This window comes from Vanessa cardui, chromosome 23 (assembly GCF_905220365.1).
Source record: "Vanessa cardui chromosome 23, ilVanCard2.1, whole genome shotgun sequence".
NCBI lineage: Eukaryota > Metazoa > Arthropoda > Insecta > Lepidoptera > Nymphalidae > Vanessa > Vanessa cardui.
In genome coordinates, this window is record NC_061145.1 from 1811741 (window position 1) to 1955919 (window position 144179).

Genomic DNA, 144179 nt, shown 5'->3' on the forward strand with positions numbered 1-144179 from the left:
AAAAGATCAATATTTATGTGACAATTTTTACAAACAAAAATTGCGTGTTCCAAGCAAATATGTCTTGTGCAAGACACATAGATGTATTTAGACTTGTGATCTTTTTGGTTAGGACATACATAACAACGCTTTTTCGTACCAGCATTATATCTTTTGGGTGGTGGCTCTGAGGGTTCCCCTAAATGAGAGCTGATTCTCTTACGTAAAGTAAGATAAGATTTTGCATCTTACAACTATTACGTCGTTCAGTCTGATGTAGAGCAGTCAATACTATGCCCATTTTTTTTATGAAATTCCTTCTAGTATCCGAATTGTTTAACATATGAATAACGTTTGCATTAACATTGCGTTTATGCCCGTAGTGTTGAGAATCCAGAAACAATAATCAAGGCCTTTATATATTGATTTGTGACCAAAATTACTTAATGGCTGGGACATATAAATCACTTTTGTTTGGTTGTATATATGATATCCCTGTTATTTGGTTCGCTATAGACTTTTACTTCTTCCTTGTCAACATCAGAATTATGTATCTGACTCATCTTCACTTTCATCAAAACTAACATTCTGATCTTCATTTTCTTCAAAATTTCTCTCTAAAGCTTGGCGAATTTCATCATTTATTAACCGCCCAGTCATTATAACTGCATCAATATTTTTTCCATAAATAATTTACCACCCAATATAAATTAAAGAGACAAAACAAAAATAATAGCTTAAAGATTAAAAGTTACGCCGCGTGCCTGGTCGGGTCCCTGAGACCCGAGCGCACACAAAATGCGTGTTGTTCGGATGGGTGTACGTTGTGGACAGCGGGAGAGTAGTCAAAATAGCCGTTAGTTTGTATCGCGAAGCTACTCAGGAGTGCAGCGGGTTTGCTCCAAAAATTTAAAAGTTATCGTTGATTTTTTGAAGTGTCGGGTCTGTCAGACCCACCAGGCACCCGAAGGGTTAAATAAATTAAACATTACTCTGATCACAATGTAAGTAGCTAAAGCACTTCTGTTATGGTAAATCAGAAATAACAACTGTACCACAAACACCCAGACCCGAAACGACATAGAAAACTAATGAACTTCTACATAGACTCTGCCGGTAATCGAACTCGCGACCTCGGAGTAGTGTACCTATGAAACCTGTGTACAGACTACTCGACTCGAGGTCGTAAATTTATGAAGAAATATTCAATAAAAAAACATACAGAATCTCATTTAATACTAATACAACATAAGCCCACACACACACAAAGTCGTTACTTATAAATATGAGCTTCTCATACAAAAAAAATATCGATTTTTATAAATTATCAAAGAATGATTTTATGAAGTTCATAAATAGACTCACTTAAAACATTGTTATTAAAATGCAAACTTAGATCGGACGCAAAGGGATCAGGAAGACACAGTGCGTTTAAAAATGAACAACACATTTTATATTCATAAATATTAATATCTTATGCGGATACTAGCTGCCCGTCCCGGCTTCACCCTGGTGGGCATATGTTTTCTTTTTTCGTCCTATTTCATCTTATTTACGCAAAAAATATAATAAATTATATACTTAAACCTTTCTTATGAATCCCTCTGTCTATTAGTGAAAAACTCATGAAAATCGGAGTTTATCGCGACATACAGACAGACAGACGCAGCCGAGATACTTTATTTTAACAATATGTATTGGTATATTAGTAAGATAAGCGATACGAGCCCCTTGATGGACCCAATATATTGTCGTATAAAAGGTAATTTGTAAAGGACATATTTGTTAAAGTATAATTCTCGTATTGTTTTTTGATAGATATACTGTAGGGTTTTCTTGACTGACACCGACATCCATTTTTTTTTTGTATTGCGTGTTTATATTTATTTAGCGTTTTATTTGTAATAGTTATCATATAGTTTCTTTAAGATGCCATCGTCTCGAATATAAATGTCATAAATGATTTTATAACATAACGGCACATTGCCGTTATCATTATTTTTGGTTCCCATATGTGGCTGCCGAGCGATCGTGGGTTGTCGGGCGAAGAGAATTAAAATCACGTGTATGAGGTTGTTTTACAATATCCAATAATTATTACAACGAAATATTATCAGTAATACAATCAAATCAGGTAATGACGCTCCATCAGGCACGTTTTGTTTCTGCGAGATTCCATAGGATTGTTTTCCGTTTGACTTCGCTTACAAAAGAGACTGAAGTCGCGTCAGAACGAAGAGACGTCAAAACTACCATAATTTAAAAAAAGGTTGCTATCCGATGTTATTATCGCTTTTTACGTTTCTTGACGCTCTCAAAACGCAGTGGCGCCGTCAAACATTTATGACAATTAAGTGATTCAAACTTGATTCGTAATGTAAACCTGCTTCTACAGAAATGTAGTCTAGTACCAATAGATTGTTTTGAAAATTGCAAATTTTGATAAAATGAATTTCGAAAATTAGGTTAAGGCATTTCATAATTCATAGTTTGTGTGTTTTTAATTCGTAGAAATAACACAGTAGATAAATACTCACAACTTTAATAAAATAAATAATTTAGTTTCAAATATAGTCGATAAGTAAGCTCGATGACAGGTATGTCATATGTCCACAACAGCGGTGTGTCGCATAAATGGAGTGTGCAACTTGAATATTAACTCTCTCGGGGAAATATCGTTATTGTCTTTTAAAACCTCAAGGAAAAACTGTGAAATTCTGAAACATTTTTCATTTTACATAACGTAATTATTTGGTAAGGACAGAACTATTCTGTTCGAACTCACTTTGGATCTCACTTGGGACATTTTGAAAACGCATTTATTTGAAGCAAAAACAACAGCCTGTAAATTTCTCACTGCTGGCCTAAGGCCTCCTCTCCTCTTAAGGAAAAGGTTTGGAACATATTCTATCACGCTGTTCCAATGTGGGTTGGTAGAATACACATGTGGCAGAATTTCTATGAAATTAGACACATGCTCACCGCCGAGATAATTTATAAACACAAATTAAGCATATGAATATTCAGTAGTGCTTGCCTGGGTTTGAACCCATTGGTTCAGATGCACGCGTTCTAACCACTGGGCCATCTCGACTCAAACATTATTCGAGGCATGGCTGTATTTATACTAGAGGTTCTCGAGGCCTGACATGGTAAATTATCATAGGAACACAAAGAATCGGGAATCGGGAATCGGGACGGGAATCAAGCCCGGGACCTCGGAGTAGCGTACCCATGAACAAAGTACTCGACTGCGGAGGTCGTCTAGTATGATCTTCGATTGATCTTGATTTTCTCTACGCGAGACAGCATATCCAATCACACACAGAAAAATAAATTTATTTATTCTAAAAATAAAAAAGAAAGAATACTTGATTACATAATAAGATAGTATCAAATATACATATATACACTTCATTAGTAATTTTGCTTACTGTTGACGAATAGCCTTTGTAATTTAAGAATCGCTGGCAGAAAAAAGTTTAATTTATTCCTTTTGATCTATACACGAATTTTATTACACAGATTCGTACTTAATCAAGTATTTTGTAGAAATGATTGGAGTAGAAGTAATTTGTGACGATTATAGAAATCTAATTAAGTTTTGGAGGAGAATTTTCTTTGAGTAAAACACGATAATTGTCCACTGGTTAATAAGACCTCCTTTTAAATAGAATAGTTCGAGGTTGCTTTATAACGCTGCTCCAGTGTGGTTTGGTGACAACGGATGTGACAGGGTCGTATCCGATTAGAAAGAGTTTTCATCACGATAAGTGTGCCACGGACTCTACTGTTACTGGTAATCACGTTGGCTATCAAAGCCTATTTATATCCTATTTCAATTTAACATAAATCAAATGTCGGCAGGATACTTATGATCGCATGCCACTGTACCCATTGTGTCATAAAAAGTCATCATCATAAAAATTTGTAATCAAATAAATTTCACTAATCGAATTTCGACGTCATTTAATAATAAAACGGGGAATGTTAATCCAGTATACAGTAGCCGTACTGTATTTCACCTTCGGACATCTCGTCAAAATTCGAAGTTTCACCCGCACCATCCATCAGATCCAGATGTCCGAAAATCCATTACAGCGCGATTTCTTAGACATTTCCTGCCTTGCACATCCACTTTGTAAAACCAGCTTTCGTCGGCGGTTTTTCAGAACCCATAAGACAAGGGAACATTCAAGGAATGAGCTCCTTCCTCAAAGGCAGGCAACGCACCTGCAATCACCTGGGTGCTGCAGATGTCCTTGGGCTACCACCGCCCACTTCACGTCACTTTCCATTAGGTTAGCCTCCTACTCGTTTGCCACCTATGTCATAAAAAAAGATGAGCCTGCTATCTGTTTGCGACCTATCCCATAAAAAAATCTTATAATAATCTTAGTAACAAACGATTAAATTAATGGACAAACAAAAAAATAACATCTTTAAGTGGCTTACAGTGGAGTTAACTGGCAGATATTGTTCGGTAAACATCGATATCCCTCAGACGATTTTCACCTCTCCTTCTTTCGTTATTGATTTAATTCATACAGACTTAAAAAAATATATTCAATCACATTATAAACAATCTATACATGTAATAAAATTGGCGTGCCTGTTTATAATATTAAAATAAACGCTTTTGAGCAAATGCATTTATGTATTATCTGTCTGTTTGTTCCGACTAATCTCCGGAACGGCTGGACCGATTTTGACGGAACTTTCACTAGCAGATAGCTGATGTAAGTAAGGACTTGCTACTTTTATTTTAGAATTATGTATAAAATAATAATTAAATCACGCTGCAATGTCCAAATACTATTGAGTGCTGCGCACAGATGCGAACACTCGTCGGGTACCTACCAAGGACGTCACAAAAGCTAGGTACTTACTATAGAATTAAAAAGTTATAGTAAAATCTGCGAGGTGAAAAGTAACCTTTTTGTTAAATTCAAACAGGCACGAAGTCGCGGGCACAGCTAGTTCATAATTATATATAAAAATAATAATAAAGCAATTTGATTACAACTGGGTGCCACGTGACAGCTCTTATAATTTTCATTAGTACGACACAACTTCGATGTAGCATCGCCAAAAAAAAACGACTACTTTCGATTTATACAACCAATAGAAATAGCTTCCTATCGCGTAATTCGACGCTATTCGTCGCTATAGATTCTCGCCAATTCAACCCGAGAAAGCAAGTGCTTATAAATCGACATGTCAAATTTACGAATATATTAGGTCATATGATATTACAAGTTATTACGTTTGGGTAAAGATCATATTCACATAAGAAATAAATATTGATAATTTGGGAAAGCGTACTTAATTCGGATGTGATCGATTTTACGAATTTTATCGATGTTACATCAAAGTTGTGTCGTACTATACTTCTTTTTTATGTATGTGTTGTTAATTTACACATGTTTTTAAATGTATGCGTAAAGTGTAAGAGTTTAAATATTTTAGAATATTGTCGACGTAAATATAAATATAAGAATGATTACGTTTTAACAACAATACAATATTGTAAAGAAATTTAACCCTTATTACCTTATAATAAGGATCACGTCTGTCTACAATTATTACTTTACGTGTCTGTACTTTACGCTTCCTGTTGCTATTTGCTAAAAGGCTTACATCACTCTCAAATGTTTGACGATAGTGTTGTGACGACACTTTGACATTATATCGATAACGAAATATTTTTACTCTATTCTCATAAAAATAATAGGTATCGTTTATGTATCATTATTGCTATGAATGTAAGTATTTGTGCTACAGAGTAACTTAATCGTGTACACAATTAAAACACAAGAAATGCATTCGAGTATCATTATATTCGGACATCACTGACTATATATTTTAATTGAGAAAATTCCTATAACATTGAAAACATGACATTTAAAAAAACCTACCAGATTCTATACGCACTTGGTGGTAAGACAAGCCGATCTGGGTGCCACCCAATCATCACGTAATATACCGCTAAAAACAATTGTATTATTACGTTCCAGTTTGAATGATGAGTTAACCAGTGTAAGAATTTTCTGATACCACGTTTACGTTTAATAAAAAAAATTTTTCGGTATACTTTCATTTGACATTACATTCAAAATGGCTGACATTTAAATATACTTCTATTAATTACACCTCACTAATGACTTTCTGTTAACGCTATTATAGTATTCAGAGTAAAGAATGCTATTCAGCCTTCTTATATTTATTTATATAATAAAGAACACAAGTGAATGAATGAATGGAAAAAAAATTGAAAGACTAAGTTATGAATAAACGTTTATAAAAGATAAAATCATTTAACGATAAATGAGTTTATCATTACTAAAATAAAATATTTAATAAAAAGTTTTGAATTGTATCATACGAGTATAGTTTGGTATGTTAAGTGAGCCTCATTTATCTATTTGCTATTTTATAAGGGCATCGGAGCAGCGTGGAATATACTCCTAACCTTTTCCTCAATGGAAAAGGAGGCTTTAGCCCAGCAGTGGTAAATTTACAGGATGTTACTATTAAGGGCAGGATTTGAGACACTAGGTTCAAACCCGATTTAAGCCAAAAATAAGTTATGCAGTCACTAAAAAATTACAAAAATTGCATGTAAATAATATTTGATTTTGTCAACTTTGAAAACCTTTTTAAAACCTTTTTTTATTTTAATTTATTAATAAGTTAATGGCCTGCGCCTAATGGTAAAAAGTCACCACCTCTTATAGACTGATGCTGGAAGAAATATTAACCATTCCTTACATCAACCTTGGGAGGTAAGGTGATATATGTATATATATACTTATGCTTGGAATTAGATTATCTCACTCACCCTTCAAATCGGAACACAGTACCAAGTATTCCTGATTGGCGGTAGGATATCTTATGAGTGGGTTGTACTTACCCAGATGGGCTTAGAAAAAGCTATACCATCAAATCAATATTTCTCTTTATTATCCAAAGTATTTCCGCTCATTTTCAATTTATTTGGGTAAGTTTTATACCACGAGATTAAACCCATTTTAAATAATCTTGATCTAGACGAATGCTAATGTTTGTCCTGTTAGAAAATTCTATTAAAGTAAATCTACCGTTATTCAGAAAATACATCCTTCACAAAAACATAACACAAGCAGCGTAATCATCTAAGCTAATTAAAAAGTTTAAAGAAAATTAGCGCTTATGTTATTAATACATTGGGTTATAATCGGAAAAATGTACCGACACCTGCAACCTTTTCTTCCTCACACGCAGAAAACATATAAAAACGGTCAAACTTAACAGTTTCCACAGAATTCCTTCCTAGTAGTTGATTTTGTATTCGTTTCAATTGGATCGCAAGCTACAGCATATTCTTTTTACATCGAACTGTATTCTGTATAAATGAAATGTTTCGTCAATGAGTCCATAGAAAATCAATACGCTTACAAATGTGGTAGTTACGACCTTTTAAGTAATAAGTTTATTTATAAAGATATCAATTGGGAACTATTAACGTATCAACCAATCAAAATCGATCGAATTTCATCACTCTGGTGGTCAACGATAAGGTTTTCATTCGAGTATAATTGACCTCAGTGGCACAAACCACACGTTAAAGAGGAAATTTTAATAAGGAACAATGTTGCTATATGTCAAATTCTTAAAAACATCTATAAAATAAAAAAGAGCGTACAATTAATAGGAGTGACACATTTGTAAATATATAGGTCTCTTTCTCTCACACGCTAAGTTGCGCCGGTGTGAGGTAACGGCAAACGACATCACGCTTTTTATGCCTTATTATTCTCGAATCTCTTGTGTGTGTGCATACGCACACATATACACAAGGACTCCACAGCACTTTCTTTTTATTTTCCAAAGAAACTCTATGTTTTATTAACACTATTCTACTATATTTATTTATTGCTTTTTTGGTTCATTGGTTTCAATGGTTCATTTAAATAAAGGCAAGCGACCATATTTTGTAACTAAGTTAATGTGCATGTCCTATAGTGTAAGTATAATGGCGCAAATCGTCGCGTAAGGAATAAGCCTTTCTCTTTCTTGTATCTTTTACCTACCTATACTTTTTCACATAATATTATATATACATTTACATAATACATTTATAGATTGTAAACACAAATGTGCTTATTTTTAATTGCGTCTGTCATTAAAAACAAAATGCACAGCGTAAGCAATTTCGTTCCAAATGTCCGAACCGGTATCCCATGAAGCCTTTTATTTTTGTTATGATTAATGCTTTAGACACCCTTAAACCGGTAAAAGGTATCCATTATAAAGCTTAGCTCTCCAAAATAGGGGATTTGCACGGTCTTTGGTGTTCAGTGATTTCATACATATATATGTATATCTTTCATATATATATGACTAGCGTGTTCATTGAATGACGATGATTTATCTCTTCAATAACTTTACGAGAATGCTCTTACAATGACATTTAAAACCTAACGCAAGTTAAAAAAACGCACTCCACGCACACATACAAAAACACAATAAAAAAACTGAGGATTACGACGTCACAGCATGGTTACTTTGATTTTGAATTTCGAACAAGTTTAAGTATTATTTCAGTAACGTCAAAACGGAGAATCAAAATGCGCTATAAAAGAAATTATTTTGATTGAAATTTCATCATTACGTATTTTTATAATATAATAAAATAAAATAATGTAAGTATCGAAGAAATAGGCATCTGAAAAATTTAAAGCAAATACAAGACATTTTTAATTAAATAAGTTACCTCGCGTGACGTGGTCGGACGTATAACATTTGTTAGAACCAAATGTTAATACAATTTGGGTAGTTTTATAAGTTTACTTGGTAGAACACTTGGCAATACATACTATAAAACAAGGTCAAAGTCCTGACCACGTCTGTCTGTATTTTCGCGATAAACTCCAAAAGTACTGAACGGATTTTTTTTTTATGTTATAGGTAGGCGGACGAGCATATGGGCCACCTGATGGTTAGTGGTCACCATCACCCATAGGCAATGACGCTGTAAGAAATATTAACTATTCCTTACATCGTCAATGTGCCACCAACCTTGGGAACTAAGACGTTATGTCCCTTGTGCCTGTAGTTACACTGACTCACTCACCCTTCAAACCGGAACACAACAATACTGAGTACTGTTATTTGGCGGTAGACTAAGTGTTGAGTGGGTGGTACTTACCCAGACGGGCTTGCACAAAGCCCTACCACCAATTTTCTATATGGATTTTCATGCGGTTTTGATTAATAGAATGATGGATTCATGGGGAAAGTTTAGGTATATTTAGTAAGGTTCTTGTAACAAATATTTGTTTATCGATGTGTATATTTAACGAGGTACATCACTAATTGCACGTTTAATGAGCTCGACTTAGACCTTTCCAACTGAAACTTTCAGGCTGAGGAGCTTTAGTAAGCATTTTAAGATGACATTTGTATTTGAAAATATTTGTGTTCACACATAATATATTATCTATACATATAATAAAATTGGAGTGTCTGTTAATGCATATGGATGTATTTTTATCTGTCTGTTTGTTCTGGCTAATCTCTGGAACGGCTGGACCAATTGTGACGGGACTTTAACTGGCAGATAACTGATATAATAAGGCTACAATAATATTTTTTTTGTTTAATTCAAACGCTTACAAGGTCGCGGGCACAGCTAGTTGACTAATATGTTCGTACAATGCATCTCATAAATAAGAAATATATATCAATATACATATATAGCTTCTATTTTAAACAATAAACACTTTTCATAAGTTAATGTACCTGTTCCACACATATTGCAAACAATATAAGTCCTACATATATTGTTTTCCATTTTGGTTATGACACCTATAAATCAAAAAAATACTGGTTTTCATCCGTTCTTTGGTTTTGTTTCCAAGTTTTTTATACTTTAAAGACATTTCCAAGTCTAACGAAAATGATACTTCATAAAATATAGTTTTATATTTTGATTAATATTGAAATATTTTAGCGGAGTTCTGCCTTAAGAAATAGATTTTCCTACAAAGCTAGTAGCGGTTTCATTAAAACTTGAAAAGATTTCTTATTTTCAATTCATAACAGTGAATCAGAGCGTGGCTCGTCACTCTTTTAAGTAAGATGTTAATTTGAAAACAAAAATTATGAATGTATATTTATTGTACCTTTTTTTTGTAGCAGGGTAAATATTCACAGATAAACGACTCCTGGGGGGGTGTCGGGTTATTTGAGGTTGTACTCACTAAAAACCCTGCGATAGCCGCTATCAGCAGAGAGGCTGTGGGATCGCTTTCGCAGCACGTCCGCTGCTGCTCCCGATATTTAGTGTACCTGTGATTTTTCCTTTACCTGTGAGCTTTTCGAATTTTTCTGTGTGCGTTTTTTCTGAGGTACGTAGCGTAGCCATCCAGGCAACCAAGTTGTTCTTACTGTATCTTGTATCTGTTACAGTGGCCTGCCGAAAGACGGATAGGGTACCGCTGGTTTTTTAGTGGGTAAACCCGGGGTACTTGGGCGCACTCGGCGTTCAGGGCTCCGGGGAGTCGGGGTCCACACTTTCCATCACGTGGGGGAAGCGTGTCATACGTTTTTCCAGCGAGAAAAAAAAAGACCTGTTATAAGGTAAAGTGTATATACAAATATGACGATTATGAATTTAAACGACGATTTACGATTTTTATTTTAATTGAAATATGATGATTATAACGACCTCTGTGGTCGAGTTGTGTGTACACCGGTTTTCATGGGTACGCCATTCTGAGATCCCGGGTTCGATTCCCGGACGAGTCGATGTAGAAGGTTTATTAGTTTTCTATGTCGTCTTGGGTCTGGGTGTTTGTGGTACCTTCGTTACTTCTGATTTTCCATAACACAAGTGCTTTAGCTACTTACATTGGGATCAGAGTAATATATGTGATGCTGTCTCATATTTAAAAAAAAATAGCCTGATAGTAAACCAAATTGTTTTTCACTTAATAGAGGTTTATGTTAACTTTGCATGTATCTAATAATAAAATGTAATGCAATACTTATAACATCAAAAGACAAGCGAACAAGTATTACAGAGCCACCTCATCTTAAGAAGGGCTTAAACGCACCCATCAATCAAACGAATGAGCGCCATAAACACCTGTACAAAGAGAACATATTCTAACAAGTCCCAAGACGCATCTTTCTAATCAATTTTGTTTGTGATGTCTACACACTCTACTAACTCCGAGTTCGATAAAGGCAAGCGAATAATTGTGATGATTTCCATTTATACAACTCATTAAAACATTTTAGATTCGAAACAGCAATAACAACAACGGCCTATAAATTTCTCACTGCTGGGCTAAGGCCTCCTCTCTCCAATGCGGGTTGGTGGAATACACACGTGGCAGAATATCGATGAAATTAGCCACATATAGGTTTCCTAATGACGTTTTCTTTCATCGCTGAGAACTAGTTGAATTATGAATACAAATTAAGCAAATGAATATTCTGTGCTTGTCTGGGTTTGAACCCGCATCCCTCATCGATTAAGATGTAAGCTAACCACTGAGCCATCGCGGCGCTCAGATCCGAAATGTTACACATAAAATAACACAATTATGTACTTGATATATTAATTACATCATTATTAATAACAACAACAACAACCTGTAAATTCTCACTGCTGGGCTAAAGGCCTCCTCTCCCTTTGAGGAGAAGGTTTGGAACATATTCCACCACGCTATTCCAATGCGGGTTGGTGGAATGCTAATGTGGCAGAATTTCTATGAAATTTGTCACATTCAGGTTTCCTCAAGATGTTTTTCTTCACCGCTGAAGACGAGATGAATTATAAAGAAACATAACATGAAACAGCGGTGCTTGCCTGGGTTTGAACCCGCAATCATCGGTTAAGATGCACGCGTTCTAACCACTGGGCCATCTCGACTCTAATGTTTGATTGAATATTAAAACTAACAAAAGAAGTCGCAGTTCGTTGCTTGTATCAAAATAAACGCTGTCGTTCCTTCGTATCATTTATCAATTCATTTTAAATCCGTTCTTATTCCCACGATCGAAACAAATATAAATTGCCCCCGGGTCGAACACGTTCTGCTCGAAGTTTATAATGTTTCTTTAGTCGACACATTTTATATAAACTGCCAACTCATATATTATTTATTATCTTGCTCTATCTGCATCTTATCTTAATTAAATTTATTTCAATGTTTAAATATTATCATCTAAAGTTTATTTAACGTTATGTTAGTACAAATATACGAAATCAATCATAGTAACAAAGGGTACACTTGAAGATTTGTGTTGTGTTTGGGAACCCAACTCTAATGGTACTTTACAAATACATTGTATTGTTATTTTCGAATATACTAGCAACCCGCCCCGGCTTCGCTCGGGTGCAATACTGATACGAAATATACTACAGATTTTTTTTATTTACGACATCACATTAGAAACTTCTAAAATTATTAGTGTTTCTTAACTATATTGTCCAAACTCAAACTCAAACTCAAATAACTTTATTCAATATAGAAGCATTACACTTTCTTATTGATGGTCAATTGAAACACTACCACCGGTTCGGAAAAGAAAATACCCTGACCTGAGAAGAACCGGCGAAAGAAACTCAGCGGGTTTTTTTTTTATTTGTCTCATATATTATTTAAACAATTTAAAATGAGATGAAATAGCCAGAAGGCGATCGTTTCATTCCCAAGGTGTGCTATCGATCATAAACTCATTAATTGTATAGTAACCTTTTGCACACAAGCGTTCCTTAATAATTTTCTTAAATTTGGCAACAGAGGCATTTTGAACGCTTTCTGGGATCCTGTTGTAAAACCGTATACATTGCCCCACAAAGGAGTTACTGACTCTATGTAGTCGAGTAACAGGAGTAACAAGTTTGTGTTTGTTCCTTGTACCAATGCCATGAGTATCACATTTTCTCATGAAATCATTAATATTTTTTCGTACATACATAACACACACTGGCAATATATAATTGCAGAATATATATTGAGAAGCAACAGTCAATATCTTGATTTCTCTAAATTTATTCCTTAACGATTCTTTAGCTCCTAGGTTATAGATTGCGCGAATAGCCCTCTTCTGTAGCACAAATATAGTATGGATAGCGGCTGCGTTGCCCCACAGCATAATAGCGTATGACATTATACTGTGAAAGTAACTGAAATATACTAAGCGAGCCGTATCAACATCGGTACATAATCTAATCTTTTTGACCGCGAATGCCGCAGAACTCAGTCTACTCGCCAATCCGTTAATATGGGGGCCCCATTGCAACTTGGCATCAACAGTAAGGCCAAGAAACTTAGCAGAATCAATTGGATCCATAGATTCCCCGTTAATGAGTACATCGGCTTTTACATTATGTACATTTGGTGTACTAAATTTCACAATTTTTGTTTTATTATTATTAAGCCTAAGATAGCCCCCATACAAACTCAGACCCCAGGAGACCTTTTTCCTTTAACATCAACCCTCTGAATTCTATTGTTAAGATAAGAAGTCAGAAGGTCAAGCGCACATTCTCTAATTCCATAGTAATAAAGTTTCCTGACCAGAGTCTCATGTTGAACACAATCAAAGGCTTTGGATAAGTCACAGAAAACCCCTAAGGCATCCCGTGACTCCTCCCAGGCTTCATAGATATTCTTAATAAGCTCGATACCAGCGTCTGTTGTCGAGCGACCCCTCGTGAATCCAAATTGTTTACTATGAAGCAGATTATGTTTGTTAAAATGTTCTAATAATAGATTCAGAATTATTTTCTCAAATATTTTGCTCAGGGTAGGTAGAATCGAAATTGGCCTATAGTTATTGGGGTCTGAAGAACTACCAGATTTAAATATTGGAATAACTTTACTATGTTTCATCAGGAAATATACCACGTTGGACACAACTATTAAATATTAAAGCAAGAAAAGGTGCAATCACATCAATAATCGAATTTATCACCTTTAGAGAAATACCCCATAAATCAGCCGTTTTCTTGATGTCTAGTGACTTAAAGGCGCGTATTATGTCGTTGGGGTTTAAAGTCCATGCGTTATATTCAAAAACCTTCCTCTCGAATCACTCTATCTATTAAAAACCGCATCAAACCGCATCAATGCTTCATTTTAAAGATCTAAGACAGACTGCGGTAAAGGACTTGTTTTTATACTATGTAACGATGATAATGATAATGATTTTTTTTTTGAAAAGTATATTTTTTGTTTATAGATGTTAGTTCTTGTAAAGAACTGTGCTATTCTTTGTGTGTGTGGATGCACTCGATAACACATCCTTTATTCTGAACCCAACGATAAAGAGTAGTGCTGATTAGTGGTAGGATAACTGATGCTATTGTCCCAATTGTTATGTTAACTTGGTAGAAATATATCTACGTCTATAGTCTATGTCGATAACGGCAGTCAAAGGGTCAACACATTACTAATTCTTTAATATTATTTTAGATAAATTTGGTGTTCGAATTTTAAAAATAACATTAACCTTTCAACCTTGAAATATTTTACTAACAAGCGTAGACGAGCAAAATTATATGCTTAATGTAAAAAAAACCATAAATCTTATATGAATATAAACTGTCCCATTTCATGTTACCAGAGGTCAAGGTTTTAATTTATTAAAGCCTATTAGACTCATTCAAGGTTTATGGCTTGATTAAAATAAACATTTTTTAAATTTGTATAATGATATTATCATATTATAGACATATTTTGTGTATAATCTCTCATTAAAAGTATAGTCACCTTTTTTTAAACTGATTTAATCATGAGTCAGTGATAGATCTTTAATTAAAAACCAGTAGTGAAGTAAATAGTAAAGAAACAGTCCGTTAATTTCGCACTACTGGGCTAAGGCCTCCTCTCCTATTGAGGAGAGGGTTTTGGAACATATTCCACCACGCTGTTCCTATGCGGCTTGGTGGAATGCATATGTGGCAGAATTTCGATGAAATTTGTCACATGCAGGTTTCCTCAAGATGTTTGCCTTCATCGCCGAGCACGAGATGAATTATAAACTTAATTAAGCACACATATATATATATATATATATATATAGAGGTGCTTGCCTGGGTTTGAACCCGAAATCGTCGGTTAAGATGCACGCGTTCTAACCACTGGGCCATCACAGCTCCAATAAAAATTAAAAAAAAAAATACGTTTTCCTATGTAGCTAGGTATACTGTTTATGATCTCATATATTGCCAGTGTGTATTAATCATTGTGATTTCGGACTAGAACCTCTTTTACCGTCTATTCATGTTTCATCATAAATCTCAAGCTGTGTTATTGTATTAAGGCATTTAACGCGGGTGAGATAGTAAAGTGATTCTAAAACGTAACCTTGCAGCGTTCCTATCATTATATGGATAAAGTTTTTTGTATCGCTAAACCGATTTTATATATTCTGAAAGTAATTTTCCACTAAACTAAAAGTTGCACTCTAGCGCCACCTGCGTTTAGACTTTGTAGTAGTATATCGTACCTAAGTGTCAAAAGCCTCGTTGAAGTCAATATAAACCACTAGAATTTGACATTATTTTTTTGTATAAAATAATTGTATAAAACATTTTTAAGTCAAATATCTGTTGTTTAGAGTTCTAAATTGATAAAAACCATAATGAGTTAATGAGTTACGCGGTGGTAGGGCTTTGTGCAAGCCTGCCTGGGCAGGTACCACCCTCTCATCAGATATTCTACCGCTAAACAACAGTACGCAGTATTGTTGTGTTCCGGTTTGAAGGATGAGTGAGCCAGTGTAACTACAGGCACAAGGGTCATAGCATCATAGTTCCCAAGATTGGTGGCGCATTGACGATATACAAACAACAGCAGCCTGTAAATTCCCACTGCTGGGCTAAAGGCCTCCTCTCCCTTTGAGGAGAAGGTTTGGAACATATTCCACCACGCTGTTCCAATGCGAGTTGGTGGAATACACATGTGGCAGAATTTCTATGAAATTTGTCGCATGCAGGTTTCCTCACGATATTTTCCTTCACCGCTGAGCACGAGATGAATTATAAAGACAAATTAAGCACATGAATCAGCGGTGCTTGCCTGGGTTTGAACCCGCAATCATCGGTTAAGATGCACGCGTTCTAACCACTGGGCCATCTCGACTCTTTCTAACCACTGGGCCATCTCGATGGGCGATATAAGGAATAGTTAATATTTCTTACAGTGTCATTGTCTATGGGTGATGGTGACCACTTACTTACTTATGGTGTAAAGATCTTTATTTCTCAAAAAGATTTACTACAAAATCACTTAAATAAACAAAAATACAAAAAAAAATGTTGGGACAAAACGGAAATAACTAAACACTTACTAGATTACATAAAACTTAGTATTTAAATATTTAAGTGTAGGGCGAAATAAAGTAGTTTTAAAAATATTGTGAGGGTAGTAAATATTACTACTTATTTAAAACTGACTATTACTCTCGCTTTTTTTTCAGTCACTTAATCCATTAAAGCTGTAAAAGATAATTGTATAAAATACATATGATCCTATCAATAAACACTGTCAATAATACTGATGCTTCATTGTACACAAATTTACAAACACTATATATATCAACTGAAAATATTCTTAGTATGAACACATATGAGCTATTTCCAATTTTATACAGAACCCTTGAAACACACTGCGCAAATGTGGCTTTTTATAACTGAATATTTTTCATTGTCTTGCGATATTGCCAAAAAGATTATTTTCAAGGTGAGTTTCCAGATTTTAATTTTGAACAAAATGATAGGAAAGATTTCGAGGTCGTCTTTTAATAAAGAGTTGTAATGTATATCAAAACTCATACATAAACATATATACTGTTGTCATTTATTTGCAAAAAAATCCAAGAGTAAAATGTAGAGACACGGTGTCTTTGAGTCGAACCTAAATAATGGTACGTATAAATTAAAAAAAATGATTGTCTATTAAATTTAAAAATATATATTTTTTTTGAATTTAGCACATCTATAAAGTTGTTATTACTAAATAAATTATATTCATCAAACCAGAAAAAGAACGTATACGTCAAAACTTTAGACGCTTTTTTATTCTCACAAATCATAAAAATATTATTCGTCAGTAAAATTACTTTATTACGGTCTAAAGTTTTTTTATGGCAAATAATATGTCAATATAGCCTAAAGAGGCAATAAATCTAGACATAAAATAGCCCATCTTAACCCGTCACAGAAATCACACGCTCAACAAAAGAAAATTCTTAACGCCAAAACGGCAACAATGATTCCAACTGAAGCCCTCAGCAAACATTCTACATCTACTGTATTGAGATACCGTATTTATAGAGAGAGAAAAAAATATGGAACGTTACAAGTGGAAAAGGGATAGTGATAACTAATATAGAGTCCGTAGACGGTTCGTAGCTTCATAGCTACGGCAGTATTATCTCGTAGATCGAGCGCGTAGCACGTCTACGCAAAGTACGTTCCGTAACGTCAAGTCGTAAATATTACGGTAATGAGTGAGTACTGTATATTGTTCTGCGTGTATATTGTTATGTAAAAAGTGGATAAGTTTTTGTCTGACAAGCAAACGTACAATATCATAGTGAGAGGTAATGCGAGTGTATTCTACGGTTTGGAAGGTAATTTAAATGCTTTTAAATATTACTTTCTTTTTCCGGCTCCATTTTTTATTTTTTATTAATATTAATTTAGAGAATTATGACTAGCATTTAATATCAGCATAGCGATTAATATGATAAAACAAGTATTGATACGTCAAATCAAAAACTTTCGAAAGATTTTACTGCTTACATTTTTTGTTATTTTATGAGCCAAATCTAATATTACTTTTAGTGTTAAAGAATTAAATAATCATCAATACTGTTATTATTAATATAAATAAGATACTTATGCATACATTACTTATGATTTTTTTCTATTTTTCATTTATACCTTACAAATAATTTTGCTTTCAAATGCATCGAAATTCAAATTAATTTCTAAATACAACAGAAACAAAACATGTAAACATCTAATAATTTAATGCTTTCGAACTTGTACAGTGATTATTTTTTCATATATTTTTTTCTATATTTATAGGCTTAATCGAGTAGAACAAAATACAAGCGTCGCTGAGTCCTAGGTTACCTACATATGCAAATCTGTGTCACTGAAGACGTAACCCACATTGTTAACGATTGATATATTTTAAATAACTCAACATTGTTAATATTTAAATTGATATCAACTATCATTCCAAATTAAAAATGTTTTTTTTTTATTTGTTTTCAATACTGGACAGATAGTATCAGATTTTGGGGAGGGGGATAATTAATAATTCTTATCAGTAAGTAATATATGTCTTTAGTCTATAGTCAGTTTAAAACTATATATGTAATTAATGATTTTATTTTGTACTAAAATTAATTTTTATTTATTTATTTCAGTTCACTTTTTAACATCGAAAGTCAAGACCATAATTATATAACAAGACTTATATTAGGCAATAAATATTAATCAATTTTATAACTTCTAAGCTTTCTGAATATTCTACTTAATTTAAACACTCTGTTGAGATATTAAGGACATAACGTATTAGTATTTTTGTGTGCTATATAGTTGACTATAATATGGAAAATTCTCAGGTCAAGTCCACATTTTCATTTAGTTGTGTTATTGATTCATTTGAGACATATTTGTCAATCGAATACGCAATCTAGTGAAGAATACTTAGTCTCTTATACAGCTGCATGAAGCAGGATTTGTCTTTAATTGAATTACTTCTAATGATTAATTTAGATACATTTTTTAACTTCAGTACTAATGGTATCTTTATTATCCAATAAATATTAAAAAATAACTTCTTTGTTATTGTAATATTTTTGACGTAATTTACAGGGTTTTTTTTACATTTTTTCGAACTGCATTGCATCTAAAATAATACATCTAAATGTACATATACTCAGAAAATAAACACTCCAGGTAAACTTTTTCTCCTGACCAGAAGAACTTTAGTTTTATGCTCCAAGTTGAATTCATTCGAACGAGATTCGAGGAATCGCTCATAGAAAGAAAACATAGAACTATTTTTACGATGGTTTTTTTTTAAAAGGCAAATAAAAAAGATTTAAATTTCGAATTCATAACGTTCGATGATTTCTGCTATACAAATTGTAAGCCTACTTGTGTTCATAGTCTCAACGTTATAATCACTCTGTAAAATACAGCTCTTATTCTATACTTCGAATCGAAATTTGATGGTTCTAAATTCAAAATAATTTAATTGAGACAATAAGACAAATAGTGTAATTTGTAAAGAGACTGCTATTGTCTGAGACAAACTAAGGGATAGCTGTTTCAATAGAATTGTTTTGTTTAGATCATTTACACAATATAAGCACGGGATTAATGTATTTTAATTCTGAATTGACCAATAGCGTTCAAGTAGAGAGTATTTCAACCAATCATTAATCATAAAAGTATTACGTCATATTCAATACAAACCTATATTTTTGCGTGAAATGATTGTGACAGTTTTTTTGTTCGATAGTATTATAATTTACACTTAATAATCCCAAAATATAAAAGAAAATAGTATTTATATCTGTATCGAGCATATGAGCTATCATTATTGATAAGAAAACTAACTGCATTGAGTAATCGCTTGTGAATATCTCACTAAAGCCTCTTGGAAAGGAGAAGCTTTGAGGAAAAGGTTTGGAACTAACGAGGCCGCAATGTAACCCACATGTGTGTGTCAGAATTTTATGTTTCTCTTTACCGATGATGAATGAATTATAAATACAAATTATGTACATGAAAAAATGTAGTTAGCTTGAGTAGATTTAATTTCAGTTACTTTCCATGTAAGGAATGGTTAATATTTCTTACAGCGTCATTGTCTATGTGCGATGGTGACCACTTGTCATCAAATGGCCCATATCACAAAAAGAACTCTTATTATTACGAGACCATTACCAAAATCAAAAACATTTTATAGTCTGTTACAAGAAGGTAAAATCCTCCTTTTAAGTAGAAAACTCAACAGATAATACAATGTGTCGGAATATTTCCGGCACACGTTCGCGAACGATGTTTTCTCTGTTCGAAGACGAAATGATGTGTAAACATAAACTTTGACAGCTCATAAGAATCGTCTTTTCTTTTCTTATCATAAATATTTATCTTTTATTTATTTTCTTTTTCCTTCATTTATTTTGTTACTTGATAGTAATTGATCACCTGTGTCTATATTGGCACTGCAGATTGGGTAAACCTCTTTTTAAAACTATACTGCTATTTACTCATATGAAGGTTATGATATCAGCCAAGATAAGCAAGATACATATTACTGATGAAAATATAGTGCACATAACGTAGCAACAGTCAGAAGCTCTAAGGAAAACCGAAATTATTTTTAAATTTATTTTTAATTATATTGAAACGCAACACAAAGTATACCTACGAACGGTGATTCCCCTTCAAGATGGAAATATGGGCTAATCGTTCTTAAAATTTTAACTTAAAAACAATTTTGCTATATGGTTGCAACATTGCTGCATTCACTATTTAGTTCATCTGACATAATTCAATGGAAATACAACGTCGGTGATCTCCATTTGATAGTTTTATGCAATTTACATGTCAATGAAGAAACTAGCTTTTACTAGTACCATTAACCTTTAAGTACCGACGTGCATTTTTTGTAACGTTAGTACCGACGTGAGGCCTGAGAGGCCGCGTATATAATATCAGTTTTTTATATCAAAAGTATGAGTTGAATATTTTTCCTTATATTATGTTGAAAACTAAAGGGTTTTACGCAAAAATAACCATAGAAATAAATTCTACTTTATGAAACATGTAATTATAACACAATAATATTATTTGGCTTCAATTTCGGGAAAAATTTAGACCATTCGATATAAAAAATCAAAACACAAAAAATACTCCTTTCAGAATAGCAAAAAATAGCATTTCTAACTTATGACTAATATACCTCTTAGATAAAAAATAATATATTTTCATAAACCTTCTGAATAAAAAAACATCCACAGTCCAACTTCTCCTTAAATTTTAAGCCCTGTCAGGTCACACTTGTTTAGCGCACTACAAACAAACGTATATATTACACGAATAGTATGCATAGATCGATTTTCTTTTGAATTTAGGTTGATGTGAAAGAAAATATGAAGCTGAGGAGACACAATTATTGACTTCCACAGCTTCAAGTAGTCTTGCCAAACTCATTCTACGTTCACGTGCAACCTTAGGCTACAAAATCTTTGCTTTATAATCTCTAATACTAATTGTTGACTTTTTTTACAAATTTATCTCTATCAAAATGTTTTCCCGTATTAATATTATTTAAAAGACAAAAATTGACGCAACAAATATCTATAATTCGGTGAAAATTGACATAGGCCACCGTCTTGCTCGGCGACTGCATGTGTATACTGTATCAATTTATTTATCTATACCGCTTTTCATAGAATTATAAAAAAATTTAAATTCAGTCTTTACTGTTTGTTTTGTCGTTATGAAGCATTAATTAAGTTAAAATGACTGCTTTTCCCTTCTTCGGAAGATGAGACCAGATCGTTGAATCCTTTGTAAAAACCAAATAAAGTTTATTCTTATGTTAGTAGGGAAAAACCCTGGGGGGTATTTTTTTTAATTCATTATTTTTTTAATTATTTCATTAATAGACAGAAGTCCCTGATGTATCTATAGCTCATAATATCTTTAAAAATAACATATTATTTAAAATATAAATTAATAGAAAAACTTACGTTAGTACCGACGTGAGGCCTGTGAGGCCGCGTCGGAATTTCAAAAGGTGATTACTCACCAAATATGCCCGCTACAACAATATTCCCTGTTCCAATATCAATGAAGGCGCTAACCATGCAGCTACTGAAAAGCTGGATTCGATAATGTGCAGGGAAAGGGGTAAACTAGCAATTCGTATACCTGTTGGGGCCTGTGAGACCGCACGTCGGTACTTAAAGGTTAAGTCTATTGAAACCAATATAATGCCAAATCCAATGCTTTTTGCAGTCAAAAAGTCAGCTAATAGCAGCATAAAAATTGTCAGTGTTTAAGACACTGTTCGTTGAAAAGTCCGTAAAACTGTTGTTTCTGCGCCTGAACTCATTTACACTCACATAGCTAAAGCACTTTTGTTATGGAAAATCAGAAGTAACGGTAATACAAACACCCAGACCCAAGACAACATAGAAAACTAATGATAATCCACGTCGACGCAGCCGGGAATCGAACCCAGGACCTCGGAGTGGCGTACCCATGAAAACCGGTGTATACACCACTCGATCACGGAGGTCGTCAAATGCAAGAATATAAAGTGCGCTTGATCTTGAACACGGACTTGAGCAATAATGTAATGTCCTACGCAGTTGGCTAGTCTACTATTCTAAGAATAACCATAGTGTAAATTTGTCAGCACATCGCAAAGAATTATGCGTTCAAATTCACTTATGACTGGAAACATGGACAAAGGTTTTTGACATATGATATAGGTTCGGTTAGTTTTATTTCTGTAAACCTGTCAGCGGTGAAATGGGTATTGTTTGATCATGATCCTTGTACCGAGATATGTGTAGGTATGTAAAACCTGACCTATGTAATGATTGAACGATATTTACCATAGCCAAATTTCGTCTTTACCAAAATATTTGTTCTATGTAAGTTTTGGTAACGTTTAATGCAAGTTAAACATTGATCATTATTGAAGCAATATTTTTTAGACGATAAATTTCTGATTAGTTCCTAACAAATGTTCAGTGTTTGGCCTAACTACTTTTTTTTTGTAAATGTTATCCGATAAGTAGGTTGGTTGGTGGTACTTTGCCAATAATCTTCAAGCTTATGCCACGTTTATAAAAAAAGTTCCAGCTGATTCTGATCAACAATGACATCATGAAAAAAATCACATTTAAAATTCACTCTTCATAATAATCGCATCGAACTGAAAAAAAATAGAAGGGAACTAATATTTATTTATTTTTGCATACATGCCACTGAGCCGAGATGACCAAGTGGTTAGAACGCGTGCATCTTAACCAATGATTGCGAATTCAAACCCAGGTAAGCACCGCTGATTCATGTGCTTAATTTGTCTTTAATCCGGCCACATATTGATTAAAAAGTGGAAGGTGAAAGGCTATACGATAAAATAGAAGAGGACCATGTAAATGACGTTCTTCTGAACTGAACGCCTCTTTTTTGAGTTGAAGATTTAGAGTTCATACCACATTATTGCTCCCTTTTGGGATAACACGTGGGAAATTTCCATGTAAAACACGCCGACATCGGGATTAAATATAATTTTAAATGTAATGGTGTTTGCTATCAACGATGTGAATGTCGAATCATTTTATTGGAAAATGTTGTCAAAATCTTATAGTAGGGTACATGGGCGTTTGGTTTGTAATTAATTCGAGATAGCTTAATTAGCCGCAGCAAAATTCACCGTAAAAGCCTTGATATAACATGTTCAACATTTCGTCGTTAGTAGGGGAATATTTATCACGGTTGAGGATAAAATATTCACAATAACATTGGAACAATACGAATAAAACTTGGGATTCAAAAATCGAATACGATATTGATCAAATGAGAATGTTATACAACGTAATAATGATTCTAAGAAACTTAAACTACACTCCATATATACGTAGATAATTGTTAAAATGATGTAACTACAAAGAAACTAATACTAGCAGACATTACAGTTCGAAATGTTTCCGACTATTTCAATAATTCCGTTGTAAGGTAAAATATTCGTTTTAATAATAAAATTCCGCTCATATTTTTCTTTTTATAGATTAATAAATAAGAAATTTTACTCAATGTGATATTATACGGACGATAAAAAACCTGGTCTTAGATGTTCTAAATTTATTAATAAATATATTTAGTTGAAAAGAGTATTTACTCAGTTACCAACTCTTTTGGGAATAATTAACGTTCCAGTGGCAGCTTTAAATTTAATTGATTCTTGTAAAATTACGATTAACCTCTAAGGAAAAAGAGTAATGTAGGAGGCGTACCAGGCGACCTATCAGTCTTTTTTTTCTCGTTGTCTTTTATATGTGGCTTTTATTTAAATACATTCTTTGTTGTTATTAAAATAAAAAAATGTTTTCATTGACATGATTCATCTCTCTATTTTTAAATTACACTTATAGTTAATTTTAAAAAGTAAGTGTTTGGTGTATGTCCCTACCCTCATCTGACGGAAAAGTAGGTTCGATAGAGCAAAAAATATTGCAATTTAAACGTTAAAACAACAAAAACTAGTTGGCTTTCTTTTTGGGATACACCTCCGACTAATGTTCAATTTTTAAATTTTGTACTGCTACAGAGCTATTTATTGAAAACTAGTAGTCACTCACGGTTTCGATCGTGTTTTAGGGTGTTGGTTGTCATGTGTTAGGCAAAAAAGTAGCCCATGTCCTTTTTTGGAGTTCAAGTGTGCTTCATACCAAATTTCATCAAATTCGTTTCAGCGGTTTGGTCATGAAAAAACAACAGACAAACAAGGATTACTTTCACATTTATAATATTAATAAAGATCATTTCTGTAGGTTTCATATTGACCTTCTAATATAAGGCAGTGTGTGTTTACGCTAATATTGTTTTATATAGTAGATACGTATATAAATAATAAATATAAAATGACATACTTACTCGCTGAACAATGCGATAATACTCGTATATGTTGAACAAAATAGCTTAGTATTTATAAAGCGTTCTGTCGATTGCCCGATGTTTGCTATTCGCTAACAATTTGTACGGTCCATTTAATACAGAGTCGTTCAAGCTGAGATTTTAAGTCACTTTGTTCTAGCTACTTGAAAATTGTGAAATCTGACACAAGCTGATGTGGCTTTAGCACGTATATACACCAATGACCAATTATTTTATGATCAAATTTCGGCAATGATCATTATTTTTAACCAGATTTTATGTGCCTAATTTATCTAGTATTATAAAAATGTGTAGAATTTGATCCGAATTCTCTCCTTGCGTGCCAACTTGGTTATGATTTAATTTAATTTTCTCAAATAGTAGGAGTATTTTATATATACACCTTTACTGAACACTAATACCATAATACGTAGTGCCAGTACGCCAAAACTTCTGGAGTTTTCTAGAGAACCTGTTACCATTTAACTTAAAAAGTTCTAACTTACACAAAAGGAAATGTAGTAAGTTCATCTAACTGAAATGGAACTCAGTAATTTTAAAACTACACACACTCCACATTTTTCCAACTCCATTAAGGACTATAGACCGAAATCCTTTGCCCACTGTTCTACTAATTTGGTATCAACTAATTACCGATTACGTACGCCACTGAATACCAATGTTTTATTCGATACAAATGCGTTCCAGGCTGGAGTGAGTCAATTAATTGTAGTCCCATGAGACCGAAGAGATTTGTGCCACTAATGGCACCGATGACGTAATGAAAGGTCATTGCCTCTTGTTTTGTCAACAACAACAACAACAAAGAACAACAACAGCCAATCAATTTCTCACTGCTGGGCCTCCGCTCCCTTTGAAGAAAAGATTTAGAACATATTACACCACACTGTTCTAATGCGTGTCGGTGAAATACACATGTGGCAGAATTTCTATGAAATTAAACACATGCGGATTTCACCATAAGCGACACAATGTATTCCTTCACCGTCACCGAGATGAATTATAAAAATAAATTAAGCACATGAATATTAAGTGGTGCTTGCCTGGCTTTGAACTAAGCACTGGTTCATATTGGCTCACTTGTTTTGTCAATATTCATAAATTCAAGTGAACAATGACCATTTAATGGCTAATATGCCTGACATCCTTCTAACGAACCACTGGGGTGAAGCGCTCAAGTCTTCTTTTTGTTCGAGTTCTCGTAGCAGAAGTGAAACCTTTTATTTATTTACACTGTACTGGTAATCTAGTAATCGAAATTCGACCGTATTACATTGGTAATAAAAGTTAAGTTTGTCATTTATAGACATACGAGTGTACTTTCTATTTTTTTTTGCCTCAATTTGAAATTTATTTGAAAAATACGAATGATAGGAGAATTAATGCTTTAATATCGCAAAACATTGTCGATTTGGCAATAAAAAGAACTGCGGAAATGACATAGATTGTTTGATATTGGCAGTATAACCGCAAACAATATACGTTTTAATATATTTAATGTATGAATTAATATATTCAACCTGTGAAAAACAGAATATGTGTCATTGGAGTAAAATAAGGTGCAAAAAGACATTCTTGTCGCGTATGGCGTTCTCGCACGGACAATCTGTGGTGTAAAAATTTGTAATAAAACTATAGTAGTATGTGTCATAAAATTGAATGATGCATATTTGAGATTATAAACATCTTAATCAAGCAATGATAGAAATAAATTAGACATTGAATCTTTACTCAAACCTGACTAAAAACAATCTTTCTCAAACCAAAAGACAAAAAATCCTCTATTTCATAAATTAGGTAGACAATACAAGTAAAAAGATTAATGATGATTTATGGTGATCACTGTCAATTCACATTGACGCTATGATAAGTACCATAACTATTAGGTACATCATCAATGCGCCTTGGCAGTTATTTATATTAAATTAATGTGCCATAATGTCTCACTCACCTTTCAATTTGGGATACAACGTAAGTAAGTTCAGCTGTTTGAGGTTATAACATATACTGATTGGATAATGCCATCCTAGGCGGGATTATATAAACCGTTAGCATTGGAAAAGTTCACCTTTAGATAAAATATAAAGTTGGTAATATAGAAGATATATTTAAACATTAGATTGAAACAAGAAAAGCCTAGATCAATTTCTAGTGTAGGAAGCTGAGAGAACTAGGCACGACTGGAGTGCTCATTCAGGCATAAAAATGAATACGTATTTTTATTCTCGTTTAAGTAAAGTTGTGTGACCTATTTTTTTATTATTAAGAAATTGGAAAGCAGGCTTACTAACCCGTAGACATTAGCACTCTTTTAAAATACTAGTTATTGCCAGCGGCTTCGCTCGCGATTAAGGGGATTGGTTGTCATGTGTTAGACAAAAAAATAGCTTACCTTCTTTCTTGGAGACCAAGTTTGGTAGTGAAGGAGCGTTAGACAGACAGTTTCATATCTATAGTATTAGTAGAGATTTCTTATATGATGATGAGAATGATGTTCTTCTTGTGTTTGACAATGGCGAATTCGGCTAGTGCGTTGCGAATGAAGGTAACTTGAAAAGCCACATTTGGTTTCAAACGTTCCGTTACATGGTTAACAGAACGAATGGCCTTTGCTGTTGTATGTATAGCAATACGTGGGTTTGAGACTTGCCCTTTTAATTAGTCGTTTGGTATCGAAGTCATCCAAACGGTTTCGCTCTAAAATAGTAGAAACCTTATTAACAATATTGGACTACACAGATTTCGACTAGCGAGCGATTCCCAAGAGTTCAGAGGGATATATCAGGAGTTGCTTTAAAACATCCGCGTATCTAAAAAATTGGCCTCCAAATCTACGCTTTCCTCCCTTCAACTGTGAATAAAACACGAACTTACGTAGTCTGCAGTCGTCCATTCGAACAAGATGACCACACCATTTAAGATGACCTCGGATGAGGATTTAAATGATTCGAATTTCTTACATAGTCAATGCACAACCACAGTAATGTACGAACTAAGAGTTGATTATTACTGGTACTAGATGGCGCTGTGTCAAATCTCTGATATTTCCTTATCGCGATAGAGAGCATTTAAAAGATAGTAGAATCAGCGGCCACATTAGAGTATAAGACGTTGGTACGACAAAAAGTATTAACCATTGACAATTTGGAAGTTGGCATTACGATTTTATGTTCCTTATGCTACAGTTACACTGGCTCGACACTTAAATAACTAGGACTAAGGACAATTTAAAGATTTTTTTACGCACTTCATTATTTAATTTTTTGGGTATTTTAAAAAAACACTGGTACCAAAGCTACAAACAGCGGCAAGTTTCGACGAAAATTCTTTGTTCACACACAAGAACTTACACGTACACAAACATAAATAAATAATAAATATTGGACAAGATCACATATATTACTCTGATCCCAATGTAAAAAGCTAAAGCACTTGTGTTAAGGAAAATCAGAAGTAACGAAGATACCACCAACACCCGACCCAATATAACATAAAAATCTAATGAACTTTCTACATCGACTCGACTGGACATCGAAACCGGGACCTCAGAGTGGCGTACCCAATAAAACTGGTGTACTAACTACTCGACCACGGAGGTCGTCATAACCAAACATTTCATCGTAATTTTTGATGTTTGAAATCTTACTAAATATAGTATTCCTTTTCCTCTACGGCTTCACCTGTGTGCGTGGAAAAGAGGAGAGTTGTGTAAAGCTATGTCTAGGTTTCATTCGGATCCGATCAGCCGTTCTCATGCAATTAAGTAATAAAAATTGATCAAGTCATCCTAACTTTCCCATTTGTAATATTAGTAAGATAGAATATAATCAACGCCATGTAAGGACCAATTTAAAGTTGTATTATTGTGTTAATATAGTTGTTAATATAGCTGATATGGCCCAGTGGTTAGAACGCGTCCATCTTAACCGATGATTTCGGGTTCAAACCCAGGCAAGCACCGCTATATATATGTGCTTAATTTGTGTTTATAATTCATCTCGTGCTCGGAGGTGAAGGAAAACATCTCAGAAGATCTCAGCAGTGGGAAATGTACAGGCTGTTACTTTTTTTTTACTTACTTTATAGTTGTTAAAGGACGATTCAAAAGTGCTTGTAAAAGCTTACTTGAATAAGGTATATTTTGAAATTGAATCAAATATTATAAAGAACAGACGGAAAGTGGAGATGATATTACATTTGTTTTTTTTTATTATAAATGAGTATTATTGTTTCAATGCAAAAATAAAATATCATTAAAATAATTGTTCACTCGAAAAGACAACAAGTATTCATTTATTAAAAAAATATGACGAGATACGCAAATATTTATCAATCATTTAAAGTTTAATTCAAACAAATTTAAACATTATTGTTATATAAATACGTATCATAATTATTTGTCGCTGCAATATTGACGCTATAATGTGTAATATTCAATAGTGTTTACGAGAGATATTTAAAATATAAATAAATACGATTGTAAATCAGACAAGCGTCCGTGACAAAAATAAAATAACAGTTAGTAATTCAAAAACTGGGCTCCTATCTCCAACACGCTGCTCAAATGTGAATTGGTGTCTACCACATAAGTGAACCAAAAAAAGCTGAGATGACCCAGTGGTTAGAACGCCTGCATCTTAACCGATGATTTCGAGTTCAAACTAATGCAAGCACCACCATATAAATGTGCTTAATTTGTGTTTATAATTCATCTCGTGCTAAGCGGTGAAGGAAAACATCGTGAGGAAAACTGCTTGTGTCTAATTTAATTATTCGAAATTCGAAATTCTGCCATATGTGCATTCTATTGGAACAGCGTGGTGGAATATGTTTCAAACCCTCTCCTTCATGGAAAAGGAGGCATTAGCACAGCAGTGGGTAATTTACAGGCTGTTGCTTTACTTTACTTTTTACATGAGTGGCATATTTTCATTGTAACTGGACACAAGTAGGTTTCCTCGCGATTAATGTCATTTTTTTTACTCAAACATGTCCATGTCATGTTCAACATTCTGGCGAAGTTAATTTTTATCGCTCTTTATCAATAATCGATTCAGAACGTTATCTTTCACGTTATTGTCTTGGTGTGAAATGTTTACTGTAAAACTTACAAAAAATGACTTCGATTCGCTAAAATCTGCCTTTACGAGATTTATAAACCTCCAACGTAATAGTAAACTTAAAACGTAACCGAAGATTGCTGGTTCGCCAACCAGAACTTAGTTTTCAACCGCTTAATTTGTTTTTAGAATCTTTGGTGGATAAAACATCTTACAACTTCACTTGGTAAGGTATGACCAACACTGAGACAACAAAAATATTTAGTACTGTTATGTTCCACAGTGAGACAGTGTAACCCAGCTCAAGGGATCTCAGCTCCTAAGTCTGGTGAATACGTGTGATTTTCGCATTCAACCATAAAATGATGTCGAGCAGTTGACGTTTACAGTATTTCACTTATAAAACGATATCGTTTATTGGAATACCCAATTCGGCCAACTTCATTCGTACTTCGTATCCTATTCTGTGTCCCTGATATTCTGATAGAAGAAGTATTTCAATAACTTCCTGATTGATAAACACTTGAGTATTGACGCAAGAAAAGCATAACACGAACTCTCTTGCTCATTTATAAGACTCATTTGGATCAACGACTTGAGACACTACATCCAATTACCCATCAAGCAATAAAAGTATCACAATATATTATCAATGACTTCGCGAAGAATCTAATTAAGACGTGACTTTCATAAGTATCAAAGTCCGATAATTCAATCGGAAAAATTAACTAACGAACTTCTTCAAGCACGAAGTACGAGATTACTTAAGGTTTTGTCAAAGGCTTGGAATCTTGTAGTCTAATCTACTTAATGTTAGAAGACGAACTAGGAAACTAGAATAAAACAATTCTAATTCAAGTAATTGCCCTTCGCGTCCCTCGTGACAAGACATTCATTCTCTTTTTATAATTGCTTTCTTTATCCAATTACAACTCAAACTCAATTCGCAGTCGTACCTACTGGGTCGTACTAGAAATAATCGTTAGAATAAATCAAAATTAAAAATAAACTTTATTCACGTTGGCTTTTACAAGCACTTTTGAATCGTCATTTAACAATTAAGTGAAACTACCACCGGTTCGGAAAGTAGATTCTACCGAGAGGAACCGGCAAGAAACTCAGTAGTTACTCTTTCAACATTTAAAGAAATACAGTCATGTTAGTTAATACAATTATTTAAATTAATATTAATATAGGCTGAATAGTTTGTGTACGACATATAGGAAGCTAGCTACCCACCCCGGCTTCGCACAGGTACAATACTGGTACAAAATAATATACTACAGAACGACTTACGATGTTAACAGTTTTTCAATCGTTACACAATATTGACCGCTATGTTCCTGCGTTTTAAATTCATAATATCAAAGCATACATAGGAACAGACTTAAGCAACTTCGTTTTATACTATGTAATGATAATTATACAATAACATTCCTTTTGAATCACTCTATCTATTAAAAAACCGCATCGAAATCCGTTGCGTAATTTAAAAGATCTAAGCTTAAATAGGGACAGACTGCGGGAAACGACTTTGTTTTATACAATTCAATGATGATGATGGTGAGGAGTAACTACTGAGTTTGATCTTACAAAAACCAATACTTCGGAATCTACATTCCGAATCGGAAATAGCTTCATACAGATTAACAAAATTACGGATTCAAAAGTTGTAAGAGCCTACTTGAATAAAGCATATTTAGTTTTTAAGATAATTTGGTTACGCGATTTTTTTTAATGTGCAATTTGAACGTAAATTGGTGTACGTACCATTTTCGCCCTAATCTAATTTATTTAATGTTCCTCATCCCCGCCAGAGTACATTAGCTCCACGTCTATAATATAATTATACCATTCTGATACTCATTCCATTTTCATGAAGGCGAGCAATTGAATTGCGCATTTGAAAACACCTTTGGAAATTATTTAAAAATGTTTCCTTATATATTCTTCAATCAATAAACTAACAAAGAGCATCTTTATTTATTTATTTGCGAAGCAAACGATTATAATTACACTTAATAGAAATAAAACAAATATAAGAATTATGTAAATCAATTAAATTTCCACTAAAAATAAATACAAACAAATGTAAACTCAGATTAAAAATAAAAACAAAAGCAGAGAGTTTAAAAAGCAAGTAAAACAGTAAAAGTTACGACGTTAACTTATTTTAAATTCATTAGAGTTTAAGTTAAATATATCTTAATTCTTTACAATGTAAGTTTTAATATTAACAAGGTAAGGTAACAAGTTTTTTAAAAGATTTATTTAATTTACTGTTCAACACACAATCGTTGAGTAGTTGAGTGGCTTTTCATATTCTACTTAAAGCAAAAGATTGCAAGTTCAATACTAAGCATTAATATTTCGTATGAAGATAATGAGCTGAGATGGCCCAGTGGTTAGAACGTGTGCATCTTAACCGATGATTGCGGGTTCAAACCCAGGCAAGTACTGCTATATATTTTTGCTTAATTTGTGTTTATAATTCATCTCGTGCTCGGCGAAAACTATCTAGGAAAACATCGTGAGGAAACCTGTATGTGACTAATTTCGAAATCGAAATTTTGCCACATGTGCATTCCACCTCCATGGAACAGCGTGGTGGAATAAGTTACAAACCCTCTCCTTGATGGAAGAGGAGGTCTTATCTCAGCAGTGGGAAAATTAAAAGCAGTCACTTTACTTTTACTTTACTACTTTATGAAACAACAAATTAATTCTAAGTAAGTAATTCCAAGAAACAAGTAGTGATGATGATATTTCTGATCTATTTCGATAACAACAGCAATTCTCAAGAGAAACTAGGTGCATAGGATATATCATAGTACGCTTGTAATTGTCCTCTATATCCTCTATACACAATTCGACGGGAAGGCTAGACTGCCAGGACAGGATACAGTTCATACCAGTGCTGACGATATCCAGATTGGTCCAGAAAAACAAACCTATATACCGAAAAAAAATATGTGCCCAAATTTGGAAACCAGGGCATCTAAATCCGCTAACCTCTATTATAGTCGTGTAATAATGCCTATTGATTGTAACCGATACGTATTCTAGTAAACCAAATCCAAATGCCCCGTAACATACTCGATTAAGCATTATACCGCCCGCTTGATTTCAATTTGCGTTCACTTGATCCGTCCGAAATTATATTCAAACATCATATTCTGTCAAACAAAATACTCACATTTAAAATCATGTGTATGTAACTGTCGAAAACTTGGAATGGAATTTCATTGTTCACACTTATGCAATCAAGAACACGCTGTATACGTATGTCAATATGAAATGAACACAAATTTTTATATCATGACAAATACCTTTACTGTTTTTAAATGTAATTTTGGAATCGAATAACAAAATAAGTAATGATAAATAAACACTCTGTAAAAGCTACAATGGCCTAAGGTTTATTCTCCGTTGAGAAATTTTGGGGATTATTCCATCATGCTGGTTCAATACGATTCGGAAAATAAGGAAAGAAAGTCACATAATTAACTTAAACTACTAAAGTAAATCTATATACTTAAACAAATAAACATAACAGAAGCTAAGAATAAATGCAATACTGTAATATCGTATATCGTTCTTGCTTCGCTGTTACGTAATTCAATAAACACACAAAAACCTCGACTTTCTCTAATTTAAAACATTGCTTTGAATCTTAAATCCCTCGAGTCCACTGACTGGTACATTTTAAAAGAATTAATTTTGACAAACCTTTTTATAAGTTTATCTGAGTTAGTGTTATACTGATCGATTATAATCAACACCCTGTAAATTTCCCACTGCTGGGCTAAGGCCTCCCTACCTTTGAAGAGAAGGTTCGAAACATATTCTACCACGCTGTTCCAATGCGGGTTGGTGGAATTCATATGTTGCAGAATTTCTATGAAGTAAGACACATGCAGATTACTTCATGATGTTTTTCTTCAAATTAATATGCAGTGGTCTAGCATGGGTTTGAACCCACAATCTTCGGTTAATATGCACGCGTTCTAACCACTGAGCCATCTCGACTCTCATGTTGAGCTGAACTCTGAACGATTATAAACTAAATAAATGTATTTATAACAAGAAGGTTATACCAATTAATAAGAATCTTTCTTCAATCAGAAACGCGAAACTGTCGTTAGCTATGTTTACTGGTACATCTATTATTTGTACTTAATTTTAACCGAAGATGACTGGTTTTTATCCGAGCAAGTACCACAAAATTTTCATGTAAATAATAAGGATTTTTAATCCATTAACAAATATGAAAACACTGTGAGAAAACCTGCCTGTGTCAGATTAAAATTCAACATGTGTTTTTTCGTGTTGGAACAGTGTGATGGATCTCCGAAAGCCTGGGATTAAGTCGAACAGTGGAACAATTATTTGCTGTTGTTTTACATTTATGATAGATTGCTTCTGTATTGAAACAACCAACAGATGATTTTTTACACGTTATGTAATATAATCACTACATAGTGTAAAACAAAGTAGCTTTCTCTGTCCCTATATTCCTATGTATGCTTAAATCTTTCTACACAACGGATTTTAGAGTGATTCGAGAAGAAGGTTTTTGTATATAATACATGGACAATTTTGTAAAGAAACACTGATAATTTTAGAAGTTTCCACTGTGATGTCATATCATTGCACCCGTGCGAAGCCGGGGCGGGTCGGTAGTTGATTTTCAAAATAATATAATAGAATCAAAATTTGGAATGTCAGCTATTTATTCATAAGTAGTGGTAATCTCAAGTATCATAAGCCTGATTATGAAATAACGCTTCCAAATTTAAAAGTCAATTTCACTAAAAAGTATTTACATTATTTTTTCCATGAAACCTCTTTCGTTATTATCAATGAAAATTGTTACCGAACCTTCGACTTCGATGTTAAGAACTTTTATCTCACACTCGTTACGAAATCCGATTAAAGGTCAAAGATAATGGTCGTTCGACTGGGTAAATAATTTATCAGTCAAGATTTAGGTGATTTGACCCAATAGCCTTTGATAAGCCTCTATTTAATCTAATGTGATTCGATTTTGGGACGTTTTAGGGAAAATTGACAAATTGGTATTTGATTTGGTGATGTTTTGCTATCTCGTGTAGGGTTGTTAATGGTTTACTAATCTCTCTCTTGGCTCTTGCGTGTCTTTATGTAATAAGAACATCAGAATAAGAACCTCTATCTGTTCTATTTATATAAAAGATTTTCTTGATTCTATAGAAACTAAAATTGATATTTGCCGGATAATTTTCCTTAATTTTGTTACGTGTCTTCCATCTTATATAATATGTCATTAGCAACTGGGTCACCTTAATTTGACATAATTTGCGTTGTCATTCCAAATTAAGATAGATACATCTTACATATTAATGTAGGGGAAGATTTTTGTCCCAGTTATTATGGGTCGAGCTGCGCGTAGATGGCTTATGGACTTATTTTGAAGAGTTCTAGCTGTGTATGTGCAGAAAATGAAATAGGACTATTGATTGCAATTTATTAAATTAAAATCCATTTAAAGAATAAAGAAAAGTTCCTAGCCGGTTTTACAGAACTAATATATTTGACATAAAAATAAGTACAAAAAAAGGTTTCATTCTGTTTATAAGCAAATGAAATCAAAACATAACCTGTCAAAATATTGAAATACGAAAAAAAATGTGAAGTTTCTAGACTCACAACTTAATTAATAAACATACCATACTTCTTAGTGACAGATCTTTGTGAAATTCATCAATTATTCTTCACTCAGCTGCCAAACCACAAGACTGTATAATTGTACGCCTATTATTGACAAGTGAATTAAGGGTTGACGGATGAGATATCCGGTTTAGGAAGTACTTTGATCTGTAAGATGTGTCAGTATCTGTATATAAAAGTAATATAGTATAATAGTATTTGTTTATTTGCCTGGTTATCTAAATAAAATTTCGAAACATGGGTAACTCAATACACTACTGGGTTAAAGCCTCTTCTTGAAATGGTTTGGTGTTTACCAAAACCATAAATCTGTATATGATGACCTCCGTGGTCGATTGGTGTGTACACCGGTTTTCATGGATACGCCACTCCGAGGTCCGATTATCATTAGTTTTCTATGTTGTCTTGGGTCTGGTTGCTTGTGGTACCATCGTTAATTCTGATTTTCCATAACACAAGTGCTTTAGCTACTTACATTGGGCTCAGAGTAATATATGTGATGTTGTCTCATATTTATTTATACTGATATAATAAATGGTAAAACAATCTGTTGTCTATGGCTCTGTCTCACGGCGATACCAGTGAATCAAATTTGATGAACTTTTATATGAAGAACGCTTGAACTCCAAGGAAGCACGTAGGCTTTTTATGCCGATAATAATCATAGAAATGATGAACGTACATAAAGTATTTATGTTATCACTTCTCGTCCAAAACGCACGCACGCAGATTTTTTACTATGCGTACTTAAGTAATCCATATTATTATGGATATACATAATATTTATTTGATAAATATAAGCAGTATGAGATAATACGTTCAGTATGGAACTAAAATCTTTCTCAACACATATATTCATAAAAATCCATTCAAAATACTCTTTCACGGTTCACTTCTTATACGTTCTTTCAAATATATTTTAATAAGTTCGAAACTTTTGATCTAAATTACAAAGTTTATCGGCAATTCTGTTCGAAAATTTTTACTTAAGATACAAAGAAAATATTTCTATAAGAACCTGAGACATTATTGTATGTACTATTATATATATATATATATATATATGTTTTTTTTTTTTAATAAAAACCAAGCAAACTTTTTTTTTTACTAATAAAGCTTGATGAATAAGTTATTATTCATCAAGCTTAATATAATATATAAGAATCCGTCAAAGGAAATATCGTAAGAGAACGTGCATGAGTCTTATATGAATGAACTAGTAATCGCCCGCGGCTTCGCTGACCTTTAGGGTGCTGATTGTCATGTGTCAGACAAGAAAAGTAGCTTATGTCCTTTCTCGGAGGTCAAGTTTACTTCACACGAAATTTCATCAAATTCGCTTCACAGGTTTGGTCGTGAAAGAGCGATATACAAACAGACAGGAGAGTTACTTTCACATTTATAATATTAATATAGATTCTAACACATGTATCGCACAATTTGCGTTGAAGCGTGGAGGAATTAGCTTCAAAGTTTCTCGTCAGAGGAAAAGGAAGATCTTAGTTCAGCAATGGGATATCTACAGACTGTTTTGTTGTACTGACTCAATACAGTAAAACATTACTTAAACTATTTGGCATTAGAATATTTAACGAATATCAATCGAAACAGATTAAAGTTATTTGTCGACAAAATGTCGTCGATTGTCGACAAAAAAACATGTGTAACGTAGAATATAGTTAGTTAATTCTGAATTGAAATTTAAAGTCTTATTGTCCAGTATATAAAAAATAACCTCAATTCGTCGCAAGATCAAAGGATGCGAGATGATCCAGTGGTGGAACGCGTGCATCTTAATCGATGATTACGGGTTCAAACCCAGGTAAGAACCATTGAATATTCATGTGCTTAAATTGTGTTTATAATTCATCTCGTTCTCAGCGGTGAAGGAAAACATCAAGAGATAACCTTAATTTGTCTAATTTCATAGAAATTTTGCTAATTGTGTATTCCATCAACCCGCATTGGAACAGATTGGTGGAATATGTTCCAAATCTTCTCCACAAGCTTAAGCTAAAACATAACTCAGCAGTGTCTTATTTTTGTCTTTATTGTAACTGATATCGTAAAGAGCACAGTACGAACCAACTCGTAAGTAATCTTAGTTTTCATTAAAAATGAGGTTTATAAAACTAAACGCCCCGGTTTATTTAATTTTGTTCCTCTAAACGATATCACGGAGATTACCGCATGAAATATTATAGTACACAATGTGTTCCAACACATTTTTAAATTAAAGTAAGCGCGCTGCAAACGTTGAATCCGCTGTAAACGAAACAAATTTTCTCGACATTTGAAGGTGTCCGATTGATTTTTTTCGGCGGTCGGTTAAATAGGCAACCCGATGGTTAGCGGTCACCACTGCTTTTTTTTAAATATGAGACAACATCACATACATTACTCTGATCCCAATGTAAGTAGCTAAAGCACTTGTGTTATGGAAAATCAGAAGTAACGACGGTACCACAACCCAGACCCAAGACAACATAGAAGATAATGATAATCTACATTGACTCGGTCGGGAATCGAACCCGGGACCTCGGAGTACCGTACCAATGAAAACCGGTGTACACAGTACTCAACCACGGAGGTCGTCAACTGCCTATAGACATTAGTACTGGAAGAAATATAAACCATACTTACATCAATCAATGCTAATGTAACACTGGGTCACTCACCCTTCAGACTAGAAGACAACAATACTGAGTGTTGCTGATTAGTGATAGAAAATATGATGAGTGAGTACCTAACCAGACGGGCTTGTATCAAGCCCTAACAGCAAGTATAGTACAGGTTTAGATCCAACATGATAAGGAGTGGATACCGTGTGCTGGATGCACACTTACGACCTCTTCCTCAAAATACTTGCCTTCGTAAATATTTCAATATTAAACAGACTCAACGATTTCTTAACTAGAACCGATGGTAAATTAAATCAAAATATACTTTGTTCAAGTCAGCTCTTTTGAATAGTCTTTTGACAAGATTAATTTAAATATAAAGTTCTGATTCGAAATGTAGATTCTTCTAACAAAAACCGACAAGAAACTCTGTATCAACGATTGAATTATATATAATTGAATCATTCCTTATCCTGTACGGAAATCTAAGTCTGCCATCTCGACGCCTCTTTCTTATCTATATAATTTTGTATAGTTGTATTAATTTGTAAAGTAATACCATCACTTACCATATACAATCAGGTAGAATCAGTAGGACCTATTTGAAACAACCTCTCAATTACATAAAAAAAAATAACAAATATTTTTATAAACACCAACTCACTTGGTGGTAGGGCTTCGTGCAAGCCTGTCTGGGTAGGTACCACCCACTCATCAGCTATTCTACCATCAAATAACAGTACTCAGTATTGTTATGTTCCGGTTTGAAGGTTGAATGAGCCAGTGTAACACGCACAAGGGACATAACATCTTAGATCCCAAGGTTGGTGGCACATTGACGATGTAAGGAATACTTAATATTTCTTACAGCGACATTGTCTGTGGGTGACGGTGACCACTTAGCATCAGATGGCCCATATGCTCGTCCGCCAACCTATACCATAAAAAAACTCAATTTATTTGCCCTTGCTTATTAAAGATTACAAAAAAAACTCATATTTCTATTTACATCATTAACTTGCTTCATGTAAGCAAATACGTCAAAGTTTCTAGAGATGTCTCTTTATGTAGAGGCTATCGATATGATAATAACCCATTCTTTCTCAAAGATATGCAAGTTTGACACTTGACGCGATACACAAAGTGTAAATTGGTTCGATTCAGGCTCCTCAGTGCATTGTTCTGCCCTATCTCAGCATAAGTTTTCCACTTAGAGTTTAAATTGGTAGCAAGCAATTAATTCAACGTGATACAGCTTTCATATTAGTTTATAAATGATATTCTTCGAAATAATTGCTTATTCAAAGGACGTTGATATTGCTCGTTTAATATATTTGAAATATTTTCGTAGTATTTACGATGTTTTACATTAGGGTAACTAGTTAGACAGATAAACTGTATTTGTTCTTCCAAGGTCTGTTCGACTCGAGGTTGTGATTTAATTTAGGATATTTTTAACGAAGTAGAAAAATGGATGCATTAATATATTTATAACAACAACAGCCTGTAAATTTCCTACTGCTGGGCTAAGGCCTCCTTGACGAAAAGGTTTGAAACATATTCTACGACGCTGTTTCAATGCGGGTTGGTGGAACACACATGTAGCAGAATTTCGATGAAATGAGTCACATGCAAGTTTCCTTACGAACGAGATGAATTATAAATACATATTAAGCACATTAAAAATTCTGCAATGATTGCCTGGATTTGAACCCGCAATCATTCGTTAAGATGTGCACGCTCTAACCATATACATTTATAACAGCGACATTTATATCAATATATTAAAATTAATTGGACTAGCAATCTCAGTTATTACTCATTTTCTAAAACGAAATTCGACCTACTTTTGAGGTTAGGAACTAAAAGAGCTTATCCTCAAAAATATCAAGAGTGACGTTAATTGGACTGTGAAGGATTACATTAATATTGTATATTAGATTTGGAACCTTATCGTAATAAATATTCCAATTCACACAATGTTGATAATCCCTTATTCATAAATATAAGTATGTACAGCAATGTAAATAGAGATTGCATTTCAAGACCAAACAAAACATCAAATAAATTGTGTTGAAATATGCCTCGTAGCTGCATTTTTAATTTATCCCCGGGGACCGTACTGGTACGAATTTTAATTTTAACTTAAATACGAGCTATGTATTTCGTTTATTTCCTCGAAATTGTAACTAGAATAATCAACACTGACTGTATGTATTTAAGGGTTATTTTCGTCTGTATAAATAAAAATTTAGAAATATTGTGATACAAGCTAATTTGGTCGTCGTTGTTCGTCTTTGTTCGGCTTATTAATGGTGTTTTAAAGGCATATGTTATTTTCATATATTGTATATACATTTTTTAATTTAGGTGAACTTTAATTAAAAATATATTTTTTACTAGAAGTCTTTAATTCGGAGGTTACTTTAATAATAATAAAATGTTCTTTAAGCCAGTTTTATTTAAATAACTACGAGATTTAAATTAAGGCTCACAATAAATAAAAACATTCGAGAAAGCTATATATAATATGTGTAATAATCAGACTGAATTTATAAACTTATCATCCAGTAATGTAAAGTATCATATGTATATATTTTCCGCCACACAGCAATATTTTATATATACGTTGATTTCCGATTTGAAGGGTGATTGAGCCAGTGCAACTCTAGGCACAAGGAACATAATATTAGTTCTAACGGTCTTTGGTGCATTGGTGGTATAATTGTTAATATATATCACAGCAACAAAACGTTACTCGTCTACCGTTACCACATAAGCGATCGCCGTGAATTCAATAATTCTTCATAACACATAACGTGGGAATCGTATTAGTTGCAATATAAAGACCACCGGTGACCATCCATCACCACCATCAACCATCGGTACGGAGTACGAAAGGGACTTTACTTCTGGCTTACACATCGAGCAGTAGATACTAGGCTAATTCGTTGATAGGATAAATTTAATTTCTATACTTCTGATTTTTTTATAATAAATAGTTTAAGATATAGAACATTTCATTTGCTCTTCTCGCTTATTATAATTCGTCCGCCGACATATATGTGCGTGCATCTCGACATATAGTACAATGTTCAAGCAATCGTTTTCTTTGTCTGATCGCTCTATAATGATCAGTTGGCAAACAAATTTAGGTTTTGCTTTAAGTAGTGTTTGAGTAGTGTGTACAACGGTTTTCATGGGTACGCCACTCCGAGGTCCCGGGTCAATGTAGAAAAAGTAACTGACACGCTACCGCGTGTGTAGATTAGTATTTTATGTTTTTTTTTTTATATGAGACAACATCACATACATTACTCTGATCCCAATGTAAGTAGCTGAAGCACTTGTGTTATGGAAATCAGAAGTAACGACGGTACCACAAACACCCAGACCCAAGACAACATAGAAAACTAATGTTAATCTACATCGACTCGGCCGGGAATGGAACCCGGGACCTCAGAGTGGCGTACCCATGAAAACCGGTGTACACACCACTCGACCACGGAGGTCGTCAAAATAATGTATGTGATGTTGTCTCATATAAAAAAAAAAAATGTTGTCTTGGGTTTGGGTGTTTGGGGTACCGACGTTTCTGATTTTTCTTAACATTCTTAACATAAGTGCATGTTATCCAATATTTACAAAGAAATGTGCTTAAAATTTAAAATAAATATAATTCCTTAACTAGCAACTCCAATATTTCTAATCTCAACACATATTATCTGGATCTCCAACATTTTAGGTTCATCTACGGGAAATATATGTAAAAAATAAACACAGAGCAGGTTAAGCAGTATCCTCATAACATTATAACAACGACAGTACAAAACCACTTCAATTATACACAAGTTTCAACATACAGCAATTTCATACTTGGGATTTATTTAGGGTAGTTTCTGAAAGTTTCTTAAAGTTTATAACGGACGCTTGCATAGTTTCGTTTCACTTGAAAGTAGGACAATCCGGCCTGGGTATCACCGATCATATATTCTCTGTCTAACAAAAATACTTATAATTGTTGTATATCGATTTAAAAAGTACTTGACACATTGACGATATAAGAAATGATTATGTTTTTTAGAAATGTTCATGTTAGCCGCGATGCCCTAGTGGTTAGAACGCGTGCATCTTAACCGATAATTGAGTGAACCGACGGAACAACAGCCTGTAAATTTTCCACTGCTGGGATAAGGCCTCCTCTCCCTTTGAGGTGAAGTTTTGAAACATATTCCACCACAATGTTACACGGGTTGGTGGAATGCGGGCTGTGAAATTAGACACATGCAGGTTTCCTCACGATGTTTTCCCTCACCACCGAGCACGAGAATAATTATAAACACAAGTTAAGCACATGAAAATTCTGCGATGCTCGCCTGGATTTGAAACCGTAATCATCGGTTAAGATGCACGAGTTCTAGCCACTGGGCCATCTCGATTTTCCATACTCAAACTCAAACTCAAATTCCTTTATTCAATATAAAAGCATTGCACTTACTTATTGATTGTCAAATAAACACTACCACCGGTTCGGAAAAAGGAACACCCTGACCTGAGAAGAACCGGCGAAAGAAACTCAGCGGGTCTTTTTTTTCTGTTATTTTTTTTTTGTCAAATTTATAAGGTACATAGTAGTATATGATTAGAAATAGCCAGGAGGCGATCGTTTCATTCCCAAGGTGTGCTATCAAACATAAACTCGCTAATTGTATAGTAACCTTTTGCACACAAGCGTTCCTTAACAATTTTTTTAAATTTGGCAACAGAAGCATTTTGAACGCTTTCTGGGATCCTGTTGTAGAAGCGTATACATTGCCCCACAAAAGAGTTACTGACTCTATGCAGTCGAGTAACAGGAGTAACAAGATTGTGTTTGTTCCTTGTACCAATGTTATGAGAATCACATTTTCTCATAAAAACATTAATATTTTTCCGTACATACAAAACATTACAAAATATTTATTGAGAAGCAACAGTCAATATCTTAATTTCTTTAAATCTATGCCTTAATGATTCCTTGGCTCCTAGGTTAAAGATTGCGCGAATAGCCCTCTTCTGCAGCACAAATATAGTTTGGATAGCGGCTGCGTTACCCCAAAGCATAATACCGTAGGACATTATACTATGAAAGTAACTAAAATATACTAGTCGAGCCGTATCAACATCAGTAAGTAATCTAATTTTTTTGACCGCAAATGCCGCAGAACTCAGTCTACCCGCCAATCCGTTTATGTGGGGGAGCCACTGTAACTTGGCATCAAGAGTAAGGCCAAGAAATTCAGTTGTTTCAACTGGATCCATCGATTCCCCATTGATAAGTACATCGGGTTTTACATTTTGCACATTTGGTGTGCTAAATTTTACAATTTTAGTTTTTTTATTATTCAGTCTAAGATTATTTACGCTAAACCAATGTACTATATCGGACATAGCATTGTTTACATCGTCATACTGAACCTGTTTCCTATTAATTTTAAAAACCAAAGAGGTATCATCAGCAAACAATACTATATCATGTTTGTTCCCAACAAGAAAGGGCAAGTCATTTATGTATATGAGGAATAGAAAAGGTCCAAGAATTGATCCTTGTGGGACCCCCATACCAACTGAGACCCCAGGAGACCTTGTCCCTTTAACGTCAACCCTCTGAATTCTATTGTTAAGATAGGAAGTCAGAAGGTCGAGTGCACATTCTCTAATTCCGTAGTGATATAGTTTCCTGACCAGAGTTTCATGCTGAACACAATCAAAGGCTTTGGATAAGTCGCAGAAAATCCCCAAGGCATCCTGCGACCCCTCCCAGGCCTCATAGATATTTTTTATAAGTTCGATACCTGCGTCGGTAGTCGAGCGACCCCTCATGAATCCAAATTGTTTTCTGTGAAGCAGATTGTGTCTATTGAAATATGCTAATAATTGATTTAAAATATTTTTTTCAAATATTTTGCTGAGGGTAGGTAATATTGAGATAGGCCTATAGTTATAAGGATCTGAAGTGCTACCAGATTTAAATATTGGAATGACTTTACTATGTTTCATCAGGTCAGGAAATATACCACGCTGAACACAATCATTGAATATTATTGCAAGATAAGGTGCAATCACATCAATACTTGAGTTTATCACCTTTACAGAAATACCCCATAGATCAGCAGTTTTCTTAATGTCTAATGATTTAAATGCACAAATTATGATATTGGTGTTTACAGGGGTAAAATTAAATTTTGATTTGCATTCTCGTACATTTTCTTTCATCAATGATTCGGCAACAGCTGGAGAAGAAATAAGTAACCTAGTTGTAGAAACTGGTATGTCAGCAAAAAATTGTTCAAAAACTGAAGCAACTTCCCGTTCACTATTTATGACTTTATTATTATAATTTAAGTTTAATTCGGAGCTCCGATTACCACTTCTACCAGTTTCACAATTTATAACTTTCGAGGTCATTTTTATTTTGTTATGTGCATTCTTAATTCTATTTTTTATAGTTAAAGACTTGGCCAGAAAGCACACTTTTCTAAATAATTTTGAATAGTTACTTACATAGTTGGCAAAAGTGGCACTATGATTGTACGTCCTTTCATTATAAAGCTCGTACATTCGTTGCCTACTTTTATGAATTCCAATAGTAGCCCAATCATTGAATTTCAAAAAGTTTTTTGTATTAACTGTTTTAGAAGTGAATATTGCATTAAACTTGTTTCTAATTAATTTAAATAGGTTATTATACAAAACGTTGGGATTATCACTAACAGTTAGGTGAAGGAGATTGGCCATAATATTACTTCTAAACTTCTCAATACGACTTCTGGTCAAAGGAACAAACATTATTTTTTCACAATTGCTTATTTTATTAATATGAAAATTAAATACATTAGTCACAATTGCAATAAAAATAATAAACATAACAAATGTTTTATTAACATTATAATGTTATATTAATATTAATGGGCTAGGTAGCTGAGCTAAAAATACTTTTTAATTTTTATTTAACACAAAACAATCTTTAATCTAAATTAGCCATGATAATTTTAAATATCAGAAAATTAGAATAGATTCTATTTTTAAATTATTTTGTTTCTACGTTTGCTAATTTGGAAAATTTCTTCGCGTAACTGGCGAAATTAGTCAATTTATTTTATAAGAATTATGTTTAAATTAGCCGTAAAAAATAATTGTGCTAGAAAATGTTCTACATATATATAGTTTTAAAAATATAAACTAATTATTTCGCATTAGAACCTCCGAATAATATTTTCCATTGATAGTTACTTCCCATCAGATGAGCCTACAGCTTTTCCCAATATATCATAAGATCAATTCACAAATAATCTTGAATCTCACCGAATACAGGAATTTCAATACTGTTTTACAACTTGAGATAAACATACTGAAATAGTTTTGTATATTTAGATATTGAAAGAGATACTAGTTTGAGATCCTAAAGGTATATTTAAGGCTTCCCAGTATATGTTTCTTGAATATTGTATTACATAAGGGTTATGTAGGAATATTATATAAACGCCAGCGTTAGCCAAGCTAGCAGCTCTACGATATTTCATTTTTTTCATATGGTATAGGTTGGCGGACGAGCATATGGCCACCTGATGGCAAGTGGTCACCATCACCCATAGACAATGACAATGCCCTTGTGCCTGTAGTTACACTGCCTCACGTGAAGGGTGACCTTCAAACCAGAAGACAACAATACTGAGTACTGTTATATGTGATAATTACAAAGTTATATAAATTGTTTAAGTGTGGACGGTCTTGATTAAAATTGTAAGTTTAAGTTCTCCACTTGTAGGTTTTTTCAGAAGGTATGGATCTTATTACATGCGGGTGGTTGAATACATACATTAAATGGAATAACGGTACCCGACGCATGTAGGTTTCCTCACGCTATTTTTCTTTATGACCGAGTACGAAATGATTTAAAAACACTAATTAAACATATGACAATACAATTCTTTTTAACTGGATCTAATATTTCTTTATAACTGTCACATGCGTTCTAGCAACAGCCTTACTAAACTTAATTGGACTGAAATTTCTTCTAATAATTATTTTTTTGAATTTTTTATTGTTGTATTTTTTCGGATGGGATATCAAAATTATAATTTCGGTGACGAAGGAAAATGTCCTAAGAAACTATGATATGTCGTATCTATCTATTGGAGTAGCGTGGTGTTATTGGCATAAACCTTCTCCACAAAAGTAGAACCAAAACCTATTAGTGGGACATATAGAGACTGTTACTAATCTTTTTTAATTTAATTTTAAATTTGTCTTAAATATTAATTAATCTTAGTATCATGACTATATTTTACAATGCTGTAAAAGAACTGAGAGTTTAAATAAAACTATTTATAACGGATGAATCGCGTATATTAATTATTTTTAAACATCCCGACGTTTCGAGCACTTTGCAGTGTTCGTGGTCACGGGCAGACTAAGATGACATTTGTCTATTTGAAGAACAAAGGAAATATTATTAACAACTACCGCCAACGATTTCTCAATTGATATCTTGAGTAACGTTCCGGTTGCACGCAGAAGGCACTAACTGTATCTTTAGGTCTTGCAGTCTGTTGGATTTGGGATTTTAAATTTTTAATAAGTGGATCCCAGGTGTTAGAAAGTCTCCAACCATCTTCTCTATTGAAGTTCGGATGTTTTTGAATTTCAATAGCCTCGCGTATCATTCTAGGAATGAATCTGTGTTCTCTAGCGAGGATCTGTGGTTTATCAAATCGGATAAAATGGTTAGGTTTATCCAGAGCATGTTCACAGACTGCAGACTTAGAAGAACGCCTATTTTTGACATCTCCTATATGTTCCTTGACCCTGGTACCGATACTTCTCTTTGTTTGGCCTATGTAAGATAAACCACACTCACATTCGAGTTTATATACTCCTGCAGTTTGTAAAGGAATATTACTCTTGATAGGTCTCAAGAACTGGCTCACTTTCTTATGAGGCTTGTAAACGGTTTTAATTGAAGCTCGCTTCAAGATGTTGCCAATCCTGTCTGTAACTCCCTTCACATATGGTAGAATGCAGGTTGTCGCTCAACTGTGGGTGGCTTGATACGGCTTCTGCGATGCTGGCGAGGCACGGGCAGCTTGTTCTGGTGGAGTGCAAGCTTGACCTGACGTAGCTCGTCCTCTAGGTGTTCAGCATCGCAGAGATGGTGGGCTCTCTGAAACAAAGATTTGCCAACGGTAGCTAACTGGCTAGGGTGGTGGTGCGAGTCACCATTGAGGTATTTGTTGGTGTGTGTGGGTTTCCTATAAACTGTGTGACTTAATGTATTGTCAGGATTCTTGATAATAAGGATGTCAAGGAAAGCTAAAGAATTATTTGCCTCTAATTCCATAGTAAATTGAATGTTTTTATTTATAGAATTAAGATGTACTAAAAATGCAGATGTCAGATCACTAGGTAATATTGTGAAAGTGTCATCTACGTACCGTTTATAAAACCTAGGTGTTATAGGTCCGGAGCGAAGAGCCCTCTCCTCCAGGTCTTCCATGAATAAATCGGCGACCACGGGGGATACTGGAGAACCCATGGCTACCCCGTCAACTTGTACATAGAATTCATCATTCCACAATAAATAACCAGATGTGAGGCAGTGATGTAACAGCTCTGCATATTCAATAGGCATTTTGGATGGAGCCGGTGCAAAGGCCTAAATTTTGCACCGGCTCCATCCAAAATACCGTTTGAAGACATTATTTGCAATGCTTTAGACAGGATTGGCAACATCTTGAAGCGAGCTTCAATTAAAACCGTTTACAAGCCTCATAAGAAAGTGAGCCAGTTCTTGAGACCTATCAAGAGTAATATTCCTTTACAAACTGCAGGAGTATATAAACTCGAATGTGAGTGTGGTTTATCTTACATAGGCCAAACAAAGAGAAGTATCGGTACCAGGGTCAAGGAACATATAGGAGATGTCAAAAATAGGCGTTCTTCTAAGTCTGCAGTCTGTGAACATGCTCTGGATAAACCTAACCATTTTATCCGATTTGATAAACCACAGATCCTCGCTAGAGAACACAGATTCATTCCTAGAATGATACGCGAGGCTATTGAAATTCAAAAACATCCGAACTTCAATAGAGAAGATGGTTGGAGACTTTCTAACACCTGGGATCCACTTATTAAAAATTTAAAATCCCAAATCCAACAGACTGCAAGACCTAAAGATACAGTTAGTGCCTTCTGCGTGCAACCGGAACGTTACTCAAGATATCAATTGAGAAATCGTTGGCGGTAGTTGTTAATAATATTTCCTTTGTTCTTCAAATAGACAAATGTCATCTTAGTCTGCCCGTGACCACGAACACTGCAAAGTGCTCGAAACGTCGGGATGTTTAAAAATAATTAATATACGCGATTCATCCGTTATAAATAGTTTTATTTAAATGTGTAATCATCGCGAAAATTTAAGACAACATTATGAGAACTGAGAGTTCCTTGTCGGTTCTTCTCGGTAGAATCAACTTTCCGAACCGGTTGTAGCTTCTCATAATATCAAGTTCAATGACGATTCAATAGTCTGGCATAGATTATCTTTTGATTTTTTTTTTTTTTTTAATAAAAAGCTATGTGGCCATTTAAGTGAAGGTACTGACTAAAAAGGTTAATCGTTTTTTTTAATTGTTATAATTTTTCAGATACAAATATAATTTAAATTTCTTTTACGTTTTTCATTGGGATAACTATTCCTCATTTATTTTTCTCAAAGCGCTCGATCTAACACTACACAGATCTCGCTGATAGGATTACTATTCAAACGATATTTCTTTCATAACGAACCCTTGTACGTTTTTCTCGTAACAATACAATTTTCGAAAGGAACATTCCAGAAATTTCTAGGTTATTTTAATTTTAAATAATTCATAATTTCAATAATGGTTTAATATGATTCTGGAACTAAAAGAGCCTAAACGGTGTACACTATAAATGGTGAAAGGCCTTTCTTGTTTTTTTCTGCATCAGAAAATACATTATAGTCCGTCTGTCCTTATGTATGCTTAGAATATTAGGCGATATTGGAACCAAATATTAAGATTCAGTTGTGTTGTTTACAAAAGAATGCTCAACATGTGTTTCTGAGTCTTGCCGATGAAAGGAGCTTATGTCAAAACGCGGTAAAATTATGGCAGTTTTCCTTCCCCTAAGGGCGAGATCGATTACATATACATAACACTTTCCGCCTTGTCTGGGGGTATACCTACAACCCATTTATCACATATTATATCTTCTTTACATATAAAACAAAGTCGGTATTTCACCTTATTTATGCTTAGTTTTTTTTTAAATTACGTAACGGATTTGTATGCTTTTTTTTTAATAGATAGAGTGATTCAAGAAGAAGATTTTTGTACAAAATACATGAAAAATATAGTAAAGAAAGACTGATCATTTTAGAAATTTTTAATGTAATGTCGTAAATAAAGAAATTCTGTAGTATATTTAGTATCATTATTGCACCTGTGCGAAGCTGGAGCGGATCTAAACTATCTAATCAACTGTATTTTATTCAAGTAAACTTTACAATAAACTATTTTTGAGTCTTCAATTTTTGGAATCCTCCAAAGAGAAGAAACTCCTTTCACTAGTTATAGTCACCATTTTCTATGTCAGTTTCATAAAAAGTAACAGCTGTTTTTTTTTCTTTTTTCATTAAACTCGTAACCACAAACTCATCAAGTACTCTTCCAAAGGTCGTATATCATTTCTGTAACAAATCACCTCACTTTAAGATACCCGACACATACCCTCTTCATTCGCAGTTGGATAATCATGAACATTATAAATCATGTTCATTTCTACCCCACTGATGACAAATTACTTGTAAAAATCCCTTCCGGCTACTCAATTAAAACCGTATCCCATTACCTTAAAGTTCAATTTTGGTTAACATGAAAAAATAGCTCGTTTTTTCTTATTTCCTTCTTTAAAAGTAAATTCGAGGTCACAGTCAATATCAGCTGTGTTTGTAGCGATTGTCAAAGGAGTTTTGGGTACAGTCGATTTCTAGGGAAACCGTTTTATTTTTTGAACGGAACAAAAAATATTTTCGACTGTTTCGTAACTAAGCTTACCGCAATTTTCAATTTTGCTGAGTGATAAATTTCAGAGGTAGATACAGTTTGTAAGAGATTTACTGCTGAGCTAAGATCTTTAGCACCAACTATTTTTTTTTTCTGAGGATTAATTAAACATTCTAGATGATCTCCCGTCCCGGGTTCGATTCCTGGCCGAGTGGACCTAGAAAAAGTTAAGTAGTTTTCTATGTTGTCTTGGGTCTGAGTGTTTATGATACCGTCGTTACTTTTGATTTTCCATAACACAAATGCTGTAGCTACTTACATGCATTGTGATCAGAGTAATGTATGTGTTGTTATCCAATATTTATTTACTTAGTTAAGTGTAAAGTAACAGCCCGACAATATCCCACTGTTGGGCTGGCCTCTTCCTTACCAGGAGAAGTTTTGGAGCCATCATAATGCTTCAATACGTATTGGTATATGTACGTAGTATATCATCCAAAATGCAATACGTGCATAATACTATCAAATCAAGTATATGTCAAATTTATTTAATTTAAATATTATCTTTAATGATAATAAATTGAGCAAAAATATAAAGAACTAAATCTGCAATTCAAATTAAAGTGACAATAGGAAAGAATCTTGTAGATAGAAGAAAATGCAAGCAATAAAATTATGAATGTAAAATAAATTAGCCACCTCACGCTCGGCGCGAGTGCATAAAGTATTTAACGTTTTTATTTAAGCTTAGAATTTATTAACAAAAACCAGCTTTAATTTATTGCACGTACTTAGTGAACTAGATGAATAGCTTAATGGGGTTAGTTTAAACTTATGTCACAAGACTGGACCACACGTACTAAAAGTTGAAGATAAATAAATGCATACCATTTATATACAATTTTAAAATTATAAAAGTTACATGTAATAACTTTATCATTGTTATCATCATCACTATCATTACATATAAAACAAAGGCCGTCTGTTCCTATGTATGCTTAGATCTTCCTGATCCTAGAGATCCTAGGTTTTCGTAGGTAGAGTGATTTGAGAGGAAGGTTTTTGTATATAATAGTGGACAATATATTAAAGAAACAAGAAAAATTCTATACTTTATTTAGTATTAACATTGCACCCGAAGCCGGAGCAAGTCGCTAGTTTATTACAATAAAAGCATGCAGAAAATACTACCTAACAATGAAATATCACAAATAAGTGATTAACAAAAACAAAAATTTATTGGTATATACCCATCTATGCTTCTGCTCTAAAATTATAAATGTGAAAGTAACTCTGTCTCCGTCGCTCTTTCACGACCAAACTCATGAAGCGAATTTGAAAATTGGTATGAAGCAAACAACTATAGCTACAAAATTAAACACATACATTGTTCTGGTTGAAATATTCTATATTTGACTTATTTATCATTGTTAAGATGACCTTCTTAATTTGTCTGCCTTTTATGCCCGAGTTGTAAGCGAAAACTAGTCTATCATTTATTTTACCACCGACCAGTTATACTTACTTGTGTTCCAGTTTGAAAGGTAATTGAGCCAATTTTACAGCAGGCACAATGGTTATAACATCACAGTTTTCAAGGTTGGTGAAGCATTGGTAATGTAAGAAGTTATTATTAAATTTTCATATAGCGCCAACATCTGTAGGCAGTGGACCAATCACTAAACCGACAAATTAAGAAGGTCATCTTAAACAAAGATAAATAAGTCAAATATAGAATATTACAACCAGAAAAATGTATGTATTTAATTTTGCTGCATTATTCACAACTTCCGTACTTCTATATACAATGCAACGTAAATTAATTACGAGTAGTGGTTCGTGGCTATCTTCGCCTCCCCGTCTTCGCCGAGCAATCTCTCTTATAACAATGCTACACCGCCGTCCGTTTCTCAACTCTCTCCCAATCAGCGCCTGAGGTGGGGATTCCCACCCAAGCCCTGATTGGACAGAATAATCGGACTATTGTTAATGATGATCCGTACGTAAAATAATTAATCAGTTCTGAGCAAATACTTAATCGAGTTTATTATTAAGAAAATACAAAACGAATTTCATGCTCGAGATAATGTAGCGTGTGTTTCGTTTGTTTGTTGAGATTTTATTCTGGGTCTTAGAAACTTAATAATAAAAAATAAGAAAAATGTTGGAGGTTCTGGTGTTGTAGACTTTGCATTGGTATTTATAATCAACAATCAGTTTGCCAGAAGTAAGAACGTGTGCATCTTAGCCGGTAATTGCGGGTTCAAACCCAGGCAAGCACCACTGAAAATTCATGTACTTATTTGTATTTATCATTCATCTCCTGCTCGTTTATGCGTCATTTATTTTGTACAATCCATTTACGTTGTTTAATAAAGTATATAAATAAATTTAATATTAACATACTACGACATGGTAGAACAATGTCATATTTATCATTCAATGTATGCAGGAAGTTTGTACAAGTTAGTGGTATTACAAACGCAATATATAAAATAGTCTGGAACCCGAAGTTAGCAACAAATTGACATTGTTATTACGCTGAAGTATTATCGGGGGACCATATAGTGCGCTTGCCACTTTTTTATGGAATAGATTGGCGGACGAGCATATGGGCCACCTGATGGTAAGTGGTCACCATCACCCATAGATAATGACGCAGTATGAAATATTAACTATTTCTTACATCGTCAATGCGCCACCAACCTTGGAAACTAAGATGTTATGTACTTTGTACCTGTAGTTACACTGGCTCACTCGCCCTTCAAATCGGAACACAACAATACTGCGTACTGTTGTTTAGCGGTAGAATATCTGATGAGTGGGTGGTACCTACCCAGGCGGGCTAGCACAAAAACTTGCCACCAAGTGCGGGCGGCGAACTAGTAAGTAATAAATTACACGTAGGAGTATCAAGTTTAATTCACTCACAAAGAAAAGTCTGAAAGAGAAATAATTTACATTCACCATTTAGAAGTTGAATGGGAATTCTTAACGCGGGACTTTTAAAGCCGTTTCTGGACTTTTTTATTTAAATTGATGTCTTACAAAGAATTTTTTATTAGTTACATTTTAACCTTATTCCGTGTAAATTATTCTTAGAAATTAAATAATAATGTTTAATAAGGATAAATGGTTTTAATATTAAAAAAAAAGATTGAATCGTTTATAATACGAAATCATAATTGTGGTTATTTTAAAATAAAATGTTATATAAAATTATACGCATATTTCGACGTATTTCCAATTATATATATATTAATATTACACGACTACAAGTGTATTTAATCGTTTTTATATTTTTGCTGTTGACCCTACTGGCATTTACATTTATACCACGGGTGGTGAGTAATGGACTCAGCTGTCAACCGTTGAACTGTTTCAGGCTCAAAAGTTTTGAGGTCTCATAGAAGCCAAGTCCTATTCAAATTATTTTGTAGTTATAAATAAACATTTAGTAATTGTATCAATAGTTTTTTTGCTCTCTCTATGATCTCAAAACTTTTAATGATGGAAAGACTGCGTCGAGAGACTTGGTATTTTTTTTACATTTAATGTTTTTGGTGGGATAATGTTAATTTGATTTGAAAATATTTACGAGCTGTTATTTTTTCCGTTCTTGAAATAATTTTCTGGCGTGTATGTACTCGTATAGAGCGTGTTCAAAATATTGTATACGAAACTTTAAAACGGTCTATTAGGCATCGGGAGTCAAGGTGAAGTTTTAAAGGGCGTAGCGTGCAAGGCCGATACGAAACCTTGTGTTAAACTATTTTTGAATAATCTTTGTACTATAAATAGAATTGTTTATGTTAAATTTATTTTAAACTGCATTACGAAGCAATTTATGTAACGGTTTCTAATTAACTTTCAATTTGTGTGATACTATTTATAGTTCCTTGGTGTTTCAAATATACATATAATAAAAGTATATTAAAATAACGCCTTTTACTTAATGCATATGTTTAACGTTCATATATCAATTATTTTTTCCTTTTCTTCTGTGTGAAGTTTTGTGCAGGTTAATCTTTGAAACGCCTGGAGTATGTAATAATGTATAACTTAGGCTACAACAAAATCTTTTTTGTTTATTTACTTAACGACTTAATATCACGAAAGCTGCCGAATACAGAATTAATAAAGTTATAGTACGACTGCGGACTGACCAATTACTTTTTTCCTTAAATTCCAAATTCGCGAAAATGTCGCGGGCACATAGTTAGTAATACAGACACTTGTAATAAATGCTGTAATATGCGTAGCTAACACCGAGTTATTTACCTTTTTAATGTAAGATTGCTTCAAACGCCAGACTTCATTTCTAATTGTTACTTTTGATGTGAAACATTGAATGGTATGATACTCTGTTATACAGTTATGCATCTTCCCCCCACGCTATCATCGCTCTTGTGTGTTTGACGCATATAGTAAGTATCTATTTGATTTATCTATCTTTACAGAGTATAAGTCGCCACCCGTTATTTATACGCTTAGATATTTTATAACACAACTCAAACTCAACTCAAATTGCGTTATTCGATATAGAAGTATTTCTTATTGATGGTCAACTGAAACAGTACCACCGGTTCGGAAAAAAAAATACCCTGACCTGAGAACAACCGGCGAAAAAAACTCAGCGGTTTTTTTTGTCTCATGTATTATATAAACAATTTAAATGAAATGAAATAGCCAGATACTATGCGGATTTTAATGTGCTTTTCATAAATACACAGGGTGACTCAAGAGAAAGATTTATATGTATAATTCACAAACAAATAATACAGTAACAAAAAAGAATTTTAACTTTCCCAGCCGAAAGAAAACATTATTTTTTTCTTTTGATATTTTTTCCTCAATGCAAATCTTGACCCTTATAATCCGTGTGAAGCTTCACGGGAATCTCATATAATTATAATAATAAGTTTAATAAATTAATTTTATTAATAAAGATATGTTATAATTAATTCACAATTTATTTAACGATAAAATATTTCAATAACTATAAATTCAAATTTTATATCTGCCCAGACTTAATGAGAGTCATATATCTTTATCTAACTTATGTAAAAAGTGCATATTTAACTAATTTCATAGTAATTTAATATTATCTTGAACGCATTTTATGTGTTTTGAAATTAAGTGCAAATACGAATTTGATTGGTCGGAACGTAAGCAGTTCCTGCTCAAACAAACTAAACTCAAATATGTCTGAACAGTTGAACTGGTATGCGGGCGCTCTAACGATGCTAAGGCTGTGCAGTTAAATCTGTATAATGAGTTTAATGACAGTACAGAGAGATATGATCAATATTAGAGTTGTTTTTTAATCACTACATAGTATAACATAATCCCCTTTGTATGCTTAAATCTTTAAAACTTTAGTAAAGAAACACTGATAATTTCAGAAGTTTCTAGCGTGATGTCATATCATTACACCCGTGCGTAGCCGGGTGGGTCGCTAGTAACTAATTAATTATTCTTTTTTAATTTTAGTATTCAATCCTTTGTTCTTTATTTAAAGTTTTTGAATTAGAGAATATGGGAATTTTATTTCAAGTATTCGACCAAGTAAGCCCAACAGATAAGTATCACGGTTTATGCTCTAAACAGATTATAAAACAAAAAGCAGATGAAACGTGTACAACATTATAGTTAAGCAACAAATTGGATTACAATTTCTCGTTAGTATGTGTTGTAACAGTTGCTTGATAATAATTCAATAGACGATAATTATAGTAACAGTACTTTTTTTGGTGGCTGACGGAAATATTGTTCACCTCGTAGTAAGTGGTCACCCCATAGACATCAGCAGTCTAAAAAGTTTTGAGGTTCTTTACATCTCCCATCTCCAATGCGTCACCAACCATTTAAACTGGCTTACTCATCGTTCAAACCAACATTACTGAGTATTGTTGTATTAATTATGAGGGAAACAATAAGAACGAATTATTATTTGTTATGTATTCGCTTTTGTCGCTTCTCTATAATATTCCGCTCACTACAGTAGCTTTTTGTTTTATAATCTGTGCGTCCTACTTTTTATACGTTAACTTGGTTTATCAGCAGCGGGCAATCCATAATAGCGCGATTTTTCAGACTTTTTTTTCCTCGCACAACCAAAGTGAAACCATATTTTATCAGCAGTATTTAGAATCGATATAACTGGTTTGGAAGCGTGGTGGAATATACTCCTATTCTTCTCCTCAAAATAAGAGGTGGTGATAACCCAGCAGTGGGAAATTTACAGCCTGTTACTACAACTATTGAGTAATTCAAGGAAATTATCAGATGATATTCCTTTACCAGAAATGAAAACAAAACTTATAGCACTAAAACCGGTATAAGTTGTCGTGATAAATATTGAACGCTGAGCTAAATATCAATCTAAAGTCTAGACTCCATTGTGCGAAGTCTATTCAAGTTGCACCGCCATTAATACCAGATATAACCGGTTAAGTTTAGATATAACCGGTTGAGCTTAGATATAACTAGTTTAGTTTATACCGACGCAATGTATTGTAAACGAGGTGATATTACCACCATAAAAATAAATGTTTATTTGAAACAGCCAACTTCACCGTTGGTATAAAATTGTATACAAATAAAAATAAACACTGAATATGTCAGAAATATGACATAAAGAGGCGATTTTAAAGTAAAGTAAGTAAAGTAACTGTAAATTTCCCACTGCTGGGTTAAGGTTCCTCTTCCATTAAGGAGAGGGTTTGGAACATATTCCATCACGCTGTTCCAATGCGGGTTGGTGGAATACACATGTGGCAGAATTTCGATGTAATTAGACACATGCAGGTTTCCTCATGACGTTTTCCTTCATCGCCGAGCACGAGATGAATTATAAATAAAATTTAAGTAAATATCTATAGTTGTGCTTGCCTGGATTTGAACCCGCAATCATCGGTTAAGATGCACGCTTTCTAACCGTTCGGCCATCTCAGCTCGCGATTTGAAAACTAAATGAATTTTAATTTTAAAACGGATAAAAATCAACTAATTACTAATGTTAATACAAGTAAAAATTTGACGTTCTCAAAATTAGCATGATTAATTAAACTATTTCATTAAAATGAAGTACTTTACTAAAGTAAATTACTTGATTTACCATTGTAAGTTACATAGGCTACTTTTTCATGCCTACAACACGAGTGAACAAGTTGTAGTATAAAAAATATTTTCGGTCATGATTTGTGAAACGATGCTATCTCGTTCTAACAAATGACAGACCAATGATACGAGAAAGAGACAAATCGATGTTAATTAAACACTCAATAAAGTACTTAAAGTTTCCTTAAGCTAATCGACTATATTCACTCATTCATCGTTCTTATTAATTTTCCCGACGAATTCAAGAAGCGCTGCAGTAATATACGCATTAATTACAAAGTTTTAATCATATTCCGTACTCAGACTCTTAATGTTGGTGCGCCACGTTGATATAATTGCACATTCATATATAATATCCGTATTTACAGGTTATTTTTCTTCGCACGGGCGCAATAATGATACAAAATATACTACAGAATTTATTTAATCACATTACAAACTTCTAAAATTATCAGTGGTTTTTAGAATATTGTCCATGTATTACTTGGTGGTAAGGCTTTGTGCAAGCCCGTCTGGGTAGGTACCACCCACTCATCAGTTATTTTACCGCCAAATAACAGTACTCAGTATTGTTGTGTTCCGGTTTGAAGGGTGAGTGAGCCAGTATAACTACAGGCACAAAGGGCATAACATCTTAGTTTCCAAGGTTGGTGGCACATTGACGATGTAAGGAATAGTTAATATTTCTTACAGCGTCATTGTCTATGGGTGATGGTGACCACTTACTATCAGGTGGCCCACAGGTGGTTTGTTATAATTACATATATATGTAATTTATCCGGCCTGGAAGTCTACAAGTATTACTTCCACGCTTTTTTATCGTCTGCATAATCTTGTACTGAATATGCCTTCTTTACCAATGTATTTTTACAAATGATTTAAATTTATAGCGTCAAAGTTAAAATAAACACGTAACATGGATTGTTTGAATGTAGCCTAAAGCGTCGTTCCTCGTTCAGGGGACCTCGCAACTTCATAATTCTGAAAGGACGATTCATCAAATGAGGTCACGTGTTCACTCATCCAATTAGCTCCTTCGCATTCATCATACGCAGTTTTTTAATTAAAACATAGCATTTTCGACATTCACAAAATTAACAGGGAGTATCGTATTCTCTTATTTTATTACATAAATAGTAAAAGCCTTTTCACTTACTACTGATTAAACGCTTTTGAAGATCATTTGAGCGTACAGCGTTAGCGGGTTGGTGTGAATACAAGTGCGAATTTAATTCGGCAAATTAAGGTATACTTACGACTTTTTGCTTTACCACTTAACATGAGAAAATGATTGAAAAACAAAAAAAAAACCTCGTTTTTGCATCTTGATTCAAAGTATCAAGTTTCAATATAATTCTATATAATTTTTATAGATCTATTTACGGTGTGCTATACTGCGTTTGCAATGTAAGCGCAAAAATATGTGTTTATTTATGACATATTAGAAACTTTCTAAATTACCTGCGTCTCTGCTATATTATGACTGTGTTTTATATATAAACCTCCCTCTCGAATAACTCTATCTATTTAAAAATACAACCGCATTAAAATCCGTAATTCCGTTTTAAAGATCTTAGCATAGACAGGGCCAAACAGTGTGATGCGACTTTGTTTTATAGTATGTGGTGTTTTGGTAACAGCTACATTTATTATTGTTATATTCTGATCATATTCTTAATATTTATAATCCATATTAATATTATAAATGTGAAAGTAACTCTGTGTGTCTGTCGTTCTTTCACGACCAAACCGCTGAACCTAAATTGATTAAATTTGGTTTGAAGCAAACTTGAACTCCAAGAAAGGGCTACTTTTTTGCTTTAGAACTGGCGCGCGCTGGTAACTTTTGTCACGGTGACTGTTTCGTCCCTCTTGTCGAGCCCATGAATATGTATGGAAGTGCGCGCACATTACGACGTGACAATTGGGTGACATTTGTGTCTGCATCTGTACATATTCACGGACTTGACAAGAGTGACGAAACAGTCACCGTGACAAAAGTTACCCGTGCACGCTAGTTGTAACACGTGACAATCAACACTCAAAACGCGGGCGAAGCCACGGGCGACTTCTAATATTTCTTACAGCGTCATTGACTATGGGGGATGGTGACCACTTACCACCAGGTGGCCCGTATGCTCGTCCGCCAACCTATAATATAAAATAAAAAAATAAAAAAATAACCTCTTAACATCAAGTAGGTGGTTTATTTACGATATTAGGGGTATATAATAGTTATATGGAATAGTTATTCCATCTTATGAATGAAACGATCACCTCCCGGGTATTTCACTCCATTAAAATTGTTTATATAATACAAGAAAACAAAAAAAACCTGAGTTTCTTTCGCCGGTTCTTCTCAGGTCAGGGTATTTTCTTTTCCGAACCGTTTCAACTGTTTCAATAGACCATCAATAAGAAAGTGTATTACTATATTGAATACAGCAATTTAAGTTTGAGTTTGAGTTTATTTTATATTCTTTGTCAATGAGCGGTATATTCTTACCATTAGGTGGCCCATTAGTACTACCTACCATATAAAATTATCAATATAACTGATTCATATCGGTCTCATGTCACGCCACATATTTCACTAAAACGTTTTTAATATTGATAAGGATTACGCACAGGATTTTCAATAAATGCGAAGGTAACAAAGTAGCACGTGGTACTGGCATTAACCGTGACCCGTTATACAACGGACCTCTGGCTCGCGTCCATGGCATTGTGCCAGAAATGGATTAGATAATGACCTTCTGCTGTGCCAAGTCAATATACCTATTACGTATAAAATCAATACACTATGGATATTCGTGGATAAATATTGCTTACAAAACTTTGATTGATACACGAATTTGTTGAGTCGACGGTCTTTTTAGACCCTTGACTCCAAATTTCTATAGGGCATCCATTTGAATGCTCGGCGGGAAAATTAAGGAATGCCATTAATGCAATTAAAACAATTCGAAAGGTCAGAGATATAAGTATTGCTAGAGTAGTTTATTTTAGTTTTCTTTTAGATTTTACGATAAAATATATATAACAGATTTGGTTGTATTCATAATATATTTCTGATATATGACTTGGTGGTAGGGCTTTGTGCTAGCCCGTCTGGGTAGGTACCACCCACTCATCAGTTATTCTTCCGCCAAATAACAGTACTCAGTATTGTTGTGTTCCGCTTTGAAGGGTGAGTGAGCCAGTGTAACTACAGGCACAAGGGACATAACATCTTAGTGCCCAAGGTTGGTGGTACATTGACGATGTAAAGAATAGTTAATATTTATTATATATATATATTACAGCGTCATTGTCTATGGGTGATGATGACTACTTACCATCAGGTGGCCCATATGCTCGTCCGCCAACCTATAGGTACCATAAAAAAATGATGTGAACGTACAAAAATATTTCTTTAAAGCCGACATATAATTATAAAATAAATAACAATATTCTTACGGTATATACTCGTATGTAATAAGATACGGGAAATATAGTATCGATTTACCAGTTAACAAATTTAAAAGCTTATTAATATATATTTAATTAATAAAAAAACGTCTGAATTACGAGTGTTTCATCATTGGACTGATTGAAATATATTTGTGAATTACATAATTATAAATATGTTTCTTTTTTTGGAACGAGCAAAAATAATCTAAATAAACTTTATTCAAGTAGGCTTTTAAAAGCACTTTTGAATCGCCATTTTACAATTAAGTGAAGCTACCACCGGTTTTGAAAGTAGATTCTACCGAGAAGAACCGGCAGATAACTCAGTAGTTACTCTTTTTCAACTTTTAAAAAATATCTAATATCGAATAAGATGTCTTTTTTACTAATGTATTTTTACAAACGATATGAATTTACGAAACGGCAAAGTTAAAAATGTCGGCGGAATTTTATTATAGAAGGTATCCGCCTTTCCCCAAGAAGGATTAGGATTTGGATGGAGGGACTATGCGACATGCGAGTGTGCGTTTTGGGAAACGGCGGTAAAGTTTAAATGTTGACGATTCAAAAATGCTTTAGTGTAGCTTAAATATTATAAATTTCATTTGATTTTATTCGATTTGATTTAAATTTAGAGTATGAATACAAGTGAATGATATTTTTGTAGTTTATAGTGTTTTTCAAGTCATTTTCGCAAATTATAAAAGTAAATCTTGAGCAATATTTTTTTCTTATACAATTGAATCATAGACATAGGTGCTGTGAGAAATATTAACCATTTCTTAAATCTCCAATACACCACCAATCTCGGGAAGAAAGATGTCCCTTACGCTTATAGTTGCACTGGGTCACCATTCTAGTCTGATGTAGAAGTAGGTCTGATGGCGGGTTGTACTTATCCAAACAGCACTAAACCTTACTATCATAGCCATTTAAGCCTTTAAATGAATATTCCAATAACCCAGTCAGAAATGACTACTAGATAGGACACCATCTCACAACAGAAGATCTCGGATAAGTCGATAATAACATGACTGAGATTTTATAACCTTAAAAATAAATCATATCGTGCTAGTCAGTGAAGATATCATCTTCTAAATTGTATGACATACCGACATCGACATCTATCAAACCGTATAGAATCAGCTTCAAGGAAAATCATGCCTTTATTATAAGAGAAAAGCAGACCTATGTCAGTGATATTTGTAAGGCACATTTGTCTTAAAATTCCTTTTGAAAGCGGTCAATGGATTTGGCCATTATTTGAAGCAATATCTGTTCCAAATATTGCACTGTGTGAATTGTGCTAATTTGACCAATGTAACTTGGTACTTGGTACTTGTTACTTTGTCTCTAGGAACGGAAATTTTGTGGGCTGTCTATGTAAGTACTTCCTAACAATGTTAAGTTGTCAGGAGTAGTTTTGTCGTCAGGATCATTAAGAACGTGCTCGGAACGCCTACATTACGGAATTTCGTCGAGGAAATGCCTATGAAAGTTATAACAAAAATGTACTTCTATTTCACTTTTTTAGATTAGCTTGTTATATTAAAAGTTTTTTTTTTAATATTGATCAACATCACATACATTACTCTGATCCCATTGTAAGTAGCTAAAGCACTTCTGTTATGGAAAATCAGAAGTAACGATGGTACCACAAACACCTAGACCCAAGACAACATATAAAACTAATGAACTCTTTCCACATCGATTCGGCGCGGAGTCGAACCTGGGACCTTGGAGTGGTGTACCCAAGAAAACCGGTGTACACACTACTGAACCACGGCAGTTGTCAAAAAGCTGTATCATAATAATTATGTAATATTATCTTTAATACCAGAAATACAAAACAATATTCTAATACTGATGATCGTATATTAGAATTATAATTTTAATATACGAAGATCAACAATAAGAAAAAAATATTTACTCTGATGCTCTAGAGTTTCTTGCCACTAGTGCAATAAGTTAAGATCTTATTCCATCACGATGTTCTAGTGAGCTAAATTGCATGCCTGCATGAGTTAGAACTTCTTCTAGCTCATGCAGGTTTCCTCACAATTCGAAGGTTCAAACATCAAAGGTTTTTCGGGTCTTAGTTCATGATCATCAGTCAGTTCATACACTCTATACAAAGTCCAATTCTCCAAAACTAAACACATATTTTTTAATTACAAAGGAGAACAAAAAACTGGACTCTCTAAAGAGAAAATTGAAAGAGAGAAATAACGTACACCGAGATTGTTATGTAAGTTGCAGCTTTCGTTTAACCTTGTACTTAAATGACTTTTTAGTGATTGCTTTTCTTGCGTCAATGGAGAGTAAGCTCCAAAGCTTTACAACCTCAGCGGGGAAGGAATTAGAAAGGAAATAAGCACGACAGCTTGGAAGTACTGTTATGCTCAAAAATGTAGTAATGAAGAGAAATTTTATTTGACTTTTCGTAACACAATATTAAATATTCTAGATGAATGTGTCGGGCGCAACTTATAACAGTTTTTATTAAAAAAAAAAAGTGTTATTTTGAATTGGGATTCTTGTAATGTTTGGTGGATTCAAATTTTTAAGTGTTTCTGGTAAAACTTTTGTGTTAAGAGCGCACTTTAAAACACGTCAACTACTATTGATTTACGTTTTCTTGGAATTACAACAAAAATCATTTTTGCTATAATATATCTTGTATATACATTTAGACTCTAATATAACATTTCATGTTGAATTTAGACCTTATAAATGAAAATTTTAACAAAAAGAAAAATCGACTTCAAACAAAACACTATTTTAAAACAAATAAATATGCTATAAAAAGTAATAAAAATAATTGTCTATTCAGCATATTTTTATAGTCCTCCTAAGTAAAATGAAATGAATAATATTAGACTAATTAAAAGTCGATTTACGTTTATATAACGTAGTTATAGTTATTTTTTATTTGGAGACGGTGTCCCAGTGAAACGAGACCGACCCAGTGAAAAGTTTTGAGGTAACAAACATAAAAAAAATACAGACGAATTGATAACCTCCTCCTTTTTGAAGTCGGTTGATAAATATATGAATTTAAACTTAAAATACAAACACGATAGTATATATTATGTTTTGTTATATAATTAGATTGCTAACTTTTGAAAATGTGTTTTTTACAGGATATTTTGTTTGCTAGCCCGACAAATACATATACAACTATTTAATCTATGTATGTGTATATAATTACATAATTATAATGTTATAAAATACATCTCGATTAATACAAAAAAAATTAAAAAAAGTATTTATTACGCATAAAAGATAACTCCTTTTCGAACTAATATAAAGTAATTAACAAAGGCGAGTATTATGATAAGAATACCGAAAAGGTCAATGACCTTCCGGTTTCCCTCGCCTCGCTTTGATTTAGAAAGCGTTGCCTATAGGAATATTTAGCTCTATAAAACTTCGAGCTAATTTAACGACTACGAAATATTTACGAGTAAAAAGCAAGGGTTATCAAAATTTTAGTGAACGATGAAGAGCTTAGGCCACTTTTTTAAGCCTGACCAACTCCTAAAACGCAGGCGAAGCGATGGACAAAAACTATTTCTAGTACAAGAGTCGATTTTTTTTAATATTGTTTATATACCGTAACTGCTCGTGTTTGCACCACATCTGTGATGTAATATTTACTGTGTAGTCTATTATGAGAATAGCTATCGTAGTCGAAAGTACTACTCCTATATTTATTCAATTTTCATCTTGGAACATCATATTCACTTTAAGTCCCTTTTAAGTTATTAACATATAATTTATATAAGTTTACTTATCCCAGGAGTACAAAGAGCAGGTAAAAAAAGGTATATTGAAAAACCAAAAAACTCCTGAAAATAAAGTTTCCCCACTATGCAAAAAATAACAGCCACTATCAACTTCATTTCAAGCGCATATTTTAAAAGTCTTCAGCCACGTCTCAGAACAAACGATAATACCTAAAAACGCCGTATAGTTCAAGGAAATGGTCTGGCCAAGTCATATCTGCGATGGGCGAAGTATAACATAATTGTACTAGGTATAGTCTCATTGTAAGTTATTATAGTACTAGTATGAGATGGCATGGTGGTGAAAGATAGAGTAGCATCCTGAGGAATCATCAGCCAAAACAACAAAGACCAAGACCACTCCACCAAGAGTTTACAGAAGAAGATTAATGTATATGTCACCGTAAGATTATAAAATTCGTTAGATTACAATCTGTCTCGTCAGATTGTGAACTATTAAAATATTGTAAACCGTAACATATGATTGCAATTTAACGCATTATTTTTCGCTATATTGTAATATATTGATAGGAAACGGTCAAATTGTGAACTGGCGTAGAACGGAATGCATCTCGCGCGCTGATTGGTTGAGCGTTATGTACCCCCACCTCTAAAATTACACTTCGTCAAATACAAGGCATCTCTATACGTGTCCTAAGTCGAGATTAAAACCTCTGATTCGAAAACCTCTTAGTAGAAATCTTAATGAAACGCAACGTTCCGTTTACCGTTTACTCGTCATACATATTTCGATTCGTAACATCAACTATAATTTATCATATTTAGTCTTTATCGTTTTCGTTTATTGGTTTCATTTGTTTGAGTTACTAAGGTCATTTTCAGAAATTGAAGAAAAACACGAAGGTTAATGTTGATTGATATTATATCAAGCCAAATTAAACCAAATCACGTCAGGTCATTTATTCAATAGGCTTTTGAGTCGCTATGTGTATGGGTTGAATTAAATGTAAAGCTACTACCGATTCGGAAATTCGATACTACTAAGAAAAACCGCTGAAAAAGTGGTTACTCTTTTCCACCATTTAATATACAGCGTATATATAGCGAACAACATTATTTTTTATTAAAGTTATTAATTTCGGGCTATATACCATGTTTTTTTATTTTTGTTCGGTGGAGCTCGATATTTCGACATTGTCTACGAATGTCTTGTTCACGAGAACGATTGTTTTTTTCTATATCCTGTCTAGAAACAACAAATACTAATTCCACGCTTTTTATCTTTTTCATTTCTTGTTTAATATATTCATTTTATTGAATAGTATGCTGTATTTATTAATGTTTTTTATGTAAATGTGAGCTTTAGTTTCTTAATAGGCCAACATTAAATAGCTGTGTAATCTTATCATACAAAAGAATACTCTGCCCTAAGAATGATATATTAACTTAGCATAGTCGGAAACTAAGTATTTATTAGTTCTTTTGGAATTTAGTATAGCTATAAAATTAATATTGTTCTTATGATGGGTTTATTGATGTAATAATAAAATCAACAAAATCGTACATAATATTTCTGAACGACAAAGTTACAGCCAAGAATCTTAATAGAAAATCGTTTAGAGATACAAGTTTAGCTAAACTTTGATATGTTTAAATTCAAGATACACTTATAGAAATAAATTTCTGTAAGTGTGCCATATGTATTTAATGTGCCTCTTGGAGCAAAGTCATTAGGCATTCCGTAGATGATTCGTTTAAATAAATAAGATATTACCTGTGTCATTACCGTTATAACATAGTATACAATATGTATGGATAAACTAATACTCATTAGTTTTATATACTATTATATCCAATGTATATAACATATGTATATAATAAGTATAGTGATATCGTTGATATATAGTCTTAAGCTTTGTGATGCTTTTACTAATCTATATAGACTTCATAACGATTTGATCTCGTTGATATATATTCGAAACAATTATATGTACTTTATAACAATTAAATAGAACTCTATATTTAATAACTGTTTACAATACTAAGGCTTCGATTGCTTTTATATATTATATGAAATTATAAATAAGAAACCTCAGGTTCAGCCGTATCTCACAAAATATATCGAAGGTTTGCTAATTTTCAACTTACATCAAAATTGTGGGTTAAAAGCGTACAAACTCCGTTGCTTCAATGGGCTGCATGAGTGTGCGCATTGGAATCGTTTTGATACAAAATTGTTATTGCGACTAAGGATTGACTGATTACATTCAGTTACCAAAAGTGTTTAAAAAATATAAGTATATTAATATTTGAATTTGTTAATTGAATATATTTTATTGCCTTCAAAAAAAGAGCGTACTCCTTCCTTAAAGGCCGGCAACGCACCTGCAAGCCCCCCGGTGTTGCAGATATCCATGGGCGGTGGTGATCGCTTTCCATCAGGTGAACCTTCTGCTCGTGTGCCCCCTATAACATAAAAAAATAGTGTATAAGTCTTTCTTTGATTTAGAAAGGTTGATCAAATGAATTTATTGTTTCAACCAATTAAAAATCGAACAATAATTTTTATTTCACTTCCAGAATATTTTGTTAGTCAATTGTCAATAGACCACAGTTAAATAAATGCACTTGTAATTCTGTTCAAGTTTTATGTCGTTTCTATTTAGTCTTCTTGTACGCGGTTGACAGTTAATAAGGACAGTGGAAAATACTATAATTAGTAATAGTAACCAAGTATAGCTAGCAATCTTACCCCCAGGGAATTCATGGAAGTTGAAAGCAATGAAACTGTTACCAATACTTTTAAAACCTTTCCTGGCCAATCAACCAACAACTATTTAGTCAAGAAGGCTGAAATTTGGAACAGTTTTTTTTTATAACAGTTACTTGGGCTTAGTAAAAAGGTATTACAAATCAAAATATTAAAACTAAATTGAAACATTATATTAAATACTTTGGAATAAAAATTTATTCGTATATAAGGTAGTATAAGCATTAAAATATTTTACTTTTTGTATCAGATATAGTAAGTGGTAGTAAATTATATAAAAAGAATATTATAAATGACCATTATTAATAATTGTTATGTATATTATGTAGACTACGATAGCACGGGCTGAAACCTCTGTAGCTTTTTGTTGCTATTATTGTTTTGATATGTGTATTTTTGTAAAGTGTTTAAACGATAGATAAAAAAAAGGGTATGTGGAGAGTTAGATATGTACTGTACCCATACAAAGTCTGGACGTTCCGCTAGTTAAAACCTTATCATATTAATCATTCGATCCTGACTTCAACTTGACATAGTCATATTTCCATCACTACGGAATCTTCTAAGGTGTTGCATGAATATTTCATGACTTTTATCTTTTGATCTAGCTCAGTGGCGTATGGGCTTGCATTTCAATTGGAAAATACTTCGTAGGTTAATGATCTTGTGACTTGTTCAATTTTCTTCCATGCAACGTAAAAATCTAGACACATCTCATGCTAGACTCAACTGCAGTATTGTATTTCTTGTAATTCTGAAGAACTTATTTCTAAACGTGATGTCGTAAATAAATACATTTTTTGCGCTTACAGGACACCTTTAAAAGGTTTTAAAATTCCGGGTAGATGAATGTGTTTCTATCCTTTATTTTTCACAAGAAAAATACCTTATTTACGAAGCAATTTAAAGTAATACAGCATTGATCCTCATTCAATCACGTACCTGAAGTACATGGCGCATTAAATAATGTACACATAATACAATTATCGTTTTTTTTTTTTTTTGAATTTTTTTTGAACTTTGAACAGCGTGGCTGAATTCGGCAATGACGTCATCATCATATCAGTATGTCGGAATAATTATCAAATGCTCAAAAATATATTCAAATACAATTATAATTATTTTTTTTATTTTTTATTCTAAAATACTAAGCTAATACTTTCGTTACAACTCAAAAGGAATTTATGAAAATGATATACGTATGTATATAAATGAATTTATATACAATTAAATTACTTATCAATTTTCTTACACAAATAACAAATTAAATTTTAATAAAATCATTCATCGATTGTAAATGCAATAAATATAAAACATATTGATTTGGCACCGTGGAAGGTCACTAAGTAACTCGCACTTTGCACGGTGCCACGATCGCCGGCCGATCTGTTGCATAACGCGCTATCGTAATAAAAGTTACAATATTCTGATTAAATTAACTTGCAATAATTTATTTAAATTAATTAGGAGGCTTCGAAAGTGTAAGTAAATTAAATAATTCATTTAAATCTTCCATTTGTGTAAATCAGCCCACTTTGGACTTTTGACAACAACACTCATGAATTTACAGGCTATTTCTTATAATAACAAACAAAGTCATTCCTTCACTTAAATCTTAATTATATAATTAAAATTAATAATAATAATTTATTGGTGCAAAAGAAATATTACAAAATAAGCTTATAAAAATATATGAGTAAAAAAAATTAATATGACTGTTGTTAAATGTGACTATTAGCTAAGTACTCTAATTACATGTGGTTTAAAATTTAAAAAAAAAAAATTATTCATTAAAACTGTTTTTCAATTACTTTTAAAACGTAAAGTCTCGAAAAGTAACTTAAACGTTAACGTAAATAACACACACAGAATTTATTCGTTGCGATTGATTTATTTTCTCACGGCTGAATAATTATTATATTAGTGATTACATATTGTGTATTTAGTCTGTTAATATCTGCCGCCTCAATGATCATAAACGATCAAACAATTCCAAGGTCACGAGTAGCATGCAAGTTCAACGTTATTGTATGATCTTGATCAAGGTGGTATTACACTCCAAAATACATATATATAAACATCGTTCATCTAAATATTCGGAGATGAGGGAATTTCATTTAAATTAATGTATTTGTGTCGATATGGCGGGCTGTAAGTCTCACCCGAGAAGTATGGCATTACGCTACCGCCTACTTTTTTTATGGAATAGGTTGGCGGACGAGCATACGGGCCATCTGATGGTAAGTGGTCACCATCAACCATAGACAATGACACTGTAAGAAATATTAACTATTCCTTACATCGTCAATGCGCCATCAACCTTGGGAACTAAGATGCTATGTCCCTTGTGCCTGTAGTTACACTGGCTCACTCATTCTTAAAACCGGAACACAACAATACTGCGTACTGTTGTTTAGCGGTAGAATATCTGATGAGTGGTTGCTACCTACCCAGGCAGACTTGCACAAAGCCCTACCACCAAGTATCGACTATCTAAAAACACAAGCATTTTTGTAGAACAAATCGTTCGACACTCGTTATTTATCCGAAGCGTCCGACGCGATTGGGCCGGTGCGAGCGCTATGACCATCATTTTCCTTTTTGCCTTTCCGTAATTAGACCCCTCAAGAGCCGCCATACTGGTACAAATGACGTTATATTTTGTGTCGTCATCTCCCGGTCTATAACGTTCTCCCTTTGAGTGAGTAATTAATCAATAATCTTAGCGATATTAACAAAATTATTAATTCAATTATTACTATAAACTCAAGTAGAAATTATAATAAATTACTTACAAAGATCTATATGGGATTTTAATATAATTACACAATCCATACTGAAGTCTCGAAAACTTAAAGCTCTTAGATATCACCATTATCATTAATTACTTTAATTATAATTAATCACTTAAATACTACAAATGTTCAAAGCTGTTTGGTATAATGTAACCTTATTAATCTGCACTTAAAAGTTAAAAAGATAGAATAAAAACCATTTTAATCAAACATTTATTTAATTATTTATTATTTATCGTAAATAGTATACAAAAATATTCAATAGCGAATGAAATACCCATAAGCTTAAAACATTATAGTCCAGGAATTTTAGCACCAAAAATCGGTCCGCTCTACATAAAAATCACGTAGAAGGATTTTATGCAGAGCGGATATCTAAAAATCTTAGACTATTACCAAAGCAAATAGTTTAACACAACAAAAAGTTTAGCACAATCTAGTATGTTTTAAAATATTTTTTATTGAGCCCAGATGAGTATTGGGCATATTGAGCCGAAATGCATAAGCACCACAAATTTTTCATGAACTAGCTATGAAGAAAAAGATTGTGAAGAAATTTACATGTGTCGGAGCAGCGTGTTGAAAACACTTTGTCCTCGAGGTGAGAAGGAATCTTTGCCCAGCTGTATAAAACTTACAGGCTATTGTACATTTTCGTCTAGTCCCATTAAATATCAAGATTATAAAACAGGTTCATTCGCCAGATATTTTATAGCCAAGCTGATATATGTACATATGTCGTATTATGTACTGATATAAAGCCATCTCTGGTGATATTTCTACAAGCTCAATGAGGTAGACGTAGCATCCATAGGCTTGCACGGCTCTTCGGCTTCTTACTGGCTTTGCTTTATCACATTGCATTGCATTGGGTCACAAAAAAAATTATCTATAAATTGTTTGTAATTCAATCATAGTGCAAAACGCTCTTAGAAGTGAAATATTTTTATTCAATTCAATAGCAACTGGTACAATCAAAAAAGTTACATAATGTATGTAAATTATATAAAAAAAGTCCTATATTCATAATTATCATATGGAATAGAAGTAGGGGTGCGAGTTCAAACAAAGCTTTCCTTGCTGTAATAATAATATTGAACACGATTTAAGCTATTTTTGTAACTTGTACGTCAATATTGTCATACTATCATAGCGCTGTAGAAAGATTCTAAAAAAGTACTAATAATAAATAATAAATAATAATAATAAATATGAGACAACATCACATACATTACTCTGATCCCAATGTAAGTAGCTGAAGCACTTGTGTTATGGAATATCAGAAGTAACGACGGTACCACAAACATCCACACCCAAGACAACATACATCGACATCGACTCGGCCGGGAATCGAACCCGGGAACGCGGAATGGCGTACCCATGAAAACCGGTGTACACACCACTCGACCAAGGAGGTCGTCTAATGGGTGAAATATTGCTATATTTTTGAGCAAAAAGTTTCCTATACTTACTCTACCACATGCAAGCACACTGGTGTTGCAGATATTCTTGGCAGTACTTTCTTTCAGGTGAATCTCGTGCTCGTTTGTCAACTGTAACATAAGAAAACCTACTCGCTGCTTCATTGCAGGCTGTGGTCAGGTGACAGACTCTCTACCGCTATTCGCAGGTTTAATTATGATGTCTGCCATTACCTCCATTCACGAAATGAACTTAGAATCATCAGTCATCATCAGAATCGTCTTCTGCCACCTGGATAATCTCGACTCTCTTAATTACGGTATGTTTTATTTTAAATATATTTGTATTTCCAATTCACGTTGATTTTTAAAAAAAGAGAGTGTTTCACATAATTTCTAACCTCCTAAATTAAAGTAAAGTAGCAGCCTGTACATTTCCCACTGCTGAGATAAGGCCTCCTCTTCCAATAAGGAGAGGGTTTGGAACATATTCCACCACGCTGTTCCAATGCTGGTTGGTGGAATGCACACGTGGCCGAATTTCGATGAAATTAGACACATGCATATATATAGTGCACATATATATATATAGTGGTGCTTGTCTGGGTTTGAACCCGCAATCATCGGTTAAGATGCACGCGTTCTAACCACTGGGCCATCTCAGCTTCAATATTTTTTAACCTCGTTTTATATTAATTAAATATTTGTGTAAATATAAATTAATTAGTTCAACATTGATAGTGGGATGTTATCATGCCGTTTTAATAAATAAAATATAGTTGAAATATAGTAAACCGTGTTTTCCTGGACATAATGTATACAAAATTATTTCGATATTATAAACGCTACAAGCATATATAATTAACAGACTAGTGCCGCAATTAGTTCTGATTATTTTACTAATTAATTACTATTAATTACGATCTTTATTAGCCTGTGATAATTCACTGCAAAAATTTACCTAATTTAGCTTAATTCTGGTTATACTAGATAAATACACTTCAGACTAACATAAAATACACAAAATGAGCTCACAAAACTAATTTTGGACTATTTAAACTTCAGTTAAAATAGATGTGTTTAATAGTTGTTCAATGGCGTAGCGCTACGTTAATTCGTAGCCAATCCCTGCTACAATATTCGTAGCAGCGCTACGCCGTTTCGAACAATTGTAACAAAGTCGATACGCATACGTTATGAGCCAATATAGATTTAATGAATTTGTGGGACTAAATGTAGAGTGTTTAAAGTTAACTCTCAAGGACAATATGGTTACATGTTCTATATGAGTTAATATTGTACGTATCTTTCAAATAATATGCAACTTTACTTTACCATCAGGTGGCCAATATGCTCGTCCGCCAACCTATACAATAAAAAAAAAAGAAAAAAAATAAAAATATTTGTTAAAATTATAGGTTTTATTCATAAACTTTGTTAATTAATACACACTCTATCTCTCTTTGTCATAATTAATTTAAAATTCGGAAAAACAAGAGAGAGCATTGTTTAACCAATTATAACCCTTTACTAAATTTATAGTTAAAATTTTCTAAGTATATCACTCTATGATAGTAATAAAACAAATTCATATTGTATTTAATTTAAAACAATATAACAAAAGAAAATTCGTCATTAATACAGGTTCAACGGTAAATTCGAAATGTAAAGCGATTCAATATAATTGTTCATTCCGTAACTTTACAATTATACCAATTAAACGTTTATCCATTCATCAATGAATTTATGTTGATACAAATTACTTAAATATTTAAACGAAACAAAGGCAAATTTCTGTAACACTAATAATTCGTTGAACAACCCATTGTTTCAATACGTAGAACTTATTTTTTATTTATTAATATAATTTATATTGAGAAATCGTGATAGTGGTGAGTAGTTTTTTAAGAGACATAATTTATATTAATATCATTAAACTCTGTTGATCTGTCGCTCTTTCACGACCAAAACAATGAACTGAATTTGATAAAATTTAGTGCGAAGCAAATTTGAACTTCAAGAAAGGACGTAGGGTATATTTATGACTATTTTGTTTATATATATGTGTGTGTAAAATAAAATTAAAGTACCAGACTTGAAATGTTCCACTGCTGGGCTAAGGTCTCCCCACCCTTAGAGGAGATGGTTTTGGAGCTTATTTCAGGCTCCCTAGTCTGAATTATATTTGTATGTAATATACTGCTTTACTGAATATGGGTGCTTGTGGAAGTGAGGAGTATGTGAGTCGGTTGGACCCTGGATGCAGAGTTTTCCCAGATCTCTTTTAGGCGGGCGCCGCGGGATCGCTTTCGCATGCTACCGTGACACACAAACGAAATGAAATCAGTTCTGCTCATTAAACGAACTTCAGTGACCTCTGTGTTTCAATATAATTACACCGTTATTCATGGGTCATTCATGCCATTCCAAGGTCCCGGGTTCGATTCCCGGCCGAATCGATAAAGAATAAGTTCATTAGTTTTCTATGTTGTCTTGATGTGATTTTCCATGACACAAGTGATTTAGATAACATCATATAGTCCGTTCAAAATCTCCAATACAATTTCTATGTACCAAATACGTATCTCAACGTCAATCAATGTTATCTTATACAAGAATCGAGAAACTATTTGACCCTCATTCGATATTTGAAAAAATATAAAACACAATCCCTACGGAAAATTAATATGACACATGTTTTCTATAATATTTTATTTTCGAAATATTAATAAATAAAATATATTGCTTATATTCGATACTGGTTTTTCATTATGCAACATTGCACCCAGCGTTTCAAGTTTCATAATTGCAATTGGCTAATTAGAAGCCGTAAATTTAAATCAATATTACACCGAAGTGCGATATTGTAATATTATCTGAACCTGTGGCTTTACCTGTGTGAAATTCATAAAATAAACTTCCAACCCAAATATACCATAATATACAAAAAAATATTGTGGTAGGGCTTTGTGCATGCCCTTCTGGGTAGTTACCACTCATCAGTTATTCTACCCCCAAACAACAGTACTCAGTATTGTTGTGTTCCGGTTTGAAGGGTGAGTGAGCCAGTATAGCTACAGACACAAGTAACATAACATCTTAGTTCCCAAGGTTGGTGGCACATTGACGATGTAAAGAATAGTTTATATTTCTTACAAATGCATTTGTCTATGGGTGATGGTGACCACTTATCATCAGGTCCATATGCTCGTCTACCAGCTTATACCATAAAAAACCGCCTTAAAGGTGGTGATTGTATTTATTGAGATTTGGTGATTAATCAGTAAGTGGTATTTCAATTTGAAATACGTTGATTACTAGTAGTCGCCCGTGTTTTAGGATGCTGGTTGTCATGTGTCAGACAAAAAGTCTATATCCTTTCTTGAAGTTCAAGGTTGCTTCATACCAAATTTCATCAAATTCGGTTCAGCGGTTTCGTCGTGAAAGAGCGGCAGACAGACAGACATAGTTCATTTGACATTTATAATATTAATATAGATAAAACGTATTATTGAAACCGATCATTATTAATAATTTGTGTTATACGAGTATAACATAGCTTTGGATAGTGGTTAATTATTAATTCAAGGCATGTAATCGATTTCCTCAAGTACTCTACGTTAATCAAAAAGTTGGAAGGTTTAAATGTCATGGAAAAAATTGTTATTCACTAGAGAGAGTCCGAGATGTCTTCACACCCAACTTCTAACTTAGTATACATCTCAGTATATACTTGGTAGTAGGGAAGTAGATTGCTACTCATCACATAGTCTTCCGCCAAAATCAACACTAAGGATCGATGTGTTCCAGTTTGAAAGATGAGTGAGCCAGTGTATTAAGAGATACAAGGGACGTATCGTCTTAGTTTCCATGCCAAAATCATAAGTAATGCAAGAAAACATTATTATTATTATTATATTTCTGTTCGAGGTGGTCCAGTGGTAAGAACGCGTGCACCTTGATTGACCACTTAATTTTCATGTGCTTAAATTGTGTTTATAATCATCTCGTACACGGCGGTGAAGGAAAATGTCGTGAGGAAACCTCCATGTAACTAATTCCTACGAAACTCTGCCTCATGTATATCCACCAACCATTAGAGCAGCGTAGTGGAATGATCCAAACCTTCTCCTCAAAAGAAGAGGCTTTAGCCCAGCACTGGGAAATGGACAGGCTGTTAATGTAAAATGTATGGCAGTACCTTTTGGGTGATGATCACTTATTACCAATAGACCTATTTTCCAGTCTGCCTATTTACTTTCAATCAAATTAAGTATTACTGGGTATGACCAGTAATCAAATACTATCTATCTATTAGATACCTCACGACTCTTAATAGGACTTACGAGTTTGCAAGTTGGTACAGTTCAAGTTGCCACGTTAAACATGTTAAGTCCTACACCTGAAGTTTCCTTCGTCGATTTGATTTTGGTATCCGATTGGATTTTGAGATCAATAATAAAGACTAGTGATTTTATGCACACTTGTGTACTTTTTATTATATCCTGACATTGATATATTATACTCGTATGTTTTCAAATCAAATCAAATCAAAATAAACTTTAGTAGGCTTTTACAAGCACTTTTGAATCGTTATTTTACAATTAAGTGAAGCTACCACCGTTTCGGAAAGTAGATTCTACCGAGAAAAACCAGCAGGAAACTCAGTAGTTACTCTTTTTTTAATGTTGATAGCTAGGCTTCCTTCAGAATTGGCAGCATGACCAAAATAATCCATGCTCATAAATTCAGACTTTTTTAGAGTGACTCCTTTTGTATCAACTTGTTATTCATGACTACATCCCACGCAGTACTTAGTTATTTGATCAGAATGTCCAGTCAAAACTACTATACCTTATTATCGTTATTTTAGGGTTCTACGAGTTGTTCTCGGGATATTTACGTACGAGCTCCATAAGGTTTTATTCGTTCCGCAGTATTTCAAAAGCATTTCGAAGAAATCCCTATCACCAGGACTAAGTGCGTTGCAAACTGAACTAGGCACTTACAATTATACCGATCAGTGCTCGAATGCTAAAAATATTGTTGACAATAAATGCGCATTTCAATTAAAGAAAGTATCAACTAACTTTTATATTCATATCATAGCAGACGAAATTCAAAAGTCATAAATTTCAAGTAGGTTATCAAAGAATGGGTACCTTTGAAAATATTATAAGTGGAATAATTATTATCAAGTAAATCAGAATTATAACCTATCTAAAATCATTTCAATTTGACGATTTGCATTTGGTAGTCGTACTTGATTCTACGACATATGATATATATCCAGCTGCTTATATAATTATGTACTTAAATACACACAATAAATCGTCGAAATCAGGCCAACAAAAGATAATATCAAAGGTATATTCAAAACATTACAACAATAGTAAACTAGTTAATGCGATACACAATAGGTATTAACAACAATAGCATCATTAACAGCCATGGATTATGCCCTATATCTTTTATGGACAAGCGTCCAATCGCCCTTCGAATACAGTGGTAAATTTGCCTTTATTTTTATCAGGCGCTGTTTGTCGAACATTTACGGGTTACTATTAATTCTCTTTTAGACAAAGGAATATTTGTCGTAATGACTGAGCTTGATACCATCCAATACGTTTTAGATATTACGGTTGGTAAAGTATTGGCAACATTCCTTGTTGATTGGCACGAGTATTGACAATAACGACATTCGCTACTTATACTTCGTTTGAGAATTTTCCAATGATAAAAGATCTGTCTCGCCCTTTTATAACTTTTTACAAAGATTTTCTTTATTAGATTGAAATAACATGTGACACAAATTTATCAATAAATTTATTAATTAAAGTCGAAATTGTGAAAAAATATGTATGTGTTAAAGTTAATTGTAAAAAATATTTTAGTATTTCAAATAATATTTTTCATACTGTTTATGTAATAACTCATTAAAATAATGTCAAAAATTACATTTAATACCTATCTAATAAAAGTTCGACTGACTATTTGCGCTGCGACTACGAAAAGCATTACAGAGATTGCCACTTACCCCAGTTAACCGAAATAGTACACCAATATTAAATTTAACATTTCACTTCAAACTTTATTTTATCTTAACTGATATTATAAATGCAAAAGTGAGTTTATCTATAATACCTCCAACTCCTCTTAAGCCTCTTAAGCCTCCTCTCCATTTGTGAAGGGTTTGGAACATATTCCACCACTGTTCCAATGCGGGTTGGTGAAATACACATATGGCAGAATTTCTATGAAATTAGTCACGGACAGGTTTCCCCACGATGTTTTCCTTCACCGCCGAACACGAGATGAATTATAAACACAAATTCAGCGAATGAATATTGAATGGTGCTTGCCTGGGTTTGAACCCTAAATGATCGGTTAAGATATACGCGTTCTAACCACTGGGCCATTTAGGCTCTGTCATTAAATTTTGACGACCTCCATGGTCGAGTGGTGTGTACACCGGTTTTCATGGGTACGCCACTCTGAGGTCCCGGGTTCGATTCCCGGCCGAGTCGATGTAGATTACCATTAGTTTTCTATGTTGTCTTGGGTCTGAGTATTGGTGGTACCGTCGTTACTTCTGATTTTCCATAACACAAGTGCTTCAGCTACTTACATTGGGATCAGAGTAAAGTATGTGATGTTGTCTAATTTTCTAATTCATATATTATATTTATAAAAAATTTTTACAAACACAGTTACAGGTACGGTATCTTACAATGTATATACATTTTTGAACAAAGCCCCCGCCCGCATCGAGGCAGATCATAATTTCAAATACTTTTCATCCGATCAAAAGATAAAACTTCCAAAAATTTTCACATTTCAGCATAACAGTTTATCTTTTCGCTGCCGTACTCGAAACTTGACTATTGGCGTAAAATAAGTAAAACTCCAGACTGAAAACTCGCAGCACTTTATCAGGATTAAAAGCTCTCAAAGTTGTTGAAAGCTTTGCGGTCGAATAGTGAGCTTTTTGGGAGCATTGTAGGTGAAAATACCATAGAAATAAGTTGTAAAAGTAACCAATTCACTAACGGTTTGCGCTTGGGTAGCTTTGTGTATGTAGGTGAAAAAAATATGCAAATCCGGCTCGAAGGACCAGAAAAGTTTAACAATTTACGTGAATTCTTTTGTTTCATTATATTCTGATTTTGTAAAGCCAAGTTCCTTACTGCAAATATTTTTATAACAAACAAATTAAAAATAATCGAACAATTATCTTTTGAACGAGTATTACATATTTATCTAATACACAATAACTTCTTTGTATATTTAGAGCTTTATAAAAAAGGTTGAAAAGGTAAACAAAACATAATTACGTCATTACCATAAGCCTAACATAGGCTTCAAGCGAGTCTAGCATAATGTCTTTATAATGAACGTGTGGACAAACATAAGTTATAATTAATAGAAATAATTTTGTCCAAGAGCTTAAAATATGTATATTATTTTCACGTGGATTTTGTTTCATTTTAAATACACTTCTGAAAAAAAAAAACAAAGTATTAGGTGATACATTATTTATAGTTCAATTTACTTTCTGTATCAATAAAGTTAAGCAATTAATTACGAAGATTAATTTCCGAATGAAAAATCATTACTTAGAAACTCATTTATTTTTACATTGTACATATGCATATTTAAATAAAAATCTGATTCAATTTAAATTAAAGCTGCTGGTAATATGAGGACAAATTAAAAATGATACTAAATTAAGAAGCTCTAAGGCTGTGTCGTTATAATTTTTCTTATGCATAAACCCAAGACCATTTTGATGAGTGTCTACATTCCCCCGGAGACCCTCATTAAAACTTGCTCTACATGAAATTTGAGTTTCCTTTGTGAGTTATTTTATAAGTATCTTATTATTTACCGTTTTATGAAACTCTAGACGTCCGTATAATGTTTATTTACACTTATGAAAATATTACGTAACTTTTTAAATTAATTTTGTATTATTTAGGGTTGTATAAAAACTCACTTGATGATAGGGTAGGGTATTGTATACCCAACCTCTCATTACATGATATTCGAACCCTTTACAGCAATACTTATTGTATAGTACTGTTGTACCAATTTGAAGGGTGATTTGAGGATGAAAGAGCAACCTAGTTCCAAAGTCCATGGCGCATTGATAATATAAAGGATAGTTGATATTTTATTGACAAATTATTTTAGTGGTGTTGACTCCTTACCATCATTTACCCACCTTGCCAATTTACAAAAAAGTATAATAATTTCAATGTAATTAATTTTCTCTATTGTCCACAGATGGCGCTCTTCGAGGGGAGGTAGACGCACGCGGGCGCGGCACGGAGCCAGCGTTACTCCATGAGCTCCACTCAACGCTGCCGCCTGCCGCGCCCGAAACCTGGCACACAATTTCCCTCATTCTCAAGGGGCTCGTCTTTATCACAATCATCCTCGGGGCACTTCTTGGGAATGCTCTCGTAATCATATCTGTCCACCGTCACCGCAAGCTTCGAGTTATCACTAACTACTACGTCGTCAGTCTCGCAGTTGCTGATATGCTGGTCGCTCTGTGCGCCATGACTTTCAACGCTAGTGCTGAACTAACTGACACTTGGCTCTTTGGGCCTCTCGTCTGTGATATCTTCAATTCCCTCGACGTGTATTTCTCCAGCGCCTCCATCCTACACTTATGTTGCATATCCGTTGACAGATATTACGCAATAGTTCGACCGTTGGAATATCCGGTGACTATGACACATAGAACAGTCTGTTTTATGCTCGCAAATGTCTGGCTTTGGCCAGCATTCATAAGCTTTGTTCCCATATTCATGGGATGGTACACAACAGAACAGCATCGTCAATTACGAAAGGCGCATCCAGATGTATGCATGTTCAAAACGAATATGGTCTACGCCTTAATATCGTCGAGTGTATCGTTCTGGATACCAAGCGTTGTCATGATATCGATGTATTGTAAGATTTTTAGAGAAGCTATAAGGCAAAGAGAAGCGCTCACGAGGACTTCATCAAATATTTTGCTCAATTCTGTCCATATGAAACATACGTCACACAGTGCACATCATTCTCATTATCTACACCCTGATAGAAGACCTTCAGATATAAGTCCGAACTACAGCACCTTTACGGAGGTCGGTCCAGAGGAAACGGAGTTTGGAGGAGAAGTTGTGATGGCCTTGGGTGACATTTGTCCAAGCAAGGAAGCCAGTCCGAGAAAATCAGTCAATATAAGTTGTGATACGGCTTCTTCTGGATATTGTTCTGGAGGATCCAACAAGAGGTCATCTAGCGGACAGCCACCTCCTGGATGGAGGCCAAGCTGTACATCAGCAGTGGCAAATAGAGAATTAGCAAAAGCAGCAACAGAGCTGAATTCTCAAGGTAAATAATTGATCGTCAATATTACTTAAGAAATTAAAAAAAAAAACACTTATTTAAAATTGAGATACAAATAAAGTAATACAGAAAATTACAAGCAACCTTTTTATTATAATGTTGTTTGTTGCACCAGTAAATAGGCTACTTAATGGTAAGTGATCACCACCGCCCATAGAGTTTGCGCTGCAAGATATATTAAAAATTAATTACATTGCCAATGCATTACCAACTTTTTATGAGCTGAGTCCTCAGTATGTTCTTGTACCGATAGTTACACTAGCCGCTCACTTTTGAAGCCGGAACTGAACAATAAAAAATCTAACAGTAGAATATCTGTTGAGAGTACGGTACCTACTCAGACAGGTTTGCACAAAGCACCAAGAGATCTGTCTAAACAAAACCACTTTTAAACCAATAAGGTTTGTAAAATTCACAATGCTCGCAAAAAAAATATTAAGTCCATTAGCAAAAATTAAAAACCTGAAACAGCTTTTATAAAATTTATCTTCATTTCAACATTTCGACAGAACGGAAAACTAACAGAGCTGCTGTTACAGTAACACACATTCAGTAAGTAATGAGAGATTATAAATAAAGATAACAGTTGAAGCCGTGACGAAAATAAATCCCTGACATTTTAATATGAGATAAATATCTCTTTGATATTTGTCAGTGTATAGTTACATAGTTGTTTGAAATCTAAAGAGATACGTATTTATCACTGGCATTTAAATGTATATATGTCTATAGATTTAATTTATTGTACGTACCCTTTCACACATATTTTATTTTATAATTTGTGTAGTCTAAAAGAGCTGCTATAGGAATACCGTAATAATACCTTAATAAGAAAAAGCCTGTAAGTGTCCCACAGCTGGGCTTTGCCTCTCATTTTCAGTAGTAGATTTGGGGGTAAATCCACCAAGCTGCTCTTATATTTGTTGGTAAAGAATTTCATTGAAGTTAGATATCAATTACGTACATGTAAAGCCAGTGGTGCTTGCCTGACTTTGAACTAACAATCTTCAAATTACATGCACGCGTTCTCTAGGCCATCCCAGCAAGTCAATAAAGACACAAACTTTGTTTATGTTATTATCAGTACTCAACTACACTAAATAATATTAAATTAAATATTTGTAAGTAACAAAAAACACCACACAAAATTTTACATCTGAGAAAAATAAGAAACTCTTAGGATCAGACACTAGCACACAAAAGAGTATGCACTAATGGGTCTGTAAACGAGTGAGCCATAAGCCTGTGCTAAAGATAACAACGGTATAAATCCCAGATCGTCGTCGTCGTCAGTTTTTGAGACAAAAGCGACCAAACCGTTTCTCTTTACAATTTTTTGGAGCTCCACGTTTGTACTGTATTTTTTATGAGTCACTCTCATAGCTTGACAGCTAATTGAATCACAGTCTTGCCAGAATCTCTTTTAAAATCAAATCAAAATATTCCTTATTCAAGTAGGTTTATAACTTTTGAAACGTCTTGCTACATTGTTGAATTAAACTTAAATCTACAACGGGTTCGAAAAATAAATTTTACCGAGGAGAACCGACAAGATTTCAGTAATGTACCTTTTTTTGGTTTTTTGTATAAGTGTGGAATCTTATTATTGGGAGGCCCAGCTAGGCACCCGCGAGCGGTAGTTGGGTCCGTGCGCACTAGTATTCCCGGTTGTGGGCAGTCAATCTGGGAATCCTGCAGGAGTCTTTGCAATCAAAGACGTGCAGGATTCGTCTGATCAAACTTTGCACGGGGGCAGGCTCCGCGCAACTTGCTCTGGCCAACGTCGGGGTGACGCGGCGAGTACAACTGGCACCGGGGGGGGGGGGGGGTCGTTGCGGCGGGCAGGGGATGTCCAAAAACAAAGTTATGACCAGTAGTCTCTCGATACGATTCCGATTACATTAAGCGTATAATACGAAATAATATCGAGAGTTCAAACCGAATACCGTGCCCAGGAAGGATGTATTAACTTCGCGAAATCAGAAGCTAGGTTTCATTAGTTTACCTTTCCTCCTCGAGTCCATAAATTCACACCAATTCTATCGAAAGCATCTATATCGCTTATTGCTATCGCTTCATATTTAAGTCAAAGAATCCAGCAAGTTTTCATTAATGGAATAAAGTCTTTTGGATCTACGTTAAAAATGGGAGTTCCACAAGGTTCAATTTTGGGTCCCTTTCTATTCCTAGTATATATAAATGATCTTCCTTTCTATGTTAAGGGTATTTGTGATATAGTGTTGCTTGCTGACGATACTTCGCTGATTTTTAAGGTTGACAGGAAAAAAAATGACTATGACGATGTGAACGGTGCATTATCACAGATACACAATTGGTTTACAGTAAATAATTTAGTTTTGAATGCTCAAAAAACAAAATGTGTAGTTTTTACCCTACCTAATGTTAGCAAGCAAAATTATAATATATCTTTAAATGGTGACCGTCTTGAAGTAACTGATACTACGGTGTTTTTAGGAATAGAATTGGATTCCAGACTTCAGTGGACTTCTCATTTATCATCCCTAACAGGAAGACTCAGCTCCGCAACATACGCGGTTAGAAAAGTTAGACAACTAACTGATATTGATACCGCTCGTTTAGTTTATTTTGGTTATTTTCACAGTATTATGTCATATGGCATATTACTTTGGGGTAACGCTGCAGATATTGAATCTGTCTTTATTTTACAAAAGAGAGCAATTCGGTTTATTTATAATCTTGGAGCTAGAGACTCTCTTCGGGATGTTTTTAACAGAGTAGGAATACTTACTGTTGCGTCGCAATATATTTACAACAATGTCATGTATATTCACAGTAGCATTGATCACTTTGATAAAATCAGTGATAATCATTGTATATGCACTAGAAGTAAGGATAAGCTTATAACGCCAAGTTTCCGACTCCGCAAAGTCAATAAATCCTTCTTGGGGCAAGGTATCCGTTTCTATAATAAAATTCCGCAGAAATTTTTAACTTTGCCGTTTAGTAAATTCAAATCGTTTGTAAAAAATACATTGGTAGAAAAAGCATATTATTCGATGCAAGATTTTGTAGATGATAAAAAAGCGTGGAGTTAATTAATACCTGTTGACTTCCAAGCAGGATACATTAATTGAAATAATTGTATTTAATTAACATGACGTTGTATTTTTTAAATGTTAAAAAAGAGTAACTACTGAGTTTCTTGCCGGTTCTTCTCGGTAGAATCTACTTTCCGATTGTAGCCTACCGGTGGTAGCTTCACTTAATTGTAAAATGACGATTCAAAAGTGCTTATAAAAGCCTACTTGAATAAAGTTTATTTTGATTTTGATTTTTTTGATTTTGATTCAAATTCAATTAATCGTGATTCATATAACAAAGTAACAGCCTATAAATATCCCACTGTTGGGCTAATGGCTTCCTCTCCCATCAAGGAGAGGGCTTGGAACATATTCCACCACGCTGTTTCAATGCGGGTTGGTGGAATACACATGTGGCAGAATTTATATGAAATTAGACACATGCAGGTTTCCTCACGATGTTTTCCTTCATCGCCGAGCACGAGATGAATTATAAACACAAATTAAGCACATATATATTGTGGTGCTTGCCTGGGTTTGAACCCAAAATCATCGGTTGAGACACACGCCTTCTAACCACTGGGCCATCTCGGCTTTACATATAATACGCCATGTTGTGGTATATACTATACAGATAACATTTAATCCGGACCCCGATTCTAATAACAAATTGTCAGTTTATGGTAACCTAGTCGAATCGAAACGTTGCCGTTCTACTGAGACAAATGCAAGCATCCAGTTGCGGTTCTTTAAAAGCAGATCGGAAAATAATCGAAATCATGTCATATCGATATGAATAAGTAAATTTGTTTTTCAGTTTCGATTAGGAGGCAGTTTATTTTTATGAGGAATAATCGAATTAGGACAAAATCGATTACGTATTGTCATAGGAAACGTAGCATCGATCCCTTGGATCGTAGCTTATAAATGTTGGCAAAAGTACCAGTAGTACCAGTCTAGTTTAGCGTTGATTAGTTGTCCATGGAATTCAAAACAATGCAACCAATTCGAATGTATCTACAAATTTCATACAAATGGATATATTTGAAACCAGATATATGCTATCGTTTTACATCATGAGAAGGCGAATGAATAGCAATTAATAGTTAGCAGTCAACAATGCTTTGAGACATTGATATTAATAATTGAAAATCAGCATTGGATTTTTTTATCCAAACTTAGAATCTGAATAGTACACCTATTTAGGACACGATAACCATCATTATTTTTTTTTATTTTTTGTTGTTTCTTTTTTTTGTAGATTACGTTATATTTTCTTTATTTTAGTATTTTTAAATTCATTTTCGTAATTATGTTACTTAGTACAGTAACAGCCTTTAAATTTCCGACTGCTGGGCTAAGGTCTCCTCTCCCATTAAGGATCCTCTCCTTACTCCTGACCTCACCTTGGCTCCTTTTGGAACATATTCCACCACGCTGTTGCAATGCAGGTTGGTGGAATACACAAGTGGCAGAATTTCGATGAAATTAGACACATGCAGGTTTCCTCACGATGTTTTCCTTCACCTCCGAGCACTGGGCCATTTCAGCTCCCACTGGGCGGGCTATCTCAGCTATATATACTATAATTATGTAGTGTCTTAAATAAACATTTTTTATTTCATGCTTTCATAATTTCCCATATCAGCAATTTATGCGCTATCAACCTTGGGAACTAAGATGTTATCTACCGTGGAACTGTAGTTAGTAGACATAACGATGCTTAATATTACTGTTCGATGAGATTTATGATGCGAGTGTAGTAACTTCTCAAACGGTCTCGCTCAACACCCTAACTAGTGGAATAGAAAAACGGTTGGATTCAAATAGAACAAAAACGATTGTCAAATTAAATTTACTTAAAATAGGATATAGAATGTTTTTATCAGTAAGGCTATTAAGTCAAAAATGTAACATAATTGGATAGGTAATTGGCGTCAGATGCGATGACAATATTGGTGGAAAACTACAATATGTTCTTCCTCGTAGCCACAATTACACTGAAACAGAAGTTAACAATACATATTATTAGTAAAGTAAAGCTATCTAACATAAGATATTTGCTATTTAAGAGAGAAAGAATATGGTAAGAAAGAAATGTTTATACGAACACAACAAAAAAGAAAAACAACAAAAATTTAAAACATATTAACTAACTATAACTACTGACTAACTTAATACTACTATAAAACAACAACAAAATAAAACAATGACAGTCAACGTGTCTAAAAGGTGTGCCATATCTGTTTATATTATTCCACTGACATTAAAATAAACCAAATATTCCAACTCATATATGGAGAGTATTTCCCAAGTTACTCAGTATATCGACATTATAACATATAAAACAAAGTTTCTAGGGTACGCTTGGATTACAGAAACTGTCAAACTGATTCTATCCGACCAAATGAATACCAATACTCTGACTTTTCAATCTTTACCCTTGAAGGATAACTTGCGACCTAAATTCAACTTTAACGCCTTATCGTAGAGTTGGAAATGGATCACCAAATCTGATACTAGGCATATTTTTATGTAATATAAAATTATATAGTAATATAAAATGTTTTAGATTTATATCTTCTTCTGTGTTTTTTGAGAGCTGCAAAGATTAAGGACTTATATAAATTCATAAAACCGTAATATTTTTATTACGGATAAACTAATTATGTACAATGTACATTGAGGGTTTTTGTCATCGTTCCCTTAGTTGGTGGCATATTGGCGAAGTAATGAATGGTTAATTTTTTTAACGCGCTAATGATTACAAACACTGTTGAGTACACACTATCAGGTTTCCTATATGTCTACCTCCCAATGCCATATCGAAAATGATTAGCGCATATGGAACTTTATACCTTTACATTTTGTCAGAAAGGTTAATAAGCAACGCAACGCTTGCATACAAATTATAATATCAGCAGCGTCTTTACCAGATACTATCGATTTGATACCTATTTATTTATCGCTGATAAGTCAATAAGCTATTTTGATGGGGAACATTAAACCTTATTAAATAAAATAACTAATGAAAATCTTGCTAAAATTACAAGCATTGCTATTGCGTAATTCATAAAAAAATAGAATTAAATTATTGAGAATAATACAATTATATTACACAAAAACCAGTTGAAATTTACTTATACCCAAAATGAAAGTTTTTTTTTTAATAATCTTAAACAGATTTAAAAATATTTTCTAGGAGGAAAACAAATTACTTTATACATTATTGTACACTACCAAGTTTAAAAACAACAGATACAGCCTAAATAGTAATGTACAATTTTGGCGACCGCTATTTTCGCTACATAGCGAACTCTTCCACCACAATAGTGATAACTCATTGGATATGACATAGGTGATGATTTAGTAGCCAATAAAGTAACGTTAATCTGTAAGTAAAAGTAATAAATATAAAATTGTAAGTATATAATATGAATACATGAAAAAATATTAATGGTAAGGTATTCGAGACAAAAAGAAAATGTACACGTAAATCGTAAATCTAGCAATATGAGTACATATATATGTATCTGAATTGAGTCGTAAAACTGCATCCTGCTTCAATTTACATATGTATTGACAATCTCGCCGTTCAACCGATAGTATATGTGATTGATAGAGCTTTTTATTTGTATGACACAAGCTGTCGCATTGATATTAGATCTGGAGATAAAGTTATTTATTTGACCTTGATAATAAATTATGGGATAACTGAAGAACTCCCGTGATTCAAATAAATGAAATGTGACCTCCGTGGTCGAGTTATATGTACATCGGTTTTCATGGTTACGCCACTTCGAGATACCGGGTTAGATTCCCAACCGTGTCGATTTAGAAAAGTTTATTAGTTCTCAATGTTGTCTTGAGTCTGAGTGTTTGCATAGTGCTTAAGCCACATCAAGGGATCAGAGTGTATGTGATGTTGTCTAATATTTATTAAATATTTATTTAAGAAAAATAAACTCTTTAAATGACCCACAACTGGACAAAAGCTGCTTATCTTAGAAAACATTTTGGTTACCTCACATAGCGGATCCTGTGATGGGAGCATCCAACAAGAAACAAAAAAGCTGATATACCAACTTTGTGATGGAGAAAAGAGTTTATAGCGAAATAAAAAAAGTTTGTGTTTAAAAATGGCTTTGTGCAACCCCTCTGGGTAGGTACCACCCACTCATCAATTATTCTACTGAAAAATAACAGTACTCAGTATTGTTGTGTTCCGCTTGGAAGGGTGAGTGAGCCAGTGTAACTACAGGCACAAGGGACATAACATCTTAGTTCCCAAGGTTGGTGGCACATTGACGATGTAAGGAATAGCTAATACTTCTTACAGCGACATTGTCTATGGGTGATGGTGACCACTTACCATCAGGTGGCCCATATGCTCGTCCGCCAAGATATAACATTAAAAAAAATTGACAGAAATTTATTCAACAATTTTCAAATACCAATGATTGTTAACACAAATTAAGCCTATCAAAACTTAGAGAAGTATCACTAATGCCCAAAATAGACATGAATCTCTTCGATTAAAATTGACGTTAGTTAAAGATGAGTTTTACGCAACAGACCAATTTGGCTTAAATATGGCATTATCAGACAAATATTCGTAATTGTTTTAAAATATACTAATACTGTATAGAAACACATATATTATTTAAAACAAAATAATCCTCAAACTTAAGCTGTGATTGTACCCAGTAATAAAAATATGAAGGCACACTAAAATAAAAAATATCGATAAAATATACCAAAGGGAAAGTATGCGTCACATAATATTGACTTATAGCTCAAGAAAGTGTAGTTAAACTCCCCAACGCACCCCAACCTGCTCTCAATGGGAGTCATCAAATCTTTGGCTAAAGTACGTTTTAGTAGGAACACAAATAAAAAACGGATCGTTCTACAATTTTTTTTAAATTTTTATGTTATGCGAGATAAAATGAAACTTGTTTTTTTTTATCTTTCCTTCCTAACTTTCAAAAGTTCAGGCGCTAAAAGATATTAAATATTCGAAATTAATTCCCAACAGGTGCATCGTTACGGGCGGCTGGTAAGTCGTGGCGTGCGGAGCACAAGGCTGCCCGCACACTGGGCATCATAGTCGGCGCGTTCTTATTGTGCTGGCTACCATTTTTTCTATGGTAAGTAACGATATTGATAAACTTTTTAAAATTATTTTTTATGTTTACCTTGGATTTCAGTTGATCGGATACACGTACTTAATCAAATGTATAAAGAAAATGATTCGTGTAGTGTGAATGTGTGTGAATGTGTGTTTAGAATGAAATTGCTCTTGCTATATTATGTACTAAACAATTGACGCAATGAAATTTATACATATAATAAAATTGGAGTATCTGTTTGTTATATTAAAATAACCCTTTTTTACCCAATGAATATGCATGTATACACGGTACATATACCAAAATATTACAATTTCTATCTGTTCCGGCTAATCTCTGGAACTGCTGGACCTATTTTGACGGGATTTTCACTGGCAGATAACTGATGTAATAAATAGTAATTTAGGCTACAACATATTTTATTATTTTGTTAAAACGCGTACCAGGTCGCTGGCACAGCTAGTAATTAATAACTTTAACATTATAAATTAAATCACATGAAACAAAATTGTTTTTAATAATCCCGTTTGAATTAAAAGAATAACATATTATTTAAATCTAACCAAACATTATCACAATAAAATAGAAACACTGACAAAAGCTATCTTAATAGGAAAAACTAAAATTTATTCAGAGATGAATAAGGGATGGCCGCGTGTACCTCACGACTACTTTCTTTTGACTGTGATTGTAAACGAGACTGCTGAGATATGCATTGAAATACGTCAGACATGCTGTCGAATCGTTGATTGAAACCTAACACTGAAATCAGGCTCACTGAGCAATAATGCGATTGTTTATGTGACCGTTTCAAACATTTCGAATATTTTGTTATAGACAACGTATGCTAAATAGTTATTTATTATTAGAAATAAAAAGCTAAAGCATTTTATTCTAGAGATCACTTTCATAAAACCACTTGTTGTACATTTTTTATGGTCAATGTAGGTTGTTAAGCAAACGAGACTACCTGATGTTAAGTGATCGCTGATAGATGTTGGCGATGTAAGAAATATTAATCACTCCTTGCATCGTCAATGTAACATCAACTTTTGGACCTAAGTTGTTATATCCCATGTGCATGTACTAAGCCTATTAGAATTGTTGTGTCTACCGGTAAACAGCAATTAATTATTATTCTACCGCTCCACAGAAATCTTTTTGGCGGTAGACAAAAAATAAATTATAAATGTTTAACTGTTTAAATTATAAATGTGTGACTGATACTTAGCTAAGTTTACTATTATAAGTACACATTTTTATCAAAATTTGTAGTTTTTAGATTAATAGAAAAATGCATTATTTTTTTGGTGAATACGTTGGCGGACAAGCATATAGGCCACCTGATGGTAAGTGGTCACCATCACCCATAGACAATGACGCTGTAAGAAGTATTAATTATTCCTTACATCGTCAATGCGCCACCAACCTCGGGAACTAAGATGCTATGTTCCTTGTGCCCGTAGTTAGGTACACTGGATCACTCTCCCTTCAAATCGGAACACAAGGCGGGCTTACACAAAGTCCTACCGCCAAGAAATTATTGTAATAATTGTACCGTAAATAGAAAATCAGAAAAAAAAGCAATTATGCATTGTAAAGTAGACGCTAACTAGTTACACATGCGCCGTATATGTCCTTATAACAAACAACCCATTGAATTATTACTTGCAATCATGAATTCGTTTGATTTATTTTTATTCCCTATATATAACAATAATTATTATTATTTCTTGACAGGTACGTAACAACAAACGTCTGTGGCGAGCCGTGCGATACACCGTCAGTGGTCGTCGGGGTTTTGTTCTGGATCGGTTACTTTAACTCCGCATTGAACCCATTAATCTACGCGTATTTTAACCGCGACTTTCGAGACGCCTTTAAAAATACGCTCATGTGTGCCCTGCCTTGCTGTTTCAGCTGTTGGAAAGACACGGGCACCGCTTCGTTCGTGTGATAGAAGCAATAAGTCCTCAACTTTTAATGTATAAAGATTATTTGAATCATTTCTTTGGGGACTATTCGTTTGTTATATTTAAGTAAATGAAAAACTTTTGTTATATGCAATATCGTTGATAATGTTACGGGTAGTGTTAATAAATTTATTAAATAAAATATTCAGTTTAACATATTTAATATTACCACAACGAATTTTGAAAAAACAAGCCATTGATTCCGATGTTGCTATGTCAAAAAATGTTGCTATGTTCAAAAAAGAATATAATGGCAACATCGGACCCGCCATCTTGATTTGAACCTGTCATTTCTACTTGAGTTCCAACCCAAATGGTTCAGTATTAATATATATGACATAAAAATGTAATATATCAGCTATTAGTTAATGAATATAATATTCATAAAAAGCAATAATTTTATTAGAAATTTTAATTATATATTTAACACGTTGTAAATAGTTTGTTATTGTATAAAAACTTTTATTACATGACTATAAACAAGGCTTGCTTTACACAAAAGAGATTATTAGACGTTTTTATTAAATTCGAAAAGAAAAACGTCATTAATAATACGTTTTATTATATCGTAATAAATATAAAGAATAGCATTAGAAGTTATACATAACCGTTATAATTAATCCTAGAAACATATTTGAATGGGCTATTCGTATTTACTATTAATACCACATAAAAAAATTATATCTTTACAAATACATATTATAAAATTAAAAGTAGCTCTGTTTTGCTTTTTCACGGTTAAATTACTGAACTGAGTGTGATAAAATTTGGTATAAAAAAAAAGTCGCGGGCGACACAATATAAAGGATTCATTAAAAAAAGTTTCTTATAAAAATATATGTGTTAATTATAATCTTTTGTTAGAAAAAAACCGACAAGAAACTCAGTAGTTATCCTTTTTTAACATTTAAAAAATACAAAGTCTTGTTAATTAAATACAATTATTCAAATTAACATCACTTTTCGTAGTCTTTATTATAAAGCAACTGTCCTTATAACTATCCGGTAACACATACATAAAAAACATCCATTAAATCCATTAAAATTGAAATGACAAACAAGAAATACGTCACGTCTATAAAAGTAGTTTTAATAAGTGTATAGCAAACTACTAGCAATTATACAGTTTGAAAAGTTATTTGAGATTTATACTATACGATTGTATAAAATGTTAGTTATTATTATAAATAAAATATAATTATGTATAAATCTTATGTCGTATTTATTGTAAAGTTATTTAGTATTATTATGTAAATCGGCAATAATGTAAGGATTTGAAATTTATAGAAAAAAAAACTGTTGTTTTTTTTATATATAAGGTATAAGTTTCGGTTATTTTTATTTTATGTTGTTGTATACATTGTTGTAAACAGCTTTAGATATTGTTGTTATGAAACTGTTTCAACTTCTACTAAAACCTATTATCAAAAATAGTTCAGTAGTATTTTGTTCACGTGTTTGTTTTTTTAAATAAATAGAGTAGAAATATGTATGTGTTATTTACACGTATTTACCTTAATTTAAATAATGATTTTTGAATTTGGATTACTGAGCGAACACTGACTTATTTTATTGGCTACGTTGACCTCACAGCTAGTCTTAAACCCACATATGCCAGATGTTGGATTCAATTTTAGCTGATACCTTGGAAGGTATGTAAAAGCGTTAATCCAATGCATCAACTCTTAACGGTCGCGTCGGATTATTATAAGAGTAAGAGAATAATATGTACCTGTGTTTAGTAGGGCTGTTGTCAAATTTGGTCAAAGAGACGTCATCGTCACTAGAATATTATATAAGTAATTACATTGTAATAAAAAGACTATGTCTCGAAAAAATAGCCGCGCAAAAGTCTTCGATAAGGTTGGATGTCTAAAGTTTGTTTACACTAAATATTACAATTTTGTTGGTGGATAAGATGATAATGTTCCATCCCGCGCATGTACTATCCTTTACCAATAAGCATGTTATGAAAGAGACGAAAGATCCGCGTGTATCTTAGACTACCCAAGCCAGTCACGCTCGGCTTAAAACATCATAAACTACTAATTTGCGATAGCCATTCGTTCTGTTTTCTCATTTAACTTGTCTCTTTAATTTAAATATTATAAGTTTAAATAAGACTTCATATTACATGACAGTATTCTACTCTGTGACGTGCTCAACTACATTTTACTACTTACTTACTAATATTTATACAAAGGTAACCCTTTTACATTCAGTTTAAGTTAAATATTCCAAAAATAGTTTCACAATGGATTCCAAATGCCAGCGTTCTAAACTCAGGTTTCCTTGTGCGTTGATAATAACCAATCAGGATAAACGATTAAATAAATATACTGATACTCAATATACTACAAAAGTTCTTTATTTACGACATCACATTAGAAACTTCTAAATTTATCTGTATTTGTTAAATACATTGTTCATGTACACAAAATACACTCTCGAAACACTCTATCTATTAAAAAAAACTACATCAAAGCCCGTTGCGTAGTTTTAAAGATTTAAGCAGACATAGGGATAGAGAAAGCGATTGTTTTATACTATGTAGTGATGTATATTCAATAATACATTTTAAACCGAAATAAACGAAAATATGTGAAACGCAACCTTATCCAAATCATATTATTTAATTTTCTTTGTTAATAGTCGCTATGTGCTCAATTTATAAGGCTGATTGGTCTTTATGTATTATATAAATAAGATTCATATTTGCTCGCTCACTACTGGATATACGCAAATACAACAGTATTGACTTGACTGCAATTGCCGACTGTATCAAATGTTATTTTAATAAGCATTAGACAAAATTAATTTCAACGTTTATTGTCCTTATATATTTGTTTAATCATATAGAAAAGTATTATATGCTCCTGAGATGACCCAGTGGTTAGAAAGCGTGCATCTTAACCGCTAACAGGCAAGCACTGCTCTATATATTTGCTTAATTTGTGTTTATAATTCATCTCGTGCTCGGCGGTAAAGGAAAACATCGTAAGGAAACCTGCATGTGTCTGATTTCATCTAAATTCTGCCACATTTGCATTCCACCAACCCGCATTGGAACAGTGTGGTGGAATATGTTCCAAACCCTCTCCTTAATGGAAGAGGAGGCCTTATTCCAGCAGTGGGAAATTTACAGGCTGTTACTTTACTTTACTTTACTTTTATATGCTCTACACAGTCAGAACACCGTTCTATATACATATATTAATTTTACATATACATATATTTATAAGCAGGATAAACTCATCCACTCATTGTTTATATGAATTCATTATCAATATTGACTTAAACTAACTCGAATATTAATTCCAGTTATTAAAAGCGTTACTTCCATAAGTTCTATACGAATGTAATTGTTTGAGTGTGAATACATTTGGAAATTCGTACTCATCATTAGTTAAACTTCAGACCCATGTTATATAATATTTATAGACAAACTCATTAAGGAACGAAAAGTCCAATTGTTATTTTTGTCATTAACATAGATACAAGTACATCTGCGTACAATCACAATCCATAAACTAAATCCGTGGTTGACAAAAAGAAGTAATACAAATAAAATATTTCGCTCCAATTATTACAACTCTATCATTACAAAGTTGAGACCCTATATATATCGGAGTGAACCAAACGATAGCGCGATTCAGGAACCTATCATTATTTACAGACTTATGCGGTTTAGCATTTGTAAAGAGAACTATTAATTTCTATTATTAAAAATCAACACCTTATATGTATATCGAAGTGAACCTAACGTTAGCGCGATTCAGGAACCTATCATTATATACAATGTTGTGCGGTTTAACGTTTGTACAGAGAACTCTATTACTAAAAATTCGAGACCATATATGTATATCGGAGTGAACCAAACGTTAGCACGATTCAGGATCAGGCACCTATCACTATATACTCTTGTGCGGTTTGACATTCGTAAAGAGAACTATTTAATATCTATTAATAAAAGTCGAGACTTTATATGTATATCGTGGTTAACCTAACGTTAGCGCGATTGAGGAACCTGTCATTACATACAGTCTTATGCGGTTTAACATTTGTAAAGAGAACTATTAAATTATTAATTTCTATTAATAAAAGTCGAGACGTTATAATTATGTATATTGTATATCGGGGTAAATCAAACGTTAGCGCGATTCAGGAACCTATCATTATATACTTATAGAGTCTTGTGCGGTTTAACATTTGTAAAGAGGACTATTAATTTCTATTAATAAAAGTCGAGACCTTTTATGTATATCGGAGTGAACCAAACGTTAGCGCGATTTAGGAACCTTCCATTGTATACAGTATTTGTGCGATTTAACATTTGTAGAGTTAATCACAGCACAATTTATTCAACTACATAAAATAAGCTAACGCTACTTTCATAGGATTCAGCTGATATCATAGTATATGTATTGAAAAATCATTGATTTACAAAATCATTCAACAAATTTCACACGAATTAGATTGCGTTTACTGGTCGTTCATAAAAACATCAGATAAGTAATTAAAATAAAAGGGAAATATGTTCGTACAATCCAATTAATCCATCGGCCACGGAACTCGAGCGACCGATACGACGTTGACTGAGGTTTAACTGTCGATTAGCATGCGATATCACGTGATATTATGAGTGAATAAAAAAAATATTCGCTTCAGTAATTCTGTTAACAACTACTGAAAGAAGGTTTTATTTGATTTAATCTGTTCGCTTAAAAAACTATACATAACCATTAAGATTAATTATTTAAATAAAAATGGCGCTTGGTCGTTCTATTTTTGAAATAAATCCAAATTCAAAACACTTTACTAATATAATAAATGTGAAAGTTCTGTCTCTCTATCTATTGTTCATTCGCGTGCATACTAAACCGAATTTGATAAAATTTGGTATGACGCTAGATTGAATTCTAAGGAAGAACATAGACATTATTTATGCCTGCCATCTATCAACCAACTACTGAAACTCAGACAAAATCGCAGGCGACTCTAGTACAGAATATTACATCATACAGATTTTTTTTTTAACTATAATTAGTGAATGTTGTAAAATGTTATATGCACTTTGTATATCTTGCAGAGAGAGATGTTATCAATATGTGTTGTGATATATGTAGTTAGGATATATTATTTGTATTAGATAATTAGTTTTAGTTAGACATAGTTTAGTATATAAGATTATTTACTTTGCAAAGGGGAAAACAAAACGTAAATATTAAGTTAGTAGCATTTACTACATATAATGTTTAGAGTGCATACTGTATATGTACATACATAGTTATATTATATAAGCTTGTATTGTTTACCGAAATTTTAGTAGTAGTTAATTTTTAGAGGTCAAATCGAGAGATTAACTAATGCGGTATGACTCACCCGTTGTAAGGTATGAGGGGTACTCGGATTAAGACCCATGGTTGGCACCGGATTGGCATTAAAGGGTCACTATTTAATAACGTTTGTAAACTCGACCGCATTTTAAATTGATACAGGCAAGGTTATTATAAATCGCTAAACTAATTTGACTTGGGATATTGGTGTCTCAGTCTCGATTGTAGTGTTAGAAAGGGACAGCACTATCGTAAATATTATTTGTTATATGCATCTATAACAATTACAAACACAGAGAGGAGGTGAGCGCTGTTGATCTTTCAATAATGTTTTTGTATAGAATTTTATATGCTATGTAAGGTCGAAGATACCACACTCTTATCAGATATTTTACTGTTATGTATTCCAATTTAAAGGATGAGTGAGCCAGTAAAACCAAAGGCATGAAAGATAACATCGTAGATCTGAAGATTGGTGCATTGACTATGTAAGAAAGATTGTTACTAACATCGCCAATTTCATGGGTGGTGGTGACGGTATACTTGGCAACACAAAGTTGAAGCTTAAAGATTTCCTTCAGCATAATCTCCTGAAAGTTAAATGACCTTTGTCTACATATAAACACAATAATAAAAATCTCAGAACTTTCAGTTTAGTTTTCTGCTCACTAATTCTGCTTTCAATGTGAAAATTTTAGAAACTAGTAATGTAGAAAGACCTACTTATCTTAATAAAAGTGTTAATGATTGTGCATTTATGTATATCGTCTGCAGTAAAAAACATTTGACTGCATCTAGGCTAAATTTACAAAAGTCGGAAACTGTTTGATTAAAACTATACGCAAGTGAAAACTGGCGCTCAAAGGGCGCCCTGTAACCAATGATCCAAATCGAATCAAACCAAAAAAACACTTCATTCGAGTAGGTTTTGCAAACACTTTCAAACTGTGTTTTTATAGAATTGTATTAAATATACAAATACAACCAGTTTAGAATGTAGATTCTAACCAGAAGAATCGATAATAAACTCAGTGATAACTAGCGAGGCAAATTAAATAAAAAAAAAAAATTAATGAGGCTTAAAAGCCAAACAATTTAGGAGTATTACTGAGAACAAAATTTCCTTAGTATTATCAATTAATAAAATTTGAAAATATACAGATATCAACAAATATAATAAAATAATTTCACACCAACAATAAAACATGGTATTTAAAATTCTTTGTTAAATTTAATACGTTTTAAAGAATAACTTAAAAATGCCTATCCTAATGACCTGTATAAATCTTTTTTATTTTAGATTCTTCATAGGAATTATCTTAATTAAACTTACATATTAAATAGAAATATATACATTTATGTACAGCCTATTTTAATTCAATATTAAAATAAACATAAGATTATTATTTTATATTCAACGATAAGCATAATGAAATACTTTTATATAGTTGTAAGCCTTCTTTAAAATCTGTATTTCATTTATGCTTTAGTTATATAAGTAGTATAGAAAAATGTGCTTAATGTTTATAGCAATAAGGTGTATGAAAATAGAATACGTAAAATTAATTTAAATTGTAAATATTGTAAAAAAATATATGAAGAAATTAAAAGCAATAATTTAATCGCATTAAGCTTATAGTAATATGTATATTAGTAATCAATATTGTTTTTAAATTCCGATCTTGTTGCATTATTGTGTCGTATTGTAGATATCTACGTCGCAGTTATAATAAACACTTAAAATACATTCGTGTGTTTTGATTTTTTTGATTCATATCAGAGAAGAAGCTTGTCATTAATTGTCGAAGTTGAGTGCAAACGCCTTTTTTATGACGCTGAAAAAACGTGCTACGCATTTCGCGCGTATGAAATGGGGAGGGGGGAAGGTTACGACATTAATACCCCAGTAGCTTAATATTAAAATTAACCTCAAATGTGTGACAATCCAAGTATAATTATGATTGTTGAATAAAGTACATTTTGTTTACTGTTTTTTTTTTTTGGTAAATTTGAAATATCCTTCGGCTTAAGTAGTACAACCGACTTTATGTTGGACATTTATTAGGATTTCTCTCCTGTTAAGATTGTAGTATACCGCGTATACCATAATGCGTATAGCATACAGCGTAGTGTAGTGTATGTTGGTGCCTTATTGTGAATGTGCTACTGAATAACCTTTTAATGGCGTAAAAAAAATATGTCACAAAGTGCCACAAAAATACACAAAAACCTATTTCTTCTCAAGGAATTTCTTCAGATTAATAACGTCTTAATTTTTAAGAAAACATGATAATCGAATCATCGGGATTTTAAGCCTTATGAATTCCATAACATACCCAAAACAATTTCTATAAATAGACGAACGAGGCAGTTGGGATGTATGGAATAGCTTCTGAATAATTGACGTGGTGCTCACAGTCACCCTGTTAACAAATTCAGGTCAGGAAAAGTTATTGGTAATGCCGAAATAGAAATCTTGACGCCGATATATTTAGTTATGCATCACGTATAGTTCTGACGTCTTTATCACACACAACAGCCTGTAAATTTCCCACTGCTAGACTGAGGCCTATTTCCGTTTGAGGAGGCTTGGAGCGTATTACACCACGCTGCAACAATCGTGGTTGGTTAATAAAAACGTCTAGGCTATCCAAATTTCATCGAAATTAGACACATGTTGGTTTCCTCTCAATGTTTACCATATTTTTGTTCATTATTTTAATGATTTCCACCGCCGAGCATGCGATGAATTATAAACATAAACTAAGCACATGAAAATTTCGTGATGCTTGCTTAGATTTGAACCCGCAATCATCGGTTAAGATGCATACATTCTAACCTCTGGGCCATCTCCGCTCAACCTTTTTAACACAGATACCTTCCTTGTATTAAATTGTTTTAAAATGAAGCCACGGCTAGTTTCAATACTGTACAACGTTATTACGTCACAGAAATTCAATATGGCGCACATGGCTCTGTAATCCTGTCATGCCAACAGTGTAGAGTCAACAAAAACCTTTGTACTTTAAAAATGCACCAGTTATTTTCGTTAGTTATTTGCAGCACACATTTGTGTTATAGTCAACCATTTCCTGACACATTGCCTATTATATGATGTTCAATTTTATATTTATTTTCAATAAAATACTATTTGTATATATTTTACCAAAGAGGTTATTACTTCGGATAAAGTTTTCCGAAAAATGGCAGAAATATAGCGAATATTTTTATTCTTTCTTTGAATGTTCGACGTAATATTTTGAGAAAGATTGAAGAAAATAAATATTATGAGTTATTGGAAACAGGTATGATATTTATTTGTAAGGCAAAAATAATAAATAAGAGTCACCCGTACTTAACAAAAAATCTTCTAAATAAGCTGAAGAATTTAATATTAAATCGACGTTTCGAGTTATTAAAATTAATGGATATTCGAATCTTGGAACTTGTTCATGGAAATTTTCTTATATTATTTTTTCTTTCTCTTTGAAGTAAGGTTGCAAAAGATGTTTAAAAATACCTCTTAGTGTTCTTTCGACGATTCAAATATATATCAGGGTAACCTTAATTATTAATTATGTATATTGATGACTCAGGAAAGAACTACATCTTATTTTGAGATCAACAACAACATGGGCCTCCTCTCCCTTCGAAGAAAAGGTTTGCAACATATTCCACCACGCTGTTCCAATGCGAATTGATAGAATACATACGTGGCAGAATTTTTATGAAATTAGACATATGCAGGTTTCCTCGCGATCTTTTCCTTCGCTGATGAGCACGAGATGAATTATAAACACAAAGTAAGCACATGAATATTCAGTGGTGCTACGCTGGGTTTGAACCCACAATCATCGGATAAGACCGCTCTAACCACTGGACCATCTCGGCTCCAATTTCGAGATCACAGATTTGAAATACATGTAATTGCAATTCTCATGAGCCTCAAAGCTCATGTGTTTCATTGTGATTTAAAAATAGAAGGAAAACAATTGCCGGCTGATTTTTTGCAATGTGTGTGTACATGTACAGGAACCATCGTAGTGGAATATACTATGTTAACTTAGCATTAGAGAGTCTACTTTCCTTCCTGCTTCATACGATCATCAGAAAGGCATTAACGGTGTGCGAAATTCGGTCCATTTTAACGTCACTTCAATATTTATTACGAGATCTTTAATAACTTTAATTTTACTTATTCTTACTTGTTACTGTTTCGTTCTCAATGATATTTTGCGTGAATACCGTTTTCAGTTTTCTTTGTGTATTATAAGTATTGATGTTGTATGGATCCAGTATATTCTTCTAATTAATTAATTGTACCAATATTAAAATCTAATTAATATTATATTTGGAAAATTGAAATGATAGCACTCTTTCCTCAATCTCCGCGTGCAAAGCCGCGAATGGAAATTAGTGTATTTGTATTTTATTTACTGACTCTCCAAACTCTATAATTATATAACTCCATTATTATTATTATTACCAGTAATAAATTAACTTATTTAGTTTTTAATCTTTGTAATACAGACGTGAATTCAACCAACCCTAGATTTGGTTCGGTCTTCGATTGTTAATTAATGCTTCTTTTCGACCATTTTTATGTTATGATCTCTGAAAGCGTTGCTTAAAGCAGTGACTGAATGTCAGTTTAGTAGAAAATTACTTAAATTTGTCTGTCACTACTATTTTTTTAAGGGCTTATCTGAAGGAATTAAGTAACCAAAGTAAACACAGAACTTATATCAGAGGGTAAAAAGAGTTTAAAAAAGGCGTAAGTGGTAAAATTTTTATAAGTGCCGAAGTTTCGCAGTTTCACTAGCTTTATATTTAACTAGCGACCCGCCCCAGTTTCACACGTCTAAAACGGTCAGTGTTTCTCTACAATGTCGTGCATGTATTACATGTAAACTTTCCTCTTGAAACAATCTATCTATTTAAAAAATATGTATCAAAATCCGGTGTGTAATTTTAAAGATTTAAGCACACATAGGGACAGAGAGCGTCGAGCGACTTTGTTTCATACTACAATGATAATAATGATAATAAACTGCTGAAATATTTACACCCATTTTATAAAGTATGGTCACTACGTAACATTTTATTAATTTAAATAATTGTATTAATTAACATGACTTTGTATTTTTTAAATGTTGAAAAAGAGTAACTACTGAGTTTCTCGCCGGTACTGCTCGGTAGAATCTACTTCCCGAACCGGCGGTAGCTTCACTTAATTGTTAATTGACGATTCAAAAGTGCTTGTAAAAACCCACTTGAATAAAGTTTATTTTGATTTTCATTTCAATCAGCAACAAATTCTGTCAGGGATGAGTTCCCGAGGGACAAATTCGCAACCACGTGATATGTGTTTGAAATATTACGAAAATAAATTATTCATATTTCTTACTGACTTGATGATCTGTAACTGAATCTATATTAATATTATAAATGTGAAAGTAACTGTCTGTCTGTCTGTAGCGCTTTCACAAATAAAACGCTGAACCGTATTTGATGAAGTTTGGTGAGAAGCAAACTTGAACTCCTAGAAAGGAGGTAGTCTACTTTTTTGCCTGACACATTACAACACCTAGTGATATTTATTTATTTCATAGGAAGCCAACATAATGTAGAATGATCTAAAAAATTTTTAACAGTAAAAGTTTTACAATATAGAATATAGAATATGTAGCTACAAAGTACATTACAATTATAGGCTAACTCACCATGCATTGTAATAAAAACATAAAAAAACTTTTCTCACACTCTCACTCCATGTTTACAAATATATAAATTTAAATTATTCTACGTGCTACGTATAAATTTAAATTAGAAACATTTAAAAAATAAAAGTTAAAACAAATATAAAAAAAAATAACTTCACACTAAACATCTTATTAAAAAAATATAACAAAGCAACGTAATCTCAACAAATTGTTAAAAAAAAAGAGTAAATTAAGTAAACTGGCAAGAAACTATTATATGTATAAAAATATCGTTACTAAAATTTATAAAAAAAAAGAAATACACTCAAAAATAAAAAATAAAACGTGTGATATATAATGTGTCTCATTTTCATATAAATGCATAACATTGAATTTCTTTTATATAACATTAATAAATATTGACGGACGTTCAAATAGACTACCTGTTTGTAAATCGGTACACTGGCTCACTCACCATTTAAACCGAAACACGATAATATTGACTATTGTTCTTCAGTAGAGTGAGTGATACCACCAATTGATTAATACCTAGATCCTAAACGAACTTGATAAAATTGTATTATTATTATCCAAAGATACATAATAATCATTTACTATATTATCTTGAACATTAAAACAAGTAATGCACTGAATATTCAATACACCATGCGTATAGAATTTCTTATTTCCACCCAAAAGGCGTTTCAGACAGATTTCCGATCGAAATACCGGAAATCCAGCTTTTTCGGAAGCACATGGCCTCGTCAGCGTCCTACAGGAAAGACGTGTTATATTGAAGATATGTTAATTTTGTATTTGTACGAAAAGGGATGTTGATTTGTATATGTCACCGTAAGATTACAAAATTCGTTAGATTACAATCTGACGAGATATATTATAATCTGTCGAAATATTGTGAACTGTGAGATATGATTGCAATTTAACGTATTATTTTTCGCTATATTGTAATCTACAGACAGACAATCCGTCTCAACAACAACAAACAACAACAGCCTGTAAATTCCCACTGCTGGGCTAAAGGCCTCCTCTCTCTTTGAGGAGAAGGTTTGGAACATATTCCATCACGCTGTTCTAATGTGGGTTGGTGGAATTTCTGTGAAATTTGTCACATGCAGGTTTCCTCCCGATGTTTTCCTTCACCGCTGAGCACGAGATGAATTATAAAGACAAATTAAGCACATGAATCAGCGGTGCTTGCCTGGGCTTGAACCCGAAATCATCGGTTAAGACGCACGCGTTCTAACCACTGGGCCATCTCGACACTTCAATCCGTCTCGTCAGATTGTAATATAACGAATTTTGTAATCTTACGGTAACATATACAATCAATGTTCATATAATTTTAGACAATGTCTAGTTTGACTGATAATCCAGTATCCGTTAATCGTAACAGTTCGGAGCATTTAAACAATTACTTCAAATCATGTTTGGTGATAAAAATTATTGAGAACAAATTTTCAAAAATCGGATGAAATTCAGTATGCACTAGAACAGCGTGATGGGGTAAGAATAAAACCTTCTTTCCAAAAAAAGAGGCGTCGTAAGTTGCCAGTGAGAAATTTACAGCCTATTTATTGGACTATCGTTAATATATACTTTTTATTTCGATACTAATGGAAATGAAATTTTATAGTATACAATGTTTCAAAAAACGTGTTAAAATAAAATACCCATGAGAAATTTTAACGCATTCTGATGAACAATGCGGTAACAAGCATTAATTTTAAAAACAATTTCATGCCGTGTTTTTATTCGAACATACTATTTAAAATACAGCTCACATACCTTTTAACACATTGAAAGTTGACAAAAAGTTATGCACAGCACGAGAAAGCAATAACTAAAATTTGTAAAGCGATTTAAAAGTGATTTTTATGAATTACTTAAATAGAAGAATGAAATCAATCAAGCAATCCAGCACTTTAAATCAAAAAATTTAAGCTAGTAATAAAACATGAGACCAATTCAAATTATATTTTATTTTAAGACAAATTTCGTTATTTTTCCGCTGTAGCATACTCAGAGGGAAAATTTGATTTTTAAAAATCGAACACGGTCCACAAATTATTGGGAAATATTTAATCTTAATACAATAAGGAAAAATAATAATTGACTACCTTTTTGATCTGGAGTATTTTTGAACGCAACTCCCAAGATCCTTAGTTCATATCCGAGGTCGCGCCAGTAAAAAGTTAACTGTCTGTTTGTTACGGCTAATTGCTGGAATAGCTGGACCGATGTTGACAGTACTTTGACTGGCAGCTCATGTAATAAGGAATAACTCAGGCTACAATAATATTGTTAAAATCAAAAGCGCACGGACACAGCTGGAATAAATATATAAAATATGTTTATCTTTTCATGTAAATAAAATACCATATCACAACCAATATCAACAGGCTCATAAGCCAAGCATTATACGAGTTACATAAGTTTTAATAGGTAAAGTTATATGGGACAGTCATTTAATCATTCCCTTGGTTCAACATAAAGCATGTTTTACGTTAAGATGCTAAGGTAGCGTATATTGAAACTAGTTGTTGCCCACGGCTTCGCTCGTCAGGTATTCGGCAAAAACGGCCTTCCTTATAGTTTAAATTTGCTACACGCCAAATACTATCAGATTCGGTTCATTGGTTTGGCCGTAAGAGCGACAAATAGACAGAGTTACTTTCACATTTCTAATAAAATAACTCCCATTAAGGAGAAGGTTCGGAACATATTCCATAAAGCTGTTCCAATGCGGATTGGTGGAATGCGCATGTGGCAGAATTTCGATGAAATTAGACACACGCAGGTGTTCTCATGATGTTTTCCTTCACTGCCGAGCACGAGATGAATTATAAACACAATTAAGCACATATATATGGCCGGCCGGCCTTTAAGAAAGGAGTACGCTCTTTTCTTGAAGGTTCCCATGTCGTATCGGTTCGGAAAAACTGCCGGCGAAAGCTGGTTCCACAAAGTGGTTGTGCGAGGCAGAAAATGCCTAATAAATCGCGCTGTTTTGGATTTTCGGTCATCAAGGTGGTGCGGGTCAAACTAGGTAAACTGCTTAATAAATTTTAGCTTACTCTCGAACAGCGGGTGTTTTTTGCACATCTTATATATTAAAAGCGTAAGATTTTTTTTCCAGTTATTATGGGACGATAGCTGCACATAAACAATCTATAATGATCTCATTTTAAAGAGCTCCAGCAGTGGGCAGCAAAATTAAAAAGGAATCTTGACTATAATTCAGTAAATTGTTACGATTTAAGAAATAATTAATTTTAGGGAACGGAAATAACTTACTGGTCGAATATAAAACGGCATATGTTTGGAAAAAAAAAATTAAACAGACGTCGTCAGTTTAAAATGAAATTAAATTAAAGAAACACCCTGCCATAGGTTTAAATATAAATTCCTACGAATCACATTTTTAATGCTATTAATATATAATGTATGAATAAAAATTAATTGTTCGGATTTTTTTTATGCCTAACACTATCAATTAAGGCTTAAAACGTAAACGGGAGCAACAAATAAAATTTAATTGATTTGATTACCGCTAGTATAAAATTAAACATATTAGTTTCGGTAACATATTCGTACCGTGTGTATTTGTTGCAGCCAACTAGGTTAATTAGGCTTTTAATAAACATAATGTAGATGAAGTAATTATAAATGTAATATAGAATAATGTACTTTTCCTTTGAATGAGTGAATAAAATGAACGATAATACTAGTTAACTTTATAGTTAATAAAGGGAACTTTTAAAGTTATTTATTTATTTTTTGTATGAGTCTCAAACAAAATATACACTACATACATATTCTTAAAATTATACCATATAAGGTTGACGAGTTGCGCTCTTCTTTAATTATATACCATAGCGGACACTATTAAGCAAAGTAATATTTAAATATAATTGAGGTAAACTGTTTTTTGGGTCACTTTAAAAGTTTGGTATTACAGAAATATTGACACGACGACGCTGTTTAGGAAGATGGATGAACGGTCCGCTAACATGTTTTGAACGTTAATATTTCCTCGCCAATGTCCTACTAACCTTAGGAGCTAAGATATTATGTCCATTGTATCTCTAAATATATAGAACTGAGATGGCCTAGTAGTTAGAACGCGTGCATCTAAACCGATGATTGCGGGTTCAAACCAGGCAAGCACCACTATATACATACGTATATATGTACTTAATTTGTGTTTATAATTTATCTCGTGCACAACGGTGAAGGAAAACATCTCGAGGAAACCTGCATGTGTAGAATTTCATCGAAATTCTGCCACATGTGCATTCCACCAACCCGTATTGGAACAGCGTAGTGGAATATGTTCCAAACCCTCTCCTTAATGGAAGAGGAGACCTTATCTCAGCAGTGGGAAATTTACATGCTGTTACTTTACTTTTACTCTAAATATTATCGTTTCGCGGTAGAATATCTGATGAGTTAGTGGTGCCCAACCAAATAAGCTTACATAAAACTCAAGTGAAAGAAATCTATCTAGACACGCGGTAGCGTTACAGTTAAGTTCAGATAACAGAACTGTCGTGCAGCACCGTATGTAATATTACACGAAGCCATTTGGATAACTATTTCTTAAAATGCTTGTCAACAACACATATTATACAAATACAAACATACAATGCCACGCTCTCTATTACATCACCGCGACAGCAATGTGATAGGACTGAAAAGCGATAGGGCTCAGGAATCCTCAGTCCCTCACAATTCAGGATCTTTAGAAGTCATAAGAGCTTAGAACCTCTTAATACTACGGGATAATATCCCTTACAGTTGTAAATCTGCGTTTGAAATCTAGTTTTAGTCTTACCAACAGTCATACTATGTACTAATAATTATAATTTACTAGTTTTAGCCTGCGGCTTCGCTCGCGTTTAAGGGGTCGGTTATCAAAAGCCTATCCTTCTTGGAAATCAAATTTGTTTCACAACAAATTTCGACAAATTTGGTTCATTGGTTTAGTTGTGAAAGAGTGACAGACAGAGTTACTTTCACATTTATAAAATTAGTATAAATGTTGCCAAATAAATAGTACACGACCAAAAGATTTTTTTTTATGTGTGACATTAACATGCTGAGAAAATATTTTTCCTGATTAGTTGGATTTTAAAAGATATATAGTTCTTATAAATTATTGATATAAACTTCCACTACGTTAAACGTTTAAACATCAAATCGAACACTTAACCCCAGCTGGGACACTAAAAGACATTCACAAGGGTACCCTAAAAGCCTTACTCTTGCGGTAAAACCTTTCGTCATCAAGACAACGTCAAAGTGGGTCCGCTTTGAGGCCTTTTGTACACCTTAAAGGAATACGTACAATAAAGGGTTTCGATGCTCATTCACAAACAATTTTTCAAAGGTTTCGTAATTCGTCGTGTTATTGATTTAAAAATTTATGTATAAAACTCTTTAAGGATATAAGTTTAGTTGGATTTAACACACAAACAATAATCCAGATGAGGCAAAGAGGCCAATACATATTATAGTATCATTGGGACCGAAAGGAATTATTTTTTTAGTAGGGCCGCCTAGGTAGGTATCGCCCACTCATCAGCCAGCCATTCTACCGCCATTCAACGGTAGGTACTCAGTATTGTAGTGTTACGATTTGAAGGATGAATGAGGTGGATGAATCGTTCCTACAGACACAAGGGACATAACATCTTAGATCCCAAGGTTGGTAACGCATTGGCGATGTAAAGAATGGTTAATGTTTATTTACAGAGCCACTGTCTATGGGTGTCAACAATTTCTGAAAATGTATATGCTGAAAAACAGTAAAAAATATTACAACACAAGACTTATCTAAAATTATATCAGTATCGTCGATCAGATAAAAAGATTAGCGGGCGTGCAAAAGAAATAAAAAAAATAACGCCCCTATCTGTATGATATGCAGCATCCATAGAACGTGAATATGGTAATAGTGGCCGACCGTAATATCATCCGATTTTATAGACTCAGTAATTCACATAATTTGTAACCGACTAGTTTATATTCTGGAACGAATAAGATGGCGTCATAAACATTTGACGACCTCCGTGGTCGAGTGGTACACCGGTTTTCATGGTACTCCACTCCGAGGTCCCGGGTTCGTTTCCCGGCCGAGTCGATGTAGATTACCATTAGTTTTCTTTGTTGTCTTGGGTCTGGGTGTTTGTGGTACCTTTGTTACTTATGGTTTTCAAAAACAAAAGTGCTTTAGCTACTTACATTGGGATCAAAGTAATGTATGTGATGTTGTCTCATATTTACTTATTTAAAAAAAACGAAAAACATACAAACATTATGTACATTTTTTATAGTGACAGGTTAATTTATTGTCATCTATTTTTACATTAACAGTCTGTAAATTTCCCACTGCTGGGTTAAGGCCTCCTCTCCCTGTGAGAAGAAATTTTGGAGTATATTCTTGATATTCGTGCTTTACTAGTTTTGAAGCCGTAATCTTCAAATGCGATTCATATTGTGTACTATTCACTGGACCTTCTTGGCTTATTGACGTGTATATCCGAAATAAAACCTTATAGCCTCAGTGAAAAGTCAGCGTGAGCTGTAAGTTTATAACTACGAAGAATAAACGGGAATTTCAAAAGTACTTTCCGTCATAAATTTACGATATCGTTTTTCGATAATAACCTACGTGAATCATAAACTTGGGATAAAATTGTTACATGCTTCTTCTTTTACCTTCAATCTGCTAATCAAGGAGAAAAACATCTGCCTTAAAATTACTCTTAAAATTAGTTCAAAGAAATATTATTTGTCTGTTTTCCTCAGATTGTATCTTTTACAGGATAATTAATATTTGTCTCTTTATTTTGTCATGTTGAATAAATATTTCAACTTCAATATCTGATATTTACTGATAGCATATTTCAAGGATAAAATTAAGGCAATTTCACAACAAATTGTGACAAATCTATTTTATGGACATGATAAATTTCAAATTCTAACTACAGAATAGACGGAACAAAGAGGCCAAATCTGTTTTGAGGCATTACATTTTTAGCAGGAGTTCCTTATAAAAAAATTTGTGAACGCGAAGGTTTTATGCAAATTGATGCTCCGAAGAGGTTAGATGTTGATGAAAAGTTTATATAGAAATTTGAAGGGAAGTAAATTTGGAGATTTGTATTCGAGCTTCTGTTGGTAAAAAAGTCGGTTGAATTAGCGTTTAACAGCATAATTTTTGTAAGAGGTTTAATATAAATATATAGAAATGTTTGTTTAAGTGAAAATAACTTAAAAAAACCTAACCTAAAAAAAAAACAACTAAAGAGTGGCAAGCAGAATTGGTTACTTAAGAAAGAAAAAGTGGACCTATTCCTAAAATGTTACTGATCGGAAATTTCCCGAACTATGTCAAATCATGTTGGTCCAACAGAATGATTTAGCCAACGTGATAGTATCATTAAACACGTCTACGAGTTTTTTTCTGTCTATCAATACATTTTTAATATCACGCAGATTGCGCGAAGTAAACATATAGAATCGTCTTTGTCCATGTACCTTACACTTTAAGCCGGTCCAAATAAATGATTTATATTTATCAATAAGAAGTAATCATGCTTTATAGCACAGCTATCGATTAAGGGTCGATTAAAGGGTAAGTGGTCACCAGTGTTCAGTGTTCAAAGACATTGAAGATAATACCACCACACCGCCACCAATCTCGGGAGCTCGTTAGAGTGGCTTACGCGCCCTTCAAGCAAAGCAATATTGCTCTTTGGCGGTAAAATATCTGATGAGTGAGTGGTACTTCCTCAAAGAGGCACGCATAAAGCTCTACCACCAAATAGGTAAACACACTAACTAACTACAGTTAGTCACACACAATAGCCGCTGCCATTGATCAGAAGATCATGAATCGATCAGAGGGATGTAAATATATTTTCTATGACATAGTTGGCAAACGAGCAGGAGGCTCACCTCATGGAAAGTAACAACCACCGCCCATGGACATCTGCAAAACCAGGGGGCTATCAGGTGCCGGCATTTAAGAAAGGAGTACGCTCTTTTATTGAAGGCTCCCATGTCGTATCGGTTCGGAAAAACCAACATGTTTGAGGATCATAATACAAATAATGATCCTCAATCATATGTAATAAAAACTTGAGTCACGTAGACATACGGATTTAAATAAAAGATACTCACGTCTTGGTTTTCCTAAGCATACGATCCTGCGTAAACTTTTTGTTGAACTAGTTTCGCGCTGAGTGTAATAAACTCGGAATCCGCAGGTTTGACCGCGTAATCCCGAGTTTAGGTGTTTTGTAAACATCGAAGATTTTTACCTCATCGTATAGTATTATTTTTTCCTGATAGCCTATCTAAACATATAATAAAATTGGAGTGTCTTTTTTGTAATAATAAAATAACCTCTTTTTACTAAATGCATATGGTACATGTACCAATATAACAATATTTTCAATTTTCGTCTGTCTGTCTGTTTGTTCCGGCTAAACTTTGGAATTAATGGGAAAAATGGAATGGTTCAGCCGCCATTTTTGACCGAACTTTCCTTAGTAAAAAGCTGTCAAAGTCAAAAACCTTTATTCAAAATGAAAATGTTTACACTTTCTTATTGATAGTTGAAAACCTATCACCAGTTCGGAATATAATATACCTCAGACCTGAGAAGAACCGGGGAAAGAAACTCAGTGGGATCTATTTTTTTTATGATATCATGTTACAGTATACAATAGTAAACATATTTTTGTTATTGCATAGGGTCTGGAGGCGATCATCTCATTCCCAAGGTGTGCAGTCAACTAGAAAGTAATTAGTGTTGCAATATCCTTTAGCACACAAACGCTCTTTAACGATTCTTTTGAATTTTATAATTGAATATTTTTGAACGTTTTCTGGGATCCTGTTGTAAAAACGTATATATTTCCCCAAAAAGAGTTACTAACACAGTGTAATCGGGTACTAGGCGTAAAAAGTTTATTCTTGTTCCTAGTATTAAAGGAATGTACGTCACAATTTTTAAAAAATCGTTTATGATTTTGCGTTCACACATAACGTCATCAAAAACAAATTGAGAAGCGACTGTCATTATTTTAATTTACATCTTAACGAATCTTTGATGTAATAGATAATGTTTAGCTTAGGCTACAACGATAACTTTTTTGTTATTTTTTTATGGTAAAGGTTGGCGGACGAGCATATAGGCCACCTGATGGTAAGTGGTCACCATCACCCATAGACAATGAAGCTGTAGAAAATATTAACTATTCCTTACATCGTCAATGTGCCTCCAACCTTGGGAACTAAGATGTTATGTCCCTTGTGCCTGTAGTTACACTGGCTCATTCACCCTTCAAATTGGAACAACAATACTGAGTACTGTTATTTGGCGTTAGAATAACTCGTGAGTGGGTGGTACCTACCCAGAGAGGTTTGCACAAAACCCTACCACCAAGTAAAAATAATTTCAAATTCGCGTAAAGTCGCGGGTACAGATAGTATAATATTATTTAATATTTTAATAACAAAACATTCATTAAATAGACCTATTTAGGATGTACTCTATTGGAATACATCAAAGGTAACCTTTTCAACATAATTGACAAAAATTATCTCATAAAATATTTTACGATTTTTTTAAGAAGAAGCTTGTTAGCGTGCTTTATTGCGTATTGGTGAAAACACACGTTAACGAATTTCTTCACGTTTTCTTTTTGTGATAATTCAGAGCGTCTATTTATATAAAAAGGCCTTTTAATATAAATACTAGCTGAACCCACGGCTTCATCTATGCGCATAAAACTTGATCACTAACACAAAAACCGTCATCACAAATTATACCCATTCAAGTGATCTATTAAAGAAAATTACCTAGGTCCAATAGAAAAATGCTCCCGGTTAGGGACTACGCCTATATCGCTACACAGTAAAAACAATATTGCTTCCCGCTGGGTGTCCTGGTGTATGCTTATATCTGTATAACTTTTAGACATTTTTAACTTTGCCGTTTCGTAAATTCAAATCGTTTGTCAAAAAAATACATTGGTAGAAAAATCATATTATTCGATACAAGATTTTATAGATGATAAAAAAGCATGGAGTTAATACCGGTTGACTTCCAAGCAGGATATATTAATTTAAATTATTGTATTTAACTAACATGACTTTGTATTTTTAAAATGTTAAAAAAGAGTAACTACTGAGTTTCTTGCCGGTTTTTCTCGGTAGAATCTACTTTCCGAACGGGTGGTAGCCTCATTTAATTGTGAAATGACGATTCAAAAGTGCTTGTAAGAGCCAACTTGAATAAAGTTTATTTTGTTTTAATCTGAAAACGCGACGAATTTTGATGCTTTTTTTAAAGAATAGACTGATTTAAGGGGAAGGTTTATACGTATGAAACATGCATAATATAGTAGAGAAACACTGATCATTCTCTTATATATATCTTTAAAATAATCCATCATGGTACATGTCTATATCATAGGGATAGCCCACAATTACCACTTAGCCATGTTTTTAGGGTCGAGATGGCGCAGTGGTTAGAACGCGTGCATCTTAACCGATGATTACGGGTTCAAACCCAGGCAAGCACCGCTGATTCATGTGCTTAATTTGTCTTTATAATTCATCTCGTGCTCAACGGTGAAGGAAAATATCGTGAGGTAACCTGCATGTGACAAATTTCATAGAAATTCTGCCACATGTGTATTCCACCAACCCACATTGGAACAGCGTGGTGGAATATGTTCCACACCTTCTCCTCAAAGGGAGAGGAGGCCTTTAGCCCAGCAGTGGGAATTTACAGGCTGTTGTTGTATGTTTTTAGGAGAAATAAGGGCTTATTTTGGCATAAATATGTCTCAAATAGATTGTGCTTTTATATAATATAGTTTAATATGGCCCTTTACAGAATGTAATTTAAATGAATATCTTCGGAGATATTACAGATTTCAAATGCAGGGGCATAGCGGTTTGTAGTATGCACAAAGTCCATAATTTTTTCTCGTTAGATAGATTAAAAGCTATGAAAGATTTAAGATTAACATGGTTATTTTTATTATTACAGTATTTACGAATGTCTTGTTCTCGATACTGTGAGCTACTACGTATAAAAATATGAAACATGGTAAATATTCCGTAATTAATAACTGTAATAATAAAAGCTATGAACTTTGTACGTAATGAAATGTCAGTATCTGCATCGTATTTAATTCTACTATTTCAGCTGAATCAAAGCACATATATTGTTGGCATTTGACGTCAATTAATGAATCATTAAAAACGAGAAACATTAAAATATTAACAAATTTTAATACAAACATTTTAGTCAAACAACTAGAGATATTTATTTTGAGTTTTAAATCAAATAAAACATTCCAAATCGGTGAAGCGCTGTTATAGAAATCTACAAATCAAATGTTTATCTAAGCAAACTTGCAGAATTATTAAGCAGTTTGCATCTATTTGCGGGAGTTTAGTATTGCTTAAACAATTCTATGGCAGTCAAATAATCGTCTTATATTAAAGTTTAGAAGTTAATTTAAATTAGGAAAACCTTTTTGTCCTCTCTCCAGCGATGACGGTAGCGATGATTAATTTCTTTTTAAGATAATCAGAATTGGAAACAAAGTGCTTGCTTTCTTATATTCAATAAATAGTCTATAGATATAGATATATATCATACGGCCAAGAAAATACCTATATTTTTAAGACGATTAGGATTACTGTGGATACATATCTAACATATTCTTTTTTAGGAATATTTTTGTAACAAAATAATAAAAGTATGACGGGTATAGATATATTTATTAGCGTTTCGCATTGAGACTGCAGGATACTAAAATAACTTAAAAACTAAAAAATAAAAGTTTTAAAATGTAAATGTGACGAGGTGTTGTGTGTGTATTATGAGTGATATTCTTTATTGGTCTAGTCCAATATATAACATTGGGTAGGTAAGCAACGGTGGGTCAATATTCATAATCACTACATAGTATAAAACGAAGTCGCTTAGTCTGTCCCTATATCACTGTGTATGCTTATATCTATATCTTTAAAACTACGCGACGGATTTTGATACGGTTTTTTTTTAATATATAGAGAGGAAGATTCTTATATATAATACATGGACAATGTAGTAAAGAAACACTGTTAATTTTAGAAGTTTCTAATTTGATGTCGTAAATAAACAAATTCTGTAATAAAACCAGCTAGCTATAACGGATTTGAATCGCGTATATTAATTATTTTTAACATCCCGACGTTTCGAGCACTTTACAGCGTTCGTGGTCACGGGTAAACTGGTCTACCCGTGACCACGATCAAATCCGTTATAGCTAGTTTTATTTCAATGTGTAATCGCGAAAATTTAAGACAACATTAAATTCTGTAATACATTTAGTATCAGCTTTGAACCCGAGTGAAGCCGGGGCTGTCGCCAGTAAATACATATTTAATATTACAGGGTTATTTTGGACCTCCAGCCAAATTCAAATAAGTGGTTTAGATCATGAAAGTAAATAACTTTCCCAAAGAAAAAGGCGTCGAAAAGTGAAAACAAAAATTGAGACTTACCATAACTTGTACTTCGTATAGAACTCAAGCAAATATGACTTAAAACAATACATTGTCGCATTGAAATCCCTCGCAACGGGGTGGCGTTAACAAAATAATTTATAACATAAATTTCATATTTCGAAGCGAAAACAAATAACGTTTCGCAGCTGTGCTACGAATTAAATGCGATATTTTTTTATCAGTTTTACGTCATCAAACAAATGAAAGTGAAATTTATCTTAGTCTAACAAAATAAGACAATGCTTACCCATGTAATCGGATTCATTATTGAAATGTATTGTTAAAATGTTTTGATATTTCTTTATTGAATCTGATAATTGGTTTAGTGGTTTGGTGGGGACTGGGGCCCAGTGATAAGCATGTGTGCAATTTAACCGGTGATTACAAGTTCAAACCCAGACAAGTACTACAGAATTTTTCTTTGTTTTTTGTTTGTTGTTGTTTTTCTTTGAAGCCTACTCCTTATTACATCAGCTATCTGTCTCCAGTAAAAGTCACTTCAAAATCAGTTCAGCCGTTCCAGAGATTATCCGGAACTAATAGACATTACTAAATCTTAATTTGGTATTTTCACAGCATGCGGTTGTTTTAATAATGCAATAAGACACTTAAGTTTTATTATATGTGTAGATGCTAGATAGATAAAGAGCGGAAGATTAAGGGCTGAAGAGCGGACTTGAGTGGCGTCTTCAAGGTCTATGTCCAGCAGTGGTATAATACTGGCTGATTATGATGATGAAGAAATGAATTATTCTATAACAATAAAATGGAATCCACGCTCGTCACTCACCTTTAATTTCATCACTCTTCAACTGCGAATACAACAGGCGGTGCATCCTCTAATTTAAGTTTGATGTATATTGGTTCAGTAGTGTCTTATAGAAATAAGGCATCACAAAAAAAACTTTACTAATATTACAAATGTGAAAGTCTTTGTTGATCGTTCTTTCACGACTAAACCAATGAACCGAATTTGGTAAAATTTGTTATGAAGGAAACTTGAACTCCAAGGAAGAACGTAGGCTATTTTTTGTCTAACATATAACAACTAAGCACTACAATACGAAGCCGCAGGCAACAACTAGTCATCCTCTTGCCCTTATCCCAATTTTATTTGGGGGCGCAGCATGCCTTTTCCTTCCATACTTCTCTGTCAGACGTCATCTCACAAGTAACGTTCTTTCTAACCATATCGTCTCTCACACAATCCATCCATCGTTTCCTTGGTCGTCCTCTACCTCTATATCCATCCACATCCGTGACAATATGTTCCTCATTCCTCCGCATTATATGCCCATGCCATGATAGCCGCCTTCCACATAACTTCTCGGCTATCGGTGTCACTTTCAAACTTCCTCTTATGTACTCATTCCTTACTCTATCCATTCCCGTAACACCATACATTACTCTCAGCATTCTCGTCTCCGGAACTTGCAATTGTCTTTCAGTCATCCTCGGGCAACAACTAATACCCTCATATATTATGTCTGAAATACACAAAAAACAAAACCAGTATATTTCCACGATATATATTTACAGTATTAAGAATTATTTCTGTATAAACTGTCTTCATTCCCTGGAGTCGGAAAATCCATTTCACATATCACTTATTCTCTTCCATTGACAAAATAATATATCACATTCTATATTATTGAATTATAGTCCGTAACATTGGGCAATAGAGTTGCATTTCAGTTGAAGTGAATATGTTATGTTTGTTGCAATTCTGGAATCAGATTAAAATCTGAAACTTGTTCAGTAAATGTCCGAAGACATGTGTATTGTAGGCCGAATTTTAAAATTACAGATTTAATGTAATTTAAACTTCAACTGTGAATATTACACGTGCACAGAAATGGGTCATATGAGTGTGTGTATCTCGTAATCTGTGGTTTTGGGATATATTATAATATATAATTATAAAATGTAAAGTTTATATTTAAAAGTAGTACTGACACATTTTATTGAGAATTATAATTAATTGTAGTTTAAACACAACAACAACAACAGCATGTAAATTCCCAGAGCTGGGCTAAAGGCCTCCTCTCCCTTTGAGAAGAAGATTTGGAACATATTCCACCACGCTGTTCCAATGCTGGTTGGTGGAATACACATGCGGAATTTCTATGAAATTTGTCACATGCAGGTTTCCTCACGACGTTTTCCTTCACCGCTGAGCACGAGATGAATTATAAAGACAAATTAAGCACATGAAACAGCGGTGCTTGCCTGGGTTTGAACCCGCAATCATCGGTTAAGATGCACGCGTTCTAACCACTGGGCCATCTCGACTCGTCAATCTTATATATTAACTAGCAACCCGGACCTTTATCGCAAGGGTGCAATTCTGATACTGAATATTCTACAGAAATTGTTTATTCTAGGCACATTAGAAACATCTAAAATTATCAGTGTTACTTTAATATATTGTCAATGTTATATTCAAAAACCTTCCTCTCGAATCACTCTATTTATTAAAAAAAACCGCATCAAAATCCGTTGCATAATTTTAAAGATCTAGGCATACATACGCGTTCTAACCACTGGGCCATCTCGACTCGTAGTTTAAAGCATGTCAGTTGTTCTAGAAATCGGTGGTACGTGGAAGCGATGGTGTTCCTTATTATTAAATAGGTATTTCCTTGATGGTAAGGTTCCTCTCACCATTATACGTGCTACCGCCAAACAGCAAGTTTTGAGTTTGTGTGTCATATTGCTGTCGGCTTTACTAGTCTTTACAGCGTCACCGTCCGCGGGGATGAGTACTGGGTGGTCACTTCTAAAGGTCATAGCTCATTAGAGCCACCCGGCGCCCACTCCGCACATCGACAGGTGGTCCACGGGTGGATACCGTGTTATCACCAATAAACGTCGCGCGGTCAACCATTGGACCTCGCATCGTCACCCAGTGGACTCCGCGCTGGCCGCTGGTGGACACCGCGTGGTCTACGACTGGAGACCGGTTAGTCCACGAATTTTCGCTTAGTCTGTTAATAAAATTGGCACTACGTCTACACGTGTGCTTCATCGCCAACTCGTCGCCCTCGAGTGAATCACTCGCAGGCAGCGCGCGGTCTACGTGCGGCAAGCATGCGAGTTGCGAGTTGTCACCGAGTGGTCCACGCGCCGCCCGCGCGTGGGCAACTTGCGAGCGAGGCGATCCGGAGTTTATGTAATGAGCGTATACCCATAGAAATCCATACAAACAATATAAACTGCACTAGTTGAGGCGGTGAGGGTCGGGTGCCGGGTGGCTCTAATGAGCTATGACCTTAATCGTAGGCAAGGGCGAGTGAGCCAGTATAACTACAGCATGAGGGATAAAACGTCCTATTTATCAAGGTTGTTGGCGCATTGGTGTTGTAAGGAATGTTTAATATTTTTAACGCGCCAATGTGTAATGTCAATGGTGAGCAATTGCCATGTCTTGAACTATCTATCCTAATATTAAATATGTATGTTATTCGAGAACGAAAACTAAGACTTGGTTAATGAGTGTCCGTCGATATTTATTTTAAATTTTTATTAGTCGACTAGCCCGCTTCGCTGGACAATAATAGCAAAAATTTTTTTTTAATTTTTGTCTCGTATTCTCCTTGTGTATGTATGCCTGCAGTTAAATGATCAATACTTCATGTATTGATCATTTAACTACAGGCACAGGTATGTCCCTTACATAACATCTTAGTTCCCAAGGTTGGTGGCACATTAACAATGTAAGGAATAGTTAATATTTCGTACAGCTTCGTTGTCTATGGGTGACGGTGACCACTTACCATCAGGTGGCTCATACGCTCGTCCGCAAACCTATACCATAAAAAAAATAATGTACAAATTAGAAAGGAACAAATCAAGAAATATGTGAGTTCTAATTACATTCTTTCATCTGTTCATGACACCCAAAAACTTATTTTCAAGATCATATATTCTTTTTATCGAATCCGGAAACATATATGATTCATGAAAATGTTTTCGTTAGTGTAATTTGTTCTAAAGTAGATTGTACCTAATTATTGAAATGTCGACATTAGTCGATTAGAATGGATAAAAAATTAAATCTAAATTACTTGATACTTTACTATCCATCTCGTATTACATAGTAGTATAACTTTTAACTTGGTTACATCGCAACCTATATATTTTTATATGAAGCTAATGCCCGGCTATTTTATTAAGCCGAACCATTTTACTTTTTAATCCATTAGCCAATACAACTATTCCAAGCTCTATTGTATAATAATAGTACTATGATAAAAAACTGTCACGCGACTAACAACAAAAATTACAAAGTTACAAATCAATCGGCTAAATGATATTGAAACATACATACGGTACATACGGCGCCAAAAAAATACATACATTTTCATATTTTTTATAATATTAGATATGAGAAAGCCTAGAGGCAAACTTTCAGAGCATTCATTTTTTTTTTTAAAATATAGAATGCCTAGAGGCAAACCTTTTGACGACAATATTAAAAAAATAGGAATCTGAATACTATATTATTTCGGACTGAATATCATTACTACTGATACTATTACTAATAACATCTTTTTGAGTGCTAAGCACAAAGTCTTGTCCTTTCGAGGCAACTAATGTCTAGTCTTAGGCGAACTATGTCGTTTTCATCAATTACGTTCAAATATATAATGAGATATACTGTACTACTTTCTATTCTTTTAATACGAGGTAGCCTCTGGGCCATCAAGGCCCTAACACTGAAAGCTACTAAGTATATCTTAATTTATTGATCATACTGATTCAATACTGATTCAAACTCAGGACCTCTGAGTCTGCGGCTTTTAATCTATAAGATCAATGAACAAGTAATAAAAGAAGTGTTTTCCGTCTGCACTGATTCTTATCCTCGATATTTCAAACTCTCTCCTCTTCGCTCTATCGGCTGAGTCCTTTTCGAAGGCATTGCTTAAACTTAGATCTCTCTAGACCACATCGGTTCATCTTGTTCTCTCTGGGTCTAGCCTAGTGAGGAATAGATTGGCCAAAACTTGCACACATATTCAGAAAGTTGTCTATTACCCTTCCCACGCCAATGTGGGCCTGCACTCTTGCAGCTTGACGGATTAAGATTGCTGTGAACCTGTTAATTATATATTAAATGTGATAAAAGTTATTTTTTTTTTATGTTAACATATATATTATATCACTGCCAAAATATATATCTAACACATATATTTATCAATGGATTGAATAAATAAATACTAACATAAACATCGAATGACGGATGCATGCACTCGACGTTTAGAAACAAGATTTATTACCTGTACTCGTGTGGCGGCCATTTGGAACGACCAAAGAACAATGTACAGTGCAACTCGCCCTTGCGCAAAAGTAAGATTGAGTAATCAACACAGAACATCATTTATATTCAGTCTATCTAAGTACATACACATAATTATCATTACATAGTATAAAACGAAATCACTTACGCGGTTTCAAACTAATGCGGAAATAAACAATTGCTTATTTTGGCTTATTTTCAAAGCAATTTTAAGCAATACAGCATTAACCTTATCCAATTAAGTACCTTAAATTAATTGGGCATCTAATATAAATCAATATGGCCCTTTGAAGCATGTAATTTTGCTGAATATTTGGAATGGTATAATAGATTTAAAACGCAACGACATAGCGAGTTGTAATGCCTAACGGCTGAAAAACTGTGAACGTAAGACATTCTGTGTATAGAGTATCAGCTTTACGCCCGTAAGGTAGTAAGGGCGGGTCGCTAGTAGCAGTGCATTTCTCGCCATTTTAATACGTTTGTCGAAAATATTTTATAATTGTGATAGTCTCGTAATAGGCTCGTTCGTTTTCTGTGGAGGGTCACAAGTCTACGCGTGCTGTCTCACGACGACACCGCCTGTGACACTACCAAAAAATGGCATTCTATACCACACGCACACGTGTTCCCCTCCTCTAATAAGCTGCCTTCAAGGTGCCTTCAATCGAAGCGTGAAGAGGCATCTTGCGGGCCAGCATGACAAGCAACTTGTGCAGCTTTCTTGACTGTACTAGTTGTCTTCGCGTTTGGTCTCCACCTTCACTCACCATCAGGTGGAGTGAAGTCATATGCCTTCCCGGCACGCATTAAAATACTCCTAGATCCTGTGAAAGATCTCAGCGAACTTCACAAATATTATTTATTATTAGTCGAATTTGTATTTAGCTGTGATTACTATTTATCGTGTCACGCACACTTATCAAATGAAATCAAATCTAATCAATATAAACTTTATTATTACTTTAACAAGCACTTTTGAATCGTCATTTAACAATTAAGTGAAGCTACCACCGATTCGGAAAGTAGATTCTACCGAGAAGAACCGACAAGAAACTCAGTAGTTACTCTTTTCAACATTTAAAAAATATAATCATTAAAAATTAAAAAAAAAACTAAACACGATTGACGACCTCCGTGGTCGAGTAGTTACACTGGTTTTCATGGGTAAGCCACTCCGAGGTCGCGGGTTCGATTCCTGTTCTCTTGGATCGTGTATTTATAGTACCGTCGTTACTTCTGATTTTCCATAACACAAGTACTTTAGCTACTTACATTGGGATCAGAGTAATGTATGTGATGTTGTCCAGTATTTATTTATTTTATTTTTTACTATAAATTTTAAGCATTTGATTAAATAAATGTTGACGTATTTCTGTGATAATAATAAATGGTTTTCATTTAAACTCGGAGCTTCTAGACAATCTCTTCTTGCCAAAGCCTTCAGTGCCGATCAACGTTAACGCTTATCTGGTTTATGGGCCTCAATGGCTGGCAATGTCCACTCGATGTGTTCCAAGAGGCTTAGGATTTCTGCAGACGTAGCGATTATCGATCGGAATCTTTTAAGATTAGTGTTATAGTTTTAGCAAACAATGAAAATAATAATACATATAAAACAGATAATAGAATATCTCCAATTGTGTGATATGTGCAAAATGGCCAAGTTGATTTCATATTATCTTTAAGAATTAATGTTATACATAATTTGTCCATTCAAAATTATTCCAAATTAACAACTGACAGTTTTTATTTGATTATGATGTTCTTAAACATGGTTTTACTGTAATATACTTTAGCTGTAGGTATATGAATGAGCCGAGATGGCCCAGTGGTTAGAACGCGTGCATCTTGATTTCAGGTACAAACCCAGGCAAGCACCACTATATATATGTGCTTAATTTGTGTTTATACGTAATTCATCTCGTGCTCGGCGGTGGAGGAAAACATCGTGGGGAAAACTGCATTTGTCTAATTTTATCGCTGTTCCGACCCGCATTGGAACAGCGTGGTGGTATATGTCGGAGAATAGTTGGGTTGTCAGCTTCCATTGCAATTAAACGCAGCCATTTCAATATTATTTATTACATGATATTAACAATATTATAAAATTAAGTAAATTCTTCGAACAAGTGTCAATGCGATGTGTCGTTGCTAAAACAATCTTCGTTTCTAAAGCGTTATTATAGAATAATTCAAACGGATATTCACAACTACAACTTTTGTAATTATTTATGCCAGTATTGCAAATTCATTCTTGAAATACAGTTTAATATTAAAAATGAATATTTATAAGATTCTTATTCTTAAATACAGCTCTTAATCAAATACAAGTGAATTACTTAAAATAAGTAATATAAACCAACATTTCTATTACATAGTCCGTTATGACACATTATAGGTGGCGCTGCATGACAAATCCACATTTTAGTTTTACTTATTACATTGTAGTGTTTTAGAAATTTACATTATAAAATAGAAACATTAAAATGATAATTAACAATATATAATTATTAATTAATATCATTAATATTTTAAAACCATTGCCGATAAATGGCGACATGAGATCACATCTTCAAATTATAAAACAATCAAATCTCTATTAATTATTAGAGTCTGATAAATAACATCATCATATTTACAAATAGCTATTAAAATACATATTTACGCTTCTTAGACATTTATCTAATTAAAATCTAATAATATAAACGATAACTTAAAATATAAATATCGTTATTTAACAATCATTACCGATAGATGGCGACTTGCGCCCATATATACGTTCCGAGCCTTCTCCTTAATAGTAGAGGAGGCCTTGCCCTAGCAGCTGGAAAATTTCCAGGCTATTACTTTACTTTATTTTAATATGAATGTTGAGAGTAATCTCTTCATACAATTATGTGTGCAAATAGAAAGGCACGATCTTAACCATATGAAGGATTATCCTCACTCTTATATGCTAATTGGCAACTAACATAACGGGAAATAGTTCATATGGACTACCAACGGTATAAAATGTTTCCCCAGATATGGGATACGTTCTCATGTCACCAACACAATCACTTCTAAGCTCCTTGTCGATTTAACTCGTCAACTTCATATTTACCCAACCATGGATTTGAATCTATGATCTCGAGATTTGATTCTCATAAGCTGTCGATTCAATCCACAAGGCAGTTAATCATCTGTCACTAAACACAAGATAAGGTTTGTGTTATCAATTTATCAATTCGTTACGTCACAAAATGAACTTTGAACATAATTGCGGACATTTTATTTCCTGGATTTCTGTGTCAGATAATCCGTATAAATACTTGGAGCAGTAATACAGTAACCTCCACAGCTTTCTATATTTCACAAAATTCTGCACAATCTTTCTATTCTAATTTGATTACTTTTAAAAGTTGACACATACGTGAATGCGTAAATATAATACAAAAACATTTTATTAATTGCCAGTGCTGGTCACATTATAACCAGTCTGGCATCCTCCATCAGCTGAATTACGTCTTAGCGCGAGAAAACCTTGGGTTTCTTGTCAACTCTTCGTTTCGAGATTGAATTACGGTATAAAATAATAAACTTCACACGTATATCATACTTATCATTAAATAACAGATTAATTCGAATCTTCAGCATTCTATTTTTAAATTTATATTTTTTTGTGCCTCGCACAACCTCTATGTGCAACCAGCTATTATCCGCAATATTTCAAAACCGATAAGAATTAGGAATCTTAATAAAAGATCCACTGCATTACATCCATACATTTCTTAAAATATAAAACAAAAGTCAAATTCCTTTAGAGGTACTATCTGTCTAATATAGATTTAAAAAACTGCTAGAGGTTCCTTCAAAAATGCCTTTCCTAGTAATTCCTTTTATCGTTAACTGACAGCTCTATAGCTTTGAATAGTCTATCCTTACTTGAAGTTAAGTGAAGTTACGAGTGGGTTTCCGGTAAACGGGGCGATCCATTGTCTTTATGTTCTTGACGTAATAGGAAGTGTCGTTATAATTAAACGTCACATATTAAAATATTTCGGCTCAAACTAAAATTACACTTATTGACTCTATTATGTTATAATTTATATGACATTCAAAACTTTTTTGATATTATTAATAGTTTTTAATACTAGCTTCTGTTCGGCCAGTGATCAGAATTAAACAGTTGTTATTATATTATTTATATTTGAAATAACATTTTTTTCTTTTCTTTTTTTGTTTTCCTTTTTAATTTCGAACATAATTATTTTCAATTTTTTGTTTAATAAAATCAATAGATAAATATCAATAGATAAATATAAAAACTCAACCATATATCGAAAAAAGCTGTTGAAATGGAAAGAAGAAAAAGAACTATTTGGTATATATCTATTTTTAAGTAATTATTATATAATTATGTATGCTATATACTTTATGTATCAACTTTTGGAATCAACTTTTCTTATGTTATGGAAGAGTGGGTCCCTCTGACACGAGTATGAATCATGCTCACTAGAGAGACCCAACCTTAAATATGCTATAGAAACTGTGGTAACGAATATATAAAAATAATAAAATAACTATTACCCTGCTAGGCCAATGTCTTCTGTTTCATGTAAGGCTTAGAGTTTATACAACCATGCGTGGACAGCTAAATAAAATAGAACACACTAAATTAAAAATAACAACACAAATGACGAGATTGGTAAGGAAATAGTTTTTCTTGTGTCGGGAATTCTAAAACTTCATAATTCTCTGTAATACCTTAATATTTATGTCGGAGAATTCCTTATTTTTGTCGTATAAAATGTTTTATAAAGAGTATAAACTCGTATAGAGTATGGCTCGGGCTTCGAGCTCAAATCCCTGTTTACTTATCTATGTAATACTTGGTCCGTGACGCAATTTTGTCTAATCTTGTTCTGAAGGTCTGAAAAATTGAATGGTCTTATATACACGTTATCGATACGCGAATATGATCAGTATTGATCTAGGATTAAAGCTTAATTTATTGTAAAACTCGTTTGATTTCAGTTTTGCTAATTTGTTAATTTTTTTTATTTTAAATAAGACCCAAGCCCAGTGGGTAGAACGCGTGCATCTTATCCGTTGATTACGGGTTCAAACTCAGGGAAACACCACTGAATATCCAAGTGCTTAATTTGTGTTTATAATTCATCTCGTGCTCGGCGGTGAAGGACATCGTGAGGAAACCTGCAAGTGACAAATTTCTACGAAATTCTGCCACATACACATTTGAGCAGCCGCAGCATCCACCAATCCGCATTCAAGGAGTAGGGTAGTCTTCTCCTCAAAGGCAGAAAAAACTGTTAATCGAATGTTAATGTAAGGTATAAGTTCTGGAGAATATTCCTTCACACTGTTCTAATGCGAAACTTCTGTTCGACGTATTCCATTACTGCCGAACACGAGTTCTATTATAAACATAAATTAATAACTTGATATTGAACCAGCAATGTACAACTTACAATCATTTGTACTACTAGAATCAATATATTTTCTGCTAAACAAAAGTACTATATTATAGTACTATAATTACTATATATTCTTTGCAGAATTTTAAAAAAAGGGTTTTGTCAAAGTAGAAATTTCTGTCAGCCTTCGTTTCCATCTCTGCACAGGGACGGTGAGTCATTGGCCCATACCGCGAAAGAGAAAGATGATCTTTTAGGCTCTCTCTTCGCGTCGAACTCGACTCTGGATGACCAAGGAAAGTCTCCACCGACAATTCCGCGGTGTGATACCACGATGCCGGAGGTTAAATTCCGGCAAAGTGCAGTTCGCAAAGCACTTCTTTCCTTGGATATTCATAAGTCGAGTGGACCTGATGGTATCCCTCCAATCGTGCTACGGACATGTGCTCCCGAGTTGGCACCGGTCTTAACGCGTCTTTTCCGGCAATCCTACACATTAGGCGTCGTCCCGAACTCCTGGAAGACAGCTTTGGTGCACCCGATCCCTAAAAAAGGCAACCGCTCAGATCCGTCCAATTATAGGCCTATAGCCATCACCTCCTTGCTCTCCAAGGTAATGGAGTCCCTTATTAACTGCCAGCTCCTGCGGTATCTAGAGGAGAACCGGCTGATTAGCGTCCGCCAGTACGGTTTCCGTCGGGGTCGGTCGGCCGGTGATCTTCTAGTTTACCTTACTCATAGATGGGCTGAAGCAGTTGAGAGCAAGGGGGAGGAATTAGCAGCCAGCTTGGACATAGCGAAGGCCTTCGATCGCGTCTGGCACAAAGCGCTTCTTTTGAAGCTTCCTTCCTATGGGCTTCCCGGGAAATTATGCAATTGGATTACCAGCTTTTTGGCAGATCGGAGCATCAAGGTCGTTGTCGACGGTGCATGCTCCGACTTAAAATTCGTCAATGCTGGTGTTCCACAAGGCTGCGTTCTATCACCCATTCTGTTTCTTCTGCATATCAATGATTTGTTGCAAATCGGGAACATTCATTGCTATGCAGACGACAGTACCGTTGACACCTTATACACCGGCTGCGCTAATATTTCTCGGGAAAACGTCGAAGAGAACCGGAACAAACTTGTGTCTGAAATCGAGTCTTCGTTAAACGAAGTCTCGAATTGGGGCCGACTAAATCTAGTCCATTTCAACCCCAAAAAGACGCAAGTTTGCGCGTTAACCGCTAAAAAAACACCATTTGTCGTATCTCCACAATTTGAGAACATTCCGATAGCCGCTACAGGTAGTATCGGAATACTTGGCGTTGATATTTCGAGCCTCGTTCAGTTCCGTGGTCAATTGGAAGGCAAAGCCAAATTGGCTTCAAAAAAGCTGGGTGTGCTCAGCAAGGCGAGACAGTATTTCACGTCGGCCCATCGCCTAAAACTTTACAAGGCGCAAATTCGGCCTCACATGGAGTACTGCTCTCACCTCTGGGCGGGTGCTCCCCAGTACCAGCTCCTTCCATTTGACCGCATTCAACGTAGAGCGGCCCGAGTTATCGACGATCAAGCCCTTTCCGATCTCCTTGATCCTTTGGCTTTGCGTAGAGATGTTGGATCACTCTGCATCTTCTACCGAATTTTTCACGGAGAATGTTCCGAGGAATTGTTCGGATTAATCCCGGCTGCTGAATTTCACCTTCGGACATCTCGCCAAAATTCTAAGTTCCACCCGCACCACCTTGATGTCCGAAAATCCACAACAGCGCGATTTCTCAGACATTTTCTGCCTCGCACAACTACTTTGTGGAACCAGCTTTCGCCGGCGGTTTTTCCGAACCGATACGACATGGGAACCTTCAAGAAAAGAGCGTACTCCTTTCTCAAAGGCCGGCAACGCACCTGCAAGCCCCCTGGTGTTGCAGATGTCCATGGGCGGTGGTAGTCACTTTCCATCAGGTGAGTGAGGTGATCCTGCTTGTTTGCCACCTATGCCATAAAAAAAAAAAAGAATTGTTTAATTTTCCGTAGGAATCCCTAGGGTCTCCGTTTGCCGAAACTATCATTGTTTAATTTAAATCTTTATACATATATTGTTCTACCCTTTTTTAATTGTTTTCATAAGCAGTGTTTTTACTGTGTATTAAATTAAAGTCTCCATCCACATAGTATAAAACAAAGTCCCTTTCTCTGTAAAATTCCGCAGACACTTTTAACTTTGCCGTTTCGTAAATTCAAATCGTTTGTCAAAAATACATTGGTAAAAAAGGCATATTATTCAATACAAGATTTTATAGATAATAAAAAAGCGTGGAGTTAATACCTGTTTGACTTCGAAGCAGGATATATTAATTTAAATAATTGTATTGAACTAACTTGACTTTGTATGTTTTAATTGTTCAAAAAAGGGTAACTACTGAGTTTTTGCCGGTTCTTCTCGGTAGAATCTGCTTTCCGAACCGGTGATAGCTTCACTTAATTGTAAAATGACGATTCAAAAGTTCTTGTAAAAGCCTACTTGAATAAAGTTTATATTGATTTGATATGATTTGTCCCTATAACCCCTTGTATGCCTAAATATTTTAAACTACGAAACGGATTTTGATACGGTTTTTTTTTTAATAGATAAACTCCAGTTATTCATGTTTTTAGCCGGAAATAAACAATGGTTTTTCATTTTATATTTGTTCTTCAATCAAAACGTTACCTAGAAAATGTATATTAAAGTTAAATAAGCTTCTTAAATAAGAGATTTTGTCGTGGCTGTTAATGGCGTTTCAAGTAAAGTACCTGACCGTTCGCTTGTCATGTTTTTATTCTTGAAAAAAATTCGAAAATGCATTCTTCCTAAAACTATATAAGCCTAAAAAATAAAATTAATTATCTATGTAGAGTCTAAATATAATGGCCGCTTTTGAAATACACGAAATGAATTTATATAAATGTATACAAAAATTGCTTACTCAGTATTCTAATATTTATTAGCCAATTCCAAAATGGAAGCATATAGATTATTTTGATTTTTGGTGCATATTTTAACAAACAAATATTTGTTAAAATATACTTATTTTCTGAAATTAAGGTTACATTATTTATAAACCTAGATAGACCAACATTAATATCATGGTGTGCATTTCAGATACGCTTGGTATTCACCAATCGTTGTTTTACTTTATTTTATGGTATAGTTTGGCGGACGAGCATATGGGCCACCTGATTGTAAATGGTCATCACCCATAGAAAATGACGCTGTAAGAAATATTAACTATTCCTTACATCGTCAATGCGTTACCAACCTTGAGAACTAAGATGCTATGTCCTTGTGCCTGTACACTGGCTCACTCACCCTTCAAACCGGAACACAACAATACTGCGTACTGTTGTTTAGCGATTGAATATCTGAGGAGTGGGTTGTACCTACCCAGGCGCGCTTACACAAAGCCTTACCACCAAGTTACTAGTGTGCTTTTATTTGTCCTAGCTTTGTCAATCAAGCCATATAAATAATTAAAAAAATCAAAAAGACTCTGAATTCTTGCTATCGGAATAGATTGAAGTATAATTTTTTTATCTCTAGTTATTGTAGAGGTAGGTAGACTTACAAATGGTAAACATGGTGGTGGTTATCCTTGCCTATAGACCTTAACGCTTATGTCTATATATAAATTAACAAATATTAACCATTCATTACAACCCTTTGTGCCTCTAGTTACACTGGATCCTTCAAACTGGACAGGAATATTGAGTACTGCTGTCAGACGGGAGGAAGAATTCTTTAATTTTCATACGAGACAATTAATAACGCTGATTTTTTTTACTCAGTCTTAGAATATTCTGTGAGTAGATGTTAGGTAGTAAATGGACGGTTGGCACAAAACTCATCATCATCATCATCATCAGCCCGTTTTTGTCCACTGCTGGATATAGGCCTCTCCAAGTGCACGCCACTGTGGTCTTTCTCCGGCTACTCGCATCCAGCTCCTGCCTGCCGCCTTGCGTAAATCGTCACTCCACCGTGCCTGAACAAACCACAAACAAAACCCAGCTACTAAATAAATAATGACGTGATTTCATATTATAAACATTATAAGTAAATGTTTTACAAAACAGTGACGTAATTCTATTATCATTTAAATCTATGAATATCGATCAAAGTCAATAAGCTGTTTAATATAAATTGTGGCGCTACCTGTCTCGTCTTAATGCTGATTTATGTAAGGGGCACAGACTTGCGACTGAAATGCATCGAAAGATTATATTTTTTTATATATGTCGGCGCGTAACCGCGAATTTAAGAAAAACAGGTGTCCAGAAATGATTATTTTAACAATTTAAAACTGTTTGATTGTTAAATTAATGATTTTTGATGAGGTTGTGCAATGTTAAATTAGTCTGAAATATTTTAGTGTTTGTAAACAGGTGTTATGTTGAGTGAATAAGTCTAACCACCTGTTTTTGTTATATAAGATCAAGTGCCCGCCGGTATCGACAGACTTGGTCGAGCCGTCGGAGCGAACGGACCGCCTCGTATTGGAATAAATCAGAGAAGATTATTTCCTGAATTTAATTTCATACCACCGAGGATGGTTAAAGATCGAAACCCCGACACTCGTGACGTCAGAAATGCAGACGTAATTTTTTTTTAAACGGGCTCGCGCATGCTGCTCCACTATATATTATATACAGTTCTCATTTACATTTCGTTCTCAACAAACATCATAAAGAAAACCATCATAGTATGTTCTCTAACTTGACTATATTAACTTCAAAGAAACGATAATTCAATAAATTTACATAAAGTTTCAAGTCTGCACTAACCATTTATTACTTACACCCTTGTCCCACTAACACGTGCACTGAATGCTTAACATACAATGTGCATTCCCGAAACATATATGCAATAGAAAATCAACCTTATACCCTTAACAATAAGTGCTATAAACTAAGTTACTGTTCCTTAAATTTCAATGTACAGTGATGAAGTATGGCCATACACGTGTAAGCAATATTGATTATAATGCGTTCGTACGTGTTTGATTTACCGTCCATTGTTGCTTGTCGCGAGGACGGATTATGGCGTGTATTCACATGTGTATAATATGATTATCCAATATATATTCTGTGCAACTATTCTGGAAGAAGCTTCGAACTCATCGCTGAAAACGCCGTCCAAATGTCAAAAGGTCATATGTGACATTGGCTACGATCGTCATAAAATGTATGGATATACGGATTAAAATGGCATATCATTGGTTTTCAACATATAAGTGAAGTACGAATCGAATCTTTAAAGAATCGCACTGCTGATTCTGTGGTTTTGTTGTCAAAATTAAAGAATAATTTATACAAGTAGACTGTTTCACATACTTTTGGTTCATTTTACAAAATCTATATTAATATTATAAATGTGAAAGGAACTCTGTTTGTATGTCGCTTTTTCACGACCGCTGAAACAAATTTGATGAAATTTTTGCCTAACACATGACAACCAATACCCTAAAGCGTGAGCGAAGCCGCGGGCGACTGCATAATAAACGTCAATATATTTTGTGAAATTAATACTAATTAGTAAACATACCTTTACTTTTAAAAACTTTACATTACTCATATATCCTGAGCTGAGATGGCCCAGTGGTTAGAACGCGATCTTAAGCGATGATTGCGGGTTCAAACCCAGGCAAGCACCACTATATATATGTGCTTAATTTGTGTTTATAATTCATCTCGTGCACGGCGGTGAAACACATCGTGAGGAAACCTGCAGGTGTCTAATTTCATCGAAATTCTGCCACATGTGTGGCAGAATTTCATAATATTTTTTTTTAATTATACCAAGAATTTTTTGACTGTAATAAATCATTTGATAATCCAACAAATATAATAAATTCTATCTGGTTTTCAGTTACGGTGGCCAATCTGTAATCTAGCTATGTAGGACCAAAATGCACAATTTGGTTCACTAAAATAGCCGCACTATCAAAATCAAAAATCAAAATATACCTTATTCAAATCGACTTTTACAAGAAGTTTAACATCATCATTTTACAAATTACTTGGTGGTAGGGCTTTGTGCAAGCCCGACTGGGTAGTTACCACCCACTCATCAGATATTTTACAACTAAACAATAGTACGCAGTATTGTTGTGTTCCGGTTTGAAGGGTGAGTGAGCCAGTGAAACTACAGGCACAAGGGACATAGCATCTTGGTTCCCAAGTTTGGTGGCGCATTGACGATGTAAGGAATAGTTAATATTTCTTACAGCGTCATTTTCTATGGGTGATGGTTACCACTTACCATCAGGTGGCTCATATGCTCGTCCGCCAACCTATTCCATAAAATAAAAAAAATAAACTATATTCATTCGAGCTACCTGCACTGTAGATTCTACCGAGAAGAACCGGCAAGGAACTCAGTAGCTACTCTATATACTATATCGAAACGGACGTCGTTATTCGTAATTTCGAAATTCGAATTTTAAAGCACTAAGCTTAAAGATTGGATCATTAAAAAAAAACGTTGTCAAAAAGGCTATGCATTTAAAGTGGTATTTGTTATCGCCGTTTGATTACTGAAGTCGACAGTACATTTCGAATTTACAATAGCAACGGAAATGTTTCGAACGTTTTCAATATTTCGAATTCGTTTTTTAAATAGCAAACATGGAGGGTTTTTGCTGTTCTTTACTCTAACCTATTCGAAATTTTGTTCTATTTTCAAAAACCGTCAGGAATAAATAAATGCTTCTAATTATAGACTAGAGAAAAATATCTATAAAGCAGCTGATCTTTAATAAAAAAAAAAATCCATTTGTTAATAATTATATTAATATATATATTCCCAAGATTATTATTAGTCATAAATAATAATCTTGGGAATATATACTGTAAGCGATGTGAGATTATATTGTATAAATATTTACATAAAGATCAGGTTCATATCTCAAATTATAAAATTTAAGACAGATGGAGCGCACGGAACGTTAACGTAAAACAAGAAAAGCGAATAAAAAATGAAAAGAAAGAAAGAATTGATTTTTAGCACAAGAGACACAATAAAAGAATAAAAAGTATAAAAAAAAATAAAAAAAAGAAAAACAACAAAAAAAATAATAATAACTAATACAACAGTTACAGTTCGGACATCCCGTCAAAATTCTAAGTTTCACCCGCACCATCTTGATGTCCGATGCTCCACAACAGCGCGATTTCTTAGACATTTTCTGCCTCGCACAACCACTTTGTGGAACCAGCTTTCGCCGGCGGTTTTTCCGAACCGATACTACAAAGGAACCTTCAAAAAGAGAGCCTCCTGCTCGTTTGCCACTTATTCCATAAAAAAAAATATTTAAAAACTGCTACAAATGCTTAGTATGGCAGAATGTTGCGTTATTTTATAAATACGTCGAATGTGTTGTTATTTTAAATTTTAATTATTGCCATACTTATTTACAAATTCTTAATTTTGTAACAACACTATTAAGACTCACTTATTGCCTTACTATAAAGAGCATTTTGCTTTATGATCTTATTTATATTATGACCTAAATTACTACACACAAAAATCCCATAATTTTGTTGCTAGGCGGGAATTAAACACAGGTCTTCAGAATAGCAGCTTCATAAGCCAACCATAAGTCTTCTGAGATCTTAAGAAATATAAACATTTTTCGGGTATCAGATTTCTTTGTTATTCTATATGCTCGTAAATATTCCAAGTTTTCCAGAGTTTTGAATAAATCGGCATTATTTGAAAACGAAATACGCTCGCAGAAAAATAAAGTTATATAAGGAATTTTTAACAATTCCTTAATAAGATATCGTCTAAAATGTTATTCTAAGGTTTCTGTGACTGCGAACTGCGTTAATATGAAGGTCAGTTTTTAACCTAATAATGCTATTTTTTTTTAAAAAAATACAGTTTTTGTGAACCTACAAGAATATCAGCAACTTCCGCAACAGAAACGAAAAATCGCTCTTAGGCTATTACTGTAAAAGCCTTACTTAACTTTCAAAACCTTCTTAATTTTCACATACCTTGCCCTGATCCCAATGTAAGTAGGTAAAGCATTTATGTTATGGAAATTAGAAGTAATGACGGTACCACAAACACGACCACGATTACGAGGCTATGATTTCCGATCGAATCGATGTAGATAAAGTTCATTAATTTTGTATCAATCTTGTCACAGTTTTTTATTTTATTAAATCTGTGCAAAAACTGCTTTAAAGCAGTTAAAAGTGGTTTCGACTAGGAATGCATTTTAACTAAAACATGCAAATCAATGATCCCACGTAAACTAATGTCAATATTGTCTTAATTTCCATGAACATCTGTTTAAGATTAATTAGTAACACGCCAATACAATTAGGGCTTACTAGTAAATACCATTAGTTACGAAAATTTATAATGAAGAAGGCATTTGTAATGATCGTCACAAGTACGTAAGGGATTGTTGGGAAAATTGATATCACAGCTTGAAACAATTTCTCTCAAGCAGCAATGTTTGAAAGAGAAAATGTCATAAATTTTATCAATGTAAGAAATATTATCGGCCATATTTTTCAATACAGTCAATTCAATAAAAATATTATTGTCACTAGAAGCTGGCATAAAACATCGGTATTTTATACTTAAATAAGTTACAATAAATAAAAACAGAGTTCCGTTAATAAGTATATATTTTATATTGCTTTAATAATTTATAGCAATGATGTTTATGTCTATACGCGTCATACGCCCACGAGGGAGTAGAAAGCGACAGCGGAGCCATTTGCCGTCACGGCATACGAATCAGTCTTACCCCCAAGGCGCGCAAATGTCGAAATTGATTGACAATCGCTGAAGCACAATAAAACAGTTAAGTCGATCAAAAAGTCTATCTTTTTAAATAAAGAATAATCTTTTAGATAACTTATACAAAACATTTCAATCATTCATTCATAATTTTTAATATTACAATTAATAACATTAAATGCTTAAATATATACAAATATGAACTATAACTAGTTACTGTATAAATCTTGACCGCGTGGAATGGTGGCAAAATTGCTAGCAACATTTCCCCGTTGAATCGCAATTCCGATCCTCGGAGCAAAAAACGAACCAGCCCTCCTGTCACCAGTGGAGGGCGAGGCGAGTTGTTATACTTTTGATGAAGCTTTTTGCACCACTACTCCAAGGGCCAAGCGTTTCGACAGCAAATGGACCAAAAAAGTGATTTCACATAAGACACGAATATTTAGATCAATTTTTTTTTGCTTTACTTTTTTTTGGTTTAAGTATTGATCACAACGAAATACCAACGTTGTAGCAATGTTGGGCGAAATGACCAATACACCCAAGTTTAAAATGAGAGTTTTGTCTGTATCATAAAGGATAGTCAGGTCGCGTACGAACAATTGCACTTTGAAATGTCAGCTGTTTGCAGTGGAAATCGCTAGCACAATAAAAATAAGATTTACCACACATTTTATAGATCTCCTTTGGTATATCCCCAGTACGTATGTAAAAAATCGATTTAATAAGAAACGAGACTCATCAAACGTTCATATTTAATTCAAATAAAAATGGAGCAGTTATCCATTCAATATTAGCTTTCATGCAATCCTCATACATTCCATTCGTTCGAAACCATTCAAATCCTTTATTCTCCTTATTGCTACTGATCCAACTGTAAGCAATCCGACATATATAAGTATAGGGATTAGTATGAGTAACGCTTGTGCTTGAAAGATTATTTTAGTGTGCGTGAATTGACTAATTTTTACAATAAATACATAAATACTTTGAGAGTGTGAAATCTATAGATATAATAAAATGTGTTCGGATAAAGGCATTCGATATTTAAAATTATTATGCATACACAAGAATGCCAGCTAATTATTTAGCTGGTGATAAATTTGGTAACAGCTGTTCAGGTACCACCAATTCATCAGATCATCATCATCAGCCTAAGTTTGACCACTGCTCGGCCTCTCCAAGTGCACGCCACTGTGGTCTTTCGGCTATACTATATTCATCAGATGCTATGCAACTAGCAATACTCAGTAATTATTGTGCTCCAATATACGATATGCTGCAATATGAGTTAGCGAGTATAACTAACAGCGTACAGTGCCAGTGTCTATAGATGGTAATGCCCACTAATCAGCATTACGTATACATATCCCAGCCGCCTTAACATTCGGAATATATATATTTGCTCGAAAAACATAAACCAATAAAGCAGTATGACGTCATCAATATTTAGATGAATAAGTATCATCATATGTTGCACGCAAATTGCTTAATTAGCCATCCAATTAAACAACCACTTTAGGTATAGGTATTTATTCTATCGCGGATTAAAAGGTTAATATATCATAAATATAAGAGTAAATTTCAGGCAATATAATCGATCGACCGAGTAAGGTGAACATTATTTGGTAATGTTATTTTGCAACGCGTTAACTGTTCAATGCGATGTCAATATTTGCACAAAATCCAATTATTCTTCCTCAAAGCTTTATTGACCATTGAGTCAATATCATATGTGACAACGATGCATTTGATTGCCTTTGAAATAAGAAAATTAGATTTGGAACACCCAGATGGAATTAAGGTGCTTTAACTAATAATACATTCGTATTATTAGTGAAACCATTATATACCTATATTTTATATGCTTTATATAAATGCCGAAATGGCCTAGTGGTTAGAACACGTGCATCTTATACGATGATTGCGGGTGCAAGCCCAGGCAAACACCACTAAATATTCATGTGCTTAATTTGTGTTTATAATTCATCTCGAGCTCGGCGGTGAAGGAAAACATCGTGAGGAAACCTGAATGTGTCTATTTTCATAGAAAATCTGCCACCATGTGTATTCCACTAAACCGCATTGGGACAGCGTGGTGAAATATGTTCTAAAACTTCTCCTCAAAGGGCGAGGCCTTAGCCCAGCAGTGAGAAATTTACAGGCTGTTGTTGTAAATGAAAATAAGACACAATTAAATACATAACAAACTTTGATAATAATTAAATATCAAGAAATGTAATTTTCGGGGAAAAGGTTGACTTGAGGGTACTTAGCGCTTTTTCCTTCGGTGACGATTTTTCCCGGTTCACTCAACTGGTAAGCCGCGTAAAATAATTTGCGTTCCAAAAATGAACCCGAGAGTACATATTTTCTTAGCAGGCTTGAACACGTTAATTTATAACAGATATAGCTATTGAATACGAAACCACAAAAGATTAGGAAACAGCTTTTACTATCATCAACAACCACAACAACAAATAGGCCAATTGATGAAATAAAAGTAAAGGCAATTATTTAATTATAACAATTTATTTTATGTGTAAGTAATGACAGTGCACAATATATATAGACGTCAGACGAGAGAACATAGTTGACAAGTAGTCAATACTTAAAAAGCTTTAATATTTAATTTGTGTATGCGTCCTCCATACTCCTTACATCCTCTCCTGGACGCAGACGCTTTAAGTGTAGTCCCATAGATGCGGTGAAGTTTTCATGCTTCGATCGAGGGAGCCCTTTCGTCAATATGTCGGCGACCATCTCTCCAGTGCATCTGTATTTAACCAGGATTTCTTTATTGGCAATCTTCTCTCGCAGAAAGTGATATCGTACGTCTATGTGCTTACTGCGCGCATGATAGACTGCATTTTTTGAAAGATTAATCAGCCTTATTACTGTTTAAAGCTTCTTCAAGACTCTATGGATCACTATTCAGTAAATTCATTGTTGATTTAACATTTTGACACATTAGTGAAGACGGGTTCTGATAAGCGTCATTATATTCTGAACTTATTCTATGTTGCAGTGGTCTCAAAGTCATATTAAATAACGGTGAAGAGTTTATCGTATTATCAGGTATGTATGTTTCATCATTAATATCCTCAAATTGATCAGATTCATTTCATGTGTATTTTCAGCTTTATTTTCCTCTATGTCCATGTTATTTTTAATAATTTCTTTTTCTTTTTTAGGTACTTCATCTACTTTATTTCTTTTAATTGCAGCTTCGAGAAACACTACATCTCTACTAACAATTCCTTTTTTTGTTTCAGGATCTATGAATTTGTAGCCTTTTGTACCGTCGCTGTAGCCAACAAATATTAATTTTCGCGACTTTACATCTAACTTACTTCTGTTTTCTTTTGGAATATGCACCATCGCAGGACATCCGAATATTCTCATATGGCTCAAATTCGGTTTTTTTCCAGTCCATACCTCATATGGCGTTGCATCTGATAAGCTGCGAGTGGGAGAACGGTTCACTATGTAAGCTGCTGTAGTAACGGCTTCAGCCCAAAAATCTTTCTGTAAACCAGAGTTTAATAACATACATTTAGCACGCTCAATAAGGGTACGGTTCATTCGTTCGCTTAACCCATTTTGTTCAGGTGTGTACGGATTAGATGTCTGGTGCAAAATTCCATGATTTTTCAGGTAAGTCTTAAGATTATTGTTTGTATATTCAGTTCCGTTATCAGATCTAAGAATTTTTATTTTTTTATTTAATTCATTCTCCACTCTATTCTTATATTCAACAAATTTTTCAAATACTTCACTCTTGTTTTTCATCGGATAAATGTATACGCGGCGAGAAAAGTCATCAATAAAGGTTACAAAATACCTCGCTTCTCCTATTGATATCTGCTGCATCGGTCCACATACATCACTGTGGATAAGTTCTAGCAAACTGGTTTCTCGGGAACCTTCAGCAGGAAACGGTTTTCTCGTTTGTTTGCATTCGAGACAGGTAATACAGATGGAATTTTCCATTCCTGTCGATAACTTAACTCCTTCTGTACAGTAAGGTATCTTATTAAGGCTTGTAAAATTTAAATGTCCCATCCTCTGGTGCCACAGATAAGTATCATCATCAGCCTTGGCCGTCATGACTTGCATTTCTTGGTAAGTATTTAACAGATATGTTGCATTAATTAATCTAGCCTCTGCTACTAATTTGTTACTAGCATTGTAAATTTGACAGCCAGATTCATTAAATATTACTTTGCATCCATTTTGAATTATTTTGCTAACTGATAAAATATTTGTTTTCAATTCTGGTACAAGTAAAACATTCCTCACCTGTATTGAATTGGTACCACCATCACGTGCCGTTACCTGAATGCATACGTTCCCGCAGCATTCAACTTTTAATTCTTTGTTGTTAGCAATCCTTATGCTCGGTACAGGTGAAGCGGTGATATCAGTGAGCCAGTCCCGGTGCATCGTCATATGCATGGATGCTCCTGAGTCAACATGCCAAGAATTGGAATCATTTGCTGTGGATGCTGAAAAAGCTGCAACATAGCCTGTGTCTTTATCTGTTTTCTTATTGTTGTTTGTTTTTTTATGCCAACAATTTTTGCTGAGATGTCCGTACTTATTACAATTAAAACATCTAGGATCTTTTTTGTCACTTTTGGGCATATTTTTTCTTGTGTTTGTATAAAGTGCGGTAGTGTCTGACATTTTCACATCCTGTAGTAATTTATTTTTTAATAAGTCAGCACTAATCTTCATACCGGAACTTTCCAAGCCCATAATCATGGGCTTATACATTTCTGGTAGCCCTGCCAGCATTAATGTGCCCAACCACTCATCGTCCACGTGAAAATTTATATTTCTTAATTTGTGCGCGGCTGTCATTATCTTATTTACGTAGTCTTCCACTGACAAACTGCTTTCTAAATTAGTATTAATTAATTCTTTTAATAAGCCAACCTTCCGTGTCAGTCCTTGGTCTTCAAATGCCTTTGTCAAATTGTCCCACACCTGTTTTGCATTCTGTGCATCCTGTATGTGCACATATAAAATTGGGTCAACCAACAATATTAACTTGGATTTTGCTTTGGTGTCTTGTTTAACTGCGTTAAGGTCGGAAGCATCTGGTGCTTTCAAAATACAGCTATACAAATCTTCAAGTTGTAAGTATGCCTTGACTGCAAAACTCCAATCTGCCCAATTGTCGCGACCCTTCAACTTCTCAATCAACATCATAGCGTTAGTTCCAGCCATGTTTATAACATTATTATATAATGTTTATCTGAAAATAGCTGAAAAAAGTAATCAGTCGCGAGCCGGTAACTAAAAGTGAAGTTATACTCGTCAGATTTTACTTTTACATTAATTTTGTTAGTACTGAAGTAAAACTTGAAAATAATACAAAACGGCGGGCTTGACTGGGCCCATAACCTGATGAAATAAAAGTAAAGGCAATTATTTAATTATAACAATTTATTTTATGTGTAAGTAATGACAGTGCACAATATATATAGACGTCAGACGAGAGAACATAGTTGACAAGTATTCAATACTTAAAAAGGTTTAATATTTAATTTGTGTATGCGTCCTCCATACTCCTTACACCAATGGTACTTTTTTAAATATAACGTCTTGAAATTTTACTACGTTCAGAAGAAAACTTCAGATCAATTTTGTCAAAAAATATTCTTTTTTTATGTTATAGGTGACAAACGAGCAGGATCAGTGGCGGCGCAAGATCGAATCTTAATGTTGGCAAGATATAGTTTGCGAGGCCCTTGTGTTTTTAAAATTTCGGGCGCGAGGCCCTTTGCATCATGAGGCCATGGGCGATGGCCCACACCGCCCACGCCTTACGCCGCCACTGAGCATGAGGAGACCTCCAATACTAGGGGCTTGCAGCTGCATCGCTGGCCTACCTACCTAAGAAATAAGTACGTTCTTTTCTTGAAGGTCAAGTCGTATCGGTTCGGAAAATTATTGGTTCCATATAGTGGTAGTAAGAGGCAGATAATGTCTTAAACAGCGATCTGTTGTGAATAAAAATTTCAATAAATTAAATTTAAGCACCTCTGACAAAGTACATTGTGATGAACATTATCAAAAAATTTTAGCTGCTTGTACATTATATGTAAATAAAACGAACTTTTCACAGAAAATATTTATACAATTTTTCTGAGAACATTATTTATCCTCAGAAATATAGCAGCGTTATTTTAAAATGGCCGCCTTTCAGTTCCGCGTTATATTTCAGTCTTAAGCGAGTGAGTGCAATAGAGCGAAGAATATGGTACTTCTCAGACGGATTTCACTCAACATACATCCATTATTTAACCGATTACGGACACACGAGGAGAGTAATGTTTGTAATATTTTCTGGTCATGCTTTGTCTTGATTTTCTTCGTTCTCTTGGAGGGTAAAGATTGTTTCTATGCATTTTACCTATGAAATAGTAATAGTTTATTTTTTAATGGTTATTTAAATTTAATAATAAAAAAATTAAAATACGTACATAAATCACACCAAACACGTCTTATATATAATTAGCGTAAGTCGATTGCTTATGGGAATCATTTTTAAGAGCTCCAGTCGTTGATGTGCTGAAAAAAAAGATGATTCTTGATTGGAATTTACTTAAATATTATACTTTAAAATTGGCCCGTTGGCATTTAACGGCTGTATGAGAAAATAAATTAAACTAAATTAATAACAACATACTGCTATTCTTACTTCACTAAAGTATCCTATTTGACATTAAAAATTTAATTTAAATAAAGTTTCATTACTTTGGCGCTAAATGAATTTCATTTTACAATAAAATGGAATCAAAACAAAACAAATCTTTTGAATGAACGTAAAGTTTCGCCCTACCCAACCGAATGTGAAATTATTTGTGAAGTCAGTTATTTCAAATGAAAATGTACGAAACTGCATGCATTGCATAAAAATCAATTATGTATTTGCAACCTCCAAATAACAATTAAGCCTTAAGCTAGGAATGGAAATCACAAATGTCCAAGGGGTCAAGTTCGAACCTTAAACTTATTACAAGGCAAGGTGGCCCGAAAACCAATGCGCCAAATAAATCGATGTTTGGATATATTTCTAATATACTCGCAAATATTTATATTCAAAACTAATCAAAGACAACAATCAAAAAAAAAGAAAACGTACAAATTATGAGCAAGAGCGCTAACAGGCTGCTGGCGGCGTTTTTCTGTCGGATCGCAATTCCGATTCCCTGATTGACAAATGAACGAACCTTCCTGTCACCAGTGGAGTCAATAAGACACTGTGTGACTTTTACAATTATTTTTCATCTATCAAAATTTCTCTTATATATTTCGACGAAATATGTATCAATCTTAGATATGAACTAGCAACCGGGGCCTTAATCGCAAGGGTGCAATACTAATACTAAATATTCTACAGAAATTGTTTATTCTAGGCACATTAGAAACATCTAAAAATATCAGTGTTATTTTAATATATTGTCAATGTTATATTCAAAAACCTTCCTCTCGAATCACTCTATTTATTAAAAAAAACCGCATCAAAATCCGTTGCATAATTTTAAAGATCTAGGCATACATAGGGACAGACAGCGGTAAGCGACTTTGTTTTATACTATGCAATGATAGTGTAAGCCGATTTTTGTTCCAGTGATTATTATTGGACGATAGCTGCACGTAGATCGGTTATTGTATTATTTCGAAGAGCTCCAGATAGATATTCTGAAAATTTAAGATTCTAAATGGCAGTTTAGAAATTTGTTACGATTTAACAAATAATTAATTATTAATAGAGAGCGGAAAAAAGTTAGTCAATCAAAATATCAAAATAAACTTTATTCAACTAGGCTTTTACAAGCACTTTTGAATCGTCATTATACAATTAAGTGAAGCTATCACCGTTCGGAAAGTTGATTCTACCGAGAAGAACCAGCAAGAAACTCAGTAGTTACAATTATTTAAATTAATATATCCTGAATAGACGTCAACAGGTATTAACTCCACGCTTTTTTACTCGCTGGGCAGATATAAGTAGCTACTGCAGACTATGTAAAAACTTCAAATGTAAAACGAACAGACACCAGTTTCAATTAATCAAAACAAAATCTGTGAATGGTTTCGAAATTCCTAAAAAAGTATAAAAAAGCGTGAAATTTTGTGGGCGACACATTATCCTAATTCGGTAATTCAACTTAAGGTTTTAATTCTTGCAATAGAATAGAAAGCCTTTTACTTGTCGCATAAAATAAAAGTTAATTATGATTTAAATTTGATTGAATTACAATTATAGCATTAGATAATGTGTGTGTATAAATTATAGTTTCTTACGGTAGTCAGTCAGGGCGAGCGTATGGGCCACCCGATGGTAAGTGGTCACCATCACCTGTAGACAATGACGCTGTAAGAAATATTAACTATTCCTTACATCGTCAATGCCCCACCAACCTTGGGAACTAAGATGCTATGTCCCTTGTGCCTGTAGTTACACTGCCTTACTCACCCTTCAAACCGGAACACAACAATACTGCGTGCTGTTGTTTAGCGGTCGAATATCTTCTAAGTGGGTGGTACCTACCCAGGCGGGCTTGTACAAAGCCCTACCGCCTAGTAAGTTATTTGATGGCTTTGAGTCGATCTATGTTACTACCACGCATTCATCGCATATTCTATCGCCAAATAACATACTTAGATACATGCTCACATGACTAATGCCTTTAAATAGATAATATGGTATACAATGTTATATAATAATTAAGAGTGGATATTAATAGATTAATTAGAAGACAAGTATCTTGTAACACTCATGATCAAGGTTGCGTGGGTAGGGGCAAACTACGCATCAGGTATTCTCGCCAAAATACAAAATATACTTTATTCAAGTAGATAGACTTTTACGAGCACTTTTGAATCATCACTTAATAAACTATATTAAGTGACGCTACGCACAAAGGATGTCCCATTATATTTCGCAAGGTTTTTTATGATATACGTAAGAAAAATGTCATCTCGTGGTATGTGGTCACCAACGCATGGGGTTGCACATAGTGCTACCACTGAGTTAGTGTTGGAAGTATATTAAAATGGGTTTGTTAATATTTCAAATAGATCCAAGTTTTTTTCACTTTGCTCGTGTAAATAATCTCAACTAATATTATCAATGTAACAGCGAGTTTGTTTATTACACGTTTACGTCATGACTATTCAACCTAACAGCATAAAAACCACAAACAACAACAACAAAATTGCACATGTGACAGGATTTCTATAAAATTATACACATGCAGGTTTCCTCACGTTGTTTTCCTTTACCAGCGAGCATGAGATGAACTATAAACACAAATTAAGCACATGAATATTCAGTGTTGCTTGCATGTCATCATCATCACAATTATCGGTTAAGATGAACGCGTTCTAACCACTGAGCCATCTCGGCTCAACATCATAAAATTGGATTAGAAACACGAAGTAAGGGATACAGATGAGGGTACCTAATACCCCCCGCCTACCCCCGCACACCAGCGATAACTTGTAGTTTATACTCCAAAAGCTTTTGGGCTTAAACCCAAAAATAAAACCTTATATCAAATGTTTAATATGGGTGCCAGTTTCCTAACTCCATGCTCAAAGGTTCCTATTGAGAAATTTGAGCAAAAAACTTATATATAACTCAATATCTTTATAATAATATAATAACGACCTCCGTGGTCGAGTAGTGTGTACACTGATTTTCATGGGTACGCCACTCTGAGGTTCTGGGTCCAATTCCCGGGATGATGTAGAAAAAGTTCATTAGATTTCTATGCTGTCTGGGGTCTAGGTGTTTGTACCGTCGACTGTACTGACTTTCCACAACACAAGTGCTTTAACTACTTACATTGGTATCAGATGGTATGTGATGTTATCAAATATTTATTTATTATTTATTTTTGTTATTATTGATCCGTGAATTTGATATTTAATTTATGAAAATAAATATATCGATAGTTAATGA

General features: G+C 33.8%; 1 protein-coding gene across 1 annotated transcript; it reads left to right on the top strand.

The window, feature by feature from the left end:
• Nucleotides 1–17538: 17538 nt before the first annotated feature.
• Nucleotides 17539–91209, top strand: LOC124539924 (octopamine receptor beta-3R-like). The gene is made up of 4 exons (XM_047117303.1): nt 17539–17616; nt 79764–80864; nt 88980–89091; nt 90814–91209. Exons 2-4 carry the CDS (start codon nt 80021–80023, stop codon nt 91028–91030), a joined length of 1173 nt encoding a protein of 390 aa, XP_046973259.1. The 5' UTR covers nt 17539–17616; nt 79764–80020; the 3' UTR covers nt 91031–91209.
• Nucleotides 91210–144179: the final 52970 nt, after the last annotated feature.

Bases quoted from the DNA above. Each gene is read 5' to 3' on its own strand.
- LOC124539924 (XM_047117303.1), top strand. From the start codon at position 80,021: ATGCTGGTCGCTCTGTGCGCCATGACTTTCAACGCTAGTGCTGAACTA. The intron at 80,865-88,979 runs GTAAATAATTGA...AATTCCCAACAG, and splicing joins AACAGAGCTGAATTCTCAAG to GTGCATCGTTACGGGCGGCT. The intron at 89,092-90,813 runs GTAAGTAACGAT...ATTTCTTGACAG, and splicing joins TGGCTACCATTTTTTCTATG to GTACGTAACAACAAACGTCT.